The sequence below is a fragment of the Chaetomium globosum genome, genomic scaffold (assembly GCF_000143365.1).
Source record: "Chaetomium globosum CBS 148.51 scaffold_7 genomic scaffold, whole genome shotgun sequence".
Taxonomy (NCBI): Eukaryota; Fungi; Ascomycota; class Sordariomycetes; order Sordariales; family Chaetomiaceae; genus Chaetomium; species Chaetomium globosum.
In genome coordinates this window covers 1-132,380 of record NT_165982.1, presented here as the reverse complement: position 1 = coordinate 132,380, position 132,380 = coordinate 1, and the positions used below count along the sequence as shown (strand labels likewise).

Below are 132,380 nucleotides of genomic sequence, written 5' to 3'. Positions count from 1 at the left end.
GTCCGAGCTCTGAGACTGGGCTAATTTTTCAGGGCATCGGACCGAAGATCCATCTTTTATAGTTTGGCTAGCATTTCCCCATATCTTTGTGCAGGGTTTTCAAGCCCCGAACAACACAGGGACCTCGAGCGACCTCTCCGAGGTCAAATCGTGTTAGCCGGGCGTCGTTCGGAGGCATAGCGGCAGCTTGGGCAGCAATGCTCCAGCAGACCCCCCGTCCCCCCCCCTGGGTGAAGGCCGCAAGCGAGCGCGCTATGGGACTTGCAGCCTGTGAGAACGACTCAAGCAACAAGAGGTCACGACGCAGAACCGGCGGTCGGCGCAAAGTGCCCGAGGATTTATGGGTACCGGGCTCCTGTTGTGCCAGGGCAGATCGTGGTCATGGTTGAGTTGTCCATCGGCAATGCGCATCAGAGCAGAGAGGGCCCGCGCAGAATCTTTGGTGTTCCACCAAGGCCCGATGGATGTTCTTGATGAGGTGCAACGAATCAAGGGCCCAGCTGCCACCGAAAAAGTCGGGGGTCTGGCTTATTTCTGGAGTTTGTCCTGCAGTAAGTCTGCTTCAGCGGCAACCATGCCCAATGGGTGGAAGAAGAAGCGGGATGCAAGAAGCAAGAAGTTGCATGGCTCCTGACGCGGAAGGCGTTCGTTTACACAGGGCTCGATTCCGCAAACGCGCAAGTCAAGCGAGGTGAGTCGGTGTTCGAATCGTTGCCTCTCCACCAAACGAAGAGACGATCCTTCAAAAGGATGGGCTGGGCACCACGACGAATGCGCCTCGAACGCACCGCTCAAGGTGTTCGTCTTCCGATATTTCATGATGCAGTCTTGTGCGCATGTTGAGTGGCCTGAGTGGGGAGGTGTCGTGTTGTCGGGTCCTGCTGGAAAGGAGAGACACGGCCGGGGTCCCAGCCACAGCTTCCAAGGTTGGCACTTCAGTAATGAACTTTGAGGAACCACCACGGCACAAGTTCTTTTACCAGGGAAGGATGGGGACACTGAATCGGTTGGGAGGTTTACTAAAGAGTTCCATGTGAGAATATATAAATAACTACATACCAAATATTTACTTAGCTGGAGATAGTTAGGTAGGTAGTGGGTACAAAATGGAGGGAGTGTATGGGAGCTTTTGAATGGGCATCACGTGAGACCGCGGGGCTCTCCAGTAGCTTGCCAAGACCATTCGTTGATCTGGACATGCGCTCCCCATACGAAAAGAACCAAGGTCATCTCACAAACCAAGGCTGGTATCGACAACCCCTCCGGAGTGTTTGGAGTCGCCATCATGCCATTTTTATCCGCATATCTTAAGCAAATCTCCATATCCTGTCAAGGCATTGACAGTCTCCCGTAAGGTCTCCTACCCGAGCCACCGCGCCCGACCACCCCCCCTAGCCCAACTAAACAAACACACACATATGCTAATCGCAAGACGCAAATAGCTTCCCACCACCCAAAATATTCACCAACGCACTCCTTTCCAACCCCGACATCACCTCCCTCATCCGCGATACCGAAGCCCACGAGCGCGCCCTCTTCTTCCGTCCCCGCCCCGCCCCCTCCCCCACCCGCACCAACAACCCGCCAGAACCCGACCCGCCACCACCCAAACCCTCCTCCCGCCGCCAAACCGTCTTCAACGTCGCCGCAGGCGAAGGTGACGACGGGCCCCCCACCCCAACTCCACCCGCACGGGACCGACAGCGCGCCGTAACACCGCCGTGGCGGCGGTCCTGGGCGGGGACCTGCACGCGCAGATCACCCGGCGCGGACAGGGGCAGGGGCAGGGGCAGGGGAACGGGCAGGCGGGCGACGTGGACATTGAGGTGCTTCTACACGGGGCCGAGAAGCTGTGCGCCGTGTACCCGCTGCCCGGCGCGCTGGAGCGCATCCCCGCGCAGCGCCAGAAGTATGCGCAGCAGAGCGGCACGCTGGCGTATTATGAGAATAAGGTGGCGGAGCAGCAGGGTGCGTTGGAGAGGGTGAATATGGAGAGGAGTTGGGATGAGGAGGGGGAAGGGGAGGAGGAGAAGGAGGAGGATGGAGGGGAGGGGCTGCTGGGGGACGTCGGGATGACGGAGGAAGATCTGAGGCAGGAGGAGGCGGAAGTGAGGGCGTTGGAGAAGAAGAAGAGGTTGCTGCAGGCGCGGCTGAAGGCTCTTAATAGTGATCTGGGCGGCTTGCTTGACATCTAGACGGAAGCACGTGGCGCTTTTTGGGTGAGTGCTAGCTGAGACGGGATTGGATCTGGTGTGGCCTTGGGAGACAGACGACAAGGTGAGTTTATTCTGGGTAGCAACTCATTTATACATGAGCTGTGCTAACATTTGCCGACGGTTTCCCAGCCCGCGCGAACACCTCCGTATCCTGGGCGCCCTCCACCGGGTGCCGGTCATTTATCGTGAAGCCAGGCGTGGCATAAATACCCGCCACTCTTCGACCTCGCGACCGCCCTTTCCCTGACCTGACCAGTCACTTAACCTCGGCCCTACCAACTCGGTCTTGTCGCCGACAGCGGCCTGTGCGACTTGAGATATGGTATCGGAAGTTTTTTCGAAGTGGCTTTTCAAGAAGGTCAGGACGGGCGGGTCTCTACTTCGCTAGGTTTTGGTTTAACCAGCTGAACGAGCAAGAAGTGGGCCCTTCCCGGAGTGAGTAGCAAAGGGAATGTCCACTTCAAAAGGAAGTCTGCTTCCCGGCGGGTGCAAGGTTGGCAGCTCCGGAATAGACAGTGCACCTCATACGCAAACCAAGATGTTGGACGTGGGCATGTATGATTGGGGTTGTCACGACTGCTCAGCGGGGCAGGGGTAAATACCCCTCTATTTACTATCGATGCCTTGCACCTCTTATACACCCTAAATTACACCAGAGTTAGCTTCGATAGCAACCATGAACGGGTTCGAGGAGCAAATAGCGATCAATTGCAAAGCAAGTTTAACACAATGTTGCTTTCGGAGTGCGCAATGGATTCATTGGAATGGTCTTGGAAGCCGGGATTTTGACAAGCCCCAGCAGGGTAGGTTAGGTGGGAGTTATTTAACGTTGGGCAGCCGACTCGGGCCACGGGCGTTGATGGATGTTGATGCAGTGAGGAAGAGTTAACTACCTCGTAAGCGCCTGCCTTCACTCCTCATACGGAGCGCTTATGTAGCGTCCAATTGAATCAATGGGGACTTGAATTGGGACAGGGCGCGATCAACAACACCTCGGATCAAGTTGGATCAAGTTTCAAGTGAGGTGCGATGGTTGCTATGCAGGCGGGGACGTTGCGCCCAGGCTGAAGGATCTGGGGTTCAGGCGAGGCGGGTGGGTGTGCGTCATGGATTGAATTGGTCGCTTGTCGCACAGGGGCGGGACCTGGCTGCGCCCCTCTTCGACCTGCCAAGACCCGCCGCCAGCGCAACTCTGGAGCGAGTGCCCGGCCAACGAGCTGAAAGTAAATAAAAGTCGGTGGTTGGGACAACCACATCAGGGATGCAGCCAGTCGCACCTGCGAATCCCACGCTTGGAAAATCGGATGGCGGGCTAGATCTCTGCGCCAGTTCTGTTCCTTTGTCCAGTTTCTCTTTTTTTTTTGACAAACGGACATTTTAACCTATCCATACCACACCAGCCACCGACATTCATTGCGAAGATCAAGCTGTCGAGGAATTCCCAAGGTACGAAGCCCACCCCCCTTCTTTCTTTTCCACATGCCATGCCATGCGTCGCACGTTCCTTGCTTCCCGCTTCTGCATTCCGTCGAACCTAACGCTTGTGTCGCGCAGCTCAAAACAGCCAGCCAAAGCCTGGCGCACTAGACAAACCGGTGTGGTATTACCCATCGCCCCGTCACCCAAGCTACCTACCCAACTGTCTACTGTCTGCTTCTCGAGCGCTTGAACTATCCGCCAGTTGGCGGCACTCTCCTTAATCTTTGTTGTCTAGATCTTCTCGTTTCTCTCGAGAAGCCGACCGACCACCCGGTTCGTCCTTGTCGCAAGTTGCTACTCCTACCGAGCCGACGCGAGACCTTCGACCAAGACGGACGGGGAGGAACCGAGACACGGAAGAGGCTGCTTATCGCATTCCAGTGCAAAAGCAGCAGGAGGATTACAGTGACGTTTTGGCACGACGACCTACCATCACGGGTTTCTAAGAGCGCTGCCGCCGCCGGCGCAATCCAGCCCAACCGTCGCTCCGAAATACTCGGAGGACCGGTACGGGTTCTACGAGCGGCATCACATAGCCGGGAAGTAGACGAAGAACACAGACAAGCCCAAGATGGCGACGAGGTTCCAGTTGGGGTGGTATCGTGAGTACACATTTCCCGGCGGCCCATTCCCACGTGGCGGCGCTGCGCCCTGGAATGGCGCGCATAACTCATATTAGACACGCCTTGCTGACACATTCAATAGGATGGGTACCATTCCTCGGTTATCACCATGTGTTGATGATCTTGATTGCGGTGGCGATAATATTGTTATGTATATCTCTCACTCACTCCCCTTTGCCGTCCCCTCACTAACCGTCAATGTTCTAGCACTGCTTCTTGCTGGGTGCTCGTCCTCCTCACCCCTTATCCCGGACATCTTCCTCCTTTCGCTCTACTACCAGCGGTACACGGCAGTGCCCGACACAGCACAGGTCGACTATAACGTTAACAACGCCATCGCCAACATTGTGGGCGGCGCTCATCTCCAAGCGCGCGTGGGCTTTTTCGGTATCTGCGTGAGCTCTGACGGTGGCTCGTGGCTTTGCAGCAACAATGCGACAACACTGGCAAACGAGGTGAGGTTTGATCAGGACCCCCTCAACCTCATCTGGCTGGCTAGCCAGTTCAAAGACATGATTGTCTTTCCTTACCTACTGTGAGCCCATACCATACCATACCCCCTTGTCTTGACACTACCTAGCCTGGCCGGCGCTAACCACCAAAAAAAACACAGCATCATCGCCATCATCTTCGCCTTCATCTGCCTGCTCCTGCTCGCCACCTTCCCCGGATGGCACGAGGAGGAGGACAGCGAGGGCTCGGAGCGTGAGGTAAAGCCGTTCCCATCGCGGCCCGTCAGCCAAGTCGCGCTGGCCATCATCTTCATCGCCTCCATCTTCGTGCTGGTCTCGGTCCTCTGGCAGCACACCGCCTCGGTCGCCGCCAGCATCATCGCCCAGGACCTGGCCAACGGCAGCGTCCTCTCGGGCGTCGGCTCCTCCGCCATGGTCATGGGCTGGTTTAGTTTCACGCTGCTCATTATCGTGACCATTGGCTTGCTGGTCATGATTTTGAGTATGCAGGTGCTGGAGCATATTATGGATTGATGATGCTTTTCTCGCGCGCCATCTCTTTGGGGAAGGGGTGTATATGTTTGAGGATGGATGACGGACGATGGAGATTGTGTTGTTTCGATTACGCCTACGCCATGCGACATATGCGCGGCATGCATGCATGACTGGATGAGGACGATGGAGGGTTAACGGTATATACGACGTCGGGATGGGACGGGGTGGCAGCGCGGGACTGGGCCGGTCGCTATTGACTTTGGCGGAGGGGGGGCCGGGGGGACCGGATATGTCACGACCGGTGGATGATGATGGATGCCGGTGATGGTGGGCACGGCGGTATGACCATGGGGGTGGTGGGGTGAATATGTGCTGTCATCTTTTCTGGGTTGCGGTCAAACTCACGGCGACGGTTGCAGCCACGGGCGCGTCACGATTTGGGTGGGCAGATTTGCTATTATGGGACATGTCGTTTTTTTGTGTTGTTTTTATTTTGTTTCCTTTTTATATCTCCCTCCCGCTGTGTGTGCATATAATGGGGGGATGGCAAGCAGGTATCGGATGGGTGTATCCCGCTCTGTGGACGTGTGGATGGTTTCTCGACATGCCACACGGGCCTTGTATGGAAGACCTTGTCGTTGTGGTGTCGGTATATAGCGAGAAGCAAGCATAAATGGACTTGGAGTTGTGGTTTGGAAATGTATGAAAGTAAATCGAATCCCACATGTCTTTTAACACTGAAACCAGATGAATAAAAAGCCTTGAGACTTTGAATCCGAAATGACCAAATTGGAAATCAACAAAACAAGGAGTTTTGTCCAAGACAAGTCTCGCACAATGTACGCACAGGTCGAATATCCTAGTTTAAAACCGGGTGGTCGGCCGGCCAAATAACAGTGCTTAGACTAGGTAGCAACAAATGCCGGCAGTCAATGTCTAACTGACGAGATCAAGAATCGCCCGGCCTCCATCATATATACTCATATATCTATGTATAGATAGATAGCCCCGCACCCGGCCGCCTGGTGCCTCCCTACTCCCCACCAAAACAAACCAACTCCAACAACGCCGTCATTCGCCACGCCAAAGCTATGTATAATACCGCGAATATATTCCCCCAGCCGAAGGTTGTGAAAGCAGGAAAACACCCATGCTATCCATTCCCGAAATTAAGATAGCGAATAAATTAAACCCTTCCCCAGAAGTCCCACCCATATGCCCCCCCCCCCCCCCCCATTGATATCCAAGAAGAGACCAAGCAGAAAACCAAAGAGCATCCAACCCCTCAGCCAACACATAATCAGCATCGTCATCACGTCGGCCGGCGGAAGGGATGCGCCTCGGTATTGAGCACCCACTCGTCCAGGGACAGGACGTCGGGAGTTTCAAATAACAGGTAAAAATACTTGAGGGTCTCGGCGAGCCAGAAGCTCTCCATGCTGTCCTCCATGTCGCCGGCGTTGCCGGGGTCCTTGGTGGTCACGTCGCGGATGGCGCTGTGGCCGACGTCGGTGCGCGTGGCGCGCACGACGGCCTCGAACATGCGCCAGCCCTTCTCCTGCCACGACGGGTCACCCGTGATGCGGTACATGTACCAGACGGATTCGATGGCTTCGGGCCTGGTTGCAGTCACGCGCGGTTAGCTCTTACGCATCGTTGGGTGCGGGGAGATGTGGTGTGTGGATCGGCCTACCTGAGAATGTACCGCTTGTCTCTGAGGTTGACGAAGCCCGACGGGATGCCCTCGTTCTTGATGCGCTCCTCGACGTATTCCTGGTGCGTGGCGGGCTTGGTTGGGGCGGGCGGTAGGACAAGCTCGCCTATGGGCTTCTGGTCTGAAGCATCTTCGCCGTTGGAGTTAAGGCCGAGGCTGCTCTGGAGCTTCTTCGTCTTCTCTTCAGCGGTGGTGGCAGAGGAAGGGGTTTCACGGCCCTCCACGACATCCCGCTTCTGGCTGCCCGATGCTGGCATTGCGTCTTTCTCCTCCATTTTGGACAAGGAGTCGTCGGATTGCTCCGGGAGCTTTGTCCGGGCCGCTTCCGCGGCAACCTTCATCTGGGCATCGGCCTGACGCTTCCGTTCCTCGGCCTGCTTCCGTAGCGCGTGCTCCTTCTTGAGCTCCTCCACCTGCGCCTTCCACTCGGCCATTTTATCATAGTAATCGGCCAATTCCGTTTCGCGTCGCCCGGCACTGAGATCGAGAGCCGCATACCACTCTGCCTGGTCATAGTGGCAGTCCTCTCGATCTTTGCAAGGAAAGAGAGTGGCGTATTCAGGCATGACACCAGCGGGCATCGACTCGTATGCCCATACGCAGCCGTCGGCGAGCTTCTTCCCAATCTCGACGTCCTCGGGGCGGTCGAAGATTTTGCCGCCGAGGCCAAACATACCGCCCAGAAAGCAGGTCAGATGCGTGACCTCCCACTCGTAGGTCATCTTCTTGGTGGTGCCGTCGGTGCTGTACGCCTTGGCCGAGAAGAGAATGTCCGGGTCGCCTTCGGCCATGGGGCGGAAGAGGAGGTGCTTTTTCACGCCATCGACCGTCTTCTCGTGCATGGTGCGGTACTTGGTCTCGAGTCCGCCCAGCATGAGGTACTGTTTGGGGAAGTACTCATACGTTGAGTCCTGGCTGCCCCCCATGCTGTACGCACCTCCCCGGCCCGTGCCTACCAGACCCTGTGAGACACACTCCCAATTCGCGGGCAACTCGTTTCCATCGCCCGGGGCCAAGGCGCTACTGGGGGAAGCGTTTCGCTTCTGCGGTCCCCGGTGGAACCCTGTGTTGACCTCTGCGTCTGCGTCTGCGGGGCTGTCGGCGCTCCGGACTTCGTATCCGGCAGGGGCGCGGCGCAAATCATCGTTGGCCTGCCCCTGCAAGGCCGGAGACGGCAAGGTGGCACTCCGGTTGCAGCCAGAAGCATCCAGTTGCTCGGGAAAAACGCCGGGGATGGCGGTGCCGTGCTCGCGGTTCTGGAGGTCCTCGAAAGCGTCGGTGACGCGGGCAATTGCGTCATAATACTTGTTTTTGCCCGTGAGCTGGGCTAAGCGGGTGAACTCCAAGCTCATAGAACCGAGCTCGGCCACACCGGAGCTGGTGGATGCCCGTTTCGGGTTCTCGTTGTACGAGGGCTTCCACTGGTAGTAAAGAATGGGCAGGCGATTCGGCGTGTCGAAGACGCTCATGAGAATCTCGGCAAGCTCAACAGCTTTGTCTAGCAGGATGCTGTACTTGGCGTCTTTGCCCGTTAAGTCGTAGGCCCCAATCATACCCCCCAGATAGCGGATGATGGTTTCGAAGACGGGGATATCAGAACGGTAGGGCGTCGTGGTGAAGTCAATGTCCGCGACAGCCTTCACGGCATCGTCAAACTCGTCCTTCATGCCCATAATCCAGAGAGTATCGAGAGAGTCAACGAGAGTTGCCGCCCAGCCGCAGAAGGGGTCCTTTGACTTTTTGCTAACGGGCATGAGCTCGTCGTGGGTCCAGGCATATTTCTTGTAACCAGACCAGGCATGCTCGGCCTCTGCCTTGATCTTGGCCAGGCGAGCATGGCGCTTCTCCTTGGCGGCGGGGGATTCTTCGGCGAAAGCGAACTGCACCGACGGGATAGACTTGGGCTTGCCGGTGGGGAGGGGGATGATCGATTCCTTGGGCACCGGGAACCACTCCCTAGGCTTCTGCCAGTGGACGACTGTGGAGGTGGGCTCGGCCTCCTGTATTTCAGCATCTTCGTTTTGCTTCTGGTACTGGTCGTGGTTAGAGGGGGGCTCCCTATCCGGCACTGTCGCCGGCTTGGTGGGTAGACCGTAAGCCCCTTTCTCCCCGTCCTCTGTCTTGAGTGGAGGAATCTTGATGGTGGGATCCGGGCCCGGAATGTGGGGTGGGACCGGGGGAGGGTTATAATGCGGCCTCTGCGCCCCTTCGGGATCGTTGTCATAGTCGTGGTCACGGTCGTGGGTGTGATCGTGGTCGTCAGCGTGCTCGTGCTCGTGCTCGTGCTCGTGGCCACCAGCTGGTTCTGGTTTCGGTACGGGTTGGGGATCGGGCCTTGTCTGTGTATTGGTACCCGTCTTGCCGTGCCATATCTCCCTCGAATGGTCCCATTGTGAGTTTTTGGAGACGTGATAGAGCAGCACGGTAATAACAAAGGCGCAGACTAGCAACACCCGGTATCGTCTGAGACGGAGCATGTTGACGACGGTTGGTTGGGTCGCGGGGAGCCAATGCCCGGGGGGAGCTCTCGAGTGCGTTGGAGGGTGGGTTCGAGGTATCGAGGGGTATCGTGCTCAACCTTGGATCGTAGCTACCTCTTGACTGGCATGGCTGGGGGTGCTGCCGATCTGCCTGTCTTGCTTGCAGGAAAACAAGACGCTCGAAATCACCACGACAGGCCTCAAAAAGTTTAGCACAAAATCATGGACTAAAAAGCTTGATAAAAAGGGAAAGCAAAAAGGAAAAAAAGAGAAAAAAAAGACCAATATTCAAAGCAAGCAAGCTACGCTCAACAAGGGAGGACAACTGGAAACAATGGCAGGTCGCAAAAATAGCCAAGCCGGGGGTAAAACGACCGGCGGCGGAAAGAAGACATGGAGGTGCATGGCTAGATGGATCCGCGCCAAGACGATATGTGCCGTCTGTCCCACAATCCACAATCCACCCGGGCACTTCATGTTGGTTTTGGAGTGTGTGGCCAGCCAGGGTGGGAATGAAATCTTGGCATAACCAGTTGCCCATGTTGGGCGACTTGTCCACCTGCTGCTGGAAGGCACCTTGTCTCTCAACAGGTAAAGTAACAGTTGCAATTGTATGAGGCACGATAACGGCGGGCTCGAAAGCTGCGTATCAAAAACCGGAAGCTTCCAGGTTGGAAGAGATGCAATTGCCGGCTGTCTCTCCCTATTTCTCTAGTGAGTAACTACACCAGTTGAGGTTAACCTCATAAACACTTTTCATAATTTAGCTCTTCGATATTAACCCCATACTACTTTCCAGAGTAGGCACGTGGGGAGATTGACGGATAGCCCAACAGGGACAAAACATCGCGGGCTGGAAGCTGTCCCCCGGATCGAGACCCCGCAGGTTGTTGCGGGGTAGAGTTGGTGAGTGAGCGAAGGCCCTTTTCGCCCTCAGTGGTCCATGGATATACCGTGCCGAGAGGGGAAGGGGTCCATCCGGTCCAACAACCCATGACTCGACAGTAAAGTAGTAACTAATCAGTTTATAAACTGCGCAAATCGTGACCACCATAGGCCCTTTATCAAGAAACCGACAACAGCAACCCGTTTTGCACAACCTTTTGTACACCAAGTCCGAGAGAGCTGTGTCGCATGCTGCAGCTACAGATTAGCTGCAAGGCCTCGAACATGAGGGAGCAATTCGAGGTCCAAGTGGAACCGATGATCTGAAGCCCAGCCGCCGCCCAAAAGCAGGGACTTGTGGATCGGGCGGGCGCCCCCTTGTGCCTTGTGCATGTGCCGAGATCCGGACACTTGGGCCGAATCCACAGCGGCGCAGCGACGTGATGCACACCAAGATTAACTACTCACATAAAGTAGTAGATGCAACGACCACTCAACACAAACGCTGAGAGGACAGATCAGCAGACTAACCTCCGTCCCTGCCGAGGAAATATTTTCGACAAGCCATCCGTTTCTACTATGTATGTGATGACGACATATACCTCATCTCAGTTGAAGACGTTAATTATCCAAAATCCTGCTCCACCGCTTGCTATGATCTACAGACATGCACCACGAAAACCCGACCAGGTAATTCAACGTAGCCAGAGCCAATGCCGGCACTGGCATCAGCTTACATCCTTCATCCTCCACTCCGTACCCCCACCTCTTACAAACTCATAGTATCACCACCCACCCTCCACTATTTGAACGTCGGCCTGATCTTAGCATACAACTCCGTATCCAAAAAGCTGTAGTTTGGATCGAGCTCGCAGAACGGGTGCTGCGAGAGAAGCACGTCGGCCGTCGGGCGGTCCGTCGGGTCCCTATGTGAGAGGTCAGCTCATGTTCCACCTCCTCTTTCCCAGCTCTAGTGGGGAAAAAAAAAAGGCAAGGGAAACCTACACAGTAAAACAGTCCAGCATGAAAGCAATCGTGATGGAACTGATTCCAACTAAAAAAAAATACAGAATCTACGGCGAATTCACGTTGGCAATTTTAGTAGATGACTCTAACCGCCTCATCCTTACTACACGGCCGGCGACCAACAAAACATCTCGAGCAACACGCATCCAGTCAACCAGATGACCACCTTGACGCAGTACCTATCGCCCTGCGCCCGCACCACCTCGGGGGCCATCCAGAACACGGACCCTTGCATCGAGTTGGTCTTGTCGTTGCCATAGATGTTATCCGTCTTCTTGCTGATGCCAAAATCGCTGATCTTGCACGTGCCATCCAGATCTAGGAGGATATTGTCCGCCTTCAAGTCGCGGTGCAGGATCCCCTCCCTGTGTAGGTACGCTAACCCAGACAGCGTCTGCCGTGTGAGCGAGGCAACCACGGCTTCCTCGAACTTGCCATGTTTGCGTAGGCACGACCCGATGGAACCACCAGAAATGTACTCAAGGAAGATGGAGATGCTCCGCTCCATTGCGTTCGCAGCCGAGGTACTGCACGATGTTGACGTGATCGAGGTGCTGCATGGTATCGATCTCGCGGTCCAGATGCCGCCACCAGCTCCTGCATCTTTTTCTGATCACCCTGCCCAGCCGCTTTGGGGTTGACTTCGACCTCCTTCACCGCCAAAAACTCGCCTGTCGTCGCGTTCATACCGAGGTAGACCCGCCCAAAGGTGCCCTTGCCGATCAGCTGACCCTTGAACCAACGGAACGTCGTCTGCCGCTTAGGGATGTTGTCGTGGTTGTTTTGTGCCTGCGTCGGCAGGCTGTCCTGCGGAATCGTGGTAAGGCCCGCGGCTAGGTTGAGCGACCCGCGCTCCGGCCGGATCTGTACGATGTTGGCGTTGAACATCTTGGTGCTCTTACGCCGCATCAGGTTGGTGTTCTTGTCGACGAGTGCACCCGCCTGCGAGCGTAGGGGCCCCGACGTCTGCGTGTAGCGCTTGTTTGCTTCGTGCGCGCCGCGAGCGACTTCTCTAATCGACTTCATACGGCCTAGGCCCCCTGAACGGCGCACGCTACGCCGTGCCAGCGTCTGCATAGACACGGGGCGCGAATCTAACGCCTTGAGCGTTGACTCGTCAGAGCCCAGGGTATCGCTCTCGTTGTAGATGGATGAAACCCTGTTGTGCCCGGACGAGAAGCCGGAGGGCATCGGGGGCAGCGGGGGTATGGAAGAGGCCTTGACTGAACCCTGCTCTGACTGACCCTCGTCGGCCTCGTCAATGGGCGAAGGCCCGTCTCCTTCCTCGAGGACCGGCTGGTCAACATCCACGTTCGGGAAGAAGTCCTCGAGGTTGTTGATAAGGGCGTCGGTCGGCGGGCGGTTGGCCCAAACGTCCTTCTCAATGAACGACTTGCGTCTGCCCAGTTTGGTCTCGCGGTCTTCCGAGTCCCAACCCTCGGAACCTGGCGTGCCAGGTGTGCGCCGCTGCGAGGACTGACCGCTTGTTCCGTCGTCGTCGCCATCGCCTGGCATCTTGCCGTCACCGCCCGACTGTGGTGATTTGAAAGCAACCGACAGGGTCTTCCTCGAGCGCTTGGTGTTGACCCGCAGACTCGGCCGTTTCATGTTGTTGTCGGACTCGCCGCCTTCTGTGGATGCTGACGCCTTCTTAGGCGCCGGGTTATTGCGGGCCGAGATAGGAACAGCAAATAGGCCGTCGTCCGAGTCATCGCCCGAATCGTCATCGTCGGCGTTGTTATTGCCATTGTTGCCGTTGTTGCCGCTGCTGTTGTTTCTCTCGTGGATGGTCGAGGCCTGTGAGAACCTGACGTCGTTACCCTGGAAGTCGGTATCAGGGCCGTGCGACTTGCGCTTGTTGCTGGTGGCAGTCGAGAAGGTTTGGCTCGGCCGGCGGGAGCTGGGACTGACATCTCCCGGCGACGGAGCACGTGCTACTCGAGTAATCTTAGTGTCTATTCCAAGATGGGATTGATCAAGGTTCGGGTCCGCTCCGGCGGGCCCCCGGTGTTTAGGGTCATGGGTCGGCGAGTAGTCCGGGACCAGGAATGGCACACTCTTAGAGCTCCAGGTGGTAGAACCCGGTGACCCTGGGACGGGTCCGATCCTCGGACTGCCCCCACCAGAACCGGAGCGTGTGCGCTGACCAAAGTCAACAGTTGACATGGCTCCCTTACCTCGTTCATTGGTTTCGCTGTTCGTCACCGGCATCGACGACACCCGGTTTGGCGACAATCCCCTGTGACCACCCGCGACAGGCTGTCCGATACCAGCCATCCGCCCGGCCATGCCCACTAGCAGGCCGTGAATGCCACCGTCGGGGGTCGGCATGCCTGGCCGCTTCTTTTGTTTGTCCGAAAAGGCTTCCTCGCGTAAGTCAGACGACGTGCGCTTGGGGCGGTTGCCATCCACACTCCCTTGCGACAACCGGGTGCTATGCTTCTTGCTTAGCGAGTTCGCTTTTAGTAGCGTAGCTGATGGGTCCTCAGGAGGGGCTGGGGCTTTTCGTTGCGGGAGCAGGGTGTCAAGATGCTGTTTTCTGTCCTCGTACGGCGACAACCTTGGTTGGTCAAAGTCCACGTTCCTACCCACAATGCCCAACGGAGAATCGGTAGACGGGCTGCCCTCCTTCGCATCTATCAATTGCTTACGCTTCGCGAGGTATTCTTCCTGCTTCCGCATTTGCTCCGTCCTGTATTGGATGGCTTCTGCTGTCAACATCTTCTCATCCCGTTCTCTGCCCGGTAGTGTGTTCTGTCTCGAGGTAGGCGGCGAGGAACTTGACCGCTGCCGCCCGTTGAGTTTGGCATATGCCTCTTCGTCCAGGGGCACAGCCAGATGCCCGGATTGAGCGTTCCGCAGCATGGCCGGCCGGACAAAAAACTTGAGCGAACCAACCGCGTCTCCCATGTGGTTTTTGGTGGTTAGTAGTTTCGTATCATCGAGCGGTTCCTCTTCGTGCTCAAACTTGCCCAACTCTGTCAGGTAGATCTGGGCGCCCTCGCTGTCTGGCAGGCCTAGGTTGATGCAAACCAATTGCCGCAGATCCGAAGCTGACTGGACATCAGTAACGTCCAGCATGCGATAGTTCCAGCAATCGGCGGTTGCAAGAATGAAAATGCGGCCGCCCCCGAAACGTTTGGAGGCCGGTCGTTCAAGTGAGGTCTCACTTCCGTTTCCATGCCGGAATCCAGACAGGTGCATTTTGACATGGAGCCCCGGGCTGGTGGGCGAGTCATGGTCGTCGGGTTTCTTCTTGCCCCTGAATAACGAGAGAAAGGAGGTGCTCCCTTTTGCGCTCCCGGGGGGATCTGACCCAGCGCTTTTATCCCCCGATTCCTGCGGCGAGGACCGGCTGCCTTCCTGACCAAACCGCCGACCATGCGCCTCGGTACCACGGGTCGCATTCACCACCTCACCAATGTTCATGCCGCTCTTCAACATGGCTGCTGCATCGGGAGGCACTCCGGAGCCGTATATCGCTGCGTTGGAGGATACCGAATCGGTGCTGTTGCGCGAACGATGGCCGAACACGGTAGTGTGAGGCGACGCCGACACATTGCCTGCCGTTGAAGATGGGGGAAGGAGGCCTGACTGCGGGACTGGACTGCCATGCGGGCTGTCCCTCCCCAGTGGCGTGGACCCACGGACCGAGCCTGCCTCGCCGGACTCGCTGAGGTTCGGGCTGTCTCGGCGGGCAATGTCGGTATCGATATTCTTCATTAGGCTCCTATGGTTCGATTCAGAGCTCCTACTGCTGAAGCCAGGACCGGGGGCTTTGATCGGGGTGTTCGGTGACTCGGAAGAATCGGCGGCGGCGTTGGGCGTGGTGATAGTACTTGTAGACTCTTTACGGGAATGGCCGGTGGATGTTTTGGGGGTGTCGGCTGGCCGCCCGGTAACGACGCTCCGGATAAGCCGTCGCATTCTCTTTCCTTCCTCTCTTTCCCTCGGTTGTTCCCATACGCCCCCGTTCTTTCGGCACACCCCCGCGAGCAGCGGGTACACCTGTTGGTGCATCATGCCGAAATTCCCACGACCGCCATGGCTACTTCCGAGTTCGAGAAACTGGACGCCGTGAATGTTGAGAAGCTGAAAGGTTTCCTGCCAGTCTTTGGAAAAGTTGTTGGCCCTCAGCCATGCCAGAACCCTATCCAGGGGCCACTGGGCTGCAAGCTCGAGAGGGACTGACGATATTACGGTGCTGGCGTTGGAAACGTTAGATAGCACCCTGGTGCCTATAGCAGCAGCGTAGAGTCGCTCCCGGCCCGAAGACTCGTCCAAGGGCGTGGCAGCGGCTGAGTTCAAGCCAGCCGGTGCCCAGTGGATGCCATCCTCTGCGAAGCCCAAACCCGGAATTCCAACGCCCTCTCCGTAAGTGTCTCCTTGCGGGATGTATGTCGCGCTCATCTGCTCGCTTGGCGGCGGCGGTGGCGGCACCATGAGGGTCGTCTGGTTGAACGCTGCGGCGGCATTGGCGGCAGCGGCAGCCTGTTCATGTAGTTGTGGATCGTAGGCTCGCAGGAGGTTGCCGCCAGGGCCGCCCGGCGGGGGCGGTGGGATATTATTGAATGTTGCCCGCCCGTCGTAGGCGCGGCCCCAGGCCCCGTGCCATGGTGCGTTTCCCAAGGCGCTAGGGGGCGGCATAGCACTCGGAGGGAATCCAGGATTTGGCGGTGGCCCCGGAGGCGGAGGAAGCATAACATTGCCGCCGGCTGCGGGGGCTCTCGGGTACCGGGGCGGTGGAGGGGGGATGGCCATCATGTTGCCGATCCCGACAGAGGGCGGCGGGGACATGGGTGGGGGAGGGGGAGGCACCTGAAAAGGCCGGGTCGCGTCTCGCTGGCCATTTTGGTACATGGCTAACAGCGGCGCTCACGAAGCAGCTGGTTGCGACAAGAGGAAAGCTGCCCGTGATGTCGAAGCGTTCGGGGGGGGGGGCTCGGTGATCGGTGATCGGCACGGTGTGGTGGGGGGAGGTGAGACTTTCCGCAAGCGCGGGGAAGCACGGAGGGGTTTTGACGCGGCGAATAGAGCGGACGAGGCGACGCAAAATAAATTGACATGAATTTCGTGAGGTTGTTGCCGCCGTCGACAGCGAATGCTGCTCGGGGATGGATGGGGTCGTGATTTGTTTCAACGGCCAGCGGCTGATATCGGCGGCGCTTGTAACATTAATTATTTGCGAGCCTGGCAGTGGCCGACCTCCGCCACTCTCTCGGGCGGCACAGTCCACGCCTGTGCTTTTGATAGGCGAGGCTGCCCTATCTAAATAGCCCGTTTGGATCCCCGAAATACCTTAGGTAGGTAGGTATCAGGCTTCAAGGAAAAAGGGGCGCTGGTCGTGGCGTCGAGGTTTATCGTCTGAAATTCATTCTGAGGGGAAAATGAATAGGGGCGTCGAGGAGCGTTGCTCTGCAAAGGTGAGACGACAGAACTGCGTCTGGTCCAAACTGCTCTGCTCACCCACTGGTTGCGCTCCTCTTTTGCTCTTTGTCGTCGTTTGACCGTCCGGGGTCTGGCGGCAGCGCTTCGGGCTTGCATGCAGCTGCCTGTGTTGCGCCCTGCAGCTTCTGCAATCCTGAAGGAAGTTGGCCAATCAGACACCTACATGGTCAAAGCTTTCACCCATCCAGGGTCAGAGGTGGGTACAGTGGGGTGGCCAGCCGTCCACCCATGCTCGTGCCATGCCACTTGGTGCAGCCGTCCGGTCCTCGTTTGGCTTAAACACGAGCGAACCCACTTCCACACCCAGCTTCACTGCCGATGCAGAGTGATTCGGTTTCAACCATTTTCAACCATGCTTATCAAGAAATTTTCATTTGTCACACCGGGACTTAATGAGGTAAAACTCATCTCTAGTGATTGAACACAGGAAATTATCTGCTTGAAAGTTGACCAATGTGGCGAGATGACAATAGATATGACAAAATGACGAGCGACTTCTCACTTACCACCAAACTTTTGTTCCTGCAGCTCCTCCGCCTCGGCATCATCCGTAAGGTGTGCGGCACATGCGGCGGTTCATTGCGGAAGGCCCATAGATACAAGGTCCCATCGGTCACAACTCCGATACCAGCCGCAAAAAACTTCCATGGTTAGGGATCACTGCTATTTGACGTAAAAGGGACCTACCCACGAAGCAGTTATCAATGAAACGCTAGCAGCCTTCCTCTACCGTTATTGTGTAAGAGATGGTGGGCCTGTCAAAAGGAGGAACGAGGAGCGAGAGGGGAAAGAAAATCGACGGTCACAAGGTTTGTATGTATAGTGTAGTATATCCCATGTTCTGTATTAGTATCTACCTTCGTAACACTTGTTCGTCGAGATGCTTCAGCTGTACTGGGCGTGCAAGGCGCGGCGGAATCCTTCCATCCATCGCTCACCCAAAGCCCCCCAACCCCAGATAACTACGCCCAAACTCCGAGCGACCCCTGATCGTATGCTATGTATGCGGTGGGATGAGCTCAGCAAAAATAAACAAAGGCGCCAAAAGAAAAGAAGGAAACCATCGCTATCTACAAACGCTAAACGCTCACGCAATCGTACTAGGTATGTATCCCCCCAAACGCCTCATATGACGGTGCAATTGCTCCACGCGCCCTGATTACACTGCTCATAATACCCGGAATCTTCCGCACCCTCTCCAATGTTGTGCTTCTTGACAACACCCGAGACCTTCAACGTCTGCTCACCCTTGCCGTGCCACCAGCGCAGCCGCTGGATGAGCACCGTCTCCTCCTCGTCGCTGCTGATCTCCCATTTCCCGGAGCTCACCTCGACCGAGCAGGCATCCTTGGGAAAATGGTATTCGGGAATGGAACACCACCGTTGGCGTATCTAAGCCTGCCTCCTCGGGAGCCTTCAAGGTTAGGGTGAAGAGACATTGCCGAAGATCGAACACATAATTCGTGATAACTCCAGCAGTGGCAATCGGCGCTGGTCGCACGTACGCCTCGGCTGCCCGGTATCCCGGAGACGATGTTAGTTCGGGCTGGCGCGAGGTAGCCTCGGATGATATTGAAGGGTTCGTGATGGTGCGTTTGATATTAGCTGGGGTCACACTTTCGTCGTCATCCAACTCTTTCCTCGGAGTCGGGGGCTGCAGGTTTGACGTCGAGTCCTGAACCTCTGGCGTCTTGGGACGCGCCGAGAGAGGAAGCAGCTTGTCGTCAACCGAGACAATGGAGAGATCTTCGCCGTTCCATTGATCTCCATTTTCATGGTCGTTCGAGGCCATATAAAGCCACAAAGTGTAGCCCTCAAGACCGGCAGCTTCTACTCCGAAGTGATTGGCGTCCATAGCGGCCGATTGACTCGAGTAGTCGCCCGTCTTGTATGCATACTTGTCGTCCATGTCGTAGGGGATGCCGAATTCCGTCATCACACACGGGTGGTTTCCTATGCGGTCAAGACCCTCCTGCCTCATGGCCGCGTGTTGGTCCCTGAAGCAGTTCCGGATGGCAGTCTCGCCCAGCTTGATGGCCAAGGCCGGATGCCAATACCGGCCCACGGAGCACACCTATCACATCGACATTCCAGCTGCGATTCCATTTTTTGGTCATCAGTGTGATGCCGTCGTACCAGTGCGGTGCATAGGCCAGCAGAGGATCGTCACCGTCTGGGGTGCCCTTGATGAGCGGTGGCAATTCCATTGTGGGGCCCTGCAGGAGCATGATGGCGTCCTTGTGATATGAGCGTACCATGTCGCGGTATTTCCGGAAGTGGTCCATGAGATAGTTGTTAGTGAAGTAAGGGTAGTCGATGGTGTCCCCGGTTGTCGGGTGCTTTCCGAAATAGTCCTTCTTCAAAAGCGTGTCCGTAGATGGATCCCACACGCCATGTTGGGCCCATATGCACTCGCCCAACTTCCACCCAGGGTCCCTTTTATAACCGTAGCGGGAATCATCATAGTCGCTTGGAAGCCAAGCAATCTCGCCCTGGGGATCAATCATAGTTCGCCCTACCTTATATGGGCCGAGCCCACCCATGTCCCACATCTCGACGTCGACGGCTCGCCCAGACCCCGCAAGCATGGTTTGCCAGATCGTCGGGCATGTTCCTTTCTTTAGAGCTTGTTCTTTTGGTATGACGCTGATATCCTCGTAGCCGACCATGCCCTTGTTTGGCTCGTTCATGCTCTCCCAGCCAAATACAACCTCGTTCTCAATGTCCCCGGCTTCATGGATGCGCCTCGCGAGATGGGCGCAGGCGCGGAGGAAGTGCCCCTGCAGATAATCTTGTATGTTTATTCCGTCGATGATACACTTTGGTGCAAAATCCTTGCCGGCAAAGAAGAGAGTGAACATGGTGGCAGCAGCCAGGCGGAAGTAGTTTGTTGACCAAATCATCTTTGGGAATGCGTTGGGGTCGGGGTACGTGTTGTGGACGATGGCAGCTTCGGTCACGGCGAAATTCTCAGGATTGAGTCCGGCGGCGTAGAGCGTCCACATGGGCGCGCCCGATCCTCCGGAGAACCGAGACCACTGTCATGCAAAGGCGCGTTAGTCTATTTCGACCTCGGCGGTCGACCATCACCTGGGATCACGCACCACATCCTGATGGGGATCCATAAAAATATAAGAACCCGTAAACTTTTTGCCGGCTCTCAAACAGCCTCGATCGTCTCTTTCAATCCACGAACTCCGGTCGTAGATGCCCGGGAACCGGGCGGCCTCGATGGCCTCCCAGGTGAAGACATAGCGGATAGTGTTGTAGCCACAGCGTTTCAATCGTGAAAAGTGGAGATGCGCATCGTCTTTAGGGAATGGCCGGCCGACGAAGCTGACTTTGTCGCCGTCGAAGAAATTGTTCGCCACGTGCGAAGGCTGGTTGGGTTTGCTGGGATACTTGGCCTCGCCGGCGACATTGATGCCCCGTAGAATCACCTGCCTGCCGTTGGTATCGCAGAACTTGCCATTTTCGATTGTGAGGCGGAGATTTGACATCGTCTATGTGCCGGGGATATTTCGCGGAGGTCGAAGAAGAACCGAGTGTGTGACGTCGATTCGAGGGACCGAGTTGGGCAGGGTCGGATAATAATGGCAGAAGAGGAAGCGGTCCTGGTCACTGTTCGCATTCGCTCCAGGTACCTACACAGTAAAGATTGCAAGCAGGGGTGTATCTCCAATGACGCGGGGTGACAGGGGTAGGTGGCCAACACCGCCGTTCCAGGGGGGGCTTCGCCAACCCAGGGGAACCTCAGTGGCAACCTGCTGTGTAATGACAAAACACCAACTAGGTACTTCGTACATTAAATACACCCATCCATGACATGAATGAAGACAGGTTTTCTGATTTCCTTTTTCGTTTCTCGGTTTATTCGACGTATTCAAGCCCCTGATTTGATTTCCATTACTCGATATATTTCTGCAACGTCTCGCTTCGTTATGAAAGGGCGCCGGGGGGCCCTCCCCTTCCAATTCCTGAATGCCAAGTCATTCAGGAAAGGATACTTCAATATGAGAAAGAAGGCGGAAAACTTGGGCATCGTAATGGTAACCGGAAAATGAGTATTTGCTTTCTAAAGGTCCTGTAAAAGGTTTCCGTTCTAGGATCACAGATATATACACTATGTTCGGTGAAAATAGAGACGGTGATAGTAGGTTATTTCCATGTTCAGTTCTCTTGCTCTTGCTCGTTCATGGCCGCGGTTTCAAGGGTTAGGGTTAGACCCAAGCAAGGCGGCCGCCTGACGCGACGCCAACTGCCACTTAACGCGCGACACGCTCGACACGGTCTTGGCGCGTCCTGTCAACTTCGAAATTCAAGACCAAAGTTGAAGTTGGAAATCAACGCCTGTTGAGTCGCAGGATTCCCGTCCATTCGAAACCTCGCATATAACGAATATCTTCGTTCTAACTGTCAATATCCCGTGCTATCCCTCCAGCGTCTGGGTTCAATCCTGAACCTGAACGACAACAACATGCCGGTTCCCGACCCGTCTTCTGCAGAGTTGGGCACTAGCCTCCCCTCGGCGGCACAAATGGAGGAAGATTTTGCAATGGCGGCCGAAAGTAGTTCGGAGGACGAGGAGGATATTGTCATGGCCGAGGCTGGCGAAGTACAAGGCGTTGAAGAAGACACTAAAGCGGCAACTGAACCCCCAGCGGCCCAGACCGTGGAGGATGAAAGCATAGGAGTGGAGATCAAGCAGGAGACAAAGCCGGCAATCAAGCAGGAAGGGAAGCCAGAAGTCAAGCTCGAGGATTTGTTTGAGGGGCTGGACTCGGATGATGACGAGTTTATCGCCCCCCCTCAGGGGCTGTAAGCGGTAGCCCAGCTTGCGAGAAGGACAGCTTTGCACATGCTAACCCTGAACCCAGAATCGAGACCAATGATACTTCTTCCATCGAGCTTCTCCGCATCTATTACCAGCGCTTTTTCCCCTGGCGGTACATGTTCCAATGGCTGAACCACAGCCCGATCCCCTCGAACGACTTCAAACACCGCGAATTCAGTTTGTGGCTCCACAACGACGCTGTGATGCGGTACCAGTCATACAAGACATCAGATATGTCAGTAAGCCTATCTGCGCTCTACTTCGTTCTCTACTCACATTTTCTTCAGGCTTCGCCAAGACGTATTGCGACTGATGCCGAGACGTATCGAAATCGGGCCTGTGTATACAGCGGACCCGAGAGACCGCAAGACATTCCGGAACTCGACCGCCTTTGTACCCATGGCGAAGGAATTATGTTTTGATATCGATCTAACAGATTATGACGACATCCGGACGTGCTGCGATAAGGCAAACATTTGCAACAAATGCTGGAAGTTTACGACCATGGCCATCAAGGTTCTCGACACGGCGTTACGCGATGACTTTGGCTACAACCACATCCTCTGGGTCTACTCTGGCCGTCGAGGTGTCCACGCTTGGGTCTGCGACAAGAAAGCTAGGGCCCTGAACGACCACCAAAGGAAAGCCCTTGCCTCCTACTTTGAGGTCGTGACCGGCAAGGAAGGTGGCAAGAAGGTTAACATCCGTCGGCCGTTACACCCCCACCTTTCGTAAGTCGTGATTCCTTGCCCCCTGTTCTCATTTTAAATCTGCCACAAGATTCTCACAGTCTACCCCCCGAACCTCTAGACGAAGCATCGACATTCTCAAAGACCACTTCCAAGAGGATGTCCTAGAGGTTCAAGACCCCTGGCAGACCCCCGAGAAGGCGGACGCCCTCCTCCAACAGATCCCGAACCTCCAACTCCGCGAAGCCTTGCGCAAGAAGTGGGAGTCCTCTCCCGGCCGCCCCTCCGTCTCCAAGTGGGCCGACATCGACGTGCTAGCGCAGACGGACGGCGTCGCCGGACTCGACCCCAAGGACCTCCTGGACGCCAAGCAGGACATCGTGCTCGAGCACACGTACCCGCGCCTCGATATCGCCGTGTCCCAGAAGCTGAACCATCTGCTCAAGAGCCCCTTCGTCATCCACCCGGGCACCGGCCGCGTCTGCGTGCCCATCGACAGAAACGACCTCGACGGGTTCGACCCGCTGGACGTGCCGACCCTGCAGGGGCTGGTGGGGGAGGTCGATGCCTGGACCGAGACCGAGGGGGCGGCGGCGGCTATGGCGGCCGTGGAGGTGTCAGAGGGAAGTCGTATGCGGGGCAGCCAGGACGTGAAGCGCGTGCAGGATTGGGAGAAGACAAGTCTGAAACCGTATATCGAGACTTTCAGATCGTTTGTCACGGCGCTAATGAAGGATGAGAGGGAGATTGCGGTTAAGAGGGAGCGGGAGGAAGATGATGAGGTGGAGATCAAGGTCGAGTCGTTGGACTTCTAAGTAAGGGATCTATCTTGGTGTTGTTTTGTTTCCTTATATGAGGTAGGCTCCGTAGATCGCATTCTCAAGCCTCAGGGCGAGGGCTCTTGTCCTTTTTGGCCTTCCATCTCCACATCTCACAGATTTGGGAGCTGTATTTGGGTATCTTACCCTGGCCCAAGTATTCCACCCTTAGTTCCTCAAAGGCAATGTCATCCATCCATGCGGCTGTGTTTTTATTGCGATGCTTCGCATGAGACTGTATCGTCCTTAGCCAGCGCTTCATCTTCCTTGAGCACCTCCTCTGCCCCATCATCCTCTTCTTCGGCAGGCCCGTCTTCCACCGACCCCTTTGAGTCGTTCCCCTTCAACGTCCCCCCCTTGCGCTTGGGAATCACTTCCATGAAGGCCTGTCCCCAGTCTCCGCACTCTATCCACTTAGCCATAATCTCCACCACTTGGTTGGTGGTTAGAACATAGCGACTCTGCATAGCCATGTATTCGCCAATCGGTAATTTCGCCGTTCGGACCTTGAACTCCTTGGCTCGGTTGTAGCAGAGCCCTTTTTCCCTATTTTTGTCTACTATCCCACCGATGACATAACTGGTGTTCGCCTCTAGTCTATCGAGGGTGAATGGAGACTCAGAGGTCAAGTAGACAACCGACCGGTCGATGTCGTCACCCTCTGGTTCAACCTCGACTGTGGGGTTTGCTTCCGCGTCGCCGTCATTTGGCTTGATCAGATCGAGCATTTCACCCCCATTCGGCCCCGCCATCTGCTCCCCGGCTTGCTTCGCAGCCTCTTTGAAATCGCCCTCATGGAAGCCGACATTCTTCCAGTTATGATGTGTATTCTTAAGCACCGTCTCAAACCGGTCCTTGAGCTTCCCCTTCCACGAGCTGAAATGCAGGCTTGCCTGGTACTTAGATTTGCGGTTCATGGCGTATGACCGCACAAGCTGGCTTGACAGCGACACCAGCTCCTGCTCGCGCATGTACTGCTCGAAATCGCAGTCGATGATAAACGAAACGGGCACCGGGCGATATTTCCAGGGTTCCTTTTGTTGGAGCACCGTTGCAGGATCGATACCGGCGGCTTCAGCCTCGGCAATTTTGGCTTCCTTTTCAGCGCGCTTCCGGGCCTGGCGCTCGTGCCGCTTGTCCTTGCGCTTGGACCGTCGGTCTTCTTTGTATTCCTGCCATTGCTGTTGTTTTCTCAGACGCTTGAGCTGGTTTTTGGATAACGGCTGCCCTGCATCGGTGTCTGCTTCGTCATTGTGCACCGAGCTAACCTCGTTGGTTGTCGTTTCTCGATTGTCACTCGGAGGCGAATTTTTTTTCGCAGCACGATCGAGCTCGGAATCTGCCTTCCGTTTGCCATTGGCGCTCGACGAGGCGCCAGGTTCGGTGAGTTCCGGCAGCCCCGCCATATATATATCCGTTGCCACGTGGTGTGTTTCCTCGAGATCCGCCATGTGCTGAGGGCAGAGAGTGTCGGCAGGAAGATGGTACGAAGGTCGATGGAAGCAAGCTTGGCCAAGTGGGGGCTGCATTCTGTGCAGGGACGGCAAATTCCCCACTTAGCGTGGGCGGTGAGCACCAAAGCACCAGAAACAGACCCTTGGCGCGCTCCGACGCGTCCCCTAATAAGGTAGCTTAGATTTAATTGAATCGCGTCTCCAGCAGACCGGAGCCTGTCCCCGTATCGTGAACCGCTCCGTGCAACACACCCAAAATCCCAACCAGGTCCCATCACCGCCATAACCCATCACCACATGCGATGTTAACTTGATCTACAACGTTCTGAGGCCTTGTCAAATAAAACAGCAGCCAACATGTCTTCCCGACCAGAACTCAAGGTTTGTACATTCACTTCTATTCTCTTTTCTGTGTCCTTTTTTTTTTTTCTCTTTTTTTGCGTTCCCAGACATTAGATAGTACTGACTAGAGAACCACCGGCCGAACACTAGGTCGACGACGAACATGGATTTATCCGTTTTTTCAAATCCCTCCCAACCGTAGACGACGACGTAATCCGCATCTTCGATCGAGGCGACTGGTACACTGCCCACGGCGAGAATGCAAACTTCATTGCACGAACCGTTCGTCATAACTGTTCCACTTTCCCACTATCTCCTCCTGACGCGATGAATGCTAGGTCTATAAAACCACGTCAGTCGTCAGACAGCTCGGGCGCAATGATTCCACCGGCTTGCAATCCGTCACTATGACCATGACCGTCTTCCGGCAGTTCCTGCGCGAAGCTTTGTACAAGTTGGGCAAGCGGATTGAGATCTGGGCGAGCCCGAATGGGAGGATGAATTGGAAGATCGCTAAGCAGGCCTCGCCGGGTAATCTACAAGATGTGGAGGAGGATCTTGGCAGCCTGGCCGAAGCAGCACCCGTAATTCTAGCCGTGAAGATCTCGGCCAAGGCATCCGAGGCTCGGGCTGTGGGTGTGTGCTTTGCGGATGCCAGTGTCAGGGAGCTTGGAGTTAGCGAGTTTCTCGACAACGACTCCTATTCAAACTTCGAAGCCCTTCTAATCCAGCTTGGCGTCAAGGAGTGTCTCATACACATGGAAAAGGCGGACAAGGAGAAGGACCCAGAGTTGGCGAAGGTGAAGCAGATCATTGACAACTGCGGCGTTGCCATCTCCGAAAGGCCGGTTGCCGATTTCGGAATCAAGGACATCGAACAAGACCTGGCGAGACTGCTGAAGGATGAAAGGTCTGCCACCTTGCTCCCACAGACCGATCTGAAACTTGCTATGGGCTCAGCAGCCGCCCTCATCCAATACCTCGGTGTCCTCCACGACCCTTCCAATTTCGGCCAGTACCAACTCTATCAGCACGACCTCGCCCAATTCATGAAGCTCGACGCGGCTGCGCTGAAAGCTCTCAATCTCATGCCCGGCGCAAGAGACGGCTCCAAAACGATGAGTCTGTTTGGGTTACTGAACCACTGCAAGACACCGGTCGGTAGCAGGCTGCTGGCGCAGTGGCTGAAGCAGCCTTTGATGGACAAGAACGAGATTGAGAAACGCCAGCAGCTCGTCGAGGCGTTTGCCAATGACACAGAACTTCGCCAAACTATGCAGGAGGAACACTTGAGGTCCATTCCCGACCTCTACCGACTAGCGAAGCGATTCCAGCGCAAAAAGGCAAACCTGGAAGACGTTGTCCGAGCGTATCAAGCAGTTATCCGCCTGCCCGGGTTTTTGGGCACGCTCGAAGGCGTCATGGACGAAACCTACCGCGACCCCCTGGATGAAGCCTACACCAACAAGCTCCGGGAGCTATCCGATAGCTTGGTCAAGTTGCAAGAAATGGTCGAAACAACTGTCGACCTAGACGCACTCGACAACCACGAGTTCATCATCAAGCCGGAGTTTGACGATAGCCTACGCATCATCAGGAAAAGGCTCGACAGGTTGCGTAGCGAGATGGACAGGGAATTCGCGGATGCGGCAAGCGACTTGGGTCAGGAGAGGGACAAGAAGATTTTCCTCGAGAACCACAAAGTTCACGGGTGGTGCATGCGATTAACCCGGACGGAGGCCGGTTGCATTCGACAGAAATCCCGTTACCAGGAATGCTCGACGCAAAAGAATGGAGTCTATTTCACGACTAAGACCCTGCAAGGGTACCGTCGCGAGTTTGACCAGCTGTCACAAAATTACAACAGGACCCAGAGCGGCTTGGTGAACGAGGTTGTCGGGGTGGCTTCCTCGTATAGCCCCGTGCTCGAGAAGCTCGGCGGTGTCCTCGCCCACCTCGACGTGATCGTGTCTCTTGCGCACTGCTCCGTCCACGCACCCATCTCCTATGTTCGCCCCACGATTCACCCCCGCGGAGAGGGCCAAACAGTTCTAGTGGAAGCTCGCCATCCCTGCCTGGAAATGCAGGACGACGTCCAATTCATCACCAACGACGTCGAGCTAACACGGGACAAATCCTCCTTCCTCATCATTACCGGCCCCAACATGGGCGGAAAGTCGACCTACATCCGGCAGATCGGCGTAATCGCTCTGATGGCGCAGATCGGCTGCTTCGTCCCCTGCAGTTCGGCCGAGCTGACCATCTTCGACAGCATCCTAGCACGTGTGGGCGCCAGCGACAGCCAGCTCAAGGGCGTCTCCACCTTCATGGCCGAGATGCTCGAGACAGCCAACATCCTCAAATCGGCGACGGCCGAGAGCCTCATCATCATTGACGAGCTCGGCCGCGGCACGTCGACCTACGATGGCTTCGGGCTGGCCTGGGCCATCTCAGAGCACATCGTCAAGGAGATTGGCTGCTCGGCGCTCTTCGCCACGCACTTCCACGAGCTGACCGCTCTCGCCGACCAGTACCCGCAGGTGCGCAACCTGCACGTTACGGCACACATCAGCGGGTCGTCGTCCGCGGCGACGGCCGAGAAGAAGAAGCAAAAGGCCGAGGACGAGAAGCGCGAGGTCACGCTCCTGTACAAGGTGGAGCCGGGCGTCTGCGACCAGAGTTTCGGCATCCACGTCGCCGAGCTGGTGCGCTTCCCGGACAAGGTCGTGCGCATGGCCAAGCGCAAGGCCGACGAGCTCGAGGACTTCACCTCGGCCAAGCAGGACGGCGACTCCACCCCGGCTGCTGCCGCCGCCGCTTCCCCCGAGTATAGCAAGCGGGACGTCGAGGAGGGTAGTGCCCTGCTCAAAGAGGTGCTCGTGCGCTGGAAGGACGAGGTCCGCGCGGGCACCATGTCCAAGGCGGAGATGGTGGCCCGGCTAAAGGAGATGGTGGGGAAAGACGGCAAGCTGTTGGCGAACCCCTTCTTTCAGAGCGTGAAGGCGTTGTAGATTGATTGGAGGCGGACGCAGAAGAAGGTATAGAGGATTGTACTCGCGCGTGGTGCGATGCGGTTTCCGATCCGCCACGGCAGAATGCTACTGGGAATGGATCATCACACTGGCTACGGGACACACTGGCTATACCTTTTGGGCCGCTCGGCGTTCAAGGGCGCGGCGTAGGTATAATAACGGAGCAATACTAACTAGATACAACATAATGTCGATTCTCTCTTTCAAATCTTGCATGCGTTCAGTGCTATCCAACCTTACACATGCATGCATGCTCTTGGGTGCGAAAAAGGGTGAAGAGATTCGGTAGAAAGAGGGACATCGTCTATGCGCAAATACACAATCAACACCTTAGTAGTTAGTAGTGATGGTTTATTCCAATCCTCAGGGCATGTCAAGCATAGAGTTTGTTCACCCGTTTAAGAAATCCATCAGCATACATACGGCAAGGGATGAAGAGTGATCCAGGTGGTGAGCGAGTGGCCAGCGTGAAGCTAAAGCTACCTGACCCGGAGTCCTCCAGATGCCCTCCCGACAAATTATCATCCACCACACGGGCGGCGCACTAGCATCCGGGCTCCGGTAACATAGCTACATACACTTGGTGTAACCAAGCAGTCCTCGCAGCATCAGGGCGGAGACTCAGAACTAGCTTCATACTTGAGGCGACTCCGCGGGGGCTTATTAGCCCAAGGGGCAGCTTGCTGGGCGACGGTGCCCTTCATTGACCACCACTTGGACACGAGGCGACGACGGGCAACAAACCGGCACCTTTGCCACACCATGCGGCTGTACAATCTCCGCTTCACGATATCAGGGGGAGGCCTATTAGCCCGTTGAACCCGCTAGGATCTGATGGACGAAGATGATGGTCTCTCCACCGGTTCCCTGTCCGACAATGTTAACTACAGCTCCCAAGCTATCAAAACCACACACCGCAAGCAGGGAATTAAAGATGCGACGAGAACTTACTTACCAGTGCTCAATACTCTCAAGTACACCGTCACTGCCATTAGCAGCCATCACAAAGTCCTCGGCCGATGACGGGCGCGGGGGTACAGGCGGGGGTGCCAGCGGTTGGCGGCGCGGGATGCTGACGAGGTCGGTGACCTGGTCGGCCCTGACGTAGGCAAGGTAGTAGGGTTCGCCCTTGGTGTTGAGTTCGCTAAAGACAAACTCTCCCGGGTGCACCGATACCACAGTGTCGTTGTACTTGCGCCAGACATTGCGCTCGAAATCGCGGATCCACACCCAGTAGTGGCCTGCAGAGGCAGTCGCCCCCGCGTGGCACACCACGGCATGGAGATGGTAAACCACTTCGTGAGCATCGACGAAGATTCTGTTCCGCTCCGCCATCAGATGTTCCTTTCCTTCCTTCTCCTCGGCCACGAACCTCTCCCAAAACTCAGTGACGCCGGGAGGTGGGATGTCGGTGTCGTAGCTGCTCTTCGGCGGTGGCGGTTTTACGTTCACTTGAGAAATCTGGGGTTCCTCAACCCCGTATTTCTTCATCAGCTGCTTCAGCTGTTGGTTAGTGGCAAAACCGGGAGAATGGGGATCGTTGTCCGTTGTTCCCTCTGGCGATGCCTGGGTCTGAATGGGCTCGTTGAACCCCCCTAGGAGCAAGAAACCATCAACCTCCTCTTCTGTGAGTTCGACCTCTTGCGCTCTTGAAACCGAGGGGCGGCCTGCAGGCTGCAACGCCGGCTTAGATAAATCTCGACGCTCTTTCGCCATAGAATCCTCCATCTCGTTCAATCTGGTTTCGATGTCCCACTTGCGCTTCCTCCCCCTGTGAAGGGAGGACTGGGTGTCTGAGGTATCCATAAAACGATCGAGGTATAGCGTCTCGGGGATGGTGATAGGGTTAGCATTCTTTCCAGAGCCGTCAGATCGCTGGATGCAGATGTGGAAGTGCGGCGCGGGCTGTTCAATTGTGGTGAATGAGAGGAGGTCGCCCGGGAGTGGCTCGAGATCGAACGAATTGGCCAAGGCGTCATACAGGTCCCGTGTCCCTGACTGAGCCGGGTATGCTGTCACCCAGCGGTCCGATCTGCTTGTTCGATTCCAATCCGATTCGCCAATCTTCTTGCGGTTGTCAATGAATGTCGAGAAGAAGGCCTCCTTGATAGGGTCGGGCGCGGCCTCAGAGCCACTAATGCTGGAGACCTTGAACGCTGCTCGCAGATGATCGATGGCATTCCCCATGACTTCGTCCACGTCCATCTGGTCGGTTCCGACACTGGGCTTGTCGAGCTCTCTGGCGAGCTCTTCGACTGTGACCTTGGACATCTTCGCCTTATCCCCAGGCGGACGGCTGGCAGTCCTGTCGGATGGCGCCTCCTTAGCAGGGCTATCCGCATTCGCCACTTCTTTGTCTGTGGCCCGATCGTCAAGTGTGACGACCGAGGAGACTTCTGCATCGGCGCGGTCGACTAACGTTCGTTGCGAACTAGCGGAACTTGCTAAGTCGAAAGGTTCGACTTCCAGCGTTGGTACGTCAGAAACTTCCTTGAGGGAGCTCTCAACCGCGCGCGGCGGCAGCGGTGGCGCGTCAGCATCGCTGGGGCGCAACTTCTCCGGTTTTAGTAAAGCAGCGTTGGCGAGGCGTTGGCGAGGCGGAATCGAGCTATGGCCGGTGGCATCCAAGTCACGAAAAAGGGCGCCAAGCTCGCGTGTGACTAGATGATAGAGGTGAGTATTAGAGACAAAGAATCATGATCAAAAAAGGGAAACTTACACTCATGGCCAACAAAAGCTCTCCCAGTCTCCAGCTCAGGCTGGTTTCCATCCTGGTTATTGCTGTCGGCACGCAGAATATGGCTAAGATTCGTTTCGGTAGGCTCCAGGGCAGGTAGATCGGACTTCAGGGCGAGATTTCTCACTGCGTTGACGGAGTAGAAATACTGGAGTATGCTGTTGAGGTAGCAGGTATTCCGGAGATTGACAAGACCAACGGGTAGCTCCGCGTCCACGGCCTCGCGAGAGCGCTGCTCAGAAGTCGTTGGCCCAGCGCCATTAAATCCAGGCCCAGTGGAAAGAAGTAAGGAGTGGCGACTGGACAGGATTTCAGCAACAACGCCTTCAAAAGCCGGGCGGTTGGGGTCATTATCCGGTTTACGGACTGAAATAACTTCCAGCGCGAGTAATAAGAGGTCCAGATGGTCGAGGTCAAGATCCTGGGCGAGTTAATACATTTTCTGTCCCAGAACCAAGCAACACGAAAGGCGCAGTGCGAAACATACCGAGGATACGCTCTGGGCCATGACCGCAATACTATCCATTGGCCAGTCCGGTTCCACACGCAGGAACTGGCACGCCTCGGACAAATCCATATTCTTCCTAAACACCTCGATTCGGATTTCGTCGCTTCCGCAATCGTTCCAAATCTCGAGCAAGGCGAGCCGATGGTCCGACTTTTGGGCGGGGGACTGATCCCTGAAGGTTCGGTACACGCCAACGATATATGCTGGGTCCTCTGAGCAAGTCCTCTCGAGGCCGAAATGAGCATAGGCCTTCCCGGCCGGGCCACCATCGGCGGGTACGGCGGTAGTCTCCCTCTGGCGCTTTGCAAGCAGCTCTTGATGGGTGAAAACGAACATCTGGAGTTCCTCTGATCGGCGAGCCGCAAGGGTGCCGAGTGCTTCTAGATAGGCCGGCATGTGTTCGGGGTCCGATTCCACCTGCCTTATGTACGCGAACTTAATCAACGCATTGTCAGCATCAACGGGGGCGCCCAAGGTGGCGAAGTGCTGTGCCTCGTTTTCGATCACCGGCAATGTGCTGAAACAACGATGGCTCTTGTCACACCCGAGGGCCCTCTCGAGCTGATCACGGGCCCCAGCTGTTGAGATAGGTTTGACGACGGGCTCACCATGTACAGGCGGCCTGCCGGCAAGCACGCTCTGCACTTCGCACCTCACATCGTCGTAAAATGCCCTGAGCGAACCAATGGGTGTTTTGCCTTCCGGAGGTGGCAGCCGCGGTGGCAGCCAGTATGACTCACCCGCATCGTCGGTGTGGTCCTCCTTAAAGCCTAGGTATCGAAATATGTGGTCGCAGTCTCGACCGAACTGTACTAGAAATGTCTTGTTTCGGTAGGAGATCCTCTTATGAGCTCCTGTACCGTCGTCATCCAGAATGTTCTTCAAGTACTGGTTCAGGGTGGAGAGGGGGGTTGTTAAATAGTGCGTCTCCTTTTCCGGGCTGAGGTTCGCGTAGCGTGCTGGGTCTTGCTCCCTAGCAACCCTCAGAGACTCCTTGATCCTATTCTCGTCCATGATCAACTTGAGCCAAGACGACTGTAGTCGGGGTACAGATATTTCTAGGTTAACCGCAATGCCGCAGACGGTGCAGGCATACCGAAAGCGGCCCCGAAGGTGTTCGTTGCTGGAGGGCTGAAAAACGGCGGATTCGGAGCCGGCGTACCACGTAGCATCCTCGACACGAAAATGGTGTTGCAGATGGGCCTCGCTATCCTCACCGGAGGGGGGGAAGATATGAAAGACGAAGTGGTGACGGCAGCAGCTACACATGCAGGAGAGCACAGTCCTGCCCCGGCCCTCGGGGTCATGCGCTGCGTCATAGCTTTGCGAAGGCTGGGTGATGAGATCGTGATCCGAGCCTCCGTCAGGACGAGGAGGGAAGACGCGCAACGCAGCGCACTCAGTCCGTAGTTCGCCCTCTCCGCCCTCCGGCAGATGGCCGGCAAGCCAATCCTGGACAAGTCGGGAGGCCAGTTGCCCGCCTGGTCCGGATGAGTGAGTTCCCGTATCCTGAAGAACAGCTGGATCAAGATCCTCACCTTTTCCGGCCGCTCTTGGTTGTGTAACTTGCACCACTGGCGAGGGCGAGTCAGCAAGAGTCGGTGGTTGTTCCAGAGCTAGCCCTGCAACCTGGGCCGTAACTTGATTGATGGACATGACGAATAGCAGGAAATGATGTGAGTTGATGGTTGTAGAAGCGCAGCCCGAAACGAGAAGAGAGTGACTAAGAGTGGTGGCTGGTTACTTTTCTTGACACCGCTGGGCAAGCTTGCGGTTTTCGTTCTGTGTTTCCGCCTGTCGTTCCATCCGAAGGTCAGAAAAAAAGAAGGGGAGAAACAACAACAAAAAAGAAAAATAAACAAAGAAAGAAAGGAGAAGGTTTTAAAGTGATGGAAGTGGGCGTACTAAATACCGTGGGTCGCCTTTTCTTGTACCCCTCGCCGTAGTTAGATCTCGTGGAACAAAAGCGGCAGTGAGAGAGATCCTGGGATGCGGGGTGAAGGCGACCGAGAGAGATTGCGTGTGTGTGTGTGTGTGGTTGGGACAATAACTGCGAGGTTTGAACAAACTTGGCTGCTGTATATGAGCAACAAAACAAACAACAAACCTCATACCAGGTCACGGATCTTGAATGAGGGTGTTCGTGCTAAACACGTACGCACGTACCTGGCTGGGGTATGGATGGATGGAAGGTGGAAGGAAAGGGTCCCAGTACCTATCTAAAATAGGCACCCCCCGCCTTGGTTATTGGCCAATAACCTAGAAGAATATGCAGAGACGAAACAGTCGATGATGAGGTTGAAGAGAGAAAAGTAATAGGCCAATACGATATCGTTATTTTGCTTTCTGTAGCCTGTGCGGCCTAGAAGCAGCCCGGGGGTAATCAGGTTTGTGGTTTGGGCAGTTGTAACTTCGGTAGGTAGCCCGCTGCCATCCACCGTTTGAGACGGGATCTCGCCCGCCCTGGGCTGACGAATCGCCTCGCCCCCCAACGTCCCAGGGAGGAAGCTCAAGCTTTAAATTCCCATGTTACACGGCCCGCAGCTCTGTACCTACCAGGTATGTAATGTAAGGCAGGTTTGCGAATACCTCTGGGCGTATCTGTGCAGGGAAGCATCACTTTTCTATGTTCTCGAAGTGACGAACGAAATGCTTGACTTATTTGGCGAAACCCTAGGAAGGATACAGCTCCTTCCCTTTAACCTTACATAGGTAGCAAAACACTCCTCTAGCGTTGAGATGAGGCTTTGCCTGACTTGAAACCGGGCATATGGATATTGGACATTGGTATTGTATATACCACTTAATACCTTACGAGCTTACCTTCATGTTGTGCTGCGTTCGGTATTTGCAGGTGGTGTGCGAAGGAGTTGCAGGTGGGGGTTGTTGCTTTCATGATGACCCCACTTGTGATTACCATATAGCCAATCATAGGTTGATAATTGCAGTCCTGGAGCTCAGTGGGTGGCCCCAGCTTCAGGCTCCATTTCGAACCGCCAATTACCCGTCAATCGACTTCAACTTTGGCCCTCTGCTTTCGCAGCTTAGCCCTTCCCCTCCACTGCTATCACCACCACCAGCCGGCAACATGGCGCCGACCGGGGATGATCACTACCATCCCAAGGATACCATCCACCTCAGCCTCTACCAGGGCGCGGGGTTTGGTGGCATAGGTCTTCTTTTCGCCGCCGTGAGGAACTCACTCTCAAAGACCAACGTCGGGCCTTGGACCACATTCACCAAGCACGGCGGCATTGCCGCGACCTTCGGTACGTGCCTACTTCCATGCGTGTTTTGGTTCATGTCTTGCTGACCTATCCCCCCCCACTTCCTCTTCCCAGCTGTTGCCGGCACCGCCTACGAATTCACCCGTTGTGCCTCGGCCAACTTGCGCGAAAAGGACGACTACTGGAACCACACCCTTGGTGGATTCGTTGCGGGCGCCGCCCTTGGCCTGAGAAGTAAGGATAGGCTTTGACCCTGTCCTGGAGCTCGATGAAACTAACATCCAACCCCCTCCAGCCGGGCGCATGCCCCGCATTCTCGGATATGGCGTGTTTGCCGCCGTCGTCACAGGGACATACGATTACGCAGGCGGCACGCTGAAGGGGTACTGGAACCGTCCTGAGGCGGACGAATACGAGCGGAAAGAGACGCTGCGCAAGACTAGGAGAAGGCCGATTGAGGAGACAATTGCTGAGATTGGAGAAGGCAGAGGTCAGTACTGTGTTCTGCCACCTTCCGCCCATCGACTGTCCCCGACCATGGCTAACTCGCTTTTAGGTATTAAGCCGCCGGGCTATGAGGAGCGAAGGCGAGAGAGAATTAAGGAGAGGTACGGGATTGAGATCAACCCCGTCAACGCGGACCCCGATGCTTCATAAGGTGCTGCAAGCCTGGCCTCCTGCGGGCTGTGTACATATAGCAGAAGACAGACTGGCTATTCTTGCAGAATGGGATGGCTGTATCATCAACGCCGGCTTGGGCTGCATTTTTTTGTGCTGTACCCCCTTCGTCTGCTTGCGCCAGGTACGTATTATCCTTTTCCCTGCCACACCTTCACCCCCTTTTACATGATGATTCCGCTCAAGAGGCTGTTTATGAACAGCTGTATTGATTATAACCAATCACCTACATTGTTCTATTTCTGATTTCATTCCTTATTCTCCTTCTTTCCCCCAAGTAGGCTTCTTTAGAGAGTTGCTAACATATTGCAGTATGTCCTTTAGCCTGACGACAGTATCTGTATGAAACCTGTGACCTATCATTCCTCAGCATCGTCGCCTTACCGTGAGGCTTCCGTCGAAAGGTACCTATATTACCGCTTTTTCCTCACATCCAATTCTTCCTTCCCACCTGATGATCCTCGCAAGAGGCTGTTTATGAACAGCTGTCATGATTATGACCAATCACCTACATTGTTCTATTTCTGAATTCTGGACTCTGAACTTTGTCGTCCCCTTTTAAGTGTCTTTGCATTGAGCTGACATCTATCAAGCGCGCCGCTCCAACTCGACGTAGACGGAGAACCGTCTTACCCGTGGCTTCTCGAAAAGGTATGGGCTACCCTCTTCTTCTCCCAAACACATAATTTCCACATGATGATCTCTTCACGAGGCTGTTTATGAACAGCTGTAATGATTAGAACCAATCACCTACATTGTTCTATTTCTGAGTTGCTTAAAGCCCACTCGTCACACTCGTCGTTGCTCTTCGATCAATCTTCAGAGTCGCTGACATCATCTAGCATCTAGGTTCAGTGTACACCAAACCAGTGATATTTCCATGGTCATCTTGTGAGACGATCTCACTCTTGGCTTTTTTATTTTATTTTTTGTGGCGCTCCTTATATCTCATTTCCGGCTCCCACATCCTCTGTCTCTGTTTTCCTTTTCCCTTTTTTTCCACGAGCGCTCACTTGTTCCCGTCCCAACGCCCCTTAAAAGACAGACGGGGAAGTAGATTTACATGATCCCTCCCTTGCATACTCCTTTATTTTGGGTCCAGTCCGTCGTTCGCTCTCTCCGATTTGACATGTCCATCCGTCCCACCCTTATCAAACTCGCCCCAAACAAACGTAACGGTGCTTGCCGTGCAACGAGGCCCTGGTTCCAAGAGCGAGGTTCCACCTAGGGTCTGATAGACTCCGCCCCGATCGATCCCTCTTTGCGTCATGACACCGTGCAGTAAAACGCTGGCTTATCTTTAGCACGTCATCAAGAAGTAAAGTCAGGTACCGCTTGACTCGAGTATGAGGTGGCCATGTCTGGCTTCGCGGAATAGGGGGCGACCTCGAAGTTGGTAGGATGGTTTTGGTATTGCTGAAGGGTCGTGTATCAACCCCCCTAGAATGAGTTCACATGAGGGTGGAAGTTACGTTTGAACAAGGTCTCTATTTCTTCGTCCCGCCGGCCAAATTTCTCGGCGATACTACCACTCTCCATGTAGCCAAAAGCTCTAAAAAGGGAGTGGCTCAAAATGCCTCCCGAAAGAAAATCCAAAGAATTAAACAGAAAAATACCGACCCAATAAGTTTGTGGTTATACAATGAACCCTTAACCGCCAGCCCCAAGTCCGAAGTGCACCTCCCTTCACATTCTTACCCACGTCCCGTATCGTAAGCAACCGGTCATCTCACACTACAACTTCATGCCCAGCATCTGGGCCACCTTCATGCTCTGCCTGATGCTCAGGTCAAGCATGATCTCCTCGCTGCCGCCAGGGATGGCGTAGGCGCGGACGTCGCGGTACAGGCGTTCAACCTTGCCACCTTGGCCGCCGCGCGAGTACGACAGGCCACCGAAGATCTGCGAGGCTTCGCGGGCGCAGAACTCAAAGGTCACGGTCGATTGGGCCTTGAGCGAGGCGATGGGCCCGCCGAGGCGCAGCATAGCCTCGGTATCGCCCATCTTTTGGCACTGGTAGATGATGTTCTCGAGCCAGTTGTAGCTGGCCTCGATCTGGCGGGCCATGTGGGCCAGTTTGAGGCGAATGACCGGGTGGTCGATGAGCTTCTTGCCGAAGGTCCTGCGCTTGCTGGCGTACTTGACCGACTCCTCGTAGCACACGCGCGAGAAGCGCAGGCACTGGATGATGATGCCGATGCGCTCGTGGTTGAAGTTGGTCATGATAACGCGGAAGCCTTGGTTCTCCTTGCCGATCAGGTTCTCGACGGGTACCTTGACGTCCTCGAAGGTGATGTAGGTGGTGCCGCTCGACCACACGCCCTGGCAGTCCATACGGCGCGTGGGAAACACCGCCGAAGTCGCGCTCGATGAGCAGCAGCGAGACTCCGTTCATACCGGGGCCGCCGGTGCGCACGGCTGTGGTGAAGTAGTCGCACCAGATACCGTTGGTGATCCACTTCTTCTCACCGTTGACGATATAGTGCTTGCCGTCCTCGCTCAGCTTGGCCTCGCAAGTCAGGTTAGCCACGTCGCTACCGGCATCAGGCTCCGTGATAGCTAGGCAGATACGCTTGTCGCCAGCGAGGATACCCGGTAGGATGCGATCGACAAGCGGCTTCTTGCCGAACTTGACCAGGGGCGGGCAGCCGATTCCAAAACCACCGATGACGTTCCATACAAAACCTCCTGAGCCGGTGCGGCTGAGCTCGTCAGTGAGCAGCATCTCATGGAAGAGATCCCACTTGTCGGCGGGTACCGACTTGATGGAGTTTTGAACGTAATCCTTCTGGTAGTGGGTGCCGAGCAACCCGGCTAGGTAGCCTCGGCGGCCCATCTCCTTGTACACCTCGGCTGGCACCTGCTTCTTCTCATCCCACTCGGTGACATTCGGCTCAATTTCCGTGTCAATCCACTCCCGAATCTCGGCCCGGAGCGCGGCGTGTGTCTCGTTGAAGTAGGGTGAATGGTGCTGTGCGCGCAAAACCAGTCAGAATGCCCCTAACCCCTCTCTATATTCGAAGTCGAAGTGGTACTTACACCCTGATACCAGCCGGGATCGGAAAAGGGGATTTGCTCGCCGAAAGGCTCAAGAGCCTCGGCCTCTTCTTCGGGGGCAGCAGTAGCAGCAGCAGCAGCCTTGGGTGCCTCCTTCTTGGGGGCGGGGGCGGGTGCGGGAGGAGCGGCGGGTTTCGGCTTGGTGTCTAGGGAGCCGATTTGCAATTGCTTTTGGTACTTCTTGAGGATGCCCTCGTTATGGTACTTCCAGAACTGCTTAGACGCATCCTTGCCGGCGACCCTTTGTAGGATCTTCTTGCCGCCTGCGTCCCATATTTCTGTTAGTAAACCGAGCGGCTAGGCTCATGGAAGATAAACGAGGTAGTGCGCTGAACAGCTACATAACACATACCCGGATGGTCATCTTGGAACTTGGTGAGATCATAGACATCGCCGTCGACAACGATCCACAAGGAATCCGACTTGTTGTTCGACGCAACGTCGCTCTGGGTGAACGTTTTTGACATGGTGTAAATGTCACACACTGTGTTGGTCGTTCGCAGGCTTCAGACGGGAAGATTGAAGTTCGGGAGAATGAGCCCGGAAGGTAAAATATGGAGGGAGTGAAAAAGAGTTTGGGGTTGTTGGGAATAAATTGGAACGGAAAGAAGGGCGCCTTCAATAATAAAGATTCGGGTCCGTCTCGGAAGGGGAAGGCTGAGGTGGGTGAGCATGCGACAACGGGATCCTTCGCAATCACATGCGAATCGGCGTCATTGTTCATTGTTCTAAATCGCCAAATCTGGGACACCCACGCTCTGCCACGGCACCACACACATGCATGCGCCTCTGTTCCGGCACCCCCACAACAATTCCGTGGTAATATCTGGCCGCACATGGCAGTCAACTCCGTTCTTGGTCCGCCAAAGTATGGGGAAGATTGCGGAGAGCCAGGCAAATCGAGCGGCGAAACCTAGGCACCCCAACTCCAAGCCTGGAACGCCGAACTGCCGGGGGGCTTTCACAGTCTGACAGGTATTATCGATTGCTATACATTTGTATTTCGCACTATCTCGAGGCTACTGATCTTAATTATTTTAAACTGCCTTGGCAACGATGTTGTTAAAAGGTACAAATACATTTGGCGCATGTGAAAGACAGTGCGCAGGGGAAGTGTTGCGAGCCACTGCTGCTTTCGATGGTCCTCGGCTGATGTCATGGCATATCTGGCCAATGACGGCGGGCCGGATTCCCACCATCGATGAGCCGAGGCAAATTCTGTGAGACCCTGTCACATTGTTCGGCCACAAAAGGTGGACACGCGCTCGACTCATGCATGGAGTGGGCCAAGACTCGAGAAGCTTCACAAGCTTTGCAGCCAGGGCGATTGTTGTCTTTAAAAGTCATGATTGGGCTGCAAAATCAAGGGGGTCAACCCGAACCCTTAGACATATTTCCCCTTAGCCAGCCCATAGTCATTTTATGGTCTTGACCCCAACACCGCTAACGCCGTGCCCTGAGACTGAAGAAAGATGTACAAGTACCTGCAAAGCAAATCATCCAAGAGGATGCACCTCTTTCTCCCAAAAACGCCGTTCAACGGAACGGAGCTCAGCGTCGTCATTCTCAAGCAGCCCCGCGAGGCTTCGCCTTGGCCTTAGCCTTCTCCTTCTTTTCCTCCTTGATCTTCTTCTTCTTGGCCTCGTTCTGCTCCTCAAGCTTGCGCTTGTGTGCCGCGCGCTCGGCCTCCGTTTTGGGAACGACTTTGAAGAATCCCTCGATGCGGGACTGCTGTGAGCTCTTGAGGTTCTTTTCGAGGCGAGCACCTCCCGACCGTACGCGGTCCTCCGAGAACCCCTTCTCCTGGACCAGGAACTTCACCAGTCCCTCCATGTCCGGCTTGTCCCACTTGAAATCGCACAGCGGGTCGTCGGCCTGTCGCACGTCGGGTGAGAAGAAGAGGTCGCGCGCGTCCTCGAACGGCCAGTCATCCGGTACCGTGTAGCGGGATTTGGGGTCGTTCTTCATGAACTCAACAACCTTCTCAAGGCTGCCGTGCTCGCGGATCAGTTTCAGCGCCGTGGACGGGCCAACTTTGGGGATCGGATCGAGGTAGTCGCAGCCCAGAAGGATGCAGAGGTCGACAAACTAGAAAGGGGGTTGGTTTGATAAGTACCTATACTGGAGTGGTCGGGCGTGGAAGAAAATAAGGGGAGCCTACCTGTTTCCTCTCCATGTTTAAGCCCTCCAGAACCTTTTCAACATGGATCTCCTGGATGGGCTCTTTTCGCTGCTCGCTAAAAGTGAGATGGCGCAGTAAGATTGGGGTGTTGAAGCAGAGGGTGTCCATATCCTCGCTAGCGGCGGCGTAGACCTTGCCAGCGCGCGCGAGTACCGCACACTGCGCTTCGGCCTCGGTCGGCGCGAGGATATAGGGGATGCCCATCAGTTTGAGCAGCCGTTGGCACTCTTCATTGTGCTCCCTTGTGACGCGCACTGTCCTGCGTGAGAACTTCTCCACGTCCTCAGCTGTTCCCGTCTCTTTAGCCTCCTCGAGCCCCTCGTTCGCCTCCTGTTTCCGCTGGAACCGCTTCGCCAATTCGCCAGATTTGAGTTTTGGTGGGGCGCCGTCGAAGACGTAGAGCGGCTTGATTCCGTTGTCGACCATGCGAAGCGTACGATAGAACATACCCATCAAATGGGATGTTGTCTCGCCGCTCTCGTTCATGAGTTGTTGGCCGTCGGACCGCACGGCGATGAGGAAGCTGTAAATGCTCATGGAACTATGGACAAGTTAGACGAATGGTATACTTCGTGGATTCAATAGATCCGTACGCATCCTAGAATTTGTTAGCCCGACTCGTTCTGCGATGCGAACGCTCTTCCTTACAATTGCAACCTTGCGGCCGAATTGACTTTTGATGTCGCCTTCCTTGATGGCATCGGGAGCTTCCTCCTTGATGATGGAGAAGAGTTGCTTAATGCCCATCTTGACTGCTTCTCACCGCTGCAAAACCGGCTGGAAAAAGGATTGTCGATTCGTATTCGTGGGTTGGGCAAGAAAAATATGGGCAAAAATTGTCTGCCTGGCTGCTCTTTTCGTGATGTCACGAGAGTTTGGGGGACTGAGCGCTGGACGCGATCCGCTGGCGTGCGACGCGCCCTCCCGCGAAATGGAGTGGGGCTAATTTAAACCCTGGTCAGTTAGGCCAACGCCAACTCGACCATTTGCACAAATGTATGTCATGTATGTGTTCGTACTCCAGGCCATGTCTTCACAAAGGATTGTTATCTACATCGGGAGGTAAGGTATATACGAATCAGCGTTCACCAAAGCAATTGGGTATGGGCAGTTGGCTATCTCATCACCCCAATCCTGTCCAGGCAGTGGCATGCACAGAAAGCACTTGGCGGAACTTGTCTAAAAACCGGGGATGGGCCCCTCAGACGAAAGGCTGGAATCGGATCCCACATTTGGTACAAATTATGTAGGCCAAGCAAAAAGATAGGTAGGTAGATACAGTGTAGGTAGGTATTTTAATCAGTTATGTACCAAAAAACAATAATTCTTGTTGCTCCCTTGCCAAGGAGGAATGGCCCAGTATCTATTAAGCCGTGATCCAAACATGGTATGCAGAAAACAAGAGGCGGCGACGGGCAAATCAATATATGTTTCAAAATATGGACTGGAAGTTCTGATGGGGAAGTGGGTGGTTGTTCGCGCCGGTCCAGCCAGGGGACACCCCTTCCCCCATCACCCGGACCGTTTGTCATGGTTGGCCGAGGTGCCGAACTGGCATCGGTCTCGGTATAGACGCCTTAGATATTGCAGTCGAGGACTCGCAGTTCTAGAACAGGTACGTATGCGGTTTCGGTTGCCGGTGTCCCCCGCCCCGAGTAGAAGTAGTGAATGAAAATCTCTTGTAGGCGGCTTTGATGCTATCCCACGAGGACATCGTCTAGAAGTTCTCCTTGCCCCAGACAAAGTTGAACCTAAAGCCATCCGTTAGCACGAGCAGGAATCGTGTTGCAAAGGCTGTTTTGACTTACCCAGGCTCGCTGTACTTGTTGCAGAAAATATGTAATGTACTGCCCAACCCCTTGGGACCGCAGAAGAACACACCAGCCTCAGAAGGGGTGTGTAGTTTCCTGATACCCCGGAAAATCATATCCCAATTGGGACGACCAAAGTTGGTCGGCGACCGCAAGCCGGTGATGGTATCCTTGTCCGCGTTGGCGTCGTTGATCATGATGTTCGTCGCATCGTCAACCTTGATCTTGGCCGTCAGGTAGGTATGGATTTCAATGCGGTTGTCCACGTCCTGCGCCTCAATGGCGAGGAGCAGGGAGCGGAACCACTCGAACGACCCAAAGTCTCTGCAGATCCAGAAGAAGTACACCTTGCTGAGCCGCGTCTTTTTCTGCGGGTAGTTCATCCGGTACCAGATCGATTTGAGAATGGACGCGAACGGCGTCACACCGATACCGGCACCGCACAGAACCGAGACCTCGTACTTGAAGACGTCCTCGGACGCTGAGCCAAACGGTCCGTCGATATAGACACGCGGCAGCACCCGCCGGAGCGCGGGATCCACTTCGTCGTTGTCCTGGTTGACGCCCACCACCTTGGAGGACTCGCCCTTCTTCTTGTCAAATTCGCAGCCGAGTGTCTCGGCAACCGATCTGGTGAAATCGCCCACGACACGCATGTGGATTGAGATGTAGTCTTCCTCCGGGGCGCTGGTCAAGGTGAAGGGGTGGTATTGCCACAATGACACCGCGGGGCAGCAGAAGAAGATGTACTGGCCAGCTCTTGTCTTGGTGTGCTCCTTCTTGATCTGGATTTCGCAAACGTTGCTCGGGTGCTGGATGACCTTGGAGATGTACGTCTTGTGCCTGCCGCGGATCTCGCGGGCAATACGCTCGGCAAGATAGGCGAAGCCACCGTACATCCAGTACTGCCAGAAGACGCCGATGGCCGAGGTGCCGATCGAGCTGCAAAAGGGCGCAAAATCGGACTGGATCATGCAGAAGGCGCCGTGGATCGACCAGAAGAAAAAGAAAACGATGAACATGTGGTGCGTATACCAGAACCGCTCGTAATTGGCGCGCCGCGTCTTCTCAACCGAGGTGATGACCATGCCCGTCAAGGCAATGAGCATAACATAACCCGTCCAGCCCGGCCCGGACGCGAGGTTGGCCAACAGGAACCCATAAAACCCCAGGTTGTTCTTCGCTGCGATCTGGGCAAAGTTGTTCCAATGGGCAATCGTGTGTACCCAGGAGAAAAAGAAGATGGACCACGCTGTGGTAATGTGAAATGTGATGTTCTTGTCGAACTGGATGATGCCGTTGAGCGGTGTCTGCCTCGCCAGCGAGATGAGGGTGCGGCAGACTGGGAACAGGATCAGCGCGACATCAACGTGGAGAACGAGCGCCGCGGCACGCGCGATCATGAATGTCGGCCCGAAAGTGTCGCGCGCAATCTGCAGACTGTCCTTGAGCGCGTAGTGGACAAAACTGAAGGCGAACACGGTCGCATGGAGTATCATGAATACAAAGACAAAACTGTAGCGGAGAGTCAGCACGGGGTTATCAAGAAGCGACAAACCAAAACCCACATTCGACGGTAGCCTTCGTTCACCATCCATCGGTCGAACTTTTCTCGTGGCGTCAACTCTTTTTGTTTCTCCTGCGTCATCTCACCCGATAGCAACATCCGCGTGAGGGGCGTCCATCTCGACCTTTCCGACTGCTTTAGTGAGCCCGAGCTACTGCGGTTGCCGCCGCCGTAGCCGTCGTATCCTCCGTAGCTCGCCATATCGGGCGTCGTCCGTGTTGCCGCTGTGAATCCCAAGCGCGCTTGTCCCCTTGCCCTCGAGCTTCCCCCCCAAAACCTCTTTCAAGATTTTGGTCTCTTATTCCTTGCTGATTGCCTCGAGCCCTCTCTCCAATGGGCAGCCGCAGCCCCAAAAAACCCTTCCAACAATCCGGCGATTAAAAATGTCGATTGAGAATTGAGACACAATGCGTGAAGAATCGGAATCAGAACCTGCTGAACCGGCGAGATAGACCCATCTAAACGATAGTCGAGAAAAAGATCCGTCGAGCCGCAATACTAAGGAGTGGATATGGAGCCTGCATTTGCCACGGGGGGCGAGGCGGTGATGGTCAGCAACCAAGCACCTGGGAAAGATGCGCAGCACCAACGAGGAAAAAAGGGGACGGAGTGAAGGGGAGACCAGAAGGTCGGGTGCGGGGGCGGGTTTGGTTAAAGTGAAGAGCAAAGCGATCAAGCACCCGGAAACATAAGGTGATTTGTGTAGATCATACCTGTCCACAATGCCTGGTCTCTCCCAGCGGCTGTCGTTTTGCGCAAGAGAGAAAGGAAGAGGATAAATTCTGACCACTGCGCCGGAGCGAGACAGCGTGGAAACGAAGCACGGAAACGTGGTCCAAGAAGCGGACACGATTGGCAAATGAGTCGAAAAAGGGGCACAGCGAACTGGCGCTGAGAGAGCGTCCTTAGGGCAAGAATCGCGAACGTGGAACCCTTCCAGGGGGTGATGTTGCGTCCTGTGTCTGATAATGTGGAGGAGAGGGGATGGGCAAGGACCACGACTAGCAAGCAGTGAAACTCAGGACGCCAAGAAGGGGTAGGGATGCTGTGTTACGGGTAAAACTTTAGCAAAATCGAACGAGATCCCACACCGTCGAAACGGACGCTCTGCCGAGATGCGAGCCAAGAGAAGCCCTGGCAGCGGGAGACTGGGGGAGACGGGGGCTCTGCGGCAAAGGACCATCTCCGCCACTGCAATGGAAGTCCCGCCCCCAACCCTATCCGACCTCCGGGACAGCCCAGTTAAAAACGGCAACAAGGGTCTGCTCACATGCCCGTGGGCATTCGGAGATGGATCCCAACCGCGTGATGCCAACCTCGCGCCGCAGAATCAGTCGGGCGCGTATAATCTGCCCTTGCGTAACCAGCTCGGCACCGGTAATCCGAAGGCCCTTTCTCATCAACCTCCGTTCATACCAAAGTCTAGTGACAATCGGGTGATTCTCAGGTCTCTGGAACGACGGCGACCTCTTGGTTTGACCCCTCCATTAGTCGGGTTGGAGGTGACTGAATGCGGAACCAATGCGTAGGGGAATGAATGATCAGACCGATCTCCCGGTAAGACAGGGTATGGCGGGTGGGTAATGGCGCCATTTTTCGAAGGGAGAAAGCCAGCGCTGCTTCATGTTCTTGATTCGCGGCGTGGTACCAGCGAAGCGCTGCGTTTTGGGTGGGAGCGGCGGCAGTGACAGTCTCACAGGCGTCGCTGCCAAGACCGGGATTCGGTGACCCCACGATCGCCTGCTGAAGAGCTGTGATTGGCCGAGATGGGTCAGAGAGGGCGGCCGCTGTTGCGGTTGCTGTTTCGGCCGGGATCCTGACACACAATGCCCCAATGCCCAGGCTTTGTCACACAACCTCTGGCTCTCGCGACTCGGCGATATGGTTCCACGGAGAACCGCAAACACAACTCATCGAAGACGCAGTCGAGGCCGGAATATGACCCGAAAAAGCTTGACAGTCTGAACTTGGAGGCCCGCTGACAGGTACACACATGCCTGCCTTGCCACTGCCGGCTTCAACAATGGGCGGGCTAGGTAGGTCGTATGGCGATCGGAACAGGGCATTTATCAAACCAAGGCCAAGACAACGTTTGATATCCCCTTTGTAGAACGCGCGTCTCCTGTATGCTATCCCGCCGCACAATTATTACATTCATACATGATGCGCAGACATGATGATTATCCACGCAAGCAGTTGAAATCCCGTCCCCCAACGGCCTCACCCCCCGAGCTGATCGCAGACTGCACGGATTGCCGGCGCAGGGTCAAGGCGCAGGCGGGTTGGCGTCGAAGGTTGGCCTGGGCCTCTCGGACCGCCAACCCAACAACCATCTCGCTCATCCTCGCCGACGGGATTCTACACAGCAACCGGGCCACCAAACCCGGGCCATCACATGACTCAGTCGTTGGCCGTTTATAATCCTTCATCTGAGAGGATCTTGCACGAGGGGAATCTCCCCGCTTCCTGCTCCGTCTCTCGGTAGGCGCAGAGCTCGCTCCTCCCGAGGTTAGGTAACCACGTAACCCCCATCTTGCCCCGACCCCGTGGCGCCTAGGGCCAGCAACACCACCCCCCAACAAGGCACCTACACTACCTCTACAAGCCGCTCCCAGAACAGAGAAAACCACCACTCCAAGCAAGCCTTCTCAAGCCGCGCCACCTGCATGCATACCTAGCGTGGTAGTTTCCCTCCAGCCAGTCGAAGCGGCGTAGAAAGAGAGATATCCACCCATGATTGTGACGGAGTCCAGGGAGGGGGGCGATCAACAACGGGAGCTAGCACAAGTTGCCGATCGACGGAGCTTGTTGGGCGGGTGCTGTGCCTCATCTGATAACCCCCCCCTCGCACCTAACCAGTGGAACGTGGGCGTGGTGCATCCAGGGTAGGTACTAATCTGACGTCGAACTCCTTCCGGGACGATCATGGAATTAATACAGGTATGGGTGCCTGGTATGTTGGCGTGATGGCTTCAGAATCCTGGCCCGGTTGGTATTGGGAAAACGGGGACCAACCTAGTCCCAGAACACATCGTAAAATATCACAGCGGATTCAGGGTTGCAGTGGTGTTTTTATGGACATGATGTATTAATGATTGGATTTTCTCCCAGCAATCCAGGTAAGTAGGTAGGATCACACGTTAGGTTCCAAGCGGCGACGGATAGTCAAAGAGGGTTGCGTGTAGTGACCGAACCCTTCCGGTTCCCAGGCTAGGTGATTCAGTATGAATGATTCGGGAGGATGCTGCCAAACCGTGGTGCTTCTGCCAATCCCATATCACTCCAATCAATCCCGCATAAATGGTACCGTGGATATCCCTCGCGCCTTCTCAGAACTCCCAGAAACTACCCCCCCGCCGCGAAGTCCAAAATGCCAGATTATCCCGGGATGTAGAACCCGAGCCGGCCGTTGAACCACGCTAAGCGCCCCAGAAACCAGTACGATCAACCGCAGTCAGACCGACGCAAAACCCCCGGTTTGCAACCGTTAGACAGCATACTTCCGGGTCCATTCGCGCGCTGTCTGCTCATACTTCGCAATCTCGGTCTTGTATACGTGAGCAATCTCGGGGACAAGCGGGTCATCGGGGTTCGGGTCGGTCAACATCGAGCAGATGGAGAGAAGAACTGTTGGAATGTCAGCTGCTGAAGGTCCAAGAAGGGAAACGGTACGGGCGTTCGCATACCCTTCGAGATGGTCAAGGCAGGGCTCCACTGGTCGCGTAGGATGTCGAGGCAGATGCTGCCATTTGCGTTGATGTTGGGGTGATAGATGCGGGTCGTGAAATGAACCTTTGGGGGCTTGAAGGGATAGTCGGTAGGGAACGTGATCTGAAGGAAGAAAACGCCGCCAGCATATGGGGAGTCACCCTAGTCAGTATCGATTAGCGTCTGTTCTTTTTCCAGTCCAGACATGCCAAAGCCACTTACCGGACCCATGATCGTCGCCTGCCATTGGAACTGAGAAGAATGAAGTTAGCAGAGAACAGGATTTGGTCGCGTCGTGTCGAGAAAGGCGCGTTGCATGTCGACAGATCGGGTCTGTTATGGAGGCACGTACGAGATCATCGCCAGTCGGTCCTGCGGAGCACGAAGAGGGCGGGTCACTGCAAAAGAAAAAAAGAAAAAAAAGTCAGCTTCTGGAATCCTGTGAACTACCGGGGACGACTCCCGATTATCTCGAGATGGCGGCCGGGCCGCCGGGCTGCGGTTTGGACCCCGCCCGGCCTAGCCCCACCATGACGGAGGTGTGCAAAATGAATAAAACTCGGGGACGACTTACCGGCCGAGGTCGGCGAGTTCCTTGTTAATACGCTTCAGCGCCATGTTTGATGATGTGTGATGTTGTGGTTGACGTCGAAGGGCGTCTTGATGGAGAAGGCACGGGCACTGCTGTATTTAAAGAGTGTCAGCAGGTCGCCTGTGGAAGGGCACAGAATCCGAATGAAGCGGCCCGAGATGCCCGCACAGGATGTGGCAACGGTCCACGGCAGGATAATGAAGGACAAATAAAGGGTCGCAAAAAAAGTCGAGGCTTACCAATAAACAGCCGATATGATGGGCGAGGGCGATGTTCGAGGTGTTGGAGATCGGAATGACGGAAAGTCGACGAAGGCTGTTAGGTATTGAGAGGGAAAGAGGGGGGAGGTGGGCGGTCGACAAAGGCGGTTTCGGGCCCCACTTCGCGCAAAGGCTGAACCAGGCAATGCTGGCCCAAGGATTTTTCAGGCAAGAACTGCAGCGGCTGGGTCAGATTTGGCGCCCAATCGCCAATCAGTGCCTTGACAACGGGCGTTCCGTTTGCTCACGCGACGCCACTGCGGGTGACCACAGTGCCACATCAGTTGCTTTAACAGAACAACAAGCAATTCAGCAGCACAACTGTTATCAGACCGCCCCCGGTCCCGTTGCGACCCGAGCAACAAGCGCGCCTCGAATTCCCCATCGACGCGGCTAGCCCGAGGACTTGACTGCGTCTTGTTTATGCTTGGCGAGACCATTGATATCCAATACAAGGAGCACATTCTTGATGTATCGATACCTAGCGGGATACGAGTTCTGCGTTTTCGAAGCCAGCCCGGCCAGGTGCACTCACATGCTTGAGCGCCCGGAACAAACGCAGTCTTGCTGAACAAGTGCCATGAATAGCCCGGCTTATCTGATGACTGACAAACATCTTTGGGAGTTTCTCTTGTCAATGTCTTTGTTTATTTGTATCTATTAACTAGCCCAATGTTGGCGACCCCGAGGCCCGGTAACTCCCGAAGTCCATCAAAGTACATCATGGATCTCGTCAGGGGTCGCAAAGAGTTGTGAGCCCAACCTCGTTCGCCTGGAGGTCCATACCGTTAGGCAATGCCGGGCATCCGGTATTGTGATTGGATATATGCCCACCTCGGAACGTAGCTTCGGAGCACCAAATATCTCCCTACACAAAGGCCTGGACCCCAGTAATGGCCCGCCCGAGAATCAGACCTGCCTCGGGTTAGATCACCATCTTCCGCGCGCTAGCAGCAGCCTCCATGACTTACTATGAATATCGCTCTGGCCCTCATACGTCTGGGTGACATAGAGGTTTGCGACATGGCGACCGATCATGTACTCGTCGCTGACAGCGTTTCCACCAAATATCTCCTGTAACACCCTCGAGTTATGGAGAGCCCTGTCGCAGTTCTGGCGCTTGATCATGCTGATCATCTCGGGGGTCGCCTTCCCTTGGTCCTTCAGCCGGCCGACCTGGATGGCTGCCAGGGTGCCGTAGGCAGCGTCGGTTGCCGCGTCGGCTAGTTTCTTCTGGATCAGCTGGTACTTGGCGAGCAGGTTGCCCTTGAACTGCTTCCGCTCGAGGGCGTACGTCCTTGCCCTGTCGATACAGTCTTCCAACGCACCCATGACGCCGAGGGCGATGCCGTATCTGGCGCTGTTGAGGCAGGTGAACGGTCCTTTGAGGCCCTCGACCTCGGGGAACATGTTCTCCTTGGGTATGGGGCAGTCCTCGAGGTGGATCATACCGGTAATCGATGCGCGGAGCCCCGTCTTGTTCTTGATCGCAGGCGTCTCGACGGTTCCGGCAGGGCATTGCTTCCTATCGACGAGGAAGCCGCGAATCTTGCCCGTCATTCTGGAAGTTTAGCCCACACCACGAGCAGATCAGCAATGGGTGAGTTGGTGATCCAGGTCTTGGACCCTGTGAGCAGGTAGTAACCCTTCTTTTGCGGGTGCTCGCGCGCGACGGCTTCCATGGAACCCGGGTCGCTCCCGTGATTCGGCTCGGTCAGGCCGAAGGCGCCAATAAGTTTGCCCTTGGCCATTTCCGGGAGATATTTTTCCTTCTGCTCTGCCGACCCAAAATCGTGGATGGCCCCCATGGCCAAGGACGACTGAACAGACATGCTACTTCTATAACCACTGTCGACACGCTCAACCGCGCGGGTGATCAGCGCGCCAGCAACAGTCGAGACGCCTGCGCAGCCATATCCATCAATGGTGGCGCCGAGGAGCCCTAGCTTACCCATCTCCTCAAGGATCTTGGGATCATAATGTTCATCCCGGTACGCCTCTGATTGCGTGTGAGTTAAACGCAGATCGAGTTTCGGTTATGAGTTCAGGGGTCCATACGAAGCACTCGCGGCAAGAGTTGTTCCTGGCAATACCGCTCAGCCGTTTCCGAGATAGCCAGCTCCTCCTCTGTCAACAAGTTCTTGGAAGCCAATGGGTCTTCCCAGTTGAACTGCGAGATAGGAGAAGTCGAAGCATATGTTCTGAGAGTTGGGACGGATCGAGCGTGGAACAGCGCCCGCAAAGGCAGTCGTCGTGAAAGAAGCCGCGACATGGTGAATCAATGCCCTGACAAAATGCTGGTTTGGTGCAAAGTGAACTGAGAAAGAAGTAAACACCCACCCCCGCTCTTACCTCGGGATATCACAAAGATCGCCGTCGTATGCGGACCGTATTCCTGTGCCGGCGTGGAGACAACCCGCGGTGCTAACCGGGTTTACTCGGGTGTTCTTGACCGAGGAACAATGAAAGCAGGGGTTAGGGTTAGTTATATACAGGTTTGAGCAGATCGCAGAGGTCGGCAACGTAGACCGTAAGGTTAAGACATCATTGCTGCTGTCTTTTGTCGGTAAGTGAGATTAATATGCGTAGTCCGAACCCGGGAAAGTCTAAAGATGAAAGCCATACATGAAGACCGACACCCCAACCAACGCCGCGCAATGCCCTCTGCTTGGATGCTGTATATAATAAAGCCATGCCAGTCCCACATTCTACTACCTCCCAGCATCGCTAGGCAGCGTCGTCAGCTCGTACTCGCCCGCGCCGTCCCTGCCTCTCCCCCGTCCTCTACCGCGGGAGAAGCCTTCCTCCTCATCCCCATTCATCCTGCCCGCCCCAGCATCGCCGTTTTGTCCCGTGCTCCCTCCGGCCGCCGACGCCCCGCCGCCACCTCCGAACGTAATCGGCTGGAGCTGGCGGTAGCGGCAGCCCCAAGTGGCCAGCGCAACTGACACCGCACTCGCCGCTGCCATCGAAAGCCACCATGCCGTGTGGCGCGGGAGCTGCCCCGTGTACAACGTTACGACGACGAGGTGGATGGCGTGTACCGAGAGCGCGAAGTCGAGCACGAGTTTGGAGCGGCCGACAAGGATTACTATCGCGACGGCCCTGTTGCATTACGTAGAAGTCAGCCATGTGCCTAGCACCCCAAACATCCCAGCGCCTAGCTCCCCAGGAGACGGCGCCGCCAGGTGGAAGTACGTACATCACCAACCCCCCGTCCAGTATCCACACGAAGCCCATCAGCCACCCCTGTGTCGTGTCGCCGCGCACGGCGTCCCAGCCAAAGATGAGCTCCATGCTGAACGCGGAGCCCGCGACCAGCACGGTGAAGAGCATCAGCACCAGCGCCACCGCATAGTACAGCGCTTGGAGCGCGGCGATCTGGCTGAGAATCTTGAGCGGCGGGAGCTCGGCGAGGGCGCCCGGGCGAGGCGGCCGTCGCCGACGCGCCATGGGATCGTTGTGCTCGGGAAGGGACGGAGGGACGCTGTGATTGTGTGCTTATCGTCAAATGCGGGGCAGTCGAAGAAGGCCTTCAGTGCGTAGTTGGGTCGATGCTGGGAGAAATTTGGAGGCCGATCTGTATCGGGATTCGTGCTCAAGAGAATAATAGTTATGCTGGCGGCGCAACCGGTGCTTCGGGGATTCAACAGAGTTATATGCCACGCGGAGGGGAAGGCAGTGACGGGCGCTTCGGGAGTATTCGCGCTGACGTAGTTCCGGCGTGGTGGTCTGGATGTTCGTTAATAACTTCACTGCCTTGGTCGTGGTGTGCGATTGAGAGGAAGGTAATTTGAAACACCTAAACTGAAGAGAGATACCCAGGTAGGCAAGACCGAGATCTCACTTGCGCAATGTCGCACTCTCCCACTTGTAATTACTGTGTACGTAATCTCGTAATCTCTGAGGAACCGGGGCTCAACGGGTGACCCCATAGCCCCGCTAAACTTAGCGTCCCTTTCAGGCTCGGTTTCGGCGTCGCGGGACATTCCGAATTCGATGTTCGAAGCTCTGTCGAAGCTCGAAAGCTACGTTCAGAATACCAACAAAATCAACACCATAACGACCGCCCGTCGTATTTAGGATACCAACCCACCCCCTACCGGCCGATCTCGCCCTTCGCACACCCAAAACAGCCCCCGAAAGCAGAACAACCGAGCAACAAACCCAACAAAAGAACAGAACCCCGAGAAACAAGAAGAACACCAACCGCAACCAAGAATGGGCCTCCTCCCCAGCCTGAACCTCTTCGGCGCGCCCAGCGAAGCCGACAAGCGGGCGACCGAGGTGCGCAGCGGTGCCGTGGCGCCGAGCCGCGCCGAGCGCGCCCGCTGCTGGGAGGCCCGCGACGCCTACTTTGCCTGCCTCGACGCCAGCGGCATCGTCGACGCCGTCAAGGACGACAAGAAGGCCGCCGCCGCGTGCGGGGCTGAGAGCGGCCGCTTCGAGAAGGACTGCGCCGCGCAATGGGTAGGTTTGCCCTTTTTGGGGGCTTCTCCCTCTTTTCCTTTCGGTTTGGAGAGCGGGAGGGAGGGAGGGGTGGGTGATGACGCGGTGTGGAAGAGGGAAAGGGCGGGGTTGAAAGGGTCCCTGCAATGTGGGTTATTCAGTCACTGACGGGGTTTGTGCAGGTCACATACTTCAAAAAGTGGCGGGTACAGGATATCCAGAAAAAGGCGAGGTTGAAGGAGCTCGAGGCGCAAGGGGCGAGTAAGATGGACGTGCAAACAGACTTCGCCGCCAGGAAATAATATCAGCGGCTGACAACGGAGGCACGGGTTTGTGACGATACTGCCAGAGTGTAAAATACGATGTAATATGTTTGTCTAGTCATATGGGACGCCCTGCGGCTCGGCGTTGGCTTAGGTCGGGTATAGAAACATGGGCTCTTTTCTCAAGTTACAACTACATTTGGTAAACGATGGATGATACGCCGGACATTGTCACGCTCAAGTCAAACGGGCCATCTTAATACATGCTCTCGGCTTCAAACAGTATTGCTACGCTAAAGATTATCGCACAAACCACGAAGGTAAAAGAGCATTACAACATAACAATCGAAACTCAGCATTCAGTGCAGAAAAGAAGCTTCCATCGCCGCTAGTATATCCATCGTTCGTAACATTGATCTATTTCTAACGAGCAAGAATGTGACTGTAGCAACCACCCGGCCGGCTATGAGTGATTATGACGAGAAGCGGAAAGATGAATCCAAACAACATAAGAAGAAACAGGTATGAACATGAAGAAGAATAAGAAAGGAGACGACTATAAACGAGACAAAAGAACTTCCTTGGCGTGTATGCTGCTTGATGCGTTGTGGTATCATGTTGTGCAATGAGACAAGTGTGCTAAGAGATGAAACACCACCGGGCTCGTACAGTCTTCCACCGTTTACCCTCTACCCCGCCCCATCCACCACTGGATCGGCCTCGGCAGGTGGTCGGCTTATCGTCCGGGAAGGGCGGAGCTTGCGCAGGGCTCGGCCCAGCTGTATCCTCGGCAGGAACCGACGTCGAACCTGCCCACACTCCTCTGGGCCGCACTGCTCTTCCGACACCGAGACACTTTGCAACCCCTCGTCTGGCACCGGGCCTCCCGTTTGTTCGACGTCATCGCCCTACGACACGTTTTGAGAACGGTGTTGGCCGCCGTTCGGAAGAGGTGGCAAAGCCTTGTCGAGGCTGTCGCGGCTGATCTGTTGTCGAAGGCCTAGCGATCTCTGGGACCCGGTAAGGCTCTTCAGGCCCCCGTTGCTGCTGCTACCACTGACACCAACGCCGTATCCGCTGTCTGCGCTTTCCGGCTTCGAACGCCCAGTGTACCCGTGGCCAGTTTTTGGCGGAGTTGGCGGCGGGCGTGCTTGGAAACTGCTGCCCGTGCTGCCGTTACGGCTACCAAGAAGTGGGTTTCCAAACCCCGGGGCGAGCTCATCACCTTCCTTGGCGGGGGTTAACGGCCTGACCTCGCTATCCGTGGTGAGGCTGCTCACGCGGCTGGTACCGCTGCGGTCTCCGGTTGATGTGCCCTCAATCGCTTCTTCCACCACCGGAAGAACGGTTGTCTCCCTGCGTTCGGCGGCTGGCGCATTCGGGTTGTGACTGGCCTTGCCGGTTCCCGAATTGTTAGGAGGGGCAGTGACAATTGTTCTCAAAACACGTTCTGGAGCATCATCCTCTTCGTCAGCCAACTCAGGGATTCCTGCCTGCTGTCCCACTCGGCTTTGACCGGATGGCGACGAAGAAGGCGGTAAGGGAGGCTGGTAATTGGGCATAGGAGGAATCTCCGCAGCGGCTTCAGCCGCAAGCGCAGCGTCTCGTTCTTGGGCGGCTCGGATAGCTTCTTCTTGTGACATGGCCATGCTCGAGATGAAGCTGATGAACCTCTCGCCGTATTCGTGAGGTGGCAGAGCCGAAATCTGACTGCGATCACTCGATAGGCCTTTCCAGAAGTGCTCTATCTTCTTGATGATACCGTACTAAGAATCGTGTCAGCGTGTTAGTCTTTGGCAAAGGGGGAGGCGTTTAACATACGTGGGTAAGGCAGTCGATCACTCCCAAGTAGTAGATCTCTTCTCCTGGCGAGTTGTCCTCGTGTGTCGCCCGGAAGCCGCCATCGTCCTGGTTGAAGATGAAGCCCGGTCGGTTTTGCCCTTCCTCAAGCTCGTCCGGCATTCTGCTACTTGTTTGCCCCATTGGCACCGGCTTCTCGGACTGGATCATCTGCCGGAGCTCTCTGGCCTTGCGCTGGCTCTCGAGTTTAGAGGGGGTTCGCATAAGAACCGAGTGGGGCTCGAAGTCTTCCGAGGTGTTGCCGCTCCCGCCCGGGTTGAAGACGCGCAAAGTCTTATCCCTCAGGTTCTCTTCATTGCCTCGTTGGAGATCGTGGATGCCTACGAGCAAAGAGTAATCCATAATCTGCAATCTTTGCAATAGCCGCACATCCTTGTAGAGCTGCTCCAAGAAGAGTTGTTTCTTCTGAAGTCCCAGCTCGATATTCCTCTTCCGACGGAGCCAGTTCAGGTCTTTCAGGGTCGCCCGCGGGTTGTTTTCTAAATCGTCTTCTCTGTAGTCCCGACCGATAGTCGAGCCCTTCAAGTCAAAGGTCTGATGGATATCCCGGTGTGGAGGGAATAGGTTGTTCATGACGACGAAATGAATCTTCTTGCCGTACGGCATCTTGACACGGTGCAGGCCGTAGAACTGCGAGAGCAGCGTGTTGGGGTTGTCCTTGACGTGCTGGTAATAATCCTTCAAGATCTTGCGGAGGAACTTATGCTCGGCGTGATGGATTGTCTTGATGATGTACTTGTAGTCCCGCGAAAAGTAGAAAAAACTTCCGCTCTTTCCAGGCGATCCGAGCTCTGACAAGATGTACTTTCCAGTCAGCGACATCAGGTAATCAGCGGGATCCAGGCGGAACAGAGTGCGGAGGTGGCGGAACACCCAGGGAGCGTAGTCCTTAAACTTGAAGTCGTACTTGGCTGACGGGACCAACTCGTTTCCGGCAATGTCGAAGGTGGACTTTTGTTTGACGTCGAAATCGGCGTCGGTCAAGGGTCGGTCGAGCTTTGCGTTGGTTCGTGAGACGGCCACACGGATGCCGGTCAGCATGTTATATGCCGTCACCCAGTTCGCATGCGTCTCGTCGACCTTGGTGCCGACCAACACCCTGTCGTCGTCCTCGATCTCTCTTTTCCTCCGCTTGCTCGCCCGTTTTTGCCTGTACGCCTCCGCCCACCGCATCGCGTCCTCATCTGGGACCACCTCGTCGCGTGGGCCATCCGAATGAAGGGATCGCGTGTTTCTCCGAGCTAAACTTAGCGACGCCCTACGTCCCCCAGCAGCCGCGATGGTAGGAGAGAATCTGCCGCTGGAATGGGCGGTGTCGATTCCGTCTCGTGAGCCGCGCGCGGAGGAAGCCTTGGGGACTTCCAAGGTATGCCGATGTTTGATACCCGGTACAGGTGGGGTCTGCAAAGGGCCGGAGGAGTTCGGCTGGTCGTACACGGGAGGTGACGAGTATCTGTGGGGTGCAGGTTGTTGGTTTCTTTGAATCGAGGACGGGCTCGAGGTTTGAGAGGCGACCGGTCCGGAGCGCTGGCAGCAGGGAATGTGGTCGAGGTAGATCCGCTCTGGGCTGAGCGGACGTCACCTTTACCGATAGGATGCAAGTACACCCCGGCCTCTGGTTGTGCTGGCGGGGTTTTGTTTCCTGAGGGAACACGTGGAATACCGTCGCCCAGATTCCAGCCCATATTCCAGCTCGGTGCATCAGTGGTTGTTCCTCTCGTCCCCGAGCTCGGTACAGTCCGATCCACGAGCGGCGCCGAATGACTGGACGAGAGCGATTTCCGGCCCATAAAATCGGGAGAGCCCAGCCCGTTTACTCCTCCGCCGGCAGTTCCATTTTGTGGTGAGGTCATGCTCTGTGGGAGCGAAAAGTTCTTGGTCGCGCGCCGCTCCGGTTCGATGGACGTCTCGGATGTAGTGGATGATCTGGTGGAATTCGCTGAGCTCCCGTCAAAGCTCTCGTTTGACGTGTGCGATTGTGGCTGGTGAGCGATAGGTCCATTGACCTTGGCCTGGGATAAGCCGTACTCGGCGGCCCGGTCAAGGTGCACGACACCCGAGGACTGCGAGTCGATTGCCGTGTTTTCGTCCGGCACGAAGGAGGGCATTTCGCGGGGACCGGCGGCGAAGGGCGTTCGTCAGGTGCGTTGGACAACTGTGACCCGTCGAACAACGTCCAAGGTCAGGCGCGGTCGGCGGCCGTAGACAGGCTCCGACGCGCCGGAAATTAAGTGTCGGTCAGTTGTCGCGGCTCTAAAAAGGCAGCGTTATGGTTGCGTCAATATTTGAAAAGGGGGGACCAGAGGTCGGCTCGCTTCGCTGGTGATGTGTTGTCGTCGGGGTTGGCTGCGCTTGGCGACTCAGCTGATTTCTGGGCGGCGGAATCTGTAGGGCCCCAAGGTGAGCGGATTGGGGATGAGGTTCGCTTGTTCTTGTGATTTACACAAGCAATCAATTAGATTCGAGGCGGCGCGTACATGCCACGAAACAATTGCGTAGCAGCAGCGTCGGGAATCGGGCTCTTTGCTTGTCTGGAGGCGGAAGCAAAGGACGGCGGAACAGGAACAAGGACGCTAATGACAGTGCGTGGCTGTGTGGCCGGGACGGAGAACCGGGCTCGGGGGTTGGAACTTGGCGCAGCTGAGGAGAAATTGTGCGGGCGGCTCTGCCCAATCGAAGCTCCGCTGACAAGAAGGACCTGGAGCGACCCAAGGCAATCGTTACGAGGCGGGCGGGCGGCAAGGGTCGAATTTCTTGGGTCCCAGCCCAGCAAACAGGCCAAAAGCAGTAATAAAACTGTAACGACTTCGTACTTCGTAATGCATTAACAAAACTCACGGGCAGCTTGAATTCACCACGGACGATGCTTTTCCTATTGCTCTCTCCTCAGCTTCAAAGAGATCAGCTCCATCTTTCAGGTCCCGTGTCACCTAGGACAATCACTCGGTTCGGTGGTTATCTAACCAACTACCTAAACGGCTTGCTCCGTCGATGCTCTCCACCTTCTCTCTCGGTCAAGCGCCCGACCTTGGCAACGGGAAGTGCGTTGACCGGGCAGTCTGTTGGGATATGGACGGTTCTGAAAATCCGGGATTTTGCGCTACCCGTACTTTGTAGGCCCGCCTCTTGGCTCTTGTATCTATAAGGGAAACTCTCCATCTGTTATCACTCAAACGCAGTGGTAAGGGCCTAAACGTTTTGTTGGTTGCCCAATGGTCAAGCATTGCCGTCACTCTTGCTTCACCAAAAGGCTCATTTCAGGATCCTTGTCTGGAGCGCCCGGGGTGAGGCTTGGAATCTTGGATATGTTTGGTGTTCGGGCCCACATTTAAGTCGGAAGAGCGGCAGACCAGGAGCTCCGCGACTTCAAGGTTGCTGTGTTCATGTGTCGTCACTTCTCCCGTAGTTGACGAGAGCAGCACGCAAGGATATTTCACCATAAAGCGTCTGAAGTGAGAACTTGCCATCCTGCGGGTACAAAAAAGCCGAACTCCAAATATAAATGTACCAAACCTTTGACTCCAAACGCGAACCCGTCGTGGAACCCAAAAGTTATCCGCGTGCCCAAATTATTACATTTTCTTTTTTTCCTTATTGTGTAACTACTCGATTATTTTATTTTATTTATTTTTCTCGGTTTTGTTTGACTTTTTTCTCCGTTCTTGCTTTCTTGTCGTTCACTAGTTATTTCTTTTTTTTTTTTTTCGCCGAGCAAACAGGAACAGATGTCATACGCTCAAGTGCCAGAAGTTAACACGGCGGTGCAAGCCACCATCAGGTGGTGCAAACCAACGAAAGACGAAAATCCTCTATAAGCATCTATCAAAACACCGGCTCATGTCCCATGATTCATCAACTCTAGGTCTGGATAGATCATCACTAGGGTATTCGCTGAAGCCCCGAAAGAAAAGAAAAACAGCCCGACACCATCGCGCCACGCCTCGTCCAAGCCACCGTCTAGCTTCGCCTTAAACATATCATAGATGGATGATAGAGAACTCGCTCTCTACTCCGTCCTCCTCTCCACGATCGCCTCCCCCACCGGCAACCCCCCCACAAAGCCGGCATTCTCCCCGCCCAGCTGGAACACCCTTTGGCCACGCACCCACGTCTCATGGACCCGCCCCTGGAAGGTGTGGCCCTCCCAGGGCGAGACGCGGTTCTTCCAGCGCATGTCGCCGGCGCGCAGGGTCCAGACGTCGGCGTCGTCAAAGACGCACACGTCGGCGTCCATGCCCGCGCGCAGGCCGCCCTTGCGGTGCGCCAGCCCCACCTGCCGCGCCGTCGCCTGGCTGCACATGCGCACGATGTCGAGGATGCCCGGCGCCGCGTCCCCGCGCGCCGCCCGCTCCGCCGCTGTGGTGTGCAGGATCGGCAGGCCGAGACCAACGTGACGAGATGCCGCCCCAGGCGGCGAAGAAATCGCCTTGGTTGTTGTTGGTGTTGGCTGCGGGGTTGGTTTTGGGGGGTTGAGTCGACGACGGGGGGTTCAACTTTCTGTTCTTGCTGTGACAGTGTCACGTCCACAGCTGAATCCGCCGTGAGGGCCGGTCTCTTCTGCTCCCCATTCGGTAGTGCCGACGCGTTGATGGAGGGGTTGGTGGACAGTGCCTCCTCCCCTTTCTCCTTCCTTTGCTCCGTTTCCAGCGTCGTCACGCTGATGCCAGAATCAATGGCTGCCGCCTCCTCCTTTTGTTGTTCCCCTTCGGGCGGTGTCATGTCGATACCGGAATCGAAGTGCCGTATCGCTGGCCGTGGTCCATCCTGGTAGATGGTCTGAAGGTGCGACGGCAGCAGCTTGAGTTCAGGCGTGCAGGGGGAGTGGTCCGAGACGATGGTCTTGATGCAGCCATTCGGATCGGCAAGTTCATCCCACAGCTTGTCCTGATTCGTCTGCGAGCGGATCGGCGGGCAGCACTTGTGCCTGGTGTCGCCATCCGGGATGTTGTCCGACGCGAGGCCGAGGTAGTGGAAACACGTCTCGGCCGTGATGTTGATGCCGTCCTGGCGCGCCTTGCGCAGGATCGGGACGCACTCTGTCGCTGAGAGATGCACGATGTGCAGGTGGAGTTGCGGTGCGAGGTGAGCCATCGACAATATCTCCTCTACGGCGCATGTCTCGAACACGGGAGGGCGGGAGTCCAAGAAGGTGCTGTAGCTGTCGAGCTCACCGGTAGGCTGTGCTGGTGGGTCCGACTGCTGGACTGTGTCTCCAACTGAGGCGGCAACGGGAGGAAGCATTTCGGCGTGAAACATCAACGTGGTGGGCGTGTCCTTGAGGGTCGTCATTGCAAGTGCAATGTCCTTTGCCGACACAGCGGGGAACTCATCGACCTGTTGACAGGATTAACGACCCAACCGGCATGATTCATATCAGCACACTCACACCCGAGTCGATGAGAAAACCTTTGAAGCCACGGACACCGGCCCCCACCAGAGGTAGCAACTCATCGGCGTTGCCCGGGACGACACCGCCGTAAAAGCCAACGTCGACCCAGCACTGCCCCTGGCTAGCAGCGAGCTTTTCCTTGAAGCCCATGAGAGTGGTGGTGGGAGGAATGGCGTTCAGGGGCATATCAACGACAGTGGTGACACCGCCGGAAGCCGCAGCCTTGGTGCCCGTGTTGAAGCCCTCCCATTCTGTGCGGCCCGGTTCGTTAAGATGGACATGGGCGTCGACCAAACCCGGGAGTAGGAGTCTGGGACTGTAATCCTGATACAGGGTGTCTGGCGGAAACAGGTTCCTAGGGAGGACCTCTGGGGCTACCGACACGATCTTCCCCGTGGCCAGTGAGATAAGGATGGTTGCAGGGGCGAGGAGGAGCGTGTCGTCTGGGAGCGTGAGAACGGTACGCGTCGACGTCAGGACGACGACAGGACCGCCGTGAGGGGCACTCGAAACCGTCATGTTGAAAAAGATGCTGCAGGTGTGTTGATTCCGGAAGTCAATGAATGAGAGCGGTCCTGGTAACGTCGATAATTATCGTACCTAGGACAAGTCACCCTTCTATCTGGCGAGACGAGGAGGGCTTATCTACGACTCGGACGAAGTGGGTGGACTACGGTAAAGATAGGGCTGATTTCAAGGAACAACACACGTGTGCTGGACAACAGAGAGACAGGGGGTACCAGTGAAGAGATGATCCACGCTGACGTCGAGAGAAGAGAAGTGTGTGATAACGAAGCTGTGGGTAAGGGCCCGAGATAAAAGAATCGGCGGCGGCGGCACATAGGCCACAGTACCCTCCTTAGGAAGGCGCCCCAAAAGGGCGGAAGAGCCTTTGAAACATTCGAAACGGCCCACCGCGGCCTGCAGTTCTCCTCGGCCCCCAGACCGCTCCACCCGAAGCAATTCCCATCCTTCCGGTCCAGATTGCCATGTTGCGTTGGCAAGTTGGCCGGCTGAGCCCTGCGTAGGAGGGGTCCGGGAAGGTTGTGGGGCTAGGACGGGTGAAGGGTTCACCTGCCCTCGCCGCCGCCGCTGTCGGCGAGAGGAAAGGACCCCTGGCCAGCTGGGCTTATCTAGGGACGTTTATTGGTCAGATCTTCGGGATAGGAGACTGCCGCCCTCCGAGCAAACAAACCAGGCCCAGACAAGGGTCAGTCTAGCCAATCATGAAGCCGATGGCTCATATCCCTGTCCACTTGTGGACTTCCAGACACCGCCCCCCTTGTTTCCGTTTTTGGCGGCCATCCGAAGCTATCACGAGCCTGAAGTTTCCATCGAGTAACAATCGAGTAAGCCTGGAGAAGTCTGCATCCGATTCGCCACAGCCCGCCCGCTGAGCTTATGCAGCAGCAACTAACTGCAACGCTGTACGACCTGGAGAGTCCAGAATGCGATCGCTTTTGTCCTCATGGCTCACCTGACGCCGCTGGCATTCGACGCTTTGTCAAACGGCCATGGCTAGATTTTGTTGCGGGCCAGATAGAGCCTTAACACTCAATGAGCCACCCATCTGCAAAACCCGGGAAACTTTAACCCGGGTGGTAATAATGACATGACAGAGATTTACACTTGATACGGTCGGTGAACGAATGAAGAAAATTTCTTCAGGTCTCGGCTGACTCGTGGAAGATTCCGCGTGCCTGACCCGGAGGTCGCCGGAGGGGTTTTACCCGGCCCACCACGGCTTGCCCCGACTAACCAGCTGAGATGACATTCTTTGTCGTTTGGACGAGTATGCCAACCAAGGCCTCAAGGCAATCCCGGCTACAAAGTTCCATGGGTTCTTTCATAACTTTACACTATCGGACGAAGACCAGCTAATCCGTCCCGGCACCGATGTGATACCCTCGGGCTATGCTCCACCAAACCGGGTTGTCAGCCACCGGCCCGGCATACGGCTCTCGGGTGCCAGGACCCAGATCTCACCATTTTCCGGCCCGAAACGTATAGGGGGCGTCCTTGTGGGTATCGCCGTAGCCACCGCCTCAAAGGCCGGAGGCATGCCCGAGCGCTGAGGTTGCCGCCCGTGTCCTTGGCATTTACAAACAGCCGTACGTGGATTATGCTGCGTACGACTCACTAGTATTGACCTATTTGGGACTACCGATTATACGACTCTCACAGGTTCGCTGATTCATAGATCGGCCACCGGCGCGGTCCACATCAAATATCACCGAGGAGCATTCACGGATATGTTAGTTTGTCACGGATTGGGGGATCATGGCACAGCTCATAGACAATGCAGATAGTTGGTAGCGGGCCACAGCTAGATTGGTAACGAGCCTAATTACTCCTATTCTGATCTAACATGCAAGTCACAGCCGTGCCGCGTCCCCCTCTCGGGTTCTTGACCTCGACCATCAGTTTACCTGTTCGAAAGTTAGCCGTGATTCGTATTCCGTTACCCGTCCCCCTTGCTGTTCCTGCTACTTACCAATGTTCCGACCCTGGAACAGATAATCGAGCGCCTCTTCTGAGGCCCCCACGCCGCCCTTGAGGATCGTCTCCTTCCTCTTGAGCTTGCCTTCACCCAGCCACTGCCCAATTTGCGTTCTTGCCGCGGCATACTCTTCCGCATAATCGAAGACGATGAAGCCTTGCATCCTGAGGGGGGGGTTAGCACCGCCGAGCTGGAACGTAACCTATGTACAGCGGAACACTTACTTGATCCGCTGGCCGATGATATTGAAGAAGTTTTTCTGCGGTTGTGGTATTAGCTGCATGTTTCCACGCCAGTGTAAAATATTAGCCGGTGAACAACTTACCGTGGGCCCTGACTTGCTCTCAGAGTTATACTGAGAGATACCGCCGCACATGACGAAGCGGGAAAAGGCGTTGGCCCGGCCAAGCGCCATCTCGAGTTGCTCGCCGCCGACTTAACATCCTTTTTGTCAGCCTTTCCCATCGATTCTGCTTTCACAACCCAGAACGCTGCTTACCATTGTCGAAGAACACGTCAATAAACTTGGGGGTAGCCTCCTTAAACTTCCTGTGGAACTCCGGGTCCTTGTAGTTGAGGGCAACATCCAGACCCAGCTCCTCCTTCAGCCAGCGGCACTTTTCATCGCTGCCGGCGGTGCCGATGACGCGGGCGCCGGCAATCTTTGCGATCTGCGCGGCCACGCTCCCCGTCGCGCCAGCAGCCGCCGAGACGACGACCGTGTCGCCCGCCTTGGGCTCGCCGATCTTGGTCATGCCGAAATACGCCGTCAGGCCCGTCAGGCCGAACACACCGAGCAGGTCGGTGACCTTGGCACCCGCGACAAGTGCCGACGCGGGCTCCACCTGGCTCTCGGGCAGGATGCCGACCTCGCGGATGCCCAGCGGGGCGGTGACGATGTCGCCGGCTTTGGCCTTGGCGGAGCGGGAGGCGAGCACGCGCGAGATGGTGGCGGCGCGCATGACCTCGCCGATCTGCACGGGCGGGATGTAGGAGCGCTTGTCGTCGAGCCAGCCGCGCATGGCCGGGTCGTACGACACGTACAGGCACTCGAGCAGCAGCTGGCCGTCCTGGAGGTCGGCCTCGGTCGGTGCTGCTACGGTCCGCTGCCGGAACGTCTTGCCGGGGACGATGGGCCCCGTCGGCCGCTCCGCTAGTTCGAGCTGCTGAGACTGTCGTGCCATGTTGCCTTGTCTGTGTGGCTAAGGGTGTGTAGTACAACAGGGGGGAGGTCGCCGTCTAATTGGGTGTTACAAGAAGTAGGTCGGTAGCCGTGTGTAATTGAAGTATTGCTGTTTTCGACAGGATGATCCAGGGGTAGAATGCCACTATGTTTAATTTCAAGAGTGACTCAGCTATCTATTAACGTTTACTGATGGACGTTTTCATTGATACTTGTAGTGCCTCCAAGATACCGACGTCGTGGACTTGAAGTGACATTGACAAGCAACCTGACGCACATTAGTAATGCATCCCAGGGAACTTTTCATGTCGGACCTGGCTTTCTGCAACCAAACTCCGCTCTTGCGCTGCAACTACCACTCGGCAGATCCTCCGAGCCGAGGTTGGCCCCAAATCCGGTTCCAGAGCCTCGGACAATCACGAATCCCGGTGGCCACTTCCACCCCGGCGAGTAACAATCCGGGAACGCTTTGCGGGGCTTCTACGGCGGTCACCCTTTTGGTCGCTTCTCCGTGAGTAGCAGCCAATGGCAGTTGTTGTTGCGTGCTGGTAAATCGCCCCGAACCTTTGTGTTTGACAGGACGGGAAAACGAGGTGGACGAGGGTTCCTGGAAAAGATCTATTTCGTGAGGTGGAACCCTAACCGGAATTCCATCCGCTTGAGCTGAATTGGGAATGATATACCGTCCGTTCTCATAGCGCCATATGATGCATTATCATCATACACAAAGCGGCACTGCCCAAGATCACTTGGAGATGCCGAGCCCGTCTGTTATACATCAGCCAAACATATAGCTGTTCGTCTATATTCGCCCCGTTCGTCTCCCGACGCCCCGCGAACATTACATTGCGCGATTGTCGTGTTAGTACATTGGTCAAATCGACCACTGGCGGAGAGCTTTACTTCTTCCGCTGCAGGGTCTTGACAGCCATCTCAACGAGGCCATCCTTGGCCTCGCTATCTGGGAACAAGCTGAGAGAAGCAATCGCCTTCTCGGCGTAATCTTCAGCAAGTGTACGCGTTTGCTGAATACCGTCGCTTTGCATCACCAAGTCTCGTGCCTATATATTTGATTAGCGTCCTCCTCCCGGCCCTGAAAAATATCAGGTCCAAACGCAAGGGAGAGCAAAACCCACCCGGGCAACGTCGCCGTCATTCGCAAATTTCCGCCCTACCAGAGCCCCGAGCTCCGGCATAGTCTTCCAAGCAAATAATAGCGGAGCGGTCGCTAACCCAAGCTCCAAGTCGGCGCCCGCAGGCTTACCCAACTCCTTCTCGCTACGAGTGTAGTCGAGTAAGTCATCGACGAGCTGGAATGCCAGACCAAGATTCCTGCCGTAGCTGTACGCGGCGTCCACCGTCTGCGCGTCCGCGCCACCCAAAAGGGCCGCCGCGCGGCAGCTTTTGCTGATCAGGGACGCCGTCTTGAGGTATGTCTTTTGCAGGTAGTAGGTGAGGGCGTCCTCGGACCACTGCGGGTTGGTCTCGTCCCGTGCCGTGTTCTTGAGCTGCATGAACTCGCCCTCGACGAGGTTGGCGATGACGGTGGCCAGCAGTTCGATTACCTCGGCGTGACGCAGGCGCGCAAGCGCGACAGATGCCCTGCCGAGGAGGAAGTCGCCCGCCAGCACCGCCATCTTGTTACCGAACTCGAGGTTGGCGGACGGTGACCCGCGGCGCGACACGGAATGGTCGATTACATCGTCGTGTAGAAGCGAGGCAGTGTGGATCAGCTCCGTGATCTCGGCCAGCCTCCGCTGCGAGGGGAGGATACCGGCATCGGCGAGAACCGGCTCGCTCTCGGTGCCGGCAGACGGGTTAAAATCGGAAAGAATGGACGGGGGGGAAATGGAGGTGTCGATGGCCGCGGAGACCTGGGCTGTCGCTTGTTGGCGCTGTGGTGCCTTTGGGCAGAGTGATGTTGCCCGCGACATCAGAAGGACTATGAGCGGCCGGACATGCTTTCCCTCGGCTTGGGTGTAGTACTTGGCGGCGCGGTCGAGCGAAGGATGACCGGAGCCGAGTAGCTTCCTGATGTTCCCTGTCAGAAACTTCATCTCCTTCGCCACGATCCGGAGGGGATCTATGGTGGGGAGGTCGCCCTTGGTCGCGCGTGTGACGGCATTGGAGACGATGTTGCCGGCAACCGAGACGGCAGCAGCCCATGCCGACGGGTTGGGTCGGCCAGAGTGAAAGAACACCCTCGACTGCGGTATCCGGGCTCTAACAGATGCTGTCCTAAGGCATTGCGCGCATGTCGGCGGCCGTGACCGGGCAAGTTGTGTGGCGCTCCTGGCCCCGCGAACCACCGAAGCCCCTGTCCCTAACTGCATTTCCTCGCACTTTCCTCCTCAATTATAGCCAGTGGACTGCCGGGCGTCACGGTTCGGTCGTCTGGCGCATTGGGGACGGAATTGAGAGTCGGGGCGGCCGAGATGCGCGCAATTGGGGCCCTGGAGGATGACCTGGCTGTTCTTCCCGTGGGTCCCGAAAACTTCCATTCTGCCCGACAATTTTTTGGGATCTCCGCTCCGGATGGAAGCCCGGTGTGGCTCGAGTCGGGTGGGTACTGGTGGGTTTTGTGGCTGGTCTGGGCCTGGGGGCTGCTCGTGGGGTGTTGAACCCCCCTGGTGTGCCGAGCGGTCTTGGCGTTGCGGATTGGCTGATGTCTCGTTGGTTGTCTGCCTGGGCCTGTTTCGGTGTGAGCATGCGCCAACAAGAAGCCACTAAACCATCTCATCGGAGACCGTTTGCCGTATTACTTTTCATCTCATCACATCCAATCCTCCCTGCTTCATTACCAATTTCACGCCGTCAAAGATGGTTTTACTCACAATGACTCCCCGTATTGTGACGGGGCTGCAGTCCTTGAGCAGAGCACAAAAAGCAGCAACTCAGCCTCAGAACTCCGACGACCACGAGCCGTCTCTCGAAAACCCAGCTATCGGCAACCCTGTTTCTCATTCACAAGTAGTGGATATATGGAAAGCGCTCAACGATAATTGTCATGGAGATTACAGTCTGGAAGAACTTCTAAAAGGATCCAAGGTCTACGTACCGCCTCCAACCCCGAAGTCCGAGCCGGTGAGTCGCATAGTCAGTCATGCAGGTACCACCCCCCTCGTACTAATCATCTCGAAGTCGGACGACTACAAGGCACTCATGGCGCGACTTCGCCGGGAGCAGGAACAGCGGGAGTATGAACGCATGGCGAATCCGCTGCCACCGATGGAGACCTTTTCTCAGCGGTATTCGAACGGCGCAAACATGGCTCAAGCGTTTGCGGCAGTGAATCGACCGACTCATGAAGGGGACTTGGGCGATGACGATGTAACCCACACCGAAGTGCATCGTCAGCTAATGCTGGTTCTAAACTTCGTGGCGAGTATACTGGGGGTTGCGGCGACGCTCTGGATCGTGGCTAGGTGGTGGAGCACGCCAGCCAGGCTGTTTCTGACCATGGGCGGAAGTTTTCTGGTTGGCATTGCGGAGATCGCCGTGTACTCTGGATACATATGGCATCTCAGCGAGGCCAACAAGAAGGACAAGGCTATGAAGGAAGTCAAAGAAGTGCTCCAGACCTGGACGGTCGGGGTTGAAGACGAAGCCGTTGTGGTTGGTGGAAAGCCACGGGACCATGACCCAAGCCTTCGGCAGCGGCAGAAGGATCGCACATAATAAATAAGAGGTCCTGGAAGGTTCTCTCATTGCGCATATTTCAAATTGCCAACTTGAACATCTCCAGTCGGGGTTTGATATTTGTTTCTCCAAGGCCCAGCCAGCACATGCATGGATGCTTGGCTCGAGCAGAACCCGAGATAAGGTACCCACAGGGCTAGGGTGGGGCACCTCAGCCCCACGTCATTGTGCATGGTTGCGCGGGACGGGTCTCACAATTGACCGAGACGCGTAAAACGCGATCCTTTCGATTTTCCCAGCAGTGTGAGGGGTACCACTCAACAAGCCATTGTCATTTTGATAGACTGGAGTCTCCGTCATTACCCTTTTTGGCCACACCAATTGTAATTATTATTTAACTCTTACTTCCTCCTCCCATCACATACTTCTAGAGTGGCGTGTCTCAGCTGCGGCGCCGCGTCGTGTTCTCACTCTCCTTGGGAACTCTGTGAACTACAAATATGTCGACCGACCAGCCAACAGCGCATCCCATCGATCCCGTCGACGTGGCAGCTAAGAAGACACCACCTCGAGGGCGAAAACGACCACTACGGACCTACAGTCGACGATCAATCCAGACGAAGGCGCAAGAACAAGAGGAGGCATTGTCGCAAGGGGACGGGTTTGCCGGTGTCAGCACTCCGGGTCTGGAACGAACAGAGACGCCGGTCCAGCTCCCAGCCCTGCCCGCGCACCGACATACGGAACAAGCGGGGCCAGCGGAGCAGTCAAGTCGCGAATCGATCCTGGCATACTTCAAGCCTCTGCCGCCAAGTTCTAACGCACCTTCTGGCGTTGCATCTTCTGACCCTGCCGAACCCCTGTCGACACCACCGACATCTCCATCGTCCTCCCGGGTAAAGAAACGAAGACGGCTCACTACAAGGCCCCAATTCGGGGAGTTCGAACAGCATATCAGGTCTGATGCTGGAGAGACGGTCGATTGTCGCGATGGCGATGGCGATGGCAAAGGGGATGGCGACCCCCCCGGGAAAGCAGCACTTGGCAAACAATCCCGCTGCTCCCTTGCTGAAAGTACAATTATTGTTGGGGGTGCGAACTATGACACACTGCGACCAGCTTTGAGCGAAGTAGCAGGAAACGCCTTGTGCCACCAAGACGAACCACCAAGCTCTGTGGCGGAGGGAGGGTCGAGGATTAAGAAACGGCTCGAAAAACGACCTGCAAAGGACTTGACGCAAACGACATTGAGTCTTTCTGTTCATAAAGAGCCGGGTTTCACCATGTGCAGTGTCTGCGACATTCTGTATAACCCCTTGAACGAAAAAGACAGGAAAGAGCACAACCGTCGACACGCCGCCTTCTCTCGAAACAAAAAGCGGCGGGCCCTATGATGATTTTGATTGATGTCAAAAACGGCTTTGGAGTGTGTTCTACGATTTCCGGAAGCAGTGGAGATGCAATGATCGACCGATGTGTTGGAGCCTTTGAGAGAAGGGTTGGCGGTACCATGACATCATGATGCCCCTTACAGGCTTGCGCTCTGGAATAGCCCGCCCTATAAGCCGATTCCAAATTATGTTGACCTTGAAATCGAACTCGGTTCAATACACTCGATTGTTGTCAACCTCTTTGGACATTCGGGCTTTCAGCAATTATCCCACTCAGCAATTATCCCACATCGAGTCGGCACTCTACCTGTCAAGCAAGATGGTACACCAACACGGCGACCATGCCGAGATCCCGGACAAGGATCGAGTCAATAGGTAGGTACAGTTTCTGGAGTGATGCTGAACGAGGTGAAAACGCTAACAACTTTCTTTAGACCCGGGGCGTGGCTGCCCGCCGACAATCGTGTTCACCGTGAGTGGTTGGATCGGACAATTGACCACATCGATCAGCATGGAGAGAAGGAGCTCATCCCCGTGCTGCGCGAGTTCAAACAATTGATCGAGGAGAACCCCCGTATCTACATGTACTTCACCGAGATGTGGGATGAGATCCCAAACAAGGCGCCTTATCAGAACGACCCTACGGGAGAATCTCAGATCCGGGATTACCGCCACATGCTGCAAGTCCTGAATCATGTGTTCGGGAGGGCCCCTGAGTGGTAGGTCGCTTCACCGGCCACCGGCCATTTTCTTACATATTACGCAGAGGCTGAGTGGTATCATTCTAGGACGGATGCGGCTGCCAGCGTAGGCATGGTCGGGGTGCCCATGGCCGCCATCTTCGACTATGCCATGGGTACCCCGAGCGGTCACGCCGCCTTCTTGGACCCTGATGTAAATCGCATGTTGAAGAAGATCCTCAACGAATGGGGCAAGTACCTGAAGGTAACCTTTGATCCTTTCATTCCCCGCTGAAGCATTACACTCTCGGTGTGTGTTTCTGACATGTGTTCAGTCTCCCGAGTCTGCAGAAGTACTTCGCGATCACCAAGCCGGTTGGTTTGGCGAGGTGGGTTACAAGGACCTCATGCAGGTAGCCAACGGACCAAATGGTACGTCGTTCAAATTCGAAGAAATGTACAAGTGCGAGCCGTCGCAGAAGCACTTTGGGTTCAAGTCATGGGACGGTAAGCTGTCAGCCCTACAGGGCCCCTACCCACACGCTGCCGCGTTGCTGACAGGGAGCCCTCAGATTTCTTCACCCGCAAGGTCCAGGAATCGGCACGGCCGGTGGCCGCCCCCGACGACGATAACATCATCGCGAACCCGTGCGAGTCCAAGGTGTTCAACGTGACGCGCAACGCCAAGCTGCGCGACAAGTTCTGGGTCAAAGGCCAACCATACTCGGTGATCGACATGCTGGGCAACGACCCGCTGTCTACACAGTTTGCGGGCGCGACCGTGTACCAGGCGTTCCTGTCGGCGCTGTCGTACCACCGGTGGCACGCGCCCGTGTCGGGCACGGTCAAGCGCTGCTTTGTGCGCGACGGTACCTACTTCAGCGAGCCGCTGTTCGAGTCGTCGGCCGAGGGCGGCGACATCGATAGGGGCGGCATCACCGTCGCCCAGGGCTACCTCTCTGCCCTGGCCACCCGCGCGATCATCTTCTTCGAGGCCGACAACCCGGCACTCGGCCTGGTGGCGTTTATCGGGATCGGCATGGACGAGGTCAGCACATGTGAGATCACGGTGCGCGAGGGGCAGCGCGTCAAGAAGGGCGACGAGATTGGCATGTTCCACTTTGGCGGCTCGTCCTTCTGCCTACTGTTTCGTGAAGGGGTCCCCCTGGGCGGGTTTCCTGAGGTCGGGAGGAAGGATAACGTGCCGGTGCGAGGTCCGCTCGCGGTTGTCGGGTCCTCGTGAGGTGGCGAGAGCCGCGGTTGTCCGCCTTCCTCTTTTTCTCTCTCACACACACACACTCTCTCTCAGGTTCTCCGACGCTTGTGTAACGTGAATGAAGTATGGGCAGATTTTATAGGATAGATTGGCGAGTAGTTTTCCGCTTATGGTGGGAGCAACAGGCCCAGAAACTTGTCGCAGTTTTGCATGCATGGAAGCCAAGGTTTCGTTTCTCCGTCTTGCACATTGGTATTCGATTGCACATTGGTATTCGATATATCGCCGGATTCCTCCCACAACAGCCCCAATGAATTACGACGCTCGTCTCCTTTCGGCGACCTTGGCAGCGCCATGTGGACGTCGTGCAACCGCAGCCTACCCTTGCAGTGTGTGGTTTGCGTCTGTCACACGAGCAGCGACGTTGGTGCCGACCCTTGCTTCACATCGTCCGGGCTACACTAGTGTCAGAAAAGGGGGGGTTGCTTTTCTCGTCGGAAGGATCTGGAAAAGCAAAAAGGGTCGCGCATCCGGGTTAGCCATGCCGGAGAACAAAACCTTGAACTACCGGTGTGACAAAGCTCGAGGTGAGTGCTCGCAGCGCCTGAGGCTTGTATCGACCATGGCTCATTGGCCTCGACCCCGCCGTGGCGTCTGGCCGTCACCGACGAGGCCAGCCGTTTCTGTCTCCCTGCTTCAATGCGAGGCGGTTCTCAGGTCCACCATGGCAAGACATGGGGTTCGGCGGGGTTTCGCCTGAAAGGGGATGATGGGAAGAAAGCCAATTCCAACAAATTCCAAGAATACCAGCGAGGCGGTAAGCATGCCTGCCACTCACCGTGCGTCAGAGGAGGCTGCGGCCAAGAGATGGGCGGTCCGGGTGACCTGTCGCCCTACCTGGGCCGGGGCTGCGTGAGTCGGTGTGCCTCAGCCGCTCGATCAAGGGTGTGAGATGAGATGAGATACTACTTGATCTTTTGAGAGAATCGCAGAATGTACGTGTAGAGAAATCCCCGACGTTTCTCTCGGCATGTCCCACCTCACCGCAGACCGGTTTCACAGTCCCACACACCCACTTCGTAGCTTTTTGGTTTGACGGGCCCGGAAAGTCGGTCGAGGTGTCACGCAGCTCCTTCTTCCAGAGAGTTGACGATTTCATTATGTAGGTATTTACGGCATGAAAAACTTTGAAAACTTACACGGTTGGGAATTGGCAATCTTCAATCCCGGAATCAGTTCACACTTGAAGCAACACATCAACAAACTCCGAAGGCTGCCGCATGCGAAGAGTGCGGGGTAGTGTTTGAATGAAACCCCCTCCCCACGCTGCTGCCATCTTTTCACTTCTCGTTAACTAGTCGTTTTCAGTTCCCGTTAGAGACAATCAACAAGCGGACGGATGGGTCCAAGAAGTGCGGTGATCACCGTTTCCCACCACACACGAAACAATCTCGTCTCGCAGAGCACCTCGCTTTGGGGAGGTGGGGCATTGTGCCGAGACTCTTAGCCTCTTTCACGGACTCTCCAGGACTGCGGGGAAGGTTGAGATCTTAGCTGGATGTCGTCATAGGTTGGCGCCCCGCCTTTCCCAAAGTTTCAAGAACGCGAATTTTTATGTTGTCTCTTGACGCCCAAGCAACTTAGGAGGCTGGCCCGAGTCTCAACGGGCCCCTATACGATACCTCCTCTCTCAGTCTTCCGAAGTCAGAAAATATGTCCCCCCGCTGTTATTTCGATATGTGCCTACCTACCAAGGTAGTAGGTACCTGGGTCTGAGCCGTTGCTTGACTGAAGACTTGTGTGTTTCCCTTGTGTGCTTGTAACATGGAAGGGAACATTACGACAAGATTCCTACGCTGGCAGAGTTGAATTGTGTCAACTTCCGAGTTCGGGGCGGGACTTTGACGTCGACGACTCAAATGCAACCTGCCATCGGGACTTGGTAGCCAATGTGCGGTATTGCGCGGCCTGCTTCGGCTACTGACTGATTGGGAAATAAAGTGCTCAGTTTTGATGTATCATCTTTCATATGCACAACCTCGAGGGCTGCAGCGTGGGGGGGAGCCGGACTTGTCGAGTCCTACACAGCAGTTGCCAGAGTCGTAGTGAGCAAACAAATGCGGAGAAACAGGCAGACGGGAATAACCAAGACTGACGCGTCCAAATAGTAATGCTCCGAAACAACAGACACCAGTGGTGTTTCTTGTGCCAGTGAAGCGAAGATTACACATTGTCAGTCTATCTCTGAGTGAATGAGAGCCGAGCTCACACAGATAGTGAGACTGAACACCCAGCTTTTACGCATGAGGTTGACTGAGCAGTCGTTTTGAGCCATTCATTAACGAGCGTGTCGGATGATCGGCATGCAGCACACATGCCCCTCGACGGGGACCCTACATCACATGTAAAGCATCTCGATCAAGTCAGCATGAGAACATTCCTGCGCGGCGGAATACCAATGACTGGGACGATGAGGCAGGCTCGGTCTTCCAGATGGTGTGAGCTGCGAGCGTTGGGCACACATGCACCCCACACGATGAGTGCCTCATTCATTCGCTGCGCGGAGCAACGCGCAGCCCCGACAGTGCAGGTCTGAGATGAGAGATCAGGTTGCAATGGGGCAGGGCCCGCCAATTTCCCAACATGTCCAACAGGCCTGCCCCGCACCCAGTGCCACTGCCAATGCCTGCCCAACAGCCACAGCTCCCGAGAGAAGCCCGGTGCCGAGCAAGATTGGTGGCACAGCATGCGCGTCGGCCGCTGCCAGAGGCCAAGGCTTGCCGAGCACTGGCCGTCGAGGTCGGATGAGGCTCACTGGGGTGTGCCTCACCCCAGAGAATGGATGTCCTTCCTCTGGTATACGTACCGAAGCCACGAGTCGAAGCCGCCTCCGGGCGGGAGGCACGACAGAAGATGCGCGCCAGTCGCTGGCGATCCGTGTCAAGGTGCAAGAGATGTGCACGGGGAGACCCGAGCCGGGCGGTCCTATGTGGCCATGTTTGCCCTCGTTCGTCGAGAGCTGCTTGCCCCGGGCTTGTCTGGTGGTCTGCTCCCTTTTCAGCTGGGTACATATGCATGAAGGGATCGGGCTACTTCCCACATGTGCGAAGAGGAGACCTTGAAAGCCCGTTATGGTGCTATCACGAAGCATTGTGCAAGAAGTCACCGGAAATTGTGCTCTCGGCGTCTTGAAGCCCGCCACGCGTTTTTCCTGAAGAGGGCGTCCCCCCTCTTTATTAGGTTAGGATAGGATTGCCGAGTTGACTGACGATCGAAGGTTGAAAAGGTGCCTGGCCGATGGTCTGAAACATGCGATGCTCAAACGAACGAACGGCTTCGCACGATGCGGCAGACGGGGTCGGCGGCAGCTCCCCGTCCACACTGGGTACCTTGTTGGTGTTAGACTGTCGTTGACTGAAACATGGGTCGGACGAATCATGAGGGACGCAGGGATACCCGCAGCATTCGTATGTACTGTAACTATGCACAGATTACAGATTACCAGCAACAAGCAGCGACAAGCAGCAAAAAAACAAGCGTGCAGGTCACTTGCAGAGTTGCAGGGCAATCTTGTCGATCAAAGATGGGACGTAGAATCGTCAAAAAAGTCCCGGGGCGGGGCTGCCAAGCGCTGAAAGACTCTCGCTCATGTCTCGCTCCCTCGCTCCCTCGCTCGCTCCTCCCTCCCACTGTGGCCCGCCAGCCCGCCCATGCTTTGGAAAGAGCACCACTCCAGTGGAGGTCCCCACATCTCCCGCTTTCCATTTCTGGTTCTTTTGGTCAAATTTCCGCCCCTCTCCGCGCCATCCCGCGTCGCCGACGCGCCTCCTCAACCCCATTCTTCCATTCTTGCGAGGACTGATTGGAGACAAGACTCGGGAGGAAAATGAGATTGTCAATTCTCTCTTTCCAACGTAAAGGTTTGTTTTGTCCCGCTCTCAACCCCATGCAGGATCAAATAACGACCGCTTAACGCTAGAGGGAGCTACCAATGAAAGATTTCTTCTAAGGTTGTTTTCTCGTCGTTGAAACTCAAACGATGAATAACTAACTCTCACCCCTACTTGGTGCACAGTCGGCTCTCAGAAGCCAGAGAGGGGAGGGGAATGGATGGAATGTCGGATGCCCCCCATGCCCTGAGACGGGACGATGGCACTGTGGAGAAGCCGAGCTGGGACCCATGCAGCAGCGCCTCCATGCAAGAGACCCTGGTTCTGCCGCCGAACATGGACTAGGGCGTGGGCGGCATCGCTGCTCTCCTCTCTCGCGCTCCCTCTCTCACGACCCCAGCCCACCCCAGCGAAGCGCCGGCCATTCACATCCTCCTTGCGTACCACCTTGCTTGGCCTCAGACGAAGCCCCCTCTGCGACGGTCGATAGTCCCTCTGGTTGCCTCGAGACGGGCTGTCCGTTCATGTGAAGAAACGAACGAACGAACGAACAAATAACTAACCACAGGTTGCAAATCGCCGAGGGCTGGGGGGCATGTGCTCGCTGCTGTCTTTCCCTTGTCTCACTTCTTACCTCTAACCTCGTCCTATTTCGTCTTGTCTCTCTCTGCATGCGCCATCCGTAGCCCTCTGCCCAGCTCCCGAGATATCTGATCGGCGAGCCAACCAGACTCGGCGCCGCCCGGCCCCAAAGCGGCTCTCCCACACCTCTCCCCGCCCTGCGCGCTTTCTGCCATTCGCCTTAAGACCCTAGGGCCCTCTCCAACCGGAGCTGCCCATTTCCATCCCGGCCGCTGTGTTGGCATGGTCTCGTTATTGACGAGCCATGGACTGCCCTCTTCCCGTCGTGCAAGGCGGCGGGGACTTACGATGGTCGGATAGCCACAGCATGGACTCCGAGGAAGCCCAGTCTGTCGCCATGCCCTCGCCGTGGTTGGGCTCCTTCTCGAGGGGCTCCACCTCAGTCTCAGTATCCTCCTCCGCCGTGGGGTTCGCCCACACGGGCCAGCTCTCGCCCATCAGCAACGGCGTGGACCGACCCCGTGGACCCGTCCACAGCTCCGCCGGCAGCCTCGCATCCCCGTCTCAGTCGCCCCCGGTGACGGCCGAGCCTCTCTCGGCATCGTCGTCCGTCCGCCCCGACGCTCCCTGGCCGCTGGCCTACACTACACAAGAACACATCTCCGAGTTCCCCCGCGCCCTCGACAGCAATGGCGCCCTCCACCGCGAGCCCTCCTGGGAAGAGGGCTCGGACGGGATCTTGACGGTCCCCAAGTTAGAACCTCTGGATGACGAAGACTTTTGCATGGACGACTTCCAGGAGGCCCCCTCCCCCCCTACTCCCACTCTCCCCTGCCACTCGCAAGGAGGCCTAGATCAGCCGAAGCCCAAGAGACCTAGAGGGCGGCCACGGAAACATCCCCTCATACCAAGCATTACCGCAAACAAGATCACCAAAGGCCGGTCCAAGACAGGATGTCTGACGTGCCGGAAGCGAAAGAAGAAGTGCGATGAAGCGAAACCGCGATGTAAGATAGGATCGGAGCGGGCGGTCCCCCCCTTCCGCAAGATGGTGCTGACCACTGCCACAGGTATGAATTGCGAGAAGAATGCAGTCGTTTGCGAAGGCTATCCGGAGAAGCAAATCTGGAAGAGCGGCAAGGAGAGGGCTGAGGAGGGTACGGCAGAACCACTAGTTTTCCGCTATTCAACCTCTCTAACCCCGAACACAGAACGCAGCAAATATCGCAGCTTCCCCTCCATCACCATGCGCCCCCTTTTCCACGGCCTAGAGACCGTCGAAGACAGGATATTCTGGAAGCATTATAACGAACACCTCAGCGCCGTGCTCACAGTTGAAGGAGAGCACAAGAACGCCTTCAAAGACATGATGATCCCCATCGCGGTGAAGCACCAGGGCCTCATGCACTCCATCCTGTCTTTGGCCAGCAAGCACATCGACTTCAGCACTCCGTATGGGCTCAATGTCTTGAGGAACAACCCCAGCACAAACACGGTGGCATTGAAAGAACGCTCCCTTTTTCACCACGACCAAGCCCGGCTCAAGTTCTACCATGACATCAAGTTCACGAACTCCACACCGGAAACGGACGACAAGACCGTGGCCGCAGCCCGGTACGGCCAAATGCTCTGCTTCCTACTCGAAGCGCTAGTCGAGGGTAGTCCACGCGGTGAGCACAGGATCCATCTTGCCGTGTATCGCAACCTGGTTTCAACCTCGCCACCGGACGACTCTGCCTTCATGTCCTTCATCGCCGAGATCTTCCAGTATCATATCTTCGCCGACGAACTTATCCACTCCGCTCACCAGGATACCTCTTCAGCCGAGCCTCTCCCACCAATTCCAGCCATGCACCAACCTAGGTTACTCGGCGTGGCCGACGGCCTTTTGGGCTACCTATCACAGATTACAGCTATTCGGAATAGGATTAGGAGCAGGCTAATGGCACAAACGGACCTTGCCGTAGATTACGAAGATCTTTATTCCGCCGCCGACATCTACGGTGCCTTCCAGGAATGGACCCCTCATTGGCCACCCGGAGACAACCGCGACCAAGTCAGCCTCTTATACAAGCAGATGCTGTGGATTTATCTCAATCGGACCGTCCACCTACCGTCGTCGCCAGCGTCGTCGTCATTAGCATCCTCTGCGGCGTCCCTCTCGTTCATCCACAGCTCACCCTCCCAAGGCCGGCCCCCGCCCTCGGTGGTAAACACTCCTCCCCAGTCTGCGTCGACAAGCTGTGCCTCCTCCCCGAAATTTTCTGCCTACGGTACCAGCCATAGGACTAGCCGACCGGACTCGCGCTTGACCACGTCATCCCGCCCCCAATACGGCAACCGTGATACCGGAGAAACCGCGGCAGCGGGCGGCAACCGAGCCGAATCCCCTCCGCCTGCCCGGCGACCACCCAACCTCGACCCGGCCCTCTCCCTCGCCGTCGAGGAGTCGCTGGCCCTCTTAGAATCGTTCAAATCCAGCGATTCCTGCCAGACCTTGCTCCTTCTGCCGTGCTTCCTAGTGGGGACTGCCTGCTTCAGTCCCACTCAACAAAAGCGCGTGCGCGCCGCCATCAAAACCGTGCGCGGCTACACGGGGCTTCGAAATGCGGACCGCGTCGTCGAGCTCCTCGAGGAGATCTGGCGGCTTATGGAAGCGGGCGACTGGGTCGCTGCCTGGGACTGGCCTGGCGTTGCGGACAGGCTCGAGTTAGACTTCATCCCCGCTTAACTCAGACCCGCTGAACTCAAAACCGGGGGATCCAGACCCCATTACCTACTTTTCTCACCATGATGGGATAGCTGCTTGCAGCTTTTGTCTCTTGTGCGGCCCTCATCGCAAAACCCAAGAACAGTTCTCTCAAGTCTTGGGCCTCTGTCTCTACGTACAGGATGTCGTTCTACAGGGCCAGTACACGCTTCGGCCCTTGTACTTGTAATCAGGACACTCGTTGTCTTACCTGCTTCTTACTGTCTTTTTCGGCGATTGTATCATTTTGGGAACTATGGCATGGGGTACGGGGTTTCACAGTTAAGGATTTTGGAATGCAGGAGTCATCATCCAGTCACCCGTTTCAGGAAGGGCGTGGGGTTAACAAACAGCATGCAGTTTTTTGGAGTCAGGATATTTTCGAAGGGATCGGGAATTCGGGCATACGGACACGATACTGAACAGGACTACAGGACGCAACGAAAGAGGGTAGGGTGAAACCGGCGAAACAGAAAGGGGATTGAACATGACGGATGGCGTTTGTTCTGGGGAACGGGAGAGACTTGTTTCTTGCTTATAACTCGGGAATAAATGATTGACGAATGGGATCTTGGCCCCTGGCAAGTTCTTCACATTTTTTTCTGCTGCGCTTTGCATGGTGCTCTCAATGGGACTGTGATTTGCGCCGGCATGGTAGCGTGATGCGCCTTCCAGCATTTGGTGCTTTTCTCGATCTCCTGTTCCGCTTTCTTCAGCCTGTTGTGAAAAAAAAAAAAAAAAAAAAAAAAAGGAAGAAGAAGAAGAAGAAAAGAAGAAGAAAAGGGGAAAGAAAGGGGGGAAGGAACTTAAAAATCAAGCCGGAGAAAAAAAAAGAAATCGAGCAAAACGAATTTAAATCAAAATATGAGCAACCAGAGAGTCTGCCCATGGTGTAACCCTCAACATCCGCACTCAATGCTTGAGATTTTGGTTGTTTTCTGATACCTCCACCCCTCGACATATGCCCCAACCTCTCACCTCGCCGTAACGAAACTCATCCTCATCGACATATCATATCAATTGTACATACATGTATCTTACGAGAATTACACTATCCAACTCTTTCCAATCAGTCCTTACCACCCCCATCTCCATCCCCATCTTCCTTTTCCTGCAGTGTCACGTCAATGCCGCCCGGCACCTTCCGTATCCCGTACTTTCCGCCGAGAACTAGATCCTTCGCGACCAATTCCCTCGTACGTCCGAGGCTCTCAATGGCGGCGATACGGTCGATGGTGCCTTGGAGGTGCTCCCGGAAGCCCGGCTGGGCTACGATCTCCTGGAAGGCGAGGTGCATGGGCACGGAGCTGGCGCGGACTTGGGCGTCGCTGGTGATGCTGAAGAGGTTCAAGCGGTCGAAGGCGCGCACAAAGTCGACGCGCGTCATGATCTCCTGGGCCTTGTAGAGGGGGTACGACGGGAGCACGTGGCCTACTACGGGGTCATACGTGGTCTCCATCTCTTTCTCCTTGTCTACAAGGGCGGTAGCGAGGACAACGGCCGCCGCCTGAGGAGTATGGTTAGCACGATGTAAGAGGGATGGGGTGCTGGGCACATGAAGGCGGCGGTGAGGGCTAGGGGTGGAGGATGGGATGACTTACCGCCCACTTCTGCTGGTCCATCACATCGTCGTCCATCTCCTCGCCAAGGATCCAGCATTGGTTCAAAAACCAGGTTTTTTCCAACTCTTTAATCTTGTCACAGGCCAAGAGCATGTCGTCGCTCTTTGCGACGCGGTTCAAGAAGTTCAATCGCCCGCCGACGCGGTCATAGACTTGCTCGAGGATCTCAGAACTTGGGTGCTCATTGAAGTACCGCTGACGGTAGTTCTTGAGAGCGGCCGTCGCCTGCGTCTTAGGCAGGTCTAGAATCGTGAGGACATCCATCCGCGTCGCCAATTGCTTTAGCCGTTCATAGACCCAGTAGTCGTCGCTGTTGAAGACCATCGTCACGAGGTTTGAGGCCGCCCATTGCTCGGCTCGTTGTTGCAATAGTTCAATCAGGTCCTTGCCATCGTCGTCATCCCGGATCAGGTGCATTTGGTTGATGATGACCACCAGCGGTGCCTTAACCTTGGCCCGCCTCCGGAGGGCCACCTTTTCAAGTTTGTTGAGGGCGCGTTCAATATCGAGAAGGGCGGTGGTATCCCTCGGGCCGCGCTCGCTGAAGTAACCGCCAATGTAATCCTCGTGAAACTCATAGTCCAGGGCCTTGCCTAGGCGAATCCTGAAGATCTCGAGGTCGGCGTGCGCCTCAAACATGGCCACGCCGTCGCCGTCGATCTTGCGCATCGCTTCCAGGAGCATGCTGCTCTTGCCGGTGCCCTTCTCGCCGATGAATAGATGATAGTGACCTTTACTGCGGCCGGCAACAATGTCGTCCACAATGGGCTGCTCGGGCCTCTCCACCCAGTGGGTGGCCGCGGCGGTGTGCGCCAGCGGAAGATCCTTCCCTATCGCCGCAAGCTCGAGGACGGGGTCGCCAGGTTCGAAGGCGTTGGACATTTTGTGGAGCACCATGTACTTGTATGACTTGTGGTAAGCATACGCCGCCAAGCCAAAACCGGCTCCCAAGACGAGTATCGAGGCGAACGAGGTGGCAGCGGCCTCCACCATTTTGAAAAAGATAGAAGCGTTGGCATCCTGGTCTGGAGGCGGCGGTGGCGGCGGTGGTGGTGGTGGCGGTGGGCGAGTATGTGATTCTGATATTGATATTAGCGACCTAGTACGAAATAATACCAAATCCGGCAATGAGAGGAAGAGAAAGAGGGTCGTTCTTGGTTGGAGCCCGGATCATGGCCGCAGGGCCGTGAAAACATGTGACCATCCAAGGCTGAAACCAGCTGCATGATTGGTTACACAAGGTGCTGACCGTGTTGCCATTGGCTTAACCAGCCCTAAGGAACACCCAAATCTGGGAGTTGGTCAAGTGGCCCGGTGGCGCAAACGGCAGAGGACTCCTGGGACCTGTTTGTTCGGGACTGTGGTGATGGCGAACGGGGCAGCAGAGGGGGTGGTGGAAGATGAAGGCACACGCACCGTGTGGTCGGGGAGGCTCGCTTGAGAAGGGCCTGCGACTTCCTAATCCCGCGCATGAAACCGTCGACTCCCTTGGGATGCCGATACGCTGGGTCCTCGCTGCCGTCAGCGCAAATCGACACCCTGCCCTTGCTGAGAACATGTTTCAGGAATCGAGAAGAAATAGAATAAACCAGAACAAAAAAAAGGATTATTCTGTCTGATGGAAATAAGAAAATAGAAAACCAATCGGGATATTCGAGTGAGCGACTTTAAAATGAAGGTGGGAAGCGAAGTAAAGAAAGTAAAGAGCGAGTGAAAACGGCGGACTCCGCGCCACGAGGATGAGAAAACGAGGTGTTGTGAGAGCGGCGTCGTTGGTTCCAGGCTATCCCTGGATAGCGCTGTGCACGGCAGCTGAAGCCCCTGGCCTGGCTAGGTCTTGGCAGGAACCGACCGCCTCCATCATCCCATCAGCTGTCGCGCAGTTGTTCACAGCTGTCATAGACCTCCCTCCTGCCAACCACGGTGAAATTGTCTCCTCTCTCTCAGAAGACTTAGTTTTTTTGTTGTTGGTTTTGGTGAAAGGCTTGTTTTTCCCTCGGTTTTTTCTGCTTCTTGTGTCTTCTAGCCTAACCATCATCTTTCTCAGGTTCCTTCCTTCTTTATTCTTCGCTTTCCTGCTTGTACTGGGAGCCCACCATCTTCAAAGTTCAACCACATTTGTGTGAAGGCGGGTCGTCAAACAGGAAGGCTATATTCATCTCTCAAGAAAATCAACAATGCAATCAAGTTATTGTATATCTTTGGAGACCTTGGAAGGGTTATCTGTAGACCCAGATAGAACTTGGCTGAGCAAAACCAGATCACCCATGTTTCTTCTTGAGATATGCTGAAGTTCCTGTCAATTCTCCTGTTGTATTTGTGGCGCATAGTTACAATCAATAGTTGCGATGCGGCTGCCTTGTGGGTGTTTGTTTGCCTCTATCAACCACTACAGTCTTCGGAGCTAACAACTTTGTTAACTTCCATTCTTACAACTTGGAGCAGCTAGTCCTACGCGGGCTTTTCTATCTGCGGCTGTGAGGTTAATTTGCCCTGTGTAAAGGCTAGAAACCTGAAATAACAATGGATGCTTGCATTATATACACAAGAGGTGTGAATGTTACAGGGGTCCACGGCAAAGAGCTTGACTTAAAGACACTGCGTTGCAGACATACAGATCCAATCCGAGCAACACACTGAGTTATGGCACTAAAGCACACATTTAGTCAAGATTCTATATAGCTACCTACAATCTTCGGTTAAGCTCCTCTGTTGGAAACCATGTGTTGTCTGAACAAGACGCGCTTCTGCTCCTGCCCCTGCCATTTCGTGTGATGGAATATTATACCGTCTGAACAAAACGCGCTCTTGCTCTTGCTCTTGCTCTTGCTCCTGCTCTTGACATTGCGTGCAATTACCATGGAAACTGTCTCCCGCACTGTCTGGTCCCTGGCGAGTCTCTTTCCAGAGCAAGCCCAACAACCCCGCGGTCAGCGATCTCACGATACTTCCTTTCCACCGATCGTCCGGATCCCCAGCTTTGGTCGTGCGCTGAAGAACCTTCTCGTCACTCTTCATTATAGACCTTGTCACATCTAGGACTTCCAGCTTTACCTCACTTTTCCAATTATAGTACAGGCACCAGGGACAGCGGTATGCCAAACTGACGGCATGTGTTTATCCGCTTCACTGCTGAATATGTGACCAGCGAAAAAGCTAACACCTATAGGTTAGACTTGTTATGGGAACATGAACCGAAAGGAACGGCGTCTCCCCCGGCTTACAGCAGAGGAATTAGCCAACCCCTGCACACGAATCTCACTTGATGGGGTTGAGGTGCAGCTGTGGCAAGTCGCGCACGTCTATGGAATCAGCCACGATATGCCCAGCCCAGATCTGAGAGGTGGTGCTTCTTCCCAGGATTTCCGGGCTTTGTACTCGACCACGACCCAGAATGACAGAGGAATCGCTTCCTCTAGTACTTCCACAGACACCCGTGCCAGCGATGTCACAGAACAGCGTCTGTTGCCCAGTTTGCCGGTGCTGCCATTGAACATCCCTACAAGACGAGAAGCACAGCGTTCAAAACGACGAGGCGATGGTCGACGAGGCGATGGTCGACGAGACCATGCTCGCCCTGACCCTGATACGAACGAACTCCTCCGCCTCATAGATGACTTTGCAGACACAAGTTGGCCTACTGAAGTGCAGCTTGAAGAACCACGGATTGAGACCACAGAACCAGCAGCGACATCCATCGGAAATGCACCAAAGCTCAAAGGGGTGATATGGGTGGATTGTTCCTTTCCTCCTCCCCCGTACCCTCCGCCCAATAGGTCTTTACCCCCACTGCCGCCACAGCCGGCTAGGAACAGACATTCCGGCCCGCAGCAGAGGCTGCGCTTGACCACGGGGCCAGTCGTGGCACCGGACACGGTACCGGCTACAGCACCCCGACTCCTGCCCCGAGCTGTTGATAAGTCGCTAGAGTATCCAGAGTCGGACCGTGATGACGACGCAGGATCAGAGCGAACCATCACGCCAAGAGCCTCTCAGAAGCAACTTGTACCCACGGCACGACCACAGCCACGGCCACAGCCACGGCCACGAGATGTGTCAATGCCCATCGGACAGGTGGCATCCAAATCGCCCGTGGTGGCCAGACCCGTGACAACCGCAAGAGCCGCATCGGCTTCGATTCTTCGGAATCGAGGCGAAGAGATTTATCGTCCCCGCCGCCAGGAGTTTGGGTCGACTGAAACTCGGCCAAAGGCGGCATCTCCGACCTTGCCGTATCCGCTTCCCGACTTGTTGTTGAATCCTCCGAGCTTCCTGCAGCATCCTCCCGATTTGTCCCAGCAGCCATATCTGAACCAACAGCCGGGTGCTACAGCGAGAGAAAGCCCGCAGCCGAATAAAGCCAAGTCTTCGTCAAATGTCGCGACTCCAGTGACTAGCCCGGTGGCGCCTACATCAGATGATGATGCAGCTGTCACATCCCGCTGGAGCTCCGATAGTGAGCAGGAGGCGGAGTCGAAGTTGAAGAAGCTGAAGAGAGCTCTCAGTTTCTCGAGATTGCGGCCTCGAAAGCCCAGTCTGTTCCAGAAGCAGACAGGGAGCGAAGCAAACAAATCGATGGCTTCCATTGGAGGAAAACACACTCCCGGCCCGTCGGGATCCCGCAGAGGCAGCAAGACTGGTAACTGACAGAGAGATCGGGAATTTGGGCCGCGTCCTTATGACTGTTGAATCTTGAAATCATGTACTTTCCCGTCGGGAACATGCTTGTTTTGGTGGCACTCGATGCTAAATTATTTACATCAAACGAACCAGATTCATGGCAAGGTTGCAGGGCTGAAAACAGCATACTGATATGTATCGATGTGAGCTTTACATAGGGGCATACTTCGGTTCATCTTAGGAACATGAGGGAAAAAAAAAATGGAAGTGAGACTCATTCTAGCTTCTTTTTTGTGATGTTTTGCCGAGTAACAGAATCAAGTCGAGCTCTCGGACATTATTAGTGGGGGGAAGTGGGGTCAAAGTGTCTCCACAATTCCTGCAGCGCGTGAACCTTCAATGCCTGCCAAAACCAAAAAAACGCCAAAATCCGCGTCTCCCCGCCTACCTCTCTCATTATCGCCTTGTTTGCGACGATTAGCCATCGTTGCCGCCACCTGCTTGCCTCAAATTCCGTCCCATTCCAAGCCATTCATTTACCGGTACACATTTCCGTTGTTGGCTAAATTTTTTAAAAAAAATGCACCATGGGAAATGAATCTAGTAGACCCGAGCTGCCTGATGGCAGGTCCCGATCGCTATCTCCACTTCCGCGCGACGACCAGCTATCTCCGGATAGCGCTGACGACTTACCGCCCCCTCCATCGACAATGCCTACATCGTTCAGAGTCACCGATAAAGGGCCGGGTCCTCCGGGCGCGCGGGGTTCGCTTGCTTGGCATCGGCGACGAAAACGGTCGTCTCGTGGTCTTTCTCCCGAGTCAACTCGCGCGACATCTTCCTCTCCTCCCCCCGAAGACCGAATCATAAACGGCAGTCAACCCACCCGGCCGGCCCGCGTGGTGTCTCCAGAACAAGTTCCCCGACCGGCAACCCAGCCCACGTCGTCAACTCGCAAGCGCGGCCGGGAGACTTTTTCCGAGAAGAAGCGGAGGGAGCTCAAAGAGGCTGCCGCAGCTGCACACGTTATAATCGACAAAAGAGAAGCCGAAATCGAAGAGTTCAACAAGCGCATGGGCCGTTCTGTCGCGCTTTCCCCATTTCTCCGAGAAAATGCAGACCAGCCGCTCGACGAGTTTGGGTTCGCAAGTGATGCAGAGGAGGCCGCACCTCCACAGACTCTCTCGGCGGCTAGGTTGAGCAACAAGAGCAAGAGAAAGGGCAAAGAGGCCATCAGAGATGTCATACAGGAAGAAGCTGCGGCCGTTACCGACGACTCAATAATCGATGACGACCCCCCACCGAGCACACTGCCACAAGGAAAGCGCGGTCGGCGTGATAGTAATTCCAAATCGCGTGAAAAACGGAAGTCGCGGGTGTCGAAGGGGAGCTTGGACGATGCGATGGAGGTGGGGGCGACAGAAGAGCACCTCAACCAATCAACATCGATCCATGCTGACGAGAGCGTTCGGCCCGATGATATTGCCGCTGCAAACCAGGAAAATGAAAATGGACATTCCGGAACGACGACGCGCTTAATGCCCAACAAATATCAATCCGACGACAGTGTATCTCCCGAACCATCAAGAGCGTCAGCGACCGACTCCCACGGCTCCCACTCTGACCGTGGATACGCCAAACCGGGTGGGCAGGGGCCGTTGGTGCCCAAGCCTGGGATGGGCATGGACGGCACGAATGGCTCACCTCATTCTGAGGACGACCACCATTCTACAACGGGTGACGAAGCAAGCGAAGAGGGCGATGATAGAGTGTCGGTGGTTTCCGCACCCGATGGCTCCCTTGTCGCGTCTGACTCAGACAACCAGAATAATGCAAGCGCTCCTCTTTCGCCTGTCGCCTCCGATACAGGCAGCGATGCAGAAGAAAGTAGTCCCCCCCTACCGCGCAACCGGGAGTCGGTTTCGCCGCCTCCCGGCTCGTCCGTCAAGAGTTCCCGTCATAGCGCCAAGAGGCAGGCAAAGCTGCCCTTTTTCTCTCGCCAGCAGGAAGACAACGTGCAAGCTTTTGCCGAACTTCCACACGAGAACGCCGCATCCCCGTCCCAACTAAGGCGTTCAACAAGGCGCCGGCCAGCTCCACGTGTGGAGGTCGACGCTGTCGCAGAGGTTTCGGATGGGCAGAATTCGGATGGGCAGACCAACAACATAGGGGCATCGCAGTACCGGACCGGTCCTCTTTCCTCCTCCGAGCGGGATCGGGTCACTAGGGCGGTCGAGCGCTTCCGGGAAGACGAGGGTTTGACGCAGGAAGAGATCAACCAAGTGATTCACGACAATCCCCAGACAAGTAACCGGCCGATTCACCGCCAACTATGGGCTACGATCCAGGATGCCTGCCCGTTTCGCACCCGAAGGAAGCTTATCAGTTGGTGTCGGCAACATTTTCACAACTGGGCCGGCCGGGGCACCTGGACCCAAGCACAGGACGATGAGTTGGCAGATCTGATAGAGATTCATGGGAAGAAGTGGAGTCACATCGCAGGCCTCATAAACCGCTACCCAGGAGATGTACGTGACCGATGGAGGAACTACTTGGTTTGTCGCGAGGTTGTCAAGACCGATGTATGGTCCGAGGGCGAAGAAGAACGGTTCCGCGAGTTGGTGGAAAATTCTATCGATAAGATCCGCCAACAAAGTGGGGAGCACAGCAACAAAGCTCCCGACGAGCTCCTCAACTGGCTCCACATAAGCGAAGCAATGGGCCACACCAGATCGCGTTTGCAGTGCATCCAGAAATGGAAGAGGATGTGCGAAGCTGCGCCACTGGCCGACAACGTTCCCACGGTACTGCCCCCAGGTAGATCGTGGCGATTGGAGAAGGCTCGCGAGGAGTTGCGCAGGATTACGGCAGAAGACAAGTACCGTTTAATGTGTGCGGTTCGCGACTTGGGTGTCGGGACAGACACGAAGATCAACTGGAAGCAGATTGTCAATGGCACGTTTCGCAAACGGTACGAGCGCCAGGCTCTTGTGGTTACATGGGGACGGTTACGGAAGGCTGTGCCTGATTGGCAGTGGAAGGCGACTCGCGATTGCGCTCGGTACCTCTGCGAAATGTACGAGCGTGAGGGTAATTTTGGCTCTGTCGACGAGGCCGAAGGCGAGAACGACGCAATCGCTCCCACCAACAAACATCGGAAAGGCAAAAAAAAGTCTCACCGTCTAGCGCCGGCGGATGACTCGGCCCCAGAGTCACAGGAACAAACCCCGGCCGAGATGGAGTCCAACAGCGACGCGCAGTTATCACCTGTGGCGGACGACGAGAACAACTTTGCGTCTGCGGAACCTCGTCGAAAGAGTGGTAAGAAGCGGCGCGAGGCAAAGAGCGACACACCACCCTCCCAAAACGAAGACGTTGAGATGGAGGATTCAATGCATGCAGCGTCGCGTACCAAATCTACCAAATCTACCAAGAACAGGCCGCGTTCTGAGGATGAGCAGAACCACCAACTCGACACCGTCCGGCGGGAGTCGTCGCCAAGTGTGGGCGCTCATGCGGCTCGAACGAGAAGACGGGAGAGGAGAGAGAGTATGACGGAGGACACAGGCACTAAGGAAAAGAGGAAGGGACTTTTATCGCCTGCGTCCAAGGCCACCCTCTCCAAGCCTGCGAAGAGGCCGCGTCGCGATTCTTTGCCGAACGGTGGCGCGGAGGACCTCGGATCCAAGAAGCGGAAGATGATGAGTTTGCAGGCAATGGCAAAAACCAACAGCGCGTCGAAAAGCAATGGGAAGTCTTGGAGTGTGGTCAGCAGCGATATGGAGGATATGGAGGATATACCCGCGACATTGCCTTGAGAGTTGCGCACGGGTCTGGGAAACCGTCGTCTTGCATTGCTAGAGACTCTCGTCATGTTGAGTGTATTGTGAAGATCGGGAAGAAGCAGGCGCTGACGAGTATATTTTATGACTAATGCTGTGACCGCGGGAGGTTATCATCGCTGTAAATAATATGTTGCCGAACCGTTGATTGCTCTATAATATCCCGAATTGACCAGAATCCTAGCGATGAATGTAGGAACTGATCCGAATGATACATGATTGAGGTTCTAGGGGATGCAAACACGCTGCAGCAGCCTCTGTGAACCTGAGCTACCTAATAATACACCAGTAAACGCCAGTCACGCTACCTATACGACGAACCCTCGCAAAAGACCCGCAACCGTAACCCCCATGACACAGCCAGTCGTTTTGTGTCTTCCCAACCTCGGCCCAGAACTCAAGCCCAAACACTGATGGAAACACACGACGAGGTATTAGACATGTGACATGTGAACAAAAGAAACAACTCAACAAGACTCAGAAGAGGACGACCGGTCGGATGAGACACTCAAGCCTGTCGTTCTTCAAAATAGAATTTCCCCAGCCTTTCCCCTGCTCTAGGACTCCCCAAGGCCGCGTTTCCCAATCCTACCCTCGCCCTGGTCGAGTCTCTCCCGAACGATGCGTTCTGCCGCTTCGCGGGGTGACGTCGGTGCGGTGGGTTCGAGGTGGCGCAATTGCGAGGTGGCATGTGGATGGTGAGGCGCGCCATGGCGCCGTCTTCTCTCCTGCGCTGGGTTGGCAGTAGCCGGCGCAGCTGTAGTGGCCGGGGTTGTGGGCTGTACGGGCAAGGGGCCACGCGTTGTCGTGTCGACAAAAACGTCGCCCGCGGTTCCTGACGACGCGGCAGAAACCGGCGGGTCGGTGTTGTCGAGCGTTACACCGTCCATCATACGGGCCTCCCGCCTTTCTCGCACCGCTGACTGGCTGACGGGAGTATCGCTGCCTGTATCACGCTCTGTGGGGGCCCGTACTGCAAAGTCTCGACGGCCGCTGCCGCTGCCGGTATGGTGAGGGTTAGGTGATGCCATGGCGGTCTCGCTGAGACCCGAGCTGCTCCTTTCCAGGCCCCAGTTTGGGGCCGGCCCGGTTCCAGAAGCGCCGCTATTTTGCCAGGGAAGAGGTCGGCGATGATATATGGGTCCCGAGAGGGTGCTGCCGGCGCCCTCGCCGAAGCCGACTAGGCTGGCGTTGCCGTCGTCGGACATGCGGTCCTCGTACCCGCCCACGCTGCGCGACGTCAGGTTGTCCAGGTCCTCGTCCATGGCGTCGTTGTCGCCTCCCATGTAGCCGCTTGCGCTGACCGAGTCCATCTCGGTCAACATGTCCTCATCACGGTCTTCCCCGAGTGTAGAGTTGTCGTCGCCCACCTCGGTAGTGGTGTTGGTACGCCCGCCGACGCTTTCGGTTGCGCTCGCTGAGCCGACGGTGCTCACTTTTGTGGCGGCGACTGGCTGTCCAGCCGCGTTGAAGTAGGCTGGTGAAAGCCCCGCGGCGGTGGCAGCGGAAATGGCGTTGGCATTGAACCCCGCTAATGTCGGTGTTGTCTGGAAGGCATTGTCGTTGTATTGCGCAAGTCCTGGGGGTGGACCTCGAAGTGTCGAGACACTAGACAAGCCTGTGAGCCTACTGATCCGATCGGCCCGTTCGGCTTCGAGGCTGTTCGCTGAGGGGCTGTGTTGGTGACCACGGTGATGGAGGGCACCACGATGGCCATCCTTGATAGCAGTGGTCGATAAGGCAGATAAGGAAGTGGTCGTGCTCGTTGGGGTGCCGCTGGTTGCAACAGGCATGGTCAGCAAAGCGGCTTGGTATTTCCCAGCTGCATTGGCAGGTACGAGACCTACGGTATCTCAGAAGGCGTGTCGGGACGCGACGGCGGTGGTGGAAGATTGATTAGGGTTGGTTGCGATGGTTGTGATGATTGTTGCGGCATCGTAGCGAAAGTTGGTCGTGATCCCAATTGAAAATCAGGGTAAGGATTGGAGGTGAAGTGTGCTCGAATCCGTCGTGCTAGCTCGTGGTTTTTCTTTTTTAAGGTTTAACGAGACGGTACGAAGTATTTCTTACCTAACGTATGGTAAGTGACTACCTTACCTACCTCAGGTAACCAAAAATTGGGATTGGGGTCATGTATGTCCAAGCTTAACAGCAGCCGGTAAACCTTGGAAATGCTTGTGCTTGAATGACTGTTTTTCCCGCCCTGGCACATGAAACGCGATAGCAATGAACCACGGAAGCGGGGGATGACGTTGCAAGGGTCAGAGCGTGCTGTTACAAGGACCCACTTGGAAATTAAAGTTTCCCTGAGGTGGGGGGAGGGGTCCAGTGATCGACACCAACCAAATATCCATTTTCCTACTTTTTTTTCTGGAGCCACCACTTATCAAGATCATGCATGAGTGGAGAGATTGATAGCAACAACAACCCTAGACACCAAACCAGGTCCTCTGTGGTCAGGATGGGCATCCTGTTCAATTCTGGCCATTATCTTACCAACTCCTCCCAATCCCTAGGCAGGCAAGCATCGATTTCCATGCTTACCTAGGTATTGACATTGTCAAGCACTTCCACTCCCACTTCCATGTGACGCGTAGCAGGAGCTTAAGTGCTCTCCCTCACCCCCCAGCGACATACCTGCCAGCGATTCTTCCAAGCCATCCCCCGGTTTGTTTAAACTGACACTACAGTTCACCGCCTGCTTACTCGACGGCACATCAATGGCTGGGTTCCGATCGAAGAAGTTGACCGGCCTGAGCATGACACGCAGTGTCTCGGCCGGCATTACGGGGAAATCCTCGACGCGCGGGATGTGGTTGATGCCAAACTGCACCCAGAGGACGGGGTCACCGCCCGTGAGGCTGTCCTTCCGGTTTGCCCAGCCGCGCACTCCCGCCCCGCCCCTGCTCTGGTTGGTGTAGAGGCCGCCGGCGTACAGCTCCCCCTCGGCATAGCGTGTCACGTAGATGTTGTGGTCGGCGAACTCGGCGCGCTTGTTGTGGAAGCTTTCCGAATCGGCGAGGATCGTCTGCATCGGTGGGACCATGACCTTGTACCCGACCGCCGCGTGGTTGACCGGGTTATGGACAGCGGGGTTGATGATTTTAAAGGTGCGGTTTTTGTCCACGTCCAGGTCGAAGCCGCCCGAGGATTTGATCTCGGTCTTGCGTATGGTATATCCGACGCCGTGCGGGTTGAGCTTCGGGTCCCGAGGAACGGGTACCGCTTCGTCATATACGATCGAGTTGCCGTGACCCGCAACCATGGGATCGATACGCAGGCTAAACAAGTGCTGGTGGAAGCTTCCCAAGACTCCCGGGTGTACGACGGTGCCAAATGGATGAGGCGACTTGGTCAATTCGAGGTCGAGAGGCTGCGTGGACAAGATTCCCGTAGCACGCGCCTCGTAAGCGAGGTCACCGGCCGTGTTGAAGACGAACGACAAGATGTATTCGTAGTTGCTCACCGTCAGGATGGTCTGCAGTACCAACTCACGGTTTCGAACCACCACGGCGCGGTTCGTCCGATAGTTGGTGTGTTTCCACAGAATGCCGGCGTCCTGTTCGTGGACACAAATCACATTCGGCATGTTTACCGGCTTCCCATAGGTGTCGGACAACACTCCCCCGATGTAGTAGATGCTGCCAAGACAGTCACAGCCAAGCTGCAGGTTGTTGGCCATGATGCCGGCCCCGGCGTCTCCAAGGTCGAAAGCGGCCTTGCGGTGGAAGGGATGGCGCGGGTCTGCATATGGGATCGACATGTCGGACAAGCTCAGCCGGTAGAAGAGGGGCTTGTTGTCGTAGTGAACATCATACAAGACCATGCCTTCCCGCTGGTTGAAACCGACCTTCAAGTCCCACTTCTGCCAGCGGATCAAGCGGCCTAACTCGGAAAAGTTCTCGACCGTGAAGGACGCCCCTTCCGGCTGCACGACCTGCAGCGGTTTCAGATCGGTGCGCAGTATCTGGGCTTCGGGGATGTACTCGGCCGCACTTGTTGCTTGCCATGGAGCCAGGGGTTTCACTTTCTCGTCGTGGCCCGTAGGTAAAATATCGATCCGGATCAGTTCCATGGTGGTGGGGTCCATGACGGGCGAAATAGGGAGAGGGAAGGCGTAATGGCAGCTATCTGGCTCAGCCGAGTTCTGAGGGTCTCGCATGTAGAGAAAGCATTGCAGCACGCGCTTGTCATCGTAGAAGTTACCCTCCTTCAAGCCGTCCGAACCTAAAAATACCAAACGTAAGAGACAATTCCACACCCCGAGGAGAAGAATCTCACCGTAAATCCACGGATCAGAGACAACTACGGTCCCCTCAGGAAGTTCGAGTTTGGCTAGCTCGGCTTGGACGTCTGGGTGGGCCAGCAAGGCTTTCTCGACCGCGATAAGTTCTTCGCCATCGCCGTTTGCGTGGGTGAACGGGCCGAGTTTCACATTCGCCTCGATCTTGCCCGTCGTGAGGTTTACTACCGCCTCGTGAAGGTTGTGCTTGAGACATTGTCAATAAGTCTACGGATTTGTATTACAAGGAAATTCTTTGACTCACGGTGCCCCTGAAGTAGTAGACAACGAACGCTCGCCTGTCGATGCTACCCGGATGCTGTCCAGCCCGCTCCGCAGCCAGATAGGGGATGAGTTGAGCCTTGGCAGGCTCGAGAAGCGTGACAACCTTGAAGTGATATTCGATATTATCCGGCCAACATGCCCTTGTGAGGGTCGCAGCTTCGGTGATCTCATGTGCGGTTAGAGGCCCAAGAGGATGGGATTTGGGCTGCAATGCATCAGCACGGTTTGTTTGGTACCTACTCAACGTTCCTTTCGGGAACGTATCCGACTTACCTTGGGGTCGGCCTTCAGAGGGTCCAATACCCGAGAAGATCCGGGATTTTGCGCACCAGTCATGGCTCCTGCGGCTGATCGTTATTTGGAGGGGGGGGGGACTGGGATCGGTTCTGAAAGTCGATGGATTAAAATAGGTACCTAAGTAATTATTAGGATCAAGGGGGTTGGTTGGCAGCGTTTGCAAAAGCCCTAAAGTTTGAACTCAGGAAAGAGGCTAGATGACACCCGAGGAGATACCTACCTAGGCAGACCGCAGGAGTGATGGAGGGGGGGGAGCGCAGGTTGAAGTGGGAGGGGTAACATTCCAGGTTCACTCATCAATGAACGGTCGTCCAAATGCCCTTTCTTGACGGTAACACGGTGACACCGTGGCTTATCAGACCATTTGGACCGCGAATACCCGTTCCATTGTGGCGCCCGCCTAGGCTCAATCTAGGTAGCCCCTATCAGGAGATACCTAGGTACGATTCTGCTGCCCCAACCCGGGATGCCCACGTACGGTCCAGTCGTGATATGGCACTCTGCTTAACCCTCATCTGTGACAAGCATTCTTGGCTCTGCTTGGGGGACCCCCAAATTCCCCGCATTCCCCCACTCCCCGCATGGAGTCCTGGACCACTCACAGTAACACAACGAATGAGAACTGGGTGCCGGGAAAGCAGAAGCTGTGGAACGGCACGTGCCTCTCGCACCAATGCGTGCCACGCTGTAACCTATGAATGGCTGAGGTCAGACGCAGACTTTGATATCTCTGTACACACAAGGGCGTCACCCCCCACGACCCCGTCAGTATGGGCTTACGTGCTGGAACTGCTTTCTGATGATTGAAACGGCAGGTAGGTAATCAGGGAACGCGTTTGCGATTAGCCTTTAGTTATGTAGGTATGTACTGGGCAGTTTTCACTACCTATTCTGTTTTCACCCAAGTCCCGTTTTCCAACTCTTGCTGTGATGGAATCTTACCTAGATAGGTATGTTGCCTTGTTGTGACCGCAAGCTACAAAGTCATGCTCTTCGCCAACCAAACGCGTTTGTGACCCTCGACACCTCTCTGCTAATAGCCGCGTTCTTGTTCATGGTGTTGAGTTGGTGAAATTAGGTAAGCTGGCTGGGGGCGAGAGGGACCTGGATACGCTGGGCCGATATGCTGGACGGATGTACGCTGCTGTGTGGGCCGTGTCGCGCGAAGGATGCGGCCCCACAGGCCGCCGTCCCCGACCCTCTCAAACTTGTGCAACGGTTCTGCTCGACGATCGCCTCGACGACATATGCATTATGCAGTCAAATGTTGGCGATGCATTTCCGCCAATCATTGGTGAACCCCGATGAGGCCGCGCAATTTGACGAAGAGGCTAAGGTTGAGAACCCCTCATGGGGTACTGTACAATGGAGATCAGCTCTTGCGGCGATTTTTGGTTGTCGAACTGTGCATGCACTCAATGAGTCAACAGGTAGTCAAAGGCCTGGGGCTTACCATTTCGACAGCAAGTTGTAGGGTGCTTTTCGGACCTTCGTTAGCTGTAGAGGTTTTTTTTTTTTTGGCGATCCCTGGTTCCGGCAAGTCGCTGGACTTATCGGAATCGCATACGTCGAACAACCTTATTCTCGAACAAAGGGATGAAGTGAGGAAGTCTGGCAGGCGCGTCTTGGACCGGGCAATGCAGCTTTTTCTCGGATATGGCACGGGCATTGTTGGTCTAGGGAGTGTGAGACTTGTCTCGCCTGCCTGAGGTTGGTCTGCGGCACTGGTCTGGTGACATGTTTTTAGGCAAAACGAAACTTTGGAATGCGTTGGAATTCGGGATCCCTCGTTACCGCCTGGCCGCCACGCAAAACACAGCCAAATGAGTTTTGCGGGATTGGGTTCTTCCACCGTCACCCCACTCCATGTTTTTGTCAATAACCGAGACGCTGTAAGGCCAGTGTGCTCCACAGCGAGCGTGTCGGTTCCAGGTTGTCGATTTTGCTGTCGGCGATTTGCCCCGAAGAGCTCCGAGGGGCTGGGCATACCGTTTTTCTTGTGCTTGGAACTACTTTGACGCTCCTTGGTGATGCGCTCGAGAGCTTGAGCGACACTGGCACGGGCAACTGCATGTACCTTGCCTAGGTTATTACCTACCTGGGTACCTCGGCCTAGGTATGTACCGTATTTTCCCAGACGGCCAGGCAAGCTAGGACAGCATTTCTTCATTGAGCTGTTCGGGTTCCTAGTAAGCTAGAAAGTGTAGTGGAAATGGCGAAAAGATTAATGATACGAACGTTTTACTTGGAGCAGTCAGCGTCGTATCCCGGGCCCCTGGGTCTCAGACTGGACCGCAGCTCTTTGCAACGCTTACTTGCCATTTTGGCCCATTCTGACGGGCTTCCCCGGGGATCAACTTGTTGCAGTTATCTCGCGCAGTAAGATAACGAGGTTGTGTGTGTGCCGTTATGGTACTGATCATCCATATGCATGGACCATGTTCCGGTCCAGTCGCGATCCCGGTTCAGCTGTTCTCTTAAGCTTTGTCAGATCGGAGGCTAAACGGGCCGAGCGGGCCAGCCCAAGGCCCCTACATATGGACCCCACGAATGATTTGGAACGGTATTAAAGGGCGGGCAGCCCAGCCCGGGGTGTTGGACTGTGCAACCTTCCTAAAGAAAGGTAAGGATTTCGCCCGTCTTGTAGATACTCGCGTAATCCTCCCGATAGTTCCTTGTTTGAGGCTCTGCTGATAGCGCTCCGAGGAGACGAAGGGGGTTACCCGTGCAGTTGATTGACTCGGAGATTGCGGACGATAGGCTACCCCCCTTCATTCCCTCCCTCCCTAGGTACCTTGGTACTTGCTCGGTATCCAAGGTAGACTTTGTAAACAACTGTAACGATTATTGCCACTTACGAGCCCCGGTCTGCTTTGTTCACCGGAGTGCCCCTGGAATCTGGAATTCTGGATATACTCTACCTGGATGTTGTATACAAGTACTCTACCAGCGCATCATGCTCTGATGGACTATGAGTGACGCTCCTTTGACCGCCTTGAGACCGGCAAACCCGGTCGGGCAGCTACCCCTGTGGGTCAATGTCAGCATGGAGGAAAGGTTGCACTCCAGGTCAACCACACCTTGATTAACTTCCATCCCTTGAATTCCCTTCGCTGAGGACCTGAGGTTACACACATATGGACCCCTGTATATGTGGCGCAGCGGCACGAGGAACGCCATCAGAAGCTAAAAGAATGCGACTGCCCCGTGCAGCCTCGTTTTTTGCCGAGCCTTTCCCCAGCTTTTCCGCCCCATCCTTTTTGTCGACAAGCTTTCCCACCCAAGGAGGCTAGCCTACCAAGTAACTCCCTCTCAAGGTTTCATAAGCCTGAATCCTGAATACCAAGCCCTTGGCAAGCCATGAGCAATCCTCGCCAGCACCCGGGCCTGGCCTGCGAAGAGTGCCGCAGGCGAAAAGCAAGATGCGACCGTGTTCGTCCCAAGTGCGGCATCTGTGCTGAGGCTGGCCATGATTGCGTGATTTTAGACAAGAGACCGCCACGGGGTCCCAAAAAGGGTCAGATTCGGGAGCTACAGTCACGACTCGGTAAGTTCCAGGCGAACATTCATACGAGCTCGGAGCGGTGCAGCGTGCTCATGGACGGGGCGGTTCTTTAACTTCTTTTTAACATTCCCCTATCTACTACGCTCCTGCACGTGCTAGTCGAGCGGTGCGCCTGTTTATATCCAAGATTCCGAGTTGCCATAATGATGCACTCCTCCATGCTGATCGATTATTCTATTCTCAGCCCAGCTAGAGCGACTGGTAACCCAGGCTCCTGTTGAGTTCGAGAATCCGACTTTAGATGCGTCGGTGCATGCACTTCTGGCATTGGACAACGGGATTGCTATCGACGCCTTAGGGACTCACGAATTTACCTTGAGCGGTAATGTGCCAGGCTCGCAAGGCTCCCACTTCGAGACGACCGACATCTGGCCTGGCCATGGGGACATATCCATAACAAACACGCAAACAGGCCCAAGCGGCCTCACACCGGCCTCGGTGGGGACGACATTCTCCGAAAACGAGTGGTACAAGGCCGGCCTGATTGGAAATGATCTGTAAGTTGCTTTCCTTCAATATTCCACACACGACCAATGCCATACATGATTAGGTTGGGGGCATATGCCTCTGGATTTGAATTTCGGGGGTCCACGATGGCTTACATACCTATGCTTTGGCGGATAAATCTAGGGATTCACTCTACTTTGAAAGAGTACATGCCATCATCCCCATGATCCACAGGAAGGGCTATGCTGCATGGGCGGCGGGTGACGAAGGCCTCTCGCCCGCCCGGGCTTGTCTGCGTTCGGCCATGCGAACTCTTGCCGCAGCCACGTCGGCGGGATACCGTGCCATGGGCGACGGGATGTACAACACAACGCGCCGGATGCTCGAGTCGCTCGATGTCCACGATGATAACCACCTTCCTTGGTTGAGGAGATCAAGTCAGGCGCCCGGGAACACGCGCCCGGAAATCGAGCACGAGTGCATCCAGGCCTGGCTTCTCTTAGCTTACTATGACTTCATGCACAAATCTGAGAGCCAGGCGCTCCTGACCGCTGGACGCGCGTTCCGGCTGCTGCAGTTGTCCGGGCTTTTTAGCTTAGACCCGGTGCATGATGCGAGCAGTGATCGAGCCATAACGGCCAACGAGGCCGTCTTTGCTCACCAGCCCGGGACGCCGGATGGTTCTTGGAGGGAGACGGAAGAAAAGAGGCGGACCCTCTGGGCTGCCTTCATTCTTGATCGGCTTTCTGGTATGCTTAGTGATCGACCCTGGGCGCTGCACGAAGAATTGGTAGGTCCCGTCCCTTGGTTTTCCGCGGAAAGGGCTCTCGTTCTTGGGTACTATGTGCATAAGGAGATAAGTGACCGACTTACACGTAGGTACTTGTCCATCCATAAGATCAACACGCGTCTTCCCATACCCGAGGCGGACTTCCAGACCGGCCAGCAACCCCCTCTGATGGGCTTTCTCTTGGACGTTATGGGCGAGACGTGCCCTACCGACGGCAACACCGGCACAACCGGCTGCGACACGCTATCCCCATTTGCCGAATGCGTCATCCTGGCGAGCCTCTGCGGACATAGCGTGGCACACCGGCAGCTCGTGAAGTCCAGCACCTTTGCCGACCGCACCCCTGAGTCGCAAGTCTTTTGGAGGCGCCACGAGCGCCTTGCCGCGGCAACGAGGACGCGCGTCGAGGAGCATACCCGGAGGATTAACGAGGCCGCGAGCCGTGGCGTTGCGACGCCAAAGTGTGACCCGATGTGGGCCTTCAACCGCGTTTTGGCCTGCGGCGCGTCCGTCGCCATCAGCGACACGGCCGAGGCCAATCCGTGGCAGACCTTCGAGGATTCAACCACGGCCATGGCGTCCACACAGCTCTCATACCAAAGTGTTGCCGAGGTGGTCCTTTACCTGCAGAACGTGCCGCGGCTTGCGTTCCCAAAGGTACGTCGGCTTCTTTTAGAATATGATATTGATATCCAGATCGCGCTCTCGGCCCGGGCGACTATCGCCCATATGCCCCTTAGCTCTTCGAGTCCTCCCTTCCACTGGGATGTTGCATACCTACTCACAGAGAATTCATAAATATAGATTCACCCCTTCCTTCCCATACCAACATCGTTAGTGGCGAGCTCCCTTAACTCTTCCATAACATGTATTACAATACCAAGTGAAGAAAGGTCGAATAGCGTCAAGGTTCTGTTGGGTTTCTTGAGGTATATGAGCTATTATAATCACCTGGCAAGCACAATTCTTCAAAAGCTAGAGACAGACATCGCGGAAAGACATGTCGCATGAGGGCCACCATAGATGAAAGTGGTTCATGCCTTGGGGGTAATCAGCAAGCAGTCAGCAAACAGCCAAACATCGTCTTGTGGTCTGCCTCGGCCTCGAGATACACACAGACACTCTATCACACACTCTTGTTCCCATAACGTGGTTCACACATTTTCTTTCCTTCTTCACATACACGGACTTTCGATGCTAAGGTGCATGGGGAAGATAGGAGCATTCTAACAGACTAGATAGAACCTATTGGATCATGAATGCAATGGACCACTATACTGTCTCGTCTACCTAGGTACCTAGATACTAAGTGTGCATGGACCGGTGGATAGGTAGGTACTCAGCCGACAGCACAGGAAACACCAGACTCGGAGCATTCTATCGCATCAAACTCTCTCTCTCCCAACCCCCGGCCGCCACTTGTCTTCCACATTGGAACACTGCCTCTCCTCCCTCACCTGTACAGGCCACGTGCAGAGGAAGACTTGAATAGACTCTCAGCAGCCGTGGGAAGTGCTGTAGGATCGACCTTGCGCAAGCTCAGACTGCCACGAACCAATTGGGGCGCAAAACCGTTAATTGATACCTGCTCGAAGCCATGCATGTTGACCGACTCCTCGGCGCTCAGGATCTGGCGCGCACGGATCGTGCGTAGGATGCGCAATTCCTCATCGTTAAGCTTTTCGAGGTCTTCCAGCGTTTCGGTGCCCGGCTCGACTTGCACACTTCGGAGCTTCTGGAGCACCTCCTGGTGCTTTTCGGGCGCGACTTCGTCAAAGGCGTGCAGGCAAAAGTCGACCGATTTGGAGACGAGACCTTGTGTGAGCTTCCCGCCTACGTCGGTATCGGCATGACCTTGAATGACTAGGTTTTCGGAGTGTGAGCTGGCAACCTAGGTAGGAAGCTAACAGAAGAGTAAGGGGCTCCCTGGGGCTGTTCTCATGCACGATTTGGAATGGATCTGGCAGAAGCCGAGGTGGGTAAAAGGAACTCACTTGGTTTGAAGAATCCAAATGCTCGGTCGAACCCGTCCTCATCAAAGTCGCTGAGCACCGGTTCGTCCCCTTTACGGATCTGCCGAAGCGCCGCCAACACAACGAGGAGGAAGCGTGAGTAGCTCTCAGCCACCCTGGTAGAGTGCCACTTAGCGGCCTCATACTCGGTACAGTCGCCCCGGCGGACTGCCTGGATAGTCATGGCAGCCGAAAGCGCGCCAGCCGAGGCGAGGTGCACTCCGGAGCTGAAGTACGGGTCAATGAAGCAACCCGCATCGCCCACCAAGCGTAGATTTGGACCCGCGTACGAAGACGCACTGTACGACCAATCTGCCGCCGCCTTGACGTTGGATACGAGCTCGGCATCAGCCAGGCGCTCGTGGATGTGCGTCGAGAGGCTCACGCAGTGCTTGTAAAAGTCCACCATAGAAGGGGATCCTAGGGCTTTCTTGTGCGCCACGGATAAGTCCTGGCGTATAACGACGCCAACAGACATGGTGCCGTCGTGTAGAGGGATTGCCCAGCACCAGCCACTGCCGTCCGTCAAGGCTTCGAAAAACGGGGAGCCTTCCTGCCGAGTGCCTGGGGCATAGGTCTTACACCCCTTCCAGTAACCCCAGGTCGCGGCGTTCTTGAGCGCCTGGTTGTGCTTGCGGTTCTTGAGATACTTGGTGGAAATCAAGCCGTGGCGCCCACTGGCATCGATGATATAGTCACACTTGATGGAGCCCGTGGTACCGTCGGCCTTACGCACCCATGACGCCGAAGTCACCCGTCCTGGGTTGCAGACCTTCTCGTCGGCGGGAAAGTCGGGATCGGGTGGTGCGAATTCGAGTGACTCGACCTTAACGCCTTGAAATACGATGGCGCCCATCTTTTCCGAATGATCTAACATTAGTTTATCTGATTCGGAGCGGATCACATTCCACGAGTAGCCATGTTCGCCGTTGACGGCGCGAAAGTCGGTATCTGTATTCGGGACGGATTGAGTTAGCTATCTCTTCTGTATGTTTGAGCAGATGTTGTTTTTACTTACAGCCAACTCGCTTGTTGTTCAATTTGAACGCCGCGCCGTTCTGCCAGTATTGATATGTTAGTATCTAGGTGGCTAGCCAGCTGAATATCTCTCTGGCCGGTGTAGACGCTCACCTTGTGGCAGAACCCATAGTCGTCAAATGTCTTCTCAAGGTCGATGAAGCGCAAATGGTGCCTCAGAGACGCCAACATCGTCTCGCCAATGTGATACCTCGGAAAATGATCGGCCTCGAGCACCACAACGTTTACCCCTTCCCGAGCAAGCGTTGATGCTGCGTACGACCCACCAGGTCCTCCTCCAATCACTAGAACTGAACAGGACTCGGGGATAGACATGTTACCTATGTATGATATGAACAGGAATGGAAGGATCTCTTAGCAACGAATTTGATCAGTGGGGTGACACGACCAGGTCAGGCTGTGAAAAGGCTCGAGCCTAAAATAGAGGAAAGCATACCTTATTTAAGAGATGAAAAGAATACCTTGACAGGAATCAAAGTATTAATCACCTCCAGTGTCACTTAGCACAGTACAGCCAGCCGCATCTGGTCAAAGCATAGGTAACAAACCATGTCCCGGAGAAAAAGAAAACATCACATAACGTTGCGCTGTCTAAGATTGTACCCTATGCACTGTGGTGGCAGCGCTCAGGATTAACCACGCTTGTGATGGTTTGTCAGCTTCGAACATTATTTTGATCTTGACCCAAGTCAACCATCCGGTGCAATACTTCGCGCCTCCACCCGTGCCCTTGGCCTTGCTTCTGCACCTTGGAACTACCTACACACTTCCTTGGCCGGGCCAGTGCATTCGAGATTTCCAGTTCCTTCACGGCAACCGGGACTCAGGTAGGTAACGGTAGGTACACGAATCGTCGTGTTTGTGGAACTCGGAGTTCCGTCAACGCGAGCCGGCCGCAAAGATTCAAGTTTAGCCTCCCTGTCTGTAGGCGTAGCACCATCCATGTAGAAGAATAACAAAGTACACAATAGATAACCTACCTGATATTGCACAAAACGCCGAGTTTTCCCGGGCGTACGGTTAATTGTGTACCTAGGTACCTAAGAAACTCCTACCGTGTAATGAGCACGGTGAGTTATGTCCGTCGGGTCTGGGTCAATGAACTGAGGCCCAACCTGTCCGGTTACTAATTGCAATAATGTGAGAAACTCCGGAACTCCGTGCCGATTACCTCATCTCCCCTGATTTGCCAACAAAGAAATTGTGATACATCAGTTCACGCCAGACTTCACAGGTCCGCGAAGCAATATTTTCTCCGGTCCTCACTGCACAGTTGTCGGGTGCAAACTTGAATGCGTCTATCGGGCTGGGCACCAGGGGCTTCTGAAGTTCTGACCAGGAAGAGAAACACTGCCACCTTCGAGTCCTTGAGACCTTGACCGTTTGACGCGACCGGCTCGGACCGACACATCCAAGCTGCTGGGGCTTTTCGGGACGAGGCCTTGACTCTCAGTGTCCCGCTTGCTGGCGCAAACGTGGTGCCTCCAAAGGTCTTTGCAATCATGTCGCGACAAGCCGAACCCAACCCCAACACATCCATGTCGCCTGGCTCGAGCGACATGGAGAAAAATCATCACCATGAAGGCCAGGGCACCGAGCAAGAACCCATTATTGTCGAATTTCAAAAGGACGATCCCGGAAATCCCATGAATTGGGGTCAGACTCGGAAATGGTTCGTTGCTTGCATCGCTACCTTGTCGGTCTTCGTCGTCACCTTCACTTCATCGGCATACTCAGAATCCTCCCGCGAAATCCTCCGAGAATTTGGCACCAGCAGCGAAGTATTTGTCGTGGGTGTCTCCGTCTATGTGCTCGGGTTCGCCATCGGCCCGGTAATATGGGCTCCTTTGGTGAGTGAGCACACCTCTCTACCAACCCTCAGAGGGCGTTAATTGGGTGCGAATGCTAACAGATATGATTTAGTGCGTCTAACTCCTTTTTCCCAATGGCTCCCCGCCATATTTCCGCCACTGACAGTATTGATCTCCCAGGTCCGAGTTTTATGGTAGGAGGATGCTCTGGATCATCTCCCACATCGCCATGGTAGCTTTCATTGGGGGGTCAGCTGGAAGCCAAAACATTGAGACTCTCATGGTCCTTCGATTCCTCACGGGCACCTTTGGCGGCTCCCCCATTGTCAACTCGGGCGGTGTCCTCGCCGATATATTCCCTCCCGCCCAGAGGGGTCTCGCCCTTACGCTGTACGCCCTCGCCCCCTTTTTCGGTCCCATCTTGGGTCCCATCATTGGCGGCTTCATCTCAGAGAATGTCGGATGGCGATGGGTACAAGGAGTCTGCTGTATCGCCATCGGCGTCATCGGTACGTGTTCTCGGCCTTTTTGCCCATTGAAAAAAAAAAAAAAAAGGAAATGCGGGCCCGTGGAAGCTAATATGGCCTAATAGGCATTCTCGGCATCATCTTCATCCCCGAGACATACGGGCCGACAATTCTCCTCCGGAGGGCAAGTCGCTTGTCCAAGGCTGACGGCAAGACCTACATCAGTATCCTCGAAAAGAACCAAGGCAAGAAGAAGCCGTCCGAGGTGTTCAAGAAAGCCTTGGTACGGCCTTGGGTACTCCTATTCCTAGAGCCCATCGTGTTGGTTGCTTCACTTTACATTGCCGTCATCTACGCCATCATCTACATGTTCCTGCCTGGGATGACCATTGTCTTCAACGTTGGCCGTGGATGGAGCGAGGGCGTCGGCGGCCTGGCGTTTCTTGGCATGGCCGTCGGCATCATTTTCGGAGGGGCTTACGCCATTTACGACAACAAACGGTACATGAGACTGTTCGTGGCCAAGACTGCAACTGCGGAATCTCGCTTGCCACCAGCAATGCTTGGTGCTGTCGCCCTCCCGGTCGGCATATTTGCCTTTGCATGGACCAACTATCCCAGTATTCACTGGGCAGTTTGTATTGTTCTTTCAGCCCCCTTTGGTTTCGGCTGTATCCTCGTCGTCCTTCCGGTGGTCAACTACCTCATCGACTCGTACACCATCTACGCCGCTTCGGTTCTCGCAGCATCCGCCATCCTGCGCTCTGTTCTCGCAGCCGCATTTCCCCTGTTTACCGCCCAGATGTACGCCAACCTTGGAATCCATTGGGCGAGCTCCGTGCCGGGGTTCCTAACATTGGCTTGCATGCCATTCCCATTCATCATGTACCGCTACGGGAAGGCCTTGAGGATGAAGTGCAAGTATTCCTTCGAGGCTGCCGAGATAATGAAGCAGATGCAGAAGCAGCAAGAGGCGGCCACAAACCCTAACGATGAAGGCGCCGGTGCAAAGTAAAGAGAGGTGCATGGTTCTAGCTGGGAGTGTGGGCGCTACTGGCAAGGAGATGACTGGCAGCGCTATTCATGTAGAACACCTGTCTACGTCTTCGGAAGGAATGCAGGTGGATTTGTATTTCTACATAGATAATGGGATCACGGGGCATACTTCATGTCACATTTACACATTCCTTCTTTTGCTTGGACTTCTAATAAAAGCATGGGGTATTCTTTCTAGATCTCTTCAGTGTTGAACAATGGCATATAGCAGCTACATGTACATGGGAAACAAGAAGACTATCACCAATTCGACAGTTTTCCTTCTCACATGGCATACATGTGTTCAATCAGTGTGATTATCCGGTTGCTCTGCCTTACAGAAGGAAATGTGTGAAACTAAGTACAGACCCTCCAACCTTGTTTCAACGCAGGAATCCTGTAGTCTTCCAGACCTCAACATACTTTCTGATCAGCTCATCACTCACCGGTTGCGCAGCTCTCAAGGTTGGTGAGTGCCTACACGCTCTGGTAGTGGCCATAGTCACCCCTCCACAAGACATGAGCTCGAACTTGTGTTCGAAAAAGTCTTGGGCCTTTGCCGCCGGGTTGTCCCAGGGATTCTCTCCCGGAAACTCGGCCACCCGCCTGCGCCATTCCTGCAGGGACACTATGCCCTTGTCTTGAGGCACGCCTAGCGCCTCGGCAAACACGGGCACCACATCCGCCCATGCCCGGGGGACTGGGTTGTCCACGTGATAGACGGGATACCATTCATCATCACTGGGCCGGAGGAGAAGCTCCGCCAGCGCCGTGGAGGCTTCTTCGAGAGGGAGCCAGTTCAAGACGCCTTCGACGGCGGGGAACGCCCGTAGTGTCTGTGCCGACTTGAACAGGAAGGCCAGCACCTCCACGTGGTTCCAGTACCCCGTCCGCTTCGAGCCCGACACCTGACCCAGCCGCACTGTCATTGCGCGGAAGCGGTCTGGATGGCGGCCCAGCGTGTCATTTAGGATTCGTTCGCATATAATCTTGGCGCCTCCGTATCCATTGGGGAGGGAACATTCGATATCCATGGGGGCCTCGGGCACTTGGCGGCCATTTCCCTGTCTAAAGGGATACTTGCCCACGGCTGAGAGGGAGGAGATCTGTTGAAAGGTACACTTGAAATTTTCGTCCCGGGCCTTTCGGTGTGCCGAGATGCCTGCTGCGAGGTCAACGAGGTTGCGCATGACGATGAATTGTGGCTCGTTCTGTTCGAGGGCGCGCAGTCCGTTGACGGGGAAGGCGTTGTGAATGATGTGCGTCACACGCCCCACGAGTCGGCCGTACTGGGCCACGTCGAGACCTAGTTGTGGCTGCGAAGTGTCCGTCTCTATGACCTCTAGTTTGGCACGCATCGTTTCGTTCAGCTCGATGCCCCTGGACTCGAATGCTTCCCGCTGGCGTTGCTGTGGGCTGATAGGCTGTTCATCCTTCCTGGTGGGCCGCGTGCGGTTGAGGCAGAACACGGTGCCAATCGAGGGTAGGCTGGCGAGGTGCGACACGATGTGGCTGCCCAGACTGCCTGTTGCACCAGTCACGAGAACAGAGTGGATAGAGGAGTCGGAGGGGTCGTCAGTTGTAGGTCCCTGGACGACTGGCGAGACCTCGGGTATCGCGAAGCCTCGAGTTGCGCTCGCTATGTATTTGTCCGCAGCTAGCTTTCGACCCTTGAGATACTCCTCGCTATCATGCTCGTCGTGCTCGGGTGAGGGAGGAATGCTTGGTTGCTTGGCCAGGCCCGGCTCGAGATCAGCTGCCATAGCGATGACAAACCGTTGAACGCCAACTTCAGGCAGATTGCCGTCTGTCCACTCGACGTGCTTGAAGCCTGCGTTGAGGAGGCTCTGCTCCCACCTCTTTTCCTTCACAATGGCATGCGTCCGGCCGTCGTCAAAAAGCCACCAGCCCTCTAGAGTCCCCCAGACGACATCAACCCAGTGCAATGTGCCCATCATCTCGAGCAGCATCAGAACGCCATCTGAGCGCAGGAACTTGCGGATGTTGCGCGTCGAAGCGTCAATGGAGTGCGTGGCATGTACGGCATTGGTAGCCACGACAATATGCTGCGATCCCATCAGTTCTGGGTCCGGGGGCTGTTCGATGTCGTGGACGGCGAATTTCATAAAAGGGTACTGCTTAAACTTCTTCTTGGCTTGGGATACGAGGGATGGCGAGAGATCGGTGAAGGTGTACTCGACGGGGATCCCGAATTCTGCCAGTATGGGCGCAAGCACCCTTGTAGTGCCGCCCGTCCCAGCACCCATCTCCATGATCTTCAAGGGGGTACTGAGACCGCTCTGGGACAACAAGCCCCCCTTGCGAGCCAGCCGGGTCAGGAAATCGCCCATTTGCTCAATGTAGGCCTTGTTAAACGGAAACTCGCCGTAGAAATGGGCTGCCGATTCACGATTTTTGGCATCTCCAAAGATCAGGGCTGGACCATCGACCTTGCCAGCCAAGACGTCCGCCATCCTCGAGCCAACTTTATATAGCAGCTGGTGGGACGACGAGTAGCCTTTGGGGTTTTTCATGAGACCCTCAATGATTGCGTCGGCAGACTGAGAAGGAAGCGGAAGGCCGGTCCGTCGGACCACGCCCCCCTCCTCGATATCAATGATTCGCGTCTCTTCCAGCATCTTGTACAGGTACTCGTGGAAGCGCCGGTGGTGCGCGACAAATGGAACAGGCTGTAACACATCGCCGGGCTGGGCTGCCTCAAGATCACAGCCCAGTTCCTTGAACGCCTGGGTAGTAAGTACCAGGCACAGCCTAACTTGCTTTTGATACACGCCGTCAAGATAACCTGCGCATCCCTGGCTCTTCAGGAAGGAGTCGGTGTGGTCTTTGGATTCGCGGAAGGCTTCAATGGTTATAGATGCCGGTAGGCTAAGAGCCGTGTCAGAACTCTTCTCGGCCGTCGACGGCGTGTCGGAAAGCGAGGTTCCACGGCTGGCTGCTGATACAGCACTGTTTGGTTCCGAAGACGCTGTGTCGGAAGAATCGGAGGAAGCAGCGATTTCCTCGAGGTCAAGCACAGACTGGAGAAGATCCAGAATGCCTGTTATGTCGACGATGCTGATGAGCTGGGATTGCTCCAGGGTACAGTCAAATTCTGTCTCAATATCCCGTGCCAGCTCTAGCCCCATCAAAGAGTCGATCCCAACATCAGCGAGTGAATCAGCTCGCGTAATCTCATCAAGCTCGAGGCCAGATATCTCTGCTAAGACCCGTTGGAGCCTGGGCCACAGAGCATCCTTTGCCTTCTTGACATTGCTGACATTCCTCACATGTGGTGGCGCGATGGCCGGCTGAGAATCCGATTGCCGATCAATGCTTTCACCGACGAGCACAGGGTTCAACGGTGGAGCTCCCGTCGTTAGGGGCTTTATTGATGGTTCCGCAAGAGGGTATGCGCTTCTAGGGGGGATAGGAACACCCGTGAGCAGCTGGCCACTATTCTGTGCGTCAGTACAAGTCTCACATTGACACTGACGGAACGCAAATGTCCGAGGTGAGATCGAGAACCACTTACACTGGAACTGATTTGTATCGAATCCCGAGCATGACCTCCTCAAGAGATTGGCTTGCCGAGCCGAAGACAAAGATATCCGTCAAGAAGTCGCCAGATGGAAGTCGCTTATGCTGTGCCAAGATATCCCACTCCCCTTGGCTGTCAACGTCCCGCGGGCTCTCAAGATCTGGTGACCTGATCCATTGCTCCATCTCGCTGACAAGATAGATAGAAGTAGGCCGATCCCGGGCCATACAGTTGGCCCAGATGCTGCCAACTTGTTCGAAGGCATCTGCTAGGGTAGGATCGAAGACGAATGCCTCCGCAGACCTTCCCCGAGCGAGCCGGCCGGCCGACTCGCTGGATCGCCCAACCAGTTTTTGAAGGCCCCTGAACCTGTCGCCGTAGTGGAAAAGATTGTCGCCGACTTTGTAGATACTCCGCCCCTGGATGACCTCTTCGGACCCGTCGTTGCTTTCCAAGGCTCGCAGACAGCGCTCGTGGGTTACAAAGCGTTCAAGCTTGCCGAGTTCAGCATGGAGGCGACCGTCGTCGCGAGACTGGAAGGACAGTTTCCCGTGCATATGCAAGGTCTCCTCACCGGTCTCTCTGAGTTTGCTCACAAACTTGAAGATCCAGCTTCTCTCTGCGCCTCCATTATCATCGTGGCGTTCAAAATCGATGAATACAGTTCTAGGTGGGTCAGTGTGAATCAAGGGACTGTGGTTCACAATCTCGTAGATTCTGGGCTGCAACTTGTTGTTGATGTTGGTCAGCTCTGGACAGATGCTCGTGATGGCCTGAATCGCCAAGTCGATTGCGAATGGTACCGGGAGCACGGGCGCCTGTTTCGCAATTACATGCCCAGATACGATGCCGACGTATGACTTTATTGAATTGTTGATGAGAAACCGGGATTCCTTCTTGGTCTTGTTGTCTTTGTAGCCAACAAACGTGTAGGGGCCCGAAGGTGGGAGGAATCCTCCCTCCGCACCGCTTTTGGCCTGTTCGGATGGCTGCGTCTCCTGCCCAACTTGTTTCAAGGGCGGCTTAAAGTCAAGCCAGTGGCGATTTCTCTCAAACTGGTAGGGAGGAAGCATGATGGGCGCATATTGATGTGTTTGTGCGCGCGAGTGCGGCCAGAAGGCAACATGTACGCCAGCCCTCCAAAGTCCCATGGTGATGTCGACCAAATGTTGTAAACACCTATCGTCGCCTGTTATGTTGACTGGTAGGAAGGTTGCACTCCTTGGCATCCCAAGCGCCTTGCTTGCCATGTTGGTGATGGTGGAGTTGGAGCCAGCCTCCAGCCAGATGGCGTCGGGATACTTGCTGGCCAGCCTTTCGACGGCTTGAAGCCAGTACACAGGGTCTCTCATATGTTCGGCAACGTAGGAGGCGTCGGAAGGGCATTTGCGGTATCCTTCAGTTTCCCGCTCGAGCGGGATCCTAGGCTGGCGGAACGTGAGCTGGCTGCCGACAGCCAGCAGCTCTGGCTTCAAGGGCTCGACGAGCCCAGAATGGAAGGCGTTTGTTACATGGATTCTCTTGTGCTTGATGGTTGGACGGATCGAGTCTGCATCCCGGGCCTCGATGTGCTGTTGCACCGCGTCGCACGCAGCGACAGACCCAGCAAGCGTGAAGCTTCGTGGACCGTTGACGCACGCAATACACGCCATGCCATGTCGGCCGTCACCTTTGTTGTCTAGCTGTGCATTGACAGCGGCGATGACGTTTTCGACATCTGCCGGATCACCCTCCACTGCCACCATGGACCCAGGCTCTGCGCCCCAGCTGTCTCGAATAACCTTAGACCTGCCGTGGACCATTCGTAAGGTATCCTCCAGACTCAAGACGCCCGAAATGCAGAGCGCGGTGAGCTCTCCAAACGAATGCCCGACAAGAGCGGCTGGCTCGACGCCACAGTCGATCCAGCTTTTGGCACATGCATACTGCAAAGAGAAGAGCACCGGCTGCAGGACCGAGGGGTCGTTTATGGGCTCGCGTTGAAAGATTGTAGGGTAAATACTGCCCGCCTGAATTGACTTGCAAGCCCTATCACAATCGTCGAGATGATGTCGCAGGATAGTGGATTTGTCAAACACCTCGCGGTCAAGTCCAACAACCTTGCCGACCTGCCCGCCAAACGCCAGGATGACGGGTCGTGTAGAGACAGGAGTAGCGGCAGTCTCCAAAGAACCCAGCTGTTGTTCCAGTTCGTCGATGGACCCGGCAGCAAACATGGCAGCTCGGCCAAGGGACCCGTTCATCGATTGTCGATTTACGTTGAATGACACATTCTCGATGTCAAGGTGATGTCCAGAGACCGGCCTCTCTCGCAAAAATAGGTGGAGTTTGGCTGCGTATGCTTGGATGGCCTTGTCGTCGAGCCCGGAAATGTAGAAAGGCCACCGACAGGAGGAAGCAGAGCCTGTTGACATGGCATTCTCGCCTTGGGTCATTTTTGGCGCCTGCTGAATGAGTATGGAGGCATTGGAACCTGCTGCTCCGTAGTTGTTGATCATGGCTACCTTGCGGTCGTCCGTCCAAGGAAGGGAAGCTTTGGCAATCTCCATGTTGTCCGAGGGTGAGTATTGAATGGCGGGGTTGAGCGTATTGAAACTGGCTTGCAACGGGATGCGGCTTTCCAGAATCATCAGCAAAACCTTGATCAATGCTACAATCCCCGAGGCGCCTTCTGTATGGCCAACCAAGCCCTTTGCGGAGCCAATCTGCAACGGCTTCATGCCCGCGCGGGCAGAACCCCCAAAGATCTGTCGAATGCTGTCGTATTCAACTGGGTCGCCCACCGGGGTGCCTGTTCCGTGGGCTTCGACGTAGGAGATGTCGCGGGGGTGCAGCCCAGATTTGGCGAGGGCCGTTTGGAACACGTTTGTCAGTGAGTTGGAATTCGGTACAAAGATCGGGGTGATATTCTGGTTCTGGTTGACCGCGGTCGCCGATATGATGCCCAGGATTTGGTCGCCGTCAGCAATAGCATCCGTCGCCTTTTTGAGGAGCACGGCGCCGATGGCCTCGCCCCGACAGTACCCATCCGCTTGTGCGTCAAAGGGTTTGCATTGTCCAGTCGGGCTGAGAAACGACCCTGCTGCCAGATTCTGGAAGTATAGAGGCGTGCTGTAAAGATTGGTTCCGCCGGCCCTGTGATGTTGACATTGGCGCTTCCCGTTAGCATAACAAGGACAAAAGACATGCTGGAGCGGTATAGACCGTATACATGGAGTGTGGGGAAGAGGCAACATGGAACGTACAGGGCCGCAGAGCATTCGCCACTGAGAATAGCCTGGATGGCCAAATCAATGGCCACCGTGGATGCCGAACACGCAGTATCAAGGGTCATTGCCGGTCCTGTCCAGCCAAAGAAATGGCTGACCTTTCCAGCGATATAGCTTCGCAAGGCGCCTGTAGCTGAAAATGCGTTCGGGATAGCATGCGAGATGTTGTACTCATAGTCGTTGGTAACTGCGCCAATGTAGCAACCAATCCGGCGGTCGGACGACTTGTTGCCTTTGGGCTGAAAGTAATAGCCCGCCTGCGCGACAGCCTGATAGGCCGTCTGCAGAATGAGTCTCTGCTGCGGGTCCATATGGAGGGCCTCACGAGGAGACTTCTTGAAGAATTTGTGGTCAAAGACGGCCGTGTCGTCAAGAAAGTTGCCGTACCATTTCTTCTTCTCGCTGCCCTCCTCGCCAGGCCGATGTGTGGTCTCCATGACAAACCGGTCGTTGGGTATGAGTTCGCGGTGCTGCGACGTGCCATCCAGCATTATCTGCCAGTACTGTCCTAGATCCTGAGCCCCAGCCACGTTACAAGCCATGCCGATAACAGCAATATCGGTCTCGGATACAACTGGCCGCGCATCCGGGTTTGAATCACCACCGAGAGATCTGCGGAGGCTCTCCTCGAGGTCGAAGTGAGTTACCTGTCTGCTCAATCTGCGGAGGAGCGTCGGGGGGATACAACGTTCCGGCCCAAACTCCAGGACAAGGGCATTTTTGTCTTTCAAGCAGCCGGCAGCAGCTGCACGAAAGGTTCCGATCCAGTTGAACTGTTGCGCAAGGAATGCGCGTGTAGCCGCTTCAAGGGGATTTTCTTGACCACTGATCGGAGTCTCCGCGTTGATCCGCGTAGGCATGGTGAAATGGGCAGCATCTGGAACTTGAAACGTGGGGCAAGTTTGACAGAAGCTGAATAGGGCTTGGATGTCACGTTCATAGACTTCCGGGGTGTGGAAACGGCCGTGGAATTCAGACAGGCTGGCTTTGATCCCGACGGTTTCAAGATATGTCGCCAGAGCAGGAGCAGTGCCCGCGGAGGTTGTTATAGTTGCCCGATTCTCGTCGTATAGGACAGCGACGTAAGCCTGACAGCATCTTGCGTTAGCAATAAACTCCAAGGGACGGATAGACACACTATAGATAACATTTTCCAAAAAGAAGCAAGCAAAACTTACGTTGGGATAGGCTTCCAAAGCCGTCGTCAGAGTGGACGCTGATTGTGTCCCTCTCCAAAAGGCGTTCAGGCATGTAGACGGTCCAGTCTCGTCAGGGCTATCTTGCGCATCAGATAGAGCGCAGATTACAAACATCACCCGGAGTGCAGCAGCGGCATTGTGGCAGAACTGGGCCCAGGACGAACTGCCGGATACCACAATGGCACTGAAACATCCCAGACAGCAACCGACTGCTTCTGTCTGCGGGCCGGGAGGCATCCACTTGAGGAACCCTCGCTCGGTTCCGTTGACGGATTTCAGATGCTGAATGTACTCGATAAGCTGTGCCAGAAGGACCAGCGGACCGAGGATCGCATTTGGCAAATTCGCAACAGTCGACCCGGGTGGTATGGTTCCAGCTCGAAGCCAGTCAGCTAATGTCCGAGCATGCTTCCGGCCATCAACGCGTTGCAGCTTCGGAATCGATTTGCACAAGGAGTCCCAACAACTCTCAAGGTCCTCCGCAGCATGCAGAGCCCATTGGCTGTGATGGGCGTCGTCCTTGATACATGTGAAGATGCGGTTGAAGTAGGGTTCGTCCAAGGTCATAACACCAGGCCCAAACAGAATCAATGTACTGGCAGAAGCCATGGCTGTGACCAGGAGACGTCCTGGAATACGAACTCGAATTATTAGACATGGTCTTCTCCAAAGAGGCTGAGACAGGGGGCGATGCTCACTCGCGCCAAAGTGACTTTGTGTTGTGATGCAGTTGTGATGTTGAATGTGCAAATTGCCTCAGTTTGGAAAGTAGATTATCGATCTCGGCCGGTTCTGTTACCTCGGTGTGTAGATAGGTGGGTAGGCAAGGCGCGAAAGCGTGATAGGGAGACCACATAAGAAGTAAGTAGGTGTGTACATGTAAGGTAGTTACGGTTATTCCATCACTTTAACACAACCGCATTTGACGAGTACTGTAGGTGTAATAAGCCGGTCAATTGGGAGAAGAACAGTCAGGCTTGCTCCGCACCAGGCGCACACCGAAACTGTGCCAGTAGAATGACCAAGTTGTGCCAAATGCTTACTATTACTGTATAAACTGCTCCTAAACACCGGACCTGGAGATGACATGGACATAGAGTTTATGGATGTGGACGCCTAGCAGCAGTTTCTCCACTGCCCTTTGCCGATCCCGGAGTTACCCTACTTCCAAGTATAATGCGAGATTTCTGCTGTGGAAACATATGCGGATGTTGGTTGACTCGCATGCTCGAAAGCTTCCAGGTTGGTACGTACCTACCGAGGTAACCTTGTCGAATCTGCGAGCCGGAGTTAGTATAAGTCCTATTATAGGAAGCTGACAAAAGCTTTGCCGAGGCCGAGCAGCAGGTAGTACGTACCTTAAGCCAGGTTGCAATTCCTGATTTTTCCGTGCAGCCAAAGGAGGCATAACGTTACAGTAGGTATCATGGCCAATCGTAATGTCCTCTGCCCTTGCTGCCTCTGAATACATGCACAAGATTCAATGTTTGATAACACTGCAGCCGCCTGCATACTCGAAGGGAACCATAGTTTTGTTTTTATTTTCTTATTTTTCATAGTAGCCGGTATATCAGCGAGCTCATCACGCTATTGTTCTAGAATTGTTCATTACTCTCACCCAGGTAAATACTGATTACCTAGCGAAGATGGGAAGCACCGGTCACACGATGTCGGACGGCTGGATGAGCGAGCCCATCGCCATCATCGGCATGAGCTCAAAATTTGCAGGAGAAGCCACAGACAACGAGGGACTTTGGCGTATGCTCGCAAATGGAAGAAGTGGTTGGACCCCATTTCCTCATTCGAGGTTCGGATCAAAAGGAGTTTACCATCCCAACAATGAGAGACTCAACAGTGTAAGTCATATCGTACTCCCACCCCTCTTCACCTAAAACTTCGCACCACGTCGTAGTTTGCACCATGACTTGAACACCGGCCAAAATATCTCATACACATTTCCGCAGACACACGTAAAAGGTGCGCATTTCCTCGAGGAGGATGTTGGACTGTTTGATGCCAACTTCTTTGGTTACTCGGCTGAGACTGCCTCGGTAAGCACTGGAACCTTTTTGCCTTTCTTGTCATATTTTTGGTGCACTCGCCGAGTCACGCTATTCCAGGCTAACATACTTGTGTGTATCTAGTCTCTTGATCCTCAATACCGGCTACAACTGGAGTCTGTCTATGAGGCCATAGAAAGTGGTAAGATGCATGATGGCTGGGAGCTCCGGAACCATTTGGTTCGATGAAGTCATATCATATACCTATACTGATCTGTCGCATCGGCAGCTGGTCTTCCATTAGCCCAAATCGCAGGCTCGAATACGTCTGTATTTACGGGAGTCTTTGTCCACGATTACAGGGATGGCCTCCTCCGTGACGCAGACAACCTGCCTAGGCTCATGGCAACGGGCACGGGCGTGCCTATGATGTCGAACCGCATCTCTCATTTTTTTGATCTTCATGGAACGAGCATGACGATCGAAACCGCCTGTGCGTTGCCTTGCATACTATGCCCCTCCTGACTACTGAGACTTTTCTTAAAGCACCTCTTCAAATTTGTTTCTTGCTGAGAAAACTATGCTAACGGAGGGGCTGGTAGGCTCTTCGGGCATGGTTGCGTTACACCAGGGCATTCAGAGCCTGAGAACCCACGAGGCCGATCTCTCTATTGTTGGCGGTGCCAATCTGACTCTCAACCCCGACATGTTCAAGGCGCTGTCATCCTCAGGGTTAGTGCATCCCTGAACTCCCCAACACAAAGCCTGGAGAGTACAAGAAGAGATGTGGAGGACACAGACTAATGACGCATTTTCGGCAAGATTCTTATCCGGAGATGGAAAATGCTACGCCTTTGACTCCCGTGCAAGTGGATACGGACGCGGCGAGGGTGTGGCGACGTTGTTGATCAAACGCCTGAGAGAAGCGCTGGCCGATGGCGATCCAATCCGAGCCGTCATTCGTGAATCGTTGCTTAACCAGGACGGCAGGACAGAAACGATCACAGCGCCTAGTGTAGAGGCACAGGAAGCCTTGATTCGCGACTGCTACCGCAGAGCAGGCCTGCGTCCAGAAGACACGCAGTACTTTGAAAGCACACGGCACAGGCACACAAGCTGGAGATACCATTGAGGCCCGGGCTATTGCAACAGTCTTTGGGGGGTCTGGCCGCCGGCGTGAGAACCCATTGCTAATGGGGTCTATCAAAACCAACATCGGCCACACGGAGGCAGCGAGTGGACTGGCAAGCATTATCAAGACAGCACTGGCAATGGAGCGTGGAGTCATCCCACCGTCTATCAACTTCGAGAAGCCCAATCCGAAGATCGCCTTGGACGACTGGAATCTCAAGCTCGTTACGGAGTTGGTGAACTGGCCACCAGGGTCAAGTCGCCGAGCATCTGTAAACAATTTTGGGTATGGGGGCACTAACGCACACATCATTATGGAAAGCAGTACCTCTTGGAGACCAGAGCCTGTCGCCGAGAGTGGATCTACCAATGGGTATTCGAATGGGCTGGATGATGAGGCCCAGCGGGTTCTCATCCTCAGCGCAAAAGACCAGTCAGCGTGTCAACGGATGGTTTCCAATCTGAAGAAAAACCTAGTTGCACAAAAGGAGTCAATAGAGCGGGCGGACCCAACCGGAAATTCCTGGTCAATCTTGCATACACCCTAGGTCAGCGCCGCAGCAGGTATTCGGTACGTAGGAGCGCCTTTATTCTTCTTGCCGTACATGTAGGCACACAGTGTCTGTTCAGATGGCTAACTCCTCGATGAATGAATCTTGCAGTGTGTTGCGGTATACCCAGTACCTGTCACTAAAGGCGTTGACGCCGTCGTCCGAGCACTAGACTCGCCTGCATTCAAACCCAGCCGCAACTCGCGTCGGCCCAGAATCGGTATGGTATTTACAGGGCAGGGCGCACAGTGGTATGCTAGTAGGTGTTCTTTCCGATCCGATTATCCGTCCAAACAAACCAAAGGGGGAAAAGAGAAGATGAGGCGCTAACTTCAACCAGTGGGTAGAGAGCTCGTGAATGCCTATCCCACATACAAAAGCCTCGCTCGAAATGGCTGGGGCATATCTTGAAGAATTCACTGGCGCCAACTGGTCTTTGCTGGAAGAACTTTCACGCGACGCCGACACGTCTCGCATCAATGAGGTCGCGTTGAGCACACCCATCTGCATCGCAGTGCAAATATCGCTCCTGCGTCTCTGCATTGCGCGCTTGGGGCGTCGTGCCCGTTGCCGTCACAAGCCACTCGAGCGGGGAGATTGCCGCAGCGTACGCCGCGGGGGCACTGAGTTTTCGCGAGGCCATGGCTGTCTCATACTACCGCGCCGTGTTGGCGGCCGGCGAGCATCCGGGAAGAGCTCCTGGCAAAGAGGAAGGCGCCATGATAGCTGTCGGACTCGGTGTCGACGAGACAGAGTCGTACCTCAGGCGGCTGACACAGGCAAACGGCAAAGCCGTGGTCGCGTGCATAAACAGCCCGTCCAGCACTACAGTTTCCGGGGACGTTTCTGCCGTCAAGGAGCTCGAGGAGCTTGCCAACATAGACGGCGTTTTTGCCCGTCGCTTGAGGATCAACACCGCCTGGCATTCTCACCATATGGTGTCTGTAGCGGAGGCCTACATCGAGTCCATCGACCGTGCCACAACGCCCGCCGGAAAGAAGGATGCTACGGCCCGGCGTGATGATGATCATCTAGTCGCATTCTCGTCACCTGTTACTGGTGGGCGCATTTCCCGGATGGAAACGCTAGCGCGGTCAATCTCATTGGGCTGATAGCTTGCTTTCGTCCTGTCCAGTTTCGTGGATGCTCTTCACCGATATGGTCATGGGGCAGCGCCGAGCCTAATACTTTCTCCTCCAATGTGGACGTTATAATCGAGGTGGGCTCCGCACTACGGCTCTCCGGGGGGTTCCTATTCAGGAGATTCTTGCACTACCTGAGTTTCATGGGCTGCAGATTCCTTACTATGGCTGTCTAGTCCGCAAAACGGACGCACTGGGTAGTATGCAGGCACTGGCCGCCGGCTTGCTAAGAGAAGGGTATCCGGTTGACATGGACGCCGTGAATTTCCCTCACGGCAGAAGTCAACAAGACATCAAGGTGCTGACCACGCTGCCCTTGTACCCCTGGAACCACCAGAATAAGCATTGGATCGAACCAAGATTCAACCGCGCTCTTCGGGCCCGCTCGGAGCCGCCCCACGACCTGTTGGGCTCCCTCGTCGACGGCTCGAACCCGGACGCGCCTTCGTGGCGACATATCCTACGCATTACCGACGCGCCGTGGACTCAGGACCACGTGATTCAATCCAGCATTGTTTTCCCCGCGGCGGGCTACATTTGCTTGGCCATAGAAGCTGTCAGACAACTCTCCATGATAGAGGGCGCCAGCGACAGGTCGATATCTGGCTACCGGTTACGTGACATCGACTTCATGCAAGCCCTTTTGATACCAAGCAGCTCAGACGGCATCGAGATCCAGACACAGCTGCGCACTGCCAGTAATAGAGACCTCGGCGCCCGAGGCTGGAAGCATTTCGAGGTCTGGACCGTTACGGCGGACAACAGGTGGACACAACATGCCAAAGGCTTGGTCTCTGTTGAGTTTGACAAGACGCCCACCGCTGAGGCTGTCGAGCCAGTCTTGCAAAGGCTACGCACGGCGGGTCCGCACCGACGACTTCTTTTCTGGTCTGCGAGCCCTTGGAATCGCTCATGGGCCTATGTTCCAGAACATGAGGGAAATCTTGCAGTCAGGATCAGGATCTGGCAGCAGCCACAGCGTGGTGACCATGGCCATACCCGATACGTCGGTGCCCAACGATCTTGTCAGGGATCCCGTAGTGCACCCCGTCACATTGGACAGTATCATCACGGCTCCTTACTCGACGCTTTCTGCAGCGGCTGCTCGCCAGGCCACCGCCAAGGTCCCTAGGGCTGTGGAAAGCTTCTGGGTATCCAGTGCGATCAGTCATAGTCCGGGCCATCTTCTCAGGGCGCACTCTTGGCTCGTCCGAGATGACAGCCAAGGCATGGAGGCCGGCGTGTCAGTGTTTGATCACGACAGTGGAAGCCTGGTCCTGGAAATGGGGCGATTCTCGTATCAGTCTTTGGGTCGGGGTGTTGCATCTGCCCAACAAACTACTGAGCCATGGGAGAAAGAGCTGAACAGCCTGGTAAAATGGGCCCCCGACATCTCTACTGGTTCGCCAGCTACGTTTGCTTTCTTAAAGAAGCAACTGAGTTTGAAGAAAACAGAAGACTGGCACGATGATGTTGATGAGACGACAAAGATATGGCAAATCTGCATGTCTTTCATGCAACAGGCTATCGCCAATCTGGATTCGCGCGATGCAGACCGCGTGGAGCCACGGTACGCAAAGTATTACGCGTGGCTGGTTGACACAGTACAACAGGCAGCATCGGGGCAACTGTGCATCGGCGGTGCTACGTGGCTCCCTGACAAAGCGCCGGGGAACCCACAGCGACATATGGACCAAGAGACCGGCGAGACGAGAAATGTAAACGTGGAGATCGTATGCCGCCTGGGCGCCCATTTGGTGGACATCTTGCGCGGCGAGGTGCCACCGCTTCCATTGATGGTACAGGATAACCTGTTGGCCCGATTCTACGACAATATTCCCGCTCTCAAACGGACGGGGTCACAGCTTTCCGGACTACTTGCCCACCTAGTACACAAGAACCCCCGTGCTCGCATCTTGGAGATCGGGGCAGGCACCGGCACCATGACGCGTTTCGCCCTCTCGGCTTTGGGGACCCCTCAATCTGGCGGCCCGGCTGCCGACTCGTATCACTACACTGACGCTTCAGCGGCCTTGTTCGACACAGCACGAGAGACACTTGCTCCCTGGAGTGACCTTCTGGTGTTTGATGTGCTTGATCCCCAACGTGAGCCCGCTGCGCAGGGCTTTGCGCACGGTACCTACGATGTTGTCATCGCCTCTGGTGTCGTGTCCGCTGAGACCAACTCCGTCTCTCGTACTCTAGGCAGTGCACGGAACCTACTCAAACCCGGCGGTGTCCTGCTGCTCACAGAGGTCGTGCAAGACAAGGTGCTTGTACCATTCGTACAGGCCCTTCTGCTTCCCGAGCGCCAGATCGAGTCCAACACGGTCCTTGCTACAGACGTATGGGATCGACACCTGCGCGACGCTGGTTTTAGCGGAGTGTCTCTCGAGCTGCGGGATTGCAGTGACAGTCGAGCCAGTACCTCGGTTACCATAATGTCGACGGTACCGCTGCCAACACTACCGGAGCCGTATGTGGAGCCAGAGAACGTACTGATTGTTACAAGCAGAAGGGCTGCCCCTCCTCCTGTTCCTTGGCTCAAGGGCTTACAAGCCTTGATAGGAGAAGGTATCTTGGGGCGGGGAAACATATCAGTCGCGACGCAGGATCTCGAATCGGCCACTGCATCATCGTACGCCCACAAGTTCTGCATATTTATTGGCGAGGTGAATAAGCCCATTTTGCACGACCTGGATCCCGCAGCTTTGGAAGGCATCCAAACAATGTGCACTGCCTGCAAGGGCTTGCTCTGGTTGACGCGTGGAGGTGCCGTGGACTGTGAGAGACCGGAATTCAGTCTCGCGTCCGGATTCATTCGCACACTGCGCACCGAACACGTCGCACGCAGACTGCTCACACTAGATCTGGACCCCGCGGGCGCACCTTGGTCGGACTCAAGTGCATCTGCCATTGTGCAAGTGTTGCGAGCCGCATTGTTTGACAAGGCTGAGGCCGGGTCTATAGTAGAGCCTGAGTACGCGGAGCGCGACGGCGTGATGCTGGTCCCACGTTTCTACCACGATACGGAAAGAGACCAAGTGCTATCATCTCGTGGCGTTCTGGAGCCTGGCCCTGGCCCAACACTCGAGCCGGCACCTAAAACAAGTATTGAGCCGTTCCACCAGCAAGACCGTCTCTTGTGCCTGCGGCCAGAGACACTGGCTTTCGGTGACGACGAAGCCGGGGCCACTTATCACGACTCCCCCCTCCCCCCCAACTTGCTGGAAGTGGAGCCCCGGGCATATGGCGTCAGTTCTGGGCCTGCAGACAGGGAGAATCATATTCGAGGTCTCGAGTGTGCGGGAATTGTTACCCGAGTCGGGAGCGGCGCGGCGGTGCAGGACTACAAGGTTGGCGATAGCGTCGTGTGCGTACTGCACCAAGAGAAGCAGTCGTCTTTCCCGAACCGCGTTGCCGTTGAGCCGACTGCGACGGTGCACAAACCGGCCAACCTGAGCTTTCAGGAGGCCGTGTCCGTTCCACTGGCCTTCCTCACCGCATACTTCTCCCTCGTCGAGGTTGCAAGACTACAACGTGCCCAGTGGGTCCTAATTCACGCCGCGGCAGAGCCCACCGGGCAGGCCGCTATCATGATTGCACAACACGTCGAGGCAAAAGTGTTGGCCACTGTTGGTAACCCCGAACAACGGGTTACGTTAACGGAAAAGTATGGCATTCCTGCGGAGAGTATCTTCATGTTGGATACCTCCGATCTGCCGTCATTTGAGTCCACTATCCTCGCAGCCACTCAAGGCCACGGGGTGGATGTGGTCTTGAACTCACTGGGCGGTCCACTCCTCCAGCACAGCTTCAATCTGGTGGCACCATTCGGCCACTTCGTGGAAGTCAGCGGCCGTGATTCGAAGGCAAACAGCAACCTCGAGATGCGCCCCTTTTCCCGGTCGATTTCATTCACATCGGTCGATCTCGACCTCATGTTGGAACACAGAGTGGCCGATGTCCATCGCTGTCTAAGGGAGATTATGCGCATGATTGAGGTGCGGGCGTTCGCCCCTGTGCACCCCATTGTCTCATATGCGCTGGGAGACGTGCTGGAAGCCTCTCGTCTGTTGCAAGAAAAATCGGAGCCACGTTTCACCGGCAAGGTGGTCCTCTCGGTTGACCAGGACGCGAGAGTGCCTGTGCTCCAGGTTCCACGCCGTGCGAAGCTCGCTGGTGATGCGTCGTACTTGATCGTGGGTGGCAATGGTGGCCTGGGGCAGTCGGTAGCACACTGGATGGCATCTCGCGGGGCCAGAAACCTGATTCTTCTATCACGCAGCGCTTCAAAGAGCGGCAAGATGGTGGCGTTGGTCAAGGAACTGCGAGAGACCGGGTGTCGTGTCCTGCCCGTGGACTGCGACATCGCCGACGAAGATGACTTGGCTCAGGCAGTCCAAAAATCCGCAGCAGAGGGGCTTCCACCTATCCGGGGGATTGTCCACGCTGCCTTCGTCCTGCGCGACGCCTTTGTCGAAAAGATGACGTTCCAAGACTGGAAGGACACCACCCAAAGCAAGGTCGCAGGCGCCTGGAATTTACACAGTTGCTTCAACCTGCCCGACGATCTCGATTTCTTCGTCCTATTCTCTTCCATCAATGGTCTTCTTGGGTATGCCAGCCAGGCCGCCTACTCGGCTGGTGGTGCGTACGAAGACGCCCTGGCCCATTGGCGCGTTAAGCAGTGCGGCCTTCCCGCTGTATCTATCGATCTTCCGGTCGTCGACACCGTCGGTTACGTGGCCGAGGCCTCCTCCTCCGAGAAACTACGAAGATCACTTATCAAAGCTGGACACCGGCCTATTGACGTAAACGGTGTGTTGGCATCGCTCGAGTCGGCTATCCAGAGGCCGTTCGACCCGCAGTTCGCCGTGGGTATCAACTCTGGGCCGGGATCCCATTGGGACGTTGACGGTGCCCTCGGGCGCGATCCGCGTTCCCTGGCGCTCAAGTATCGCCCGCTCACGCAAGCCGCCGCACAGCAGCAGCAGCAACAGCAACAGCAGTCCTTGGAAGAGGAGGGCGGCTCGCTGGCCGCCAAGATGACGGCCTGTACATCACGAGACGACGGTATCCGCGTGGTTGGCGAGGCCATCGCCGAGGTGCTGGCTGAAATGTTTCTTGTCCCGGTCGAGGATATCGATTTGACCGAGTCGCCCGCGCACCAGGGCGTCGACTCTCTTATGGCAGTCGAGCTGCGTAATGTGCTCTTTAGCCAAGCGGGCGCCGAGATCTCCATCTTCAACATCATGCAGGCTCCAAGTCTGGTGTCGCTGGCGACTGCTGTCGTGGGTTGCAGTCGTTATATTAAGTTTGCTGCTGATTCGCTGTAGATTGGAATTGTCGCGTCGCGTTTAGAGCGAGTTGGGACAGCATTTAGATAGAGAAAGTCTCAGCATGGAATACGGGGTCAAAGTCTCGAATGGACGATGACGGTTATTCTGTGGTCCTAATCCTCACACAGCAGCTTTGTTGCTCTTTCTCTTGCCTCTCTTTTCAGGCAGTCCTACAGAATTGTGAATGTGGTGTCAGTTAGGAAGGGGTGTACGGTTTCTATTTATTCTACGTGCGTGTATGTGTCAACAAGACAGAAACACGACACCCAAAACCTACTGGTACGAACTTAGCTATCAAATAGCCAGTGGTGTCAAGCGCACACAACCTAGAAGAAGGATATTATATTTATTTATGGTCTTCTCGTTGAAGACGCAGTGAAGAAACAGCTTAATCCAGCCCATCGAAAGATCAGACTACCTACCTAGGTACATGTACTTAAGTACCTATTTAATTACTACTTCAAGGGCTCTGACACCAGGGTCAATTCTAGGCGCCTCTTATAGTCTCCGCACCGAGACATCTTTCAAGACGACTTCAGGTTCGGTATTGTTCCCCACGTCAGACTTTAAGCAACATAGCCCCCTTACTGAAGCAACGATCCGCCTTCCGTACTAACAGTGCTACCTGTACAGTTCGAATCCTTCATAAGATAGATGTAAGCTTCAGCGACATCCTCAGCGGTCCCAACCTTCCCCAGAAGAGAGGCTTTAGCAACGGCTGCCATCTTGGGAATGCGCACTTCGGGGGGGCCGTGGTGGTCGGTGTCGGTCGAGCCGGGGCTGACGAGGTTGACGCGAATAGGCGCGATCTCAACGGCCAACGAGCGCGCGAAGCCGGTCAGAGCAGTTGCCCATCCGGCCAAGATGGCCAGGCCTTTGATGGGCTTGTCTGTGATGCGGCCGTTCGTGAAGACCAGCGACGATGTCGGGAGTGATGTTCATGAACCGAGGCGCAAGTTTTCCCAGGAGCGCCGGGACCACAAAAGGAAGCTGGCCGGAGGTCTGGGTTATCCATTCCATCGTAACCTCGCTTACGGATTTGAACTCGAGCAAAGATGCCGTGTATGCAATATGGTCGAGGGGACCACCCAGAGCGGCCGTAACATCTGTGAGGAGTTTCTCAAGCCGGTCTTCGGCATCGTTATGGCTCACATCGCAAACGAAGCCGGAGATGTTGATAGCCTTCATCGGCAGAGCATCCTTTATCGCCTTAATCGTTTTTTCGATGCGGTCCGGGTTCGAGGACGCGATAGCAACGTTCACACCATCCGCGGCGGCAAGTTTGGCAACCGCTGCACCGATCCCTGCAGACCCGCCAATAATCAAGAGGTTGTGGCCGCTGATGGAAGGCATATTGAGAATTGGCGATGTTAAAAAGCTGACCTGCGCCGTGGGCTGAGGGAGACACTGGCAATTTAAGCTGGAAACGAAACAGAACAATCAGATCAGTGAAATTGAAGCGCGTTTATTTTCGAACCAGGCAATTACACTGCAGGTGGTTTGCATCTTTGAATATATCTATTTCTAAATTGATTGATTCGGCCGGAGACGCTGGAGGAGCGGAAATGAAGTATTGCCGAGAGCTTAAACGTGGTTTGTTGACTGACTCACGAATCTGTATCACATTGTGTGGAGGTGTTTTCCGGAATACCGGAGTTTTGTTGTGTGCGGCCACAGAGGACGCCGGAGGCTTGAGCTTTCAATAAGTCCGTACATCCCCACAGTGCAGTGCAAGGGTGCAGTGATGCAGCTGATCAAGCAAAACGGCACCTCCCCTATGTTTCATCCACTGCTTTTTGGTTTCTCCTTTCGCCTCCACTTTCCTTTCTCTTGCCAGCAGCCACAACTTACAAGATACAACCAACCACTCACAGTTTAGTCCCTGCTTCTATTATAGAAGAGCATAATAGAGCAAGAAAAAAAAACATACAACACTCGGAATTCGCTGGTCGTCACCGAGCCAACTACTAATCGAGCTCTTGCGAGTTTATCGAAGGGAGAGCGGACGGGATCCCGAGTTCTCTCGCAGATATGGTCGTATGTGACAGAAAAGGGTGGAGAGCATGTTCATATTCTCTGTCAGATGCCACGCTGTTGAAACTCGATCACGCATCCTTTTGCTGAAGCCAGGCAGACAGGGCCGCCACGGAAAAGCAAACTAGGTGCGGACCCAGAATTTTATATTCACATGTACCTAGGTATGTACTAGCGCGTCACCCTCCACGACCCCGTCTCCATCCAAAGCCGTGCATACCACCTATGCAGCATCTCCATCCAGCCAGGCATGGGCCCTTGAATGCCCTCAACCTTGTTGTTGCTGATGAACAAGCAACTCGTGAGCTTTAGCACCGCCTCACCGCGCTCCCGATCGACGGCCGCGCCAATGGAAAACAAACCATCCGAGTCGCGGGGGTTCGGATTCCTCGGGGAATCGCCACAGCGAACCACTACCTCGGAAGGAGTCTTCTCGACAACCTCGAAGTGGTCCGTGAGCTGCGTGCCGGGCTCATACGCGGACCGAGCCAGCTGATTAACTGTCCAGAGCTGAGAAGCGGTTGCGGGACCGTGGTACTTGCGAGCTAAATACGCCCGCTGGAACCGGTAACCTAATGAAAACCCGTGTCAATGTTTGAGAAAAGTCTCATATTCTGTGGTCTCTCACGCACCTAAGCCGGCCCAGACTCCTCGGCAGAATTCAAGCGCAAGGTCACCCTCACGCTCGAGAAGTTCGGGCTTAATTTTGGTCAAGGGAATTCTCTTGATGCAGACATCCTGGGTCGACGGGTTCCGATGCGAGTTGTACTTGGTATAGCTCTTTGAGCGCCACAGGGGGTCGTCTTCCGGAATGGGACTGACGATGCTCGTTGAGGCGCCGAGATACCCCAAAACGCCCGTTCCGAGTCCCAACGTAGTGAGCGTCACCTTCTTAATGATGCCCATGGTGGTGGTAGCCGTTGAAAAGTTTCGTGAACGCTTTGGAGAGGCGTGTGTTTGGTCGAGACTCGAGAGGGACAGACAGCTCCAAGTTAATTGGAAAGCAGGTCGCACCACCACTTCGTCTTGGGTGGCCCTTGCCGAAACAAATGCGAGATTTCCCGCTCACGCGAGTCCCAGCTCCGCCGAGCATCAGATCTACGTCATGATTGGTTGTCACGAGGAAACCCCAGTCCACCCAAGCCGCCTTCGGTCGGGCCGTCGGGGGATGGATGGGTGGAGCGCCCGGATGGAATTACTGTTCGTAATCTGCCCAGATTGCATGCCCGCATCGGGAGGAAAGTTTGGGAATTGTGAAAAATGCAGAATTGTACCCGCCATGTCTCGCCATTTACAAATACAACCATTAATCATCGCAGTCTGAAACGCCCGAAATACTGCCATATAACCCCCCTCGAATGCAACCCGGATACAATCCGACATCATTGATGTCGCCGGTTGCTTCATGTCTCCTGATTTTATTCCCGATTCCAGCGAGACGATGTAGCAGCCAGTCAGTCCTTTTGAGGTTTTATTCAAATCGATTTCCCTTCCTCTCCGCAAGTCTGTGAAAATAAATCAGGCTCGAAATACAACGTCGATTTCGCCTCCCCGAGCTACACACTCCCGGGCCAACGTTGCTCTTGGAAGAGAGGTGTGGCCTGCAACCAACCGAGGTGATTGATCAAGACATCGGCATTCCCGCGGCAGCCCGGCTGTGGCGCCTGAGCAGATCGGGCATGTCACCATCGAGCAGGGTGTCGAAGCAGTCGTCGATGATACTGCCGTCGCTGATGTTCTGCGCGCGAGTCCTCCGAAGCCAGTACTCGAACGGACCACCTGGTATTTCAAGTTAGCATTAATAGAACACAATCGAAAGCCGGGAATGGGGATGTACGTACGGTTCTGAGCGAGCGCCGAGCCAAGCTCGACACATCGCTCGGCGGGCGTGTGCTCGCTGTGCATTTCCGTAAAGTGGGTGATCATCTTGGAGATGTCCTTCAGCGGCCATTTGCACGGCGCTGCTGGAGACCGACCGGCACCGGCCAGCAAGTACTTGGGGGCGGAGCAAAGTCGACATTTCCAGAAACCGAGACGCTGCAATGCCGTGTTGACGCCGTCCTCCATCACACCTCCCATAAGGTCCAAGCCGGGCGATGACGCCTTGACACGTTTCGCGCTCCCGTGGTCCTCGTCTGGGGTCGGGCGCTTTGCTGCAGCGTGAGCTGGTGTTGCAGACATGAGCCGGGCCGGGACCATGGCGGCGCCTTGTCCATTGGCTACGGCATGCGGTTGCTTGCCACTGCCGTTAGCCCCATGCACCGAGTAAGATATCGCGCCAGAGGTGTTGTAAGTAGGGCGGAAAGTCGTGCGTTTCCGCGACTGCGCTTTGATGGTTTCAATTCGGTGCGTACAATGCCGAATCTGATGCCCGAGATCGAGGGTGCGTAGCTGCAACGTCCTAGTCTCTTGGGGAGTCAAGTCCGCCTCCTCCAGCTGCGCCCTGCAATAATCGAGATCGTATCGGTAGGCCAGAATGTCTTCATTCAACTGGCGCACTGTGATCTCATCGAGGTCTGAAAATTCATATTCATGATGGTAGTCTCGGCCAGATGGCCGGGTCGCAACTGGTGGCATCATGTGCCCGTTACCGCTGGCCTCTAGGCCGTCACTGTCCTTGCTGGCACGGAAGGGGATGCTGGGCCTGTCAACCTGCTCGGCAGGCTGTGCGGTCGCCGCCGGGCTGCTAGGGGCCGATTCCGTTTCACTCTCCAAGCTGCTTGTAGGGGGAACAGTGGCGTCGGCGGCTACGGTGATGCTGCTTTGGGGAAGTGATTCGTTCTCAAGTTCCTGTGAAAGCTATTAGCTCACGGCTTCAATGTTCTTTGCATTTGATATCGCAGTGTGACTCTTCGTAGTCCCATGCAACGCGAGACATAGAAAAGTAGGAAACGAGTAATTCCTCTGAGGGGGTCGAAAAAACACGGGTTGGCGAGGGAAACGGGTGATGTGCACAAAAAAAAAGAAAAGAAAAGCAAGAAGAAAAAAGGGAAGAAAACAAAAAATATACATACCATGCCCTCTGTGTCCGGTGATCGTTTTGAAGCCGGTGCCATGGCAGGAAAGAAAAGTGTGTTATGGATTGAAAGACAGAAAAGCCAATTGCTCCTGATTCAATTCGAGCGAAGTCGATTTGATCGATCGATTGATTAATTGAAATGAAAAATGAAAAAGGGAAAGGGAGATGGAGATGGTGGTTAGCATGGGGAAGAGGTCGTCAAAAAAAAACGAGTGGGAAAAAAAAGAAAGGGAGAGGAAAAACGAAGATGTGGGAAACGCGATGGATTATTATTACGCGAAAGAGCGATTTTGATAAAGGATGGAGGGGAAGATGGAGACTAGCTTTGTCCTTCCTCTTTCTTTCTTTCTCCCTTTTCCTTTCTCTCTTTTTCTCTTTTTCCGGCTTCCTGGCTCGCCCATTGGCTGAAACCCTTCCCCACCCTCGGCCGCCCTGGTTTGCGATTGGATAAGGTAAGCAGCAGCCCATAGTTAGTTAAGGTGGCTTTGTGCCTGTGCCATCCCGTTTGCCAGCTCGACCCAGCTTGAAAGGGAACGATGTGCTCTGCGGCCCTGCCTGACTGACCTCAGCCACATTTTGCCACTCTCGCCTTTGAAGCACTCCGCGTACCCCTCGACCAACATCTTATTTTTGGTTAGTTAGCATGAGTCTGTGGTCTACTTTGTACTGAATGGCCTTTGTTTGCTTGATGATTGACTTCGGCCTTCGAGTCATCAACCTATTATTAGACATTAGACCTCTAATGGGTGCAAGAATGTAAAAGAGAAGACAGGGTTCTATTACATGTATGCATGTGAGCTCAGTTGCACTTGACATGGAAACATTGGTGACCTCGAGATCTTGACAAAACACGAATCGAAGTACAGAATAATTTTCATTAGCGGCGGCCAGCCAGGCAGGCACGAAGCATTAAAATAAGAGTTTTAAGATAAAATCGTACCAAAACTGTACACCGGCTAAATCTACCACCTGCTGCTCCTTGATACGTCGGTCCTTTACCATCGTATTATTAGATACTTTTATCCGACCGGCTCTAGTTAGGTAGGCATGGTACCAACAGCTCAATTTGGTAATGGATCGTTCTTGGTACCTATGGTTGGGTTGGGCGACTGAAAAAGAAACATGCGTCACGCGTGACGTGTCCTGTTTCTGCTCGATTTGTCCAGACGACTAAGCTGCAAAAACACCGCTTTATTTTCACATTTGAAGTCCGCTTGATGGCACGGTGACTCGACTTCAACATGGTGGTCTCTATGAGGTCCTGGCGCAACCAAAGAGGATCTCGAATTCGAATCCTGCTTCTTCTGGCTCTTTTCATTCACTTTCGGCCACTAGGAGCTTTAAAGCAGAAACCCATGAGAGATTGGACTGTGTGCTCCTGGGATGCGTACGTTGGGCCATTGGTTCTTCAGTCACAGGAGCGAGCATGCCCACTCACAAACGATTGGTCCCTCTGGTCACATCAGCCCATTTGCCCCGGGCCTGTAGGGGATGATTACAACTCGGAGCCCTTCTCCCCCGACTGTGTCTTCACCCTGACCACCTTCCGGGGCAACCAAGGCATCAGCTTGATTACTACCCCTCAGCTTGCCGCCAACCTCGCTGACAAACTCGATGACTCACGCGTGTCACCAAGCTCGAGAAGTCAGTTGACAAACACGGGACAAGTCCAACGAGATGGGGAGGCCCCTTATGAAGTCCGGGAGATACCGGGACGTGGCAAGGGGGTGCTTGCAAAGCGCAAGTACCGAGAACATAAGACTGTCATGGTCGGGTTCCCCGTGCTCATGGTTAGATTGGACTTCATCAACGAAGACCGATATGGTACGAGGCAAAAACAGTACATGATGCAGGCCAGTGTGAGGCAGCTCCCACCGGAGCAGAGGGAGTCAATTCAGGCGCTGGCACGGAGCACAGGCGGCGAACCCATTCTGGATGCTCTCCGTACAAATGGCTTCGGTGTTGAGATCGACGGAGTTCAACACTTGGCGCTTTTTATTGACGGTTCAGTACGTACGCTTTTTTCCCCAGCGAACTAAGGCAAGACGAGCTGATAGTTGACCTACAATGGCTTAGAGAGTCAACCACAATTGTCGGCCAAAGTAGGTAGCCATCGTACCCTGGGGAGAGACAGAAGTAATTCTCTAAGACACAAAATGCAGTTCCTATTGGCGCTACATCAATGACGAGATGGCGATGGAAGTCGTGGCACTCCGAGACATTCAACCTGGGCAAGAAGTTGCACACAGTTGTAAGAGCCGACTCCAGCCCATGGACAACCTGAGAGAATGATGACTCACCACTAACAGATGCGCCGTTGGGGTATACTTACGAATAACGTAAAACCATTCTCCAAGCCTAGAGTCTTCGGTGTAGGTGCCCGCTATGCTCCCAGCATCTCGAAGAGCGAGACGCATCCGACGGACGGCGAGAGCGCTTGCTGGAAATTTATCAATCCCTGATCCAAGCAGAGAGACTCGGCCACCAACGCGTCGGGCAGCTCATAACGGAAGCCATGGAGCTGATAGAGCAAAAAGAATTACGCCCCCAACTTGTCGAGTATTATCAACAATTTGCGAAAGCATACCTAATGGTAAATGATCTTATAAGAGCCCGAGCATTCGTCACTGAAGCTGATAGGGCATGGGTGTGGTACGGGGGAGAGCAACACGACAATATTGATGGTATGCGAGAGTTGTGGCAAGCTTTGGAAGAAGCGGAAAGGGGTGCTGGAGACAAATGATGTTAATATGTGAAACGTACATAGTAGATCAGAATTGTGAACGACGTCACGGGAGTCTCCGGAGCTAAGATAATATCTCACGGAAAGTTGACTTAGCATAGATAGTTTTTCAAGCTTAGCATCATACCTAATGAACCAGTATCAAACAACACTTGATCAATGAGCGCGCGGTTATTATATGTTTTGGGAAACGTAACGCCTCGGGTTGAAGGATATTGTCCTCGTGGAAGCGTGGGAGGTCATACTATGGACGGAGAAATGAACACCTGTTCCACCTATCATGGTAAAAGACAATGATTCCACCGCCGTCCTTCCCGTCCACGATTGGCGGAAACTTTCTCTATATTTCATTAAAGTTTCACCTAACTGCTATCGCACGTATGAATGACGGTTCACACGTTGCCTGTCGACAAGCAAGCCATCGGCCTTGGATAGATACATGTACGGAGAACAAACACTATCGCCGGTGTACTACCAGACACCAATGACGCAGTGGCTCAACTAATGTAAACCAAAGTGATTTCCGGCATTTCAGCATGGCAAATCTTGGTCTCCTCTCCCTATATGTGTAGAATTATCGAGTCCGGGGCTGTATAACGGTAGGGAATTGTCGCGGCAAACGGCGTCCCGATGCGAACCACATCCCGCGCGGGAACGGTTCGTGCGACTCTGGCCATGCTTAAATGAGCATAAGAAACTCAAGATACTCTATTCCTCTTTATTATCACCCCAATCCTCAAGTCGTTCCACAGTCTGGTGTGAAAGTTACACTAGACTTCGATTTTCATAACTTAGTGTCATAAAACCCCATGCTCTCCATTGCGGTCGGTAACAGTTCCTCCCATTGGAAACGCATGAAACTCAGATAAGGCGCTATTTGTTTTTGACATAGCATAGATGCATCCGTCTCTGACCTGTAGTCGTCTGTTTCTTTTTGTAAATGCACGATGATTTTGTCATGCTCGGGACAGGTGGAGGAGCAAAGATCCGAAGTGCGCGTCCTTGTTTATATCATACCGTAACTAATTAAATGGCTTTAAGGCCTCTTTAACTGATGTTTTGCGATTGGCGATCGTCAGAGAGACGATCGCTTGTCCCGGGTAACCATATGCAGCGGATACCCAGTGCACAACTCCCGTTGCAACGTTTCGTCTGTTTGGGACTAACTTGGCCTTTGAAATGTCTCAGCACCGAGGGATTGAGATGGGGGAGGGCGTAAAGGTTTAATATCCTTGAACCTATGAGATTTTTGTTTAATGTGAATGGCGGCCGAACATAAAATGAAGTCATCTCCTCGTTGGTTTGTCGATTAAACGTTGGCACACCTCTCACCGCCCATCTCCCTACTCCTCTTCCACTCCCCACAATGAAGGCTGCTCGAGTAGTGTCGGTTTTGGCCTTTGCGGCCAGCGCCCTGGCTCACGGATACATTTACCGCGTGACGTCAGACAACACGGTGTAAGGAGATGCAAGGTAATCACCTACCATTTCCGAGCTAAACTAATCTTTGATACTCTTCCAAATAGTTACCCTGGATACGACATCTTTATCGATCCGGTTCTTAGACCTGCACCATCGCGGATCGCATACGGCGGCGGCTCCACGGGCCCCGTTTTCGACGCTACGAAAGCTGACGTCGCTTGCAACACCGTCCATAATCCCGCGCCTGGATACATTGCCCAAGCCCGTGCCGGGAGCAGCGTCACTTTCCACTGGTCTCGATGGTTGTACAGCCATAAGGGGCCCATGACAGCTTGGATGGCCCCGTACAGTGGAGATGTCGCGGATGTCAATGTCAATGAACTAGAGTTCTTCAAGTTTGCCGAGGAGGCAGTCGACGAGGAAGGTGTCTGGGGCACAGTAAAGTTGCTAGACGAAACCAATGGCACATGGACGGCCACTATTCCCGCCGACATCAAGCCTGGCACTTACATCATCAGGCAAGAGGTAAGTTAGCGCTTGTCTAAGTGTGCTCCGGATGTGATCTAACGTGGTCTACATATCATCGCACTACACTTCGCAGTGAGGGACAACCCTGGTTTTGAGTACAACCCGGTCGGTCCGCAGTTTTACATGACCTGCTTCAACTTCAACATTACGGGGAATGGTAACGCGACTCCCCAAGGTTTCAAATTCCCAGGCGCCTACGACATGGCTGACCCAGCTTTGAACTGGGACCTGAACTCAACTG

At 55.1% G+C, this 132,380-nt stretch overlaps 41 protein-coding genes across 41 annotated transcripts; 17 read left to right on the top strand and 24 right to left on the bottom strand.

Annotated features, from left to right (window-relative positions):
• Nucleotides 1–1,106: 1,106 nt before the first annotated feature.
• Nucleotides 1,107–2,195, top strand: CHGG_09621 (uncharacterized protein; the record flags this gene model as incomplete). Its single annotated transcript, XM_001227547.1, has 4 exons — nt 1,107–1,117; nt 1,443–1,657; nt 1,851–1,909; nt 1,965–2,195. 4 exons carry the CDS (start codon nt 1,107–1,109, stop codon nt 2,193–2,195), a joined length of 516 nt encoding a protein of 171 aa, XP_001227548.1.
• Nucleotides 2,196–2,892: 697 nt separating this feature from the next.
• CHGG_09620 (uncharacterized protein) lies at nt 2,893–5,304 on the top strand (the record flags this gene model as incomplete). Its single annotated transcript, XM_001227546.1, has 6 exons — nt 2,893–3,019; nt 3,192–3,313; nt 3,617–3,662; nt 3,931–4,297; nt 4,401–4,853; nt 4,932–5,304. The coding sequence occupies 6 exons, from the start codon at nt 2,893–2,895 to the stop codon at nt 5,302–5,304; spliced, it is 1,488 nt and encodes a 495-aa protein (XP_001227547.1).
• Nucleotides 5,305–6,577: 1,273 nt separating this feature from the next.
• On the bottom strand, nt 6,578–9,456 carry CHGG_09619 (uncharacterized protein; the record flags this gene model as incomplete). The annotated part of the gene is made up of 2 exons (XM_001227545.1): nt 6,578–6,884; nt 6,959–9,456. 2 exons carry the CDS (start codon nt 9,454–9,456, stop codon nt 6,578–6,580), a joined length of 2,805 nt encoding a protein of 934 aa, XP_001227546.1.
• Nucleotides 9,457–10,523: 1,067 nt separating this feature from the next.
• On the bottom strand, nt 10,524–16,230 carry CHGG_09618 (uncharacterized protein; the record flags this gene model as incomplete). Its single annotated transcript, XM_001227544.1, has 3 exons — nt 10,524–10,804; nt 11,494–11,872; nt 11,962–16,230. The coding sequence occupies 3 exons, from the start codon at nt 16,228–16,230 to the stop codon at nt 10,524–10,526; spliced, it is 4,929 nt and encodes a 1,642-aa protein (XP_001227545.1).
• A 1,713-nt stretch (nt 16,231–17,943) lies between these two features.
• Nucleotides 17,944–20,318, bottom strand: CHGG_09617 (uncharacterized protein; the record flags this gene model as incomplete). Its single annotated transcript, XM_001227543.1, has 4 exons — nt 17,944–18,165; nt 18,320–18,892; nt 19,074–19,856; nt 19,923–20,318. The coding sequence occupies 4 exons, from the start codon at nt 20,316–20,318 to the stop codon at nt 17,944–17,946; spliced, it is 1,974 nt and encodes a 657-aa protein (XP_001227544.1).
• Nucleotides 20,319–21,295: 977 nt separating this feature from the next.
• CHGG_09616 (uncharacterized protein) lies at nt 21,296–23,070 on the top strand (the record flags this gene model as incomplete). Its single annotated transcript, XM_001227542.1, has 5 exons — nt 21,296–21,636; nt 21,696–21,887; nt 21,940–22,383; nt 22,463–22,971; nt 23,051–23,070. The coding sequence occupies 5 exons, from the start codon at nt 21,296–21,298 to the stop codon at nt 23,068–23,070; spliced, it is 1,506 nt and encodes a 501-aa protein (XP_001227543.1).
• Nucleotides 23,071–23,220: 150 nt separating this feature from the next.
• On the bottom strand, nt 23,221–24,688 carry CHGG_09615 (uncharacterized protein; the record flags this gene model as incomplete). Its single annotated transcript, XM_001227541.1, has 2 exons — nt 23,221–23,394; nt 23,480–24,688. 2 exons carry the CDS (start codon nt 24,686–24,688, stop codon nt 23,221–23,223), a joined length of 1,383 nt encoding a protein of 460 aa, XP_001227542.1.
• A 282-nt stretch (nt 24,689–24,970) lies between these two features.
• Nucleotides 24,971–27,966, top strand: CHGG_09614 (DNA mismatch repair protein msh-2; the record flags this gene model as incomplete). The annotated part of the gene is made up of 3 exons (XM_001227540.1): nt 24,971–24,994; nt 25,106–25,237; nt 25,294–27,966. The coding sequence occupies 3 exons, from the start codon at nt 24,971–24,973 to the stop codon at nt 27,964–27,966; spliced, it is 2,829 nt and encodes a 942-aa protein (XP_001227541.1).
• Nucleotides 27,967–28,794: 828 nt separating this feature from the next.
• Nucleotides 28,795–32,888, bottom strand: CHGG_09613 (uncharacterized protein; the record flags this gene model as incomplete). Its single annotated transcript, XM_001227539.1, has 4 exons — nt 28,795–28,885; nt 28,943–30,647; nt 30,707–31,145; nt 31,212–32,888. 4 exons carry the CDS (start codon nt 32,886–32,888, stop codon nt 28,795–28,797), a joined length of 3,912 nt encoding a protein of 1,303 aa, XP_001227540.1.
• Nucleotides 32,889–34,320: 1,432 nt separating this feature from the next.
• CHGG_09612 (uncharacterized protein) lies at nt 34,321–35,116 on the top strand (the record flags this gene model as incomplete). The annotated part of the gene is made up of 4 exons (XM_001227538.1): nt 34,321–34,501; nt 34,574–34,693; nt 34,755–34,949; nt 35,016–35,116. The coding sequence occupies 4 exons, from the start codon at nt 34,321–34,323 to the stop codon at nt 35,114–35,116; spliced, it is 597 nt and encodes a 198-aa protein (XP_001227539.1).
• Nucleotides 35,117–36,871: 1,755 nt separating this feature from the next.
• CHGG_09611 (uncharacterized protein) lies at nt 36,872–38,661 on the bottom strand (the record flags this gene model as incomplete). The annotated part of the gene is made up of 4 exons (XM_001227537.1): nt 36,872–37,459; nt 37,524–38,108; nt 38,177–38,472; nt 38,547–38,661. 4 exons carry the CDS (start codon nt 38,659–38,661, stop codon nt 36,872–36,874), a joined length of 1,584 nt encoding a protein of 527 aa, XP_001227538.1.
• A 1,099-nt stretch (nt 38,662–39,760) lies between these two features.
• CHGG_09610 (uncharacterized protein) lies at nt 39,761–41,077 on the bottom strand (the record flags this gene model as incomplete). The annotated part of the gene is made up of 3 exons (XM_001227536.1): nt 39,761–40,282; nt 40,356–40,917; nt 41,025–41,077. 3 exons carry the CDS (start codon nt 41,075–41,077, stop codon nt 39,761–39,763), a joined length of 1,137 nt encoding a protein of 378 aa, XP_001227537.1.
• A 1,016-nt stretch (nt 41,078–42,093) lies between these two features.
• CHGG_09609 (uncharacterized protein) lies at nt 42,094–43,955 on the bottom strand (the record flags this gene model as incomplete). Its single annotated transcript, XM_001227535.1, has 3 exons — nt 42,094–42,127; nt 42,185–43,702; nt 43,756–43,955. The coding sequence occupies 3 exons, from the start codon at nt 43,953–43,955 to the stop codon at nt 42,094–42,096; spliced, it is 1,752 nt and encodes a 583-aa protein (XP_001227536.1).
• A 521-nt stretch (nt 43,956–44,476) lies between these two features.
• Nucleotides 44,477–45,283, top strand: CHGG_09608 (uncharacterized protein; the record flags this gene model as incomplete). The annotated part of the gene is made up of 2 exons (XM_001227534.1): nt 44,477–44,483; nt 44,823–45,283. The coding sequence occupies 2 exons, from the start codon at nt 44,477–44,479 to the stop codon at nt 45,281–45,283; spliced, it is 468 nt and encodes a 155-aa protein (XP_001227535.1).
• Nucleotides 45,284–47,241: 1,958 nt separating this feature from the next.
• CHGG_09607 (ubiquitin-conjugating enzyme E2) lies at nt 47,242–48,080 on the bottom strand (the record flags this gene model as incomplete). Its single annotated transcript, XM_001227533.1, has 5 exons — nt 47,242–47,381; nt 47,441–47,624; nt 47,685–47,714; nt 47,815–47,860; nt 48,037–48,080. The coding sequence occupies 5 exons, from the start codon at nt 48,078–48,080 to the stop codon at nt 47,242–47,244; spliced, it is 444 nt and encodes a 147-aa protein (XP_001227534.1).
• A 1,022-nt stretch (nt 48,081–49,102) lies between these two features.
• Nucleotides 49,103–50,586, bottom strand: CHGG_09606 (uncharacterized protein; the record flags this gene model as incomplete). Its single annotated transcript, XM_001227532.1, has 4 exons — nt 49,103–49,251; nt 49,346–49,875; nt 49,941–50,313; nt 50,373–50,586. 4 exons carry the CDS (start codon nt 50,584–50,586, stop codon nt 49,103–49,105), a joined length of 1,266 nt encoding a protein of 421 aa, XP_001227533.1.
• Nucleotides 50,587–51,025: 439 nt separating this feature from the next.
• CHGG_09605 (uncharacterized protein) lies at nt 51,026–51,767 on the bottom strand (the record flags this gene model as incomplete). The annotated part of the gene is made up of 2 exons (XM_001227531.1): nt 51,026–51,419; nt 51,517–51,767. The coding sequence occupies 2 exons, from the start codon at nt 51,765–51,767 to the stop codon at nt 51,026–51,028; spliced, it is 645 nt and encodes a 214-aa protein (XP_001227532.1).
• A 768-nt stretch (nt 51,768–52,535) lies between these two features.
• Nucleotides 52,536–53,191, top strand: CHGG_09604 (uncharacterized protein; the record flags this gene model as incomplete). Its single annotated transcript, XM_001227530.1, has 3 exons — nt 52,536–52,784; nt 52,946–53,024; nt 53,145–53,191. The coding sequence occupies 3 exons, from the start codon at nt 52,536–52,538 to the stop codon at nt 53,189–53,191; spliced, it is 375 nt and encodes a 124-aa protein (XP_001227531.1).
• A 743-nt stretch (nt 53,192–53,934) lies between these two features.
• Nucleotides 53,935–56,994, bottom strand: CHGG_09603 (uncharacterized protein; the record flags this gene model as incomplete). Its single annotated transcript, XM_001227529.1, has 3 exons — nt 53,935–54,792; nt 54,848–56,413; nt 56,494–56,994. The coding sequence occupies 3 exons, from the start codon at nt 56,992–56,994 to the stop codon at nt 53,935–53,937; spliced, it is 2,925 nt and encodes a 974-aa protein (XP_001227530.1).
• A 1,898-nt stretch (nt 56,995–58,892) lies between these two features.
• CHGG_09602 (uncharacterized protein) lies at nt 58,893–60,794 on the bottom strand (the record flags this gene model as incomplete). Its single annotated transcript, XM_001227528.1, has 3 exons — nt 58,893–59,312; nt 59,381–60,220; nt 60,273–60,794. The coding sequence occupies 3 exons, from the start codon at nt 60,792–60,794 to the stop codon at nt 58,893–58,895; spliced, it is 1,782 nt and encodes a 593-aa protein (XP_001227529.1).
• Nucleotides 60,795–62,618: 1,824 nt separating this feature from the next.
• On the bottom strand, nt 62,619–63,959 carry CHGG_09601 (uncharacterized protein; the record flags this gene model as incomplete). The annotated part of the gene is made up of 5 exons (XM_001227527.1): nt 62,619–62,704; nt 62,770–62,939; nt 63,000–63,034; nt 63,101–63,210; nt 63,275–63,959. The coding sequence occupies 5 exons, from the start codon at nt 63,957–63,959 to the stop codon at nt 62,619–62,621; spliced, it is 1,086 nt and encodes a 361-aa protein (XP_001227528.1).
• Nucleotides 63,960–64,857: 898 nt separating this feature from the next.
• On the bottom strand, nt 64,858–66,291 carry CHGG_09600 (uncharacterized protein; the record flags this gene model as incomplete). The annotated part of the gene is made up of 2 exons (XM_001227526.1): nt 64,858–65,019; nt 65,095–66,291. 2 exons carry the CDS (start codon nt 66,289–66,291, stop codon nt 64,858–64,860), a joined length of 1,359 nt encoding a protein of 452 aa, XP_001227527.1.
• A 502-nt stretch (nt 66,292–66,793) lies between these two features.
• On the top strand, nt 66,794–67,636 carry CHGG_09599 (uncharacterized protein; the record flags this gene model as incomplete). The annotated part of the gene is made up of 2 exons (XM_001227525.1): nt 66,794–67,042; nt 67,100–67,636. 2 exons carry the CDS (start codon nt 66,794–66,796, stop codon nt 67,634–67,636), a joined length of 786 nt encoding a protein of 261 aa, XP_001227526.1.
• A 461-nt stretch (nt 67,637–68,097) lies between these two features.
• CHGG_09598 (uncharacterized protein) lies at nt 68,098–70,911 on the top strand (the record flags this gene model as incomplete). Its single annotated transcript, XM_001227524.1, has 6 exons — nt 68,098–68,944; nt 69,132–69,363; nt 69,423–69,707; nt 69,777–69,933; nt 70,004–70,100; nt 70,196–70,911. The coding sequence occupies 6 exons, from the start codon at nt 68,098–68,100 to the stop codon at nt 70,909–70,911; spliced, it is 2,334 nt and encodes a 777-aa protein (XP_001227525.1).
• A 2,391-nt stretch (nt 70,912–73,302) lies between these two features.
• Nucleotides 73,303–74,035, bottom strand: CHGG_09597 (uncharacterized protein; the record flags this gene model as incomplete). The annotated part of the gene is made up of 2 exons (XM_001227523.1): nt 73,303–73,671; nt 73,751–74,035. The coding sequence occupies 2 exons, from the start codon at nt 74,033–74,035 to the stop codon at nt 73,303–73,305; spliced, it is 654 nt and encodes a 217-aa protein (XP_001227524.1).
• Nucleotides 74,036–75,723: 1,688 nt separating this feature from the next.
• CHGG_09596 (uncharacterized protein) lies at nt 75,724–78,087 on the top strand (the record flags this gene model as incomplete). Its single annotated transcript, XM_001227522.1, has 3 exons — nt 75,724–76,363; nt 76,427–76,513; nt 76,568–78,087. The coding sequence occupies 3 exons, from the start codon at nt 75,724–75,726 to the stop codon at nt 78,085–78,087; spliced, it is 2,247 nt and encodes a 748-aa protein (XP_001227523.1).
• Nucleotides 78,088–79,174: 1,087 nt separating this feature from the next.
• Nucleotides 79,175–81,285, bottom strand: CHGG_09595 (uncharacterized protein; the record flags this gene model as incomplete). The annotated part of the gene is made up of 3 exons (XM_001227521.1): nt 79,175–79,612; nt 79,707–80,806; nt 81,144–81,285. 3 exons carry the CDS (start codon nt 81,283–81,285, stop codon nt 79,175–79,177), a joined length of 1,680 nt encoding a protein of 559 aa, XP_001227522.1.
• Nucleotides 81,286–82,916: 1,631 nt separating this feature from the next.
• Nucleotides 82,917–84,374, top strand: CHGG_09594 (uncharacterized protein; the record flags this gene model as incomplete). The annotated part of the gene is made up of 1 exon (XM_001227520.1): nt 82,917–84,374. One exon carries the CDS (start codon nt 82,917–82,919, stop codon nt 84,372–84,374), a length of 1,458 nt encoding a protein of 485 aa, XP_001227521.1.
• A 683-nt stretch (nt 84,375–85,057) lies between these two features.
• Nucleotides 85,058–88,165, top strand: CHGG_09593 (uncharacterized protein; the record flags this gene model as incomplete). Its single annotated transcript, XM_001227519.1, has 1 exon — nt 85,058–88,165. The coding sequence occupies one exon, from the start codon at nt 85,058–85,060 to the stop codon at nt 88,163–88,165; it is 3,108 nt and encodes a 1,035-aa protein (XP_001227520.1).
• A 581-nt stretch (nt 88,166–88,746) lies between these two features.
• Nucleotides 88,747–89,982, bottom strand: CHGG_09592 (uncharacterized protein; the record flags this gene model as incomplete). The annotated part of the gene is made up of 1 exon (XM_001227518.1): nt 88,747–89,982. One exon carries the CDS (start codon nt 89,980–89,982, stop codon nt 88,747–88,749), a length of 1,236 nt encoding a protein of 411 aa, XP_001227519.1.
• Nucleotides 89,983–90,733: 751 nt separating this feature from the next.
• CHGG_09591 (uncharacterized protein) lies at nt 90,734–93,092 on the bottom strand (the record flags this gene model as incomplete). Its single annotated transcript, XM_001227517.1, has 4 exons — nt 90,734–90,768; nt 90,827–92,678; nt 92,737–92,961; nt 93,030–93,092. The coding sequence occupies 4 exons, from the start codon at nt 93,090–93,092 to the stop codon at nt 90,734–90,736; spliced, it is 2,175 nt and encodes a 724-aa protein (XP_001227518.1).
• Nucleotides 93,093–94,729: 1,637 nt separating this feature from the next.
• Nucleotides 94,730–95,375, bottom strand: CHGG_09590 (uncharacterized protein; the record flags this gene model as incomplete). The annotated part of the gene is made up of 3 exons (XM_001227516.1): nt 94,730–94,782; nt 95,043–95,165; nt 95,369–95,375. 3 exons carry the CDS (start codon nt 95,373–95,375, stop codon nt 94,730–94,732), a joined length of 183 nt encoding a protein of 60 aa, XP_001227517.1.
• A 1,038-nt stretch (nt 95,376–96,413) lies between these two features.
• Nucleotides 96,414–98,866, top strand: CHGG_09589 (uncharacterized protein; the record flags this gene model as incomplete). The annotated part of the gene is made up of 4 exons (XM_001227515.1): nt 96,414–96,600; nt 97,031–97,115; nt 97,249–98,512; nt 98,831–98,866. 4 exons carry the CDS (start codon nt 96,414–96,416, stop codon nt 98,864–98,866), a joined length of 1,572 nt encoding a protein of 523 aa, XP_001227516.1.
• Nucleotides 98,867–99,308: 442 nt separating this feature from the next.
• CHGG_09588 (uncharacterized protein) lies at nt 99,309–101,220 on the bottom strand (the record flags this gene model as incomplete). The annotated part of the gene is made up of 4 exons (XM_001227514.1): nt 99,309–99,718; nt 99,850–100,818; nt 100,886–100,925; nt 100,999–101,220. The coding sequence occupies 4 exons, from the start codon at nt 101,218–101,220 to the stop codon at nt 99,309–99,311; spliced, it is 1,641 nt and encodes a 546-aa protein (XP_001227515.1).
• A 1,187-nt stretch (nt 101,221–102,407) lies between these two features.
• On the top strand, nt 102,408–104,198 carry CHGG_09587 (uncharacterized protein; the record flags this gene model as incomplete). Its single annotated transcript, XM_001227513.1, has 3 exons — nt 102,408–102,755; nt 102,904–103,225; nt 103,309–104,198. 3 exons carry the CDS (start codon nt 102,408–102,410, stop codon nt 104,196–104,198), a joined length of 1,560 nt encoding a protein of 519 aa, XP_001227514.1.
• Nucleotides 104,199–104,601: 403 nt separating this feature from the next.
• Nucleotides 104,602–112,836, bottom strand: CHGG_09586 (uncharacterized protein; the record flags this gene model as incomplete). Its single annotated transcript, XM_001227512.1, has 4 exons — nt 104,602–107,674; nt 107,754–110,516; nt 111,005–112,116; nt 112,207–112,836. 4 exons carry the CDS (start codon nt 112,834–112,836, stop codon nt 104,602–104,604), a joined length of 7,578 nt encoding a protein of 2,525 aa, XP_001227513.1.
• A 1,058-nt stretch (nt 112,837–113,894) lies between these two features.
• CHGG_09585 (uncharacterized protein) lies at nt 113,895–122,390 on the top strand (the record flags this gene model as incomplete). The annotated part of the gene is made up of 13 exons (XM_001227511.1): nt 113,895–114,083; nt 114,192–114,278; nt 114,372–114,429; nt 114,517–114,720; nt 114,830–114,959; nt 115,050–115,294; nt 115,380–115,644; nt 115,857–115,929; nt 116,021–116,168; nt 116,290–116,423; nt 116,506–116,968; nt 117,228–117,889; nt 118,002–122,390. 13 exons carry the CDS (start codon nt 113,895–113,897, stop codon nt 122,388–122,390), a joined length of 7,047 nt encoding a protein of 2,348 aa, XP_001227512.1.
• A 587-nt stretch (nt 122,391–122,977) lies between these two features.
• On the bottom strand, nt 122,978–125,333 carry CHGG_09584 (uncharacterized protein; the record flags this gene model as incomplete). Its single annotated transcript, XM_001227510.1, has 6 exons — nt 122,978–123,282; nt 123,479–123,813; nt 124,005–124,089; nt 124,266–124,281; nt 124,611–124,999; nt 125,060–125,333. 6 exons carry the CDS (start codon nt 125,331–125,333, stop codon nt 122,978–122,980), a joined length of 1,404 nt encoding a protein of 467 aa, XP_001227511.1.
• A 718-nt stretch (nt 125,334–126,051) lies between these two features.
• CHGG_09583 (uncharacterized protein) lies at nt 126,052–127,483 on the bottom strand (the record flags this gene model as incomplete). Its single annotated transcript, XM_001227509.1, has 3 exons — nt 126,052–126,206; nt 126,269–127,217; nt 127,442–127,483. 3 exons carry the CDS (start codon nt 127,481–127,483, stop codon nt 126,052–126,054), a joined length of 1,146 nt encoding a protein of 381 aa, XP_001227510.1.
• A 1,204-nt stretch (nt 127,484–128,687) lies between these two features.
• Nucleotides 128,688–129,738, top strand: CHGG_09582 (uncharacterized protein; the record flags this gene model as incomplete). Its single annotated transcript, XM_001227508.1, has 3 exons — nt 128,688–129,455; nt 129,523–129,548; nt 129,609–129,738. 3 exons carry the CDS (start codon nt 128,688–128,690, stop codon nt 129,736–129,738), a joined length of 924 nt encoding a protein of 307 aa, XP_001227509.1.
• Nucleotides 129,739–131,555: 1,817 nt separating this feature from the next.
• On the top strand, nt 131,556–132,136 carry CHGG_09581 (uncharacterized protein; the record flags this gene model as incomplete). The annotated part of the gene is made up of 2 exons (XM_001227507.1): nt 131,556–131,647; nt 131,716–132,136. Coding segments are annotated over 2 exons (513 nt in total), but the record flags the coding sequence as incomplete, so codon positions are not given.
• Between the last annotated feature and the right edge of the window lie 244 nt (nt 132,137–132,380).